Here is a 124,098-nt window from a genome sequence, read left to right as displayed (position 1 = left end):
TAGCTTAAAAACTGACTTCCCTGGTGTCTCAGAAGACAGGGAAGAATTCACCTGCTACACAGGAGACCCAGGTTCAATCCCTGGGTTGGGAAGATCCCCTGGAGAAGGGCATGGCAACCCACTCCAGTGTTCTTGAAACTAAAAAAAAAACCCCAACACAACAACAACAACAACAAAAGCCAAAAACACTCAAGGGAAAAAAGTAAAATGGTTTCAGGTGATATTAATTTGGGGCTAATGTTATTTCTCTAGATTGTCATTGTGAACATTTTAAAAACTATCTGCATTGGCAGGCAGATACCACTACACCACCTGGGAAGCCTTTTAAAACTAAATTGCTGTCAACTTTGTGATCCAAAAGTTTTGTCCTGGGAGGGAGATGCGGAGGACAGAGGCCACATTGCATCCTAGTGACAGCAGAAAGTGTGGTTCTTTAAAAAGCCACAAAAACAGCCTCCTGCTGTCAGTGAGAAGAAAGCCACCTGGCCAACCGCCCCCTTCAGGGGCAAGCCTGGGTCCCCCAGGAGCAGCTGGGAGGACCCCCTTTGCAGGCTCTGCGATTTCAGAATTCCAAAACTGGTTTCCATGAGTTCGTGGTTCTCAAGAGAAGTTTTGAAAAACAAGATATCCCTTAGAAACAGCCCCTTAGCTGTCCCACGGTGCTCTCAGTAGACGTTCCTCTCAAGAGTGCCAGAATTTCCCCAAAGGCCTTCTGTGCCGGTGCCATTTTGTGAAGGACTAACTAGAGCAAAGGTTTTGGTGAAGGACGGATTAGACAGAGGTCTCAGTGGACCGGCTGTGTTTGAAGGGAAGCTGCTGCCCTCCAGTGGCCACTGTGAGAATGGCGGGGCCTGTGCCCAGGGGACCTTGGCAAGCCCCTCCACCCCTCCCATCTTTCCTGTTGGTAACCTGAGGCCCAAGGACCTCTAAGAGTTCTTCTGTAAGTTACAGGCGTATCAGGGACTAACATTCCAGTGCAAGTCCCTGGACTTCATCATTTTTCACACAATGAAAGATGTGGAGTTGCACTCACTGGGCTCTGGTCCCTCTTACTTCCCTGTCCTGCTTTTAGAATTTCAAAGCATCATCACCCCTGGATGATAGATACCCAGCCCTTCCCAACTACCCTCTTGTCACCTGGGGGGCCACCTCCCCCACCCCTGATGAATGGACAGGCTGGCAACTCAGATGCCCTCTCTCAGGCCTGAGCTGGCGACTTGAGCCCAGCTGACATGAGGCCCAGCTGACGTCCAACCGAGGCCATGCAGAGGGGCCCAGGATGGCACCTGGCAACCCCGAACCTCACACAGGGGAAGCAGATGCCATGCCCTCCCAGGGACAGCTGCTGTCCAGAGAGAAGCTGCTGTAGAGAAGCACAGAAGGACCTCCGATCTCAGAGAGGTGGTTCAGTGTGGCTGAGAGTGGTGGGTGGTGAACGCTGGACTGGGCTGTACTTCCTGCCATTAGAAGTCCCTTGGCCACAGGCCTCGACTGAACAGGTTGGTTGCATTTTTGCTCTCCACAAACACACAATCCCCAACTAAAACACAACATGTCTCTTATTTTGCTGGAGCTTCAGAAGCAAACAGCTGGAGGACCTGGTTTGATTATCTCCAGTTGAGTTAACTGAGACCAGATAGTGTGCTCCGACACAGTGTCTTAGTGGGGAAGCAGGAACTCAACAGATGTGAAAGTTGGATCACAAAGAAGGCTAAGCACCAAAGAATTGATGCCTTCATACCGTGGTGCTGGAGAAGACTCTTGAGAGTCCCTTGGACAGCAAGGAGATCAAACCAGTCAATCCTAAAGGAAATCAACCCTGAATATTCATTGGAAGGACTGATCCTGAAACCTCTATATTTTGGCCACCTGATGCAAAGAGTTGACTCATTGGAAAAGACCTGGTGCTGGGAAAGATTGAAGGCAAAAGGAGAAGGGATTGGCAGAGGATGAAAAGAATTGTAGATAGCAGCAGGACTCAATGAACATGAATTTGAGCAAACTCTGGGAGAGTTGGACAGGACTTAGCAACTGAACAACATCAAGGAACACACCTCCAAGTCCTGTGCAATTACCACTTTCTTGTTGACCCCTTGGAACATTGTTATTGGCCTAGGGAACAAGTCAGGAAGAGGCAGGGGGTTATTTTCAGGAGTTCAATTCAGTGGCCTCAGCTCCACCAAGGAAGATCCCTGGGGTGAGTTTTAGGGTGTCAGTACCCATAATCTTCCAGATGCATGGTAAATGCCCCATTGGCCCCTGCTCCAGAGCTCCCCACCCCACCCCTGACAGCATAACAGGCTGCTGGGGGGTGGAAGCTGAGAGAGAGGGCCCCCCGCCAGCTCCACAGTGGGTGCTCACACACTGGCCCCTCTATGGCGGGACATGGGAAAGCCTGCTGACGTACATCTCGCTTAGAGGCAGACGGTGGGCAAACAGAGCCATCACTAGGCCCCGGGTCAAAAATACCACCACATGGGACCACTAGCCTTTGCCAAGAATGAAAGGATCCAAGGAGGGTGTTAGATGTACTTCTCGCTCTGTCACCCCCTCTCCATGTCATCCTTCAGGGTGCAGTGTTCTTGCCTACAAGATTGCCCACCCATATGATGCTGGGACCCTGATGCTGGGAGAGGTTGAGGACAAGAGGAGAAAGCGGTGACAGAGGATGAGATGGTTGGATGGCATCACTGACTCAATGGACATGAGTCTGAGCAAACTTGGGGAGACAGTGAAGGACAGGGAAGCCTGGTGTGCTGCAGTTCATGGAGTCGCATAGAGTTGGACATGACGGAGCTATTGAACAACAACAATGATACACATTTAAGAGCAAAGACTAGAGATGAGAAGGTTAGGCGGCTTGCTCCAGGTGCTTCAGGTACCAAATGGGAGACCAAGATCTAGAACCAGGTCTCCTGTTTCTTAGGTTAGTTATCTTTCTACTAATTTCTCATTTGAGGAGAACCATAGGGCTCCTGTCAGAAGTTTATATCATCAGTGATTTAAAATCCTTTATGTTCAACAAGCTTCTCTTTGAAAATGAAAACACTATGGGGAGATTTCATAGATTAGGCTGTTACCAGTTATTTCAATCTTAGTATGAATTAAATGCACAGTTCAAACCTGTAAATATTTTCAGGATGAAGGACTGTAATACCTTTCCTTTAGGTTTAGAATGGTGCTTTCGATGAGGAGGAGGTAAGAGTAATCTGGGTTATCACAGGTTGCTCCAGCAGGGCTAGGATTGATGGGTGAGGGCCTGAGGTTGTTGACTTGAGGGTTCATGGATATGGTGATGAAAGAAGGTCTAGAAGGTGAGAAAGTGCTGGAAACTGTTTCCTTTGTGGTGGCCATGGTCTATCAGCTGAGCCAAGGGTTCAGAGGACTTCAGAACTGAGCTGGAGGGACCTCCACATGCAGCTAGTGGGCTCTGAGGCCACCATACTGAGCCTCATCTCCTCACTGGGCTCTGGATCTGACTCCAGAAGCCTCTGGGACCACAGGAGAAGGTTTGCTAGGGCTGTTCCTGGAAGGGGGTGGGCGCATGTAGGGGAAGCACAAGTGAAATGGGTGTGAAGACACAGTTGAGGTCAGAAAACTCAGAGGTCAGGTTCTGTGGGCTGAGTCAGGGCTGTCTGTGACTGAGGGGGCCTGACCTGGGGCCTCTGCATGCCCTGAGTGCATGGATCAACCTGTGGGTCCCACCCTCTGTCATAGGGGGAAGGAACCACACCTGAGAGTGGTTTTGAGCAGTTACCTGGGCCTCAGGGGCTCTATGGGCATTGTTAGTAAAATAAGAATAGGATGTAAGGCTTCAAATTGTGGATGTAAAAATGAAGCACAGTAGGGACTTCCTTGGCGGTCTAGTGGTTATGTCTCTGAGCTTCCACTGCGAGGTGCGAAGTTTCCATCCTTGGTCAGGGAACTAAGATCCCACATGCCCTGTGGTGTGGCCAAAAATAGGAGGAGCAGATATTTGTATACATATTGTTGTTGTTCGGATGCTAGTCACATCTGACTCTGTGATCCCATGGGCTGCAGCATGCCAGGCTTTCCTGTCCTTCACTGTCTCTCAAGAGTTTGATCATTCATGTCTATTGGGTCAGTGATACATCCAACCATTTCATCCTCTGTCAGCTCCTTCTTCTCCGGTCTTTAATCTTTCCCAGCATCAGGGTTTTTTCCCCAATGAGTCAGCTCTTCGCATCAGTTGGCCAAAGTATTGGAGTTCAACTGCAGCATCAGTCCTTCCAATGAATATTCAGGGTTGATTTTCTTTAGGATTGACTGGTTTGATCTCCTTGCTGTCCAAGGGACTCATATAGCTGATTCAATTTTTTGTACAGTAGCAATTAACACAACATTGTAAAGCAATTATATTCTATTAAAAATTAAAATAGTAAAAGAAAAAGGAACTAAGAAATGAAGCAAAGTTACTCAGCATAGCAAGAGATTGGAAATTGAAAAAAAAATAGCAAGAACATATAAGAAGCAAACCATAAAATAAGATGTCAAAGATTGCAACAAGTATAAATGGATTAAACTCTGATATTTGAAGGCCGACTCTCAGATTAAATCAAAGAACAAAAAATCCAGAGAACGTCTAAAATATAAGACACAGTGAAGTTAAAAATATAGGGGTGAGTAAATACATACTAAGCAAATGCAAACAAAAAGCAAGTCTTGATGGCAATATCAATATTCATGTAGAATTCAAGACTAAGAGTATTAAATCTATTAATAAGTTGAATCAGTAGCTATATGGATATTTGAGATGTTGAGGTGTGATCAAGTTGGTGCTTCATTAGCACTGGCTGAGGGCAGCAGGAATCCTGAACCAGACACCCTTTCCTTAGAGGTCTTGTGAAAATAGAGCCATTAACTCTATTCTTCCTCCCCAATGCTCAGTCCATGAATTTTGGGTGGGGTGGTTAGTCAGCATCTCTATCCGTCCTGCTGGCCACAAGAATTGCTTCCTGGTAGCCCATTCAGAGACAATCCCAGAATCTGGGGGAACTCAAGCCAACACAGACAAAACTAAATTCATGATTTTCCTCCATAAAACCCAGTATTCTTTTTGTGACCCCAAACTCTAAATGGTACCACCAGCCATCCAATGAAGGATGTAAAAAAACAAAACAGTAAACATTTTAATATCTCCACCTTCTTCACCCACCATCCCTTTGATCTGATCTCCTAAATATCTCTTAACTCTCTCCTATTACCTCTCAAGTCCATGGTCTCTTCCCTAGACTTCTCCTTAGTCTCCTTACTTCCACACTTGATAGCTTGATTCCAGTCAAGCTGTAGAACAACCTTTCTAAGATAGAACTCTGACAGGGTCCTAGGGTGAGATTTGAGTGAAGTCCTAGGGTTAGGTCAGCCTTGTTAAAACAGATTCCTGGGCTCTGCTACAGAGTTTCTGATTCAGCAGGTCTGGGAGCGGAGGGGCTAGAATCTGTATTTCCAACAAGTTCCCCAGTTATTGTGACCGACACTGCAGTCAAGAATCACCGGCATTGCTTATGTAGTTTACCAGAAGTCTGCACTGGGGTGGGGGTCTAAACCTCCAGCCAACTGTGAAGAGTTTCTGTGACTTGCTTTGTTCCTTAAGAAGAAAAGAACCTATTTCACTCAAGACTTGTTTTCAGAGACTGAAAACCCAAATCAAGCAGGTTCAGCAACAAAGGAAATCTATTGGCTCACTGAACTGAAAAATTCAGGTGAAGCACAAAAAAGACATTCAGCTGAAGCACAAAAGAAATTCAGGCTCCCAGCTCACATGATATCATCAGAACTGAGTTCATCCTCCCTTTGGCCCTGATCTCACAGCCAAAGTGGTCCCTCATGGTGGCTGCCAGAAGCGCCAGGATTCGGTCCTCTGGGCTTAGCAACCAAGGCAGAGAACGGGAATGGGGACCCTGTATCTACAGTGGGACCCTGGGGAAAATGCCTTCAGCAAAAGGGAGAGAGGGATGAAGTCCACCCAATAAAGGGAGAAGGTGTTCAGGTCTCAGTTAGAGGTGGAGGGTGAAAAGGTGGGCCTTGAGCAAATATCCATAAGCACCAGCTGGCCCTTCCCTGACTTTAGTGTTCACATTCACATTATCTATATATTAAAAGGAGACATAAATGAAGACAATAGGGGAAAAAAAAAACACAGCTAAACCAAAAAAGAAAAAAGAAACTAAAAACTCAATGGTACCTCCTGCTGCCTGATGGGAACAAACCCAGAAATATTTTGGGGGCCATTGCAGATATTTGAAAATGGCAAGAATATTAGATGATATGAAGGAATTATTTTAAATTTTTGTATTTAAAATAGAAGAATTTAATAAAGGGATTCCCTAGCAGGCCAGTGATTATGACTCTGCTCTTCCAATGCAGAGGACAAAGGTTCAATCCCTGGTTGGAGAACTAAGATCCCACATGTCATGAGGCACGGTCAGAGATGAAAAAAAAAAAGAATAAGAAAGTATTTAATAAAAAGATAGCTTTTCTAAAAAGCCATAAAAATATTTAGGGATGAAATGGCATGATGTCTGTAATTTACTTTAAAATATTTCCACAAAGAAAATGGAGAAGAGGAAATATGGCAAGTTTGTTTAAAAAATATCATTACTGGAATGTGTCTAAGAGTTTGAGGAGACTGGAGACTTTCAGGACCTAAGAATGAGGTGCAGGGACTGTAACAGGCTGCGAGGGGAATAAGGACTAAAGCCCGGGTCTCTCTTTGTTGTTGTTCTTCAATCACTAAGTCGTGTCTGACTCTTTGTGACCCCATGGACTACAGCATGCCAGGCCTCCCTGACCCTCCCAGAATTTGCCCAAGTTCATGTCCATTGAGTTAGTGACCATCCAACCATCTCATCCTTTGTCGCCCCCGTCTCCTCCCGCCCTCAATCTTTCCCAGCATCAGAGACTTTTCCAATGAGTCAGCTCTTCGCATCATGTGGCCCAAATGAGTGGGTGGTTTTCCAGTGGCCACCTGGCTCCATACTTTGAGTTTCTCTCCCTGGGTTTCAGCAGAGCTCAAACCTTGCTAGCTGTGCAATCTGCCAGCAGTTTCTGATGACCAGGAGCCGTGTTTGCCCCAGGTAAGCTCTGATCCCACTGGAATGAGGTTCACTCCATCCTTCTCCTTCTGGGCTTGGGATTCTCACCTGAAAATGATGGAGGAGATGGGACCAATCTGTTTCCTCCACTGACAAAGTTCTATGACACTGGGTTCAGACAAGGAAGAGGAGGCCAAGCTTCTAGAACAGTTCAGTCAATCTTGATTTAGTTGAGAACAGCATAGTCTGAATTACAAAAAAACCCCTAGATTATGGCATAATTGCATAATTGTATTATGGCATCATCGACTCAACGGACATGAGTTTGAGCAAACTCTGGGAAATAGTGAAGGACAGGGAAGCTAGGCATGCTGCAGGCCATGAGGTCACAAAGAGTCAGACACAACTGGGCAATGGAACAACAATGGCATAATTACAATATAGTGAATGTTTCCTCCATTCAAGCATACGACAAATGGCAAATTAATTGTTAATCAAGCATGTACAAGAAGAGGTTCTGGGAATTCCCTGGTGGTCCAGTGACTAAGACACTGCACTTCCACTGCATGGGGGTGCAGTTTCGATCCTTGGTTGGGGAACTAAGATCCTGCATGCTGCACGCTGAGACAAAAAAAGTCCTATGAGTCCTGCTTTAAACAGTTTCAGTTACCAATGTGTTTTCTTTTATGCATGAAAACTGAACTAGAATGGTTCTTTAAAGTGGAAGCACTGACAGATTGTATTTTCTTGGGCTCCAGAATCGCTGTGGATGCTGACTGCAGCCACGAAATTAAAAGATGCTTGCTCCCTGGAAGGAAAGTTACGACAAAACTAGACAGTGTATTAAAAAGCAGAGACATTGTATGACAAAACCCACTGGAAAAAAAAAATAATAATAATAATTAAAAAAATAAAATTAAAAAAAAAAAAAAGCAGAGACATCACTTTACTGACAAAGGTCCATATAGTCAAATCTATGGTTTTCCAGTAGTCAAGCACGGGTGTGAGAGTTGGACCATAAAGAAGGCTGAGCTCCAAATAACTGATGCTTTTGAACTGTGGTGCTAGAGAAGGCAGATTCTTGAGAGTCAGTCCTAAAGGAAATCAGTACTGAATATTCAGTGAGCCAACTCACTGGAAAAGATCCTGATGCTGGGAAAAGATTGAAGGCAGGAGGAGAAGGGGGCAGAGGATGTGATGGTTGGATGGCCAACTCAATGGACATGAGTTTGAACAAACTCAAGGAGATGGTAAAGGACAGGGAAGCCTGGCATGCTTCAGTCCTTGGGGTCACAAACAGTTGGACATGACTCAACAACAAAACAACAACAATGGTTCTTTAAGAGCTAGTTTTCTTTAGAGGACTTCCCATTCTTCCCTAAAAACTGACAACCATGGCACATCAAGTCCAAGTGTAAATGTGAATTCCAGAGAGACCCAGGCAAATGTAATTCCGCAGGGCCTCACCAAGACCTTGTCTCACTCTCTTCCTTCCTGGGAACCTTGACCTGGGCATCCCTCCTTATCTGCAGAGTCACATCTTTGCAGCAACTGGGCTTAGGAGTAAAGATCAGTGAGTCCCTGTAAACTAACCAAAGTACAAGTATTATGCTTCATTCTCAAACAAGACATGAGTCAAGGGCATGAGGAGTGACCCAGTCTGAGCCCCATTCCTCAGAACAACATGATTGAGGTTGCAGAGGGAGAGACTGCAGCTGTTATAATTTGGAGCCATGTGTCACCTGACCTCAAATTAAACCACACATAAAATAATTGAAAGTGAAAGTATTAGTTGCTCTGCCATGTCTGACTCTTTGTGACCCCATGGACTGTGGCCTGCCAGGCTCCTCTGTGCATGGAATTCTCCAGGCCAGAATACTGGAGTGGGTTGCCATTCCCTTCTCCAGGGGATCTTCCTAACCCAGGGATTGAACCCAGGTCTCCTGCATTGCAGAATGATTGTTTACCATCTGAGCCGTATATATCAGGATATATTATTATTATTATAACACATTATTCTTTTCGCGTCTGCGGCTCTCTGTGTTCTTCGTCGTCTGTTCTCTGCTCCTCATCCCTGGAATCAGAAGTTACTACTGTATGTGATTTGCGTGATCAGACGCTACAGAATGAATCTTGGTGGAGGGGTCCCTGCTGGGGCTCCAAGAGAACCACGTGTCGACAGGCAAAACCTTCAGCTTCCTGACCTCTGGAGCTCACTGTTGGCAGCAAACAGGCATTGAATGGGCCATGATGGATCCAGGATTGGGAGAGAATTTGGCCAGAGCCCTGTGTACATCAGGGCCCTACGTAGGTTGATGGCGGCCTGATTTCAGTTTGTTTCAGTTTTGTAACAGGAATTTCAACTGTGGAGTCATGCAGGGCCTCTTGAGAAAGATGTACGTTTACTTCTGAGAGCATAAAGGTTTGGGTTGTTGTGTAACCTGAGTGTCCAGAGGTGAAAAGCTTGTGGCTCTTTTGAAGAATGAAGTATTATATTAAATTTTGGTTATTAAGTTATAACTGTAGCCTTCCTGTCTGGAGAAATAAAATAAAATCCTTTAAATGAAAAAAAAAAAAAAAAAAACACATTATTGTATTCTACTTGTGAAAATTTTTAAATAATTTTTGTATCTATGTTTATGAGGGTATCAGTCTGTAGTTTTCTGTCTCTGGTTTTGGTATCAGAGAAATGATGGTTTCTAAAATGAGGAATGTATTCCTTTCTCTTAATTTTCTGGAAGAGTTCATGTCAAATTGGTATTATTTCTTCCTAAAATGTTTGGCAGAATTCACCTGTAAGTCCATTTGGGCCTTGAGTTTCCTTTGTGAGAAGGTGTTTTTTTTTTTTTTTAAATTTTATTTATCCATTTATTGCTGTGCTGGGTCTTCACTACTTTGTGCGGGCTATTCTCTAGTTGCAGCAAGTGGGAGCTACTCTTCATTGCGAAGCTTGAGTTTCACATTGCAATGGCTTCTCTTGTTGTGGAGCACAGGCTCTAGGATGCTCAGGCTTCAGCAGTTGCAACACACAGGCTCAGTAATTGTGGCTCCCAGGCTCTAGAGTGAGGGCTCAGTAGTTGTGGTGCATAGATTTAGTTGCTCCAATGGCATGTTGAATCTTCCTGGACCAGGAATTGAACCTGTGCAGTGGCAAGTGGATTCTTATCCACTACACCACCAGAAATGTCCTGACTTTAGTTGATGGAGATAACAGATAATCTATTTCAGATTGACAAACCTTTAGTACTTAGTATCTTTTAAGGAGCCTATTTCATCTAATTCAGTTCAATTCAGTCACTCAGTTGTGTCTGACTTTTTGCATACCCATGGGCTGCAACACACCAGGCCTCCCTCTCCATCGCCAACTCCCAGAGCTTGCTCAGACTTTTGTCCATTCAGTCAGTGATGCCATCCAACCATCTCATCTTCTGTTATCCCCTTCTCCTGCCTTCAATTTTTCCCAGCATAAGGCTCTTTTCCAATGAGTCAGTTCCTCGCATCAAGTGGCCAAAGTATTGGAGTTTCAGGTTCAGCATTAGTCCTTCCAATGGATATTCAAGACTGATTTCATTTAGGATTGACTGGTTTGATCTCCTTGCAGTCCAAAGGACTCTCAAGAGTCTTCAACACCACAGTTCAGCTAAGTTACCAAATTACTGGCACAGAACTGTTCATAATATCCCCTTCTTATCCTGTCTCCTTGCTGTATTCTATCGGCTAGCAGTGAGTCAGCTTTGTTCAGGCCCAGACTATATTCTCACTCCAACGACGAATGCATCAGACTGTCTTCTGTTTTACTCCAGAGGCAGCTAGTGTTGGACGACCCTGGGATCATTCACCAACATTGTGATAGGTGTCTCTTTTATGGTTTTGTTCTTGCACCACTAACTGGGCCCAACAGCATAAGACCTGGGCTTCCCTTTCAGGACAGGCTTATCTGTGGGTCGTGGGACACGCTGGTGGAGAAGACCTCTAGATGCGAGTATGTGATCTAGGAGGGAGGAATCATTGTTTGGGGCCGGGGGAGTCCTGGTGAGCTCCTGGAATTCCTGCATGGAGTACCTGGGCTGGACGAGCCATAGCACCAGCTGGGGCCACATCTTGAATCTCCTGAACATTCCGTCACTGCCACAGGGCATTGAACACATCCTTGTAAAGAGAATGAGGCCTGGTTGGGGGGGGGGGGGGAAGGGTTCTATGATAAGCATGCTGGGGGATTCAGCTGGCAGACAGGCTATAATAGTAACCATAAAGCCATAAAGATAATCTCTGGGCTTCCCTGGTGGTCCAGTGGTTGAGAGTCTGCCTTCCAATTCAGGGCACACTGGTTCAATCCCTGGTCCGGGAAGATCCCACATGGCTCAGAGCAATTAGGCCCGTGTGCCATGGCTGCTGAGCTCACTCACCTAGAGCCGGCCCTCTGCAACAAGAGATGCCACCACAATGAGAAGCCTGCGCACCTCAACTGGAGAGTAGCCCCCGATCTCAGCGACTAGAGAAAGCCCTTGAGCAGCCATGAAGACCCAGCACAACCAATAAATAAATAAATAAAAGTTTTTAAAATTACTTATGCTTAAAAAAAAAAATAGCCCCTGACATTAGTAAAATGCTTCTTAACTTACCTAGCATTTCCACCTGGTTTATATGAGGCAAGAATGATCAGCCTTAACTCAGAGATGCACAGACTGAAGCCAAACAAGATTAACCTTCCTGATTAAGGACCAGAATAGGTAAAAATGTTGCCACCCCCCCCCCCCCCCCCCCCCCCCGCCCAAAAGGTCCTAAGGTGGTTTTAAATGATTTTGGCACATTTTTGGGCACACCTCTGTTCAAAAGTTGCAGTCTGAGTCCACCCACCCTCAGGGTGGGCTGGAATTAGTGATGAGTTTCTAAAGAACGGAATGTAGCAGAACTGATGCTATCTACATCTAAACCCAGGGGTGTGAGTGTGCCTACAATTTTGTTTCTCTCCTCCCACCCACAGGAATCCAGTTACCAAATATGAGGAAGCCAAAATCATGGGTCAGTTTCAGCCAGCATTAACCATCAGAAATGCAAGTGAACGAATCCTGCAATATGTAATGCTGACCCAGGTTATCTGCGTGAACCACAGCCACAAAGAGAGAGGAAGCCACCGAAGAAAGGCAATGGAATCTAGAGCCTTGCATCTGGTTCTTCGATTCTCTAACTGACTGAATTCGGAGGAATTCTCTAAATTCTGATTGAATTCTCTAAATTCTCAAAATTTTTAAAACTTTGATCAGGATTTAGGCCTCCATATCAAACACTGAACTCGAAAAGTTATACTTTAAAAAAGTGAGTCCAGAACTTCCCTTGTTGGCTCCGTGGATGGGAATCTGCCTGCCAATGAGGACACGAGTTCAATCCCTGGTCCAGCAGGATTCTACATGGTTCCATGCACCACAACTATGGAGCCCGAGCTCTAGAGCCTGTGCTCTGAAACGAGAGAAGCCCACTCACAATAACAAAGAGTAGTCCCCACTCACCACCACCACCACAACAATATAAAAAACTGCACAAAGTGATGAAGACCCAACACAGCCAAAAAGAAAAAAAAAATTCATCCATCACTTGTTTTTTAAAAATTTATTTGTCAATATTTATTTGGATGCACTGGATCTTAGTTTCAACATTCGGGATCTTTAGGTGAGGCATGCAAACTCTTAGCTGAGGTATGTGGGATCTAGTTCCCTGTCCAGGGTTAGAACATGGGCCTCCATCATTTGAGTTTCTTGATGCTGCTGTAGAATCAGTGAGTCTCTTCTTGCTAATTAATACTCACATACCTGCCTGTCCTTCCAGGTCATTCCTCCCCAGGTGAGCGTGGGAAGCTTAGTGCTTCTCAACTAAATCAGGAACCAAACTTTCCAAAATCTTCTAGCCACCACTAGGGGCTCAGAAATTCCTCAGTGGTTCTCCTCCCTCGCGGCCTGGGGCAGGGAGTCCCTTCCTCAAAGAAGGAAGTCTTGAACATCCTCAAGAAGGAAGTCTTGAGGCATCTGGGGACGTGCACAGCCACAAAAGGAAGTCTCTGTGGCCTACAGGGATGGTACGTGAGGCTCAGCATCTGCGATTTCTTCTTTCTCCCCCAGAAACTCTGCTCTGCTTCTCTTGGCAAAAATTCTGTTTATCTCCACAAATGTTCGGCCCTTGGTCTCAGGAATGACCACATAGATGTAAACAGCGGTGAGGAGGCAGCAGCAGAGATAATGAGGCTGTAGGCACCAGTGACCTACTGGGCCAAGAGACAAGAACACAGGAGGGGATGGAGGAAGAAAGACATTCCAGGGCCAACGCCAGGTGAGGCCTGTGTGAGTCACACAGGAGTCTCTCAGTGGCTGGTTTCGCTTTACTTCCCGGGAGTGGAATAGCTAGAAAATTAGATCCTGCCTCACGTCAGAAAGGACTCAGCCTTGTGACAACGGGAACAGTATGAACAGTATGACTTCTAGATCTGACTACACACCCTCAGAATCGGGGGGTGGGGGTGGGGAGGTGGGGGATCCCCCCTGGCTCTAGCTTGCTTGAACTTGACAGACCAGAGCCCCTACATACTTAACCCTTCACGGTCTGAGTGCCCGAGCTCCCTTCAGTAGGTGGGAAACTGGAGTAGGTTTGACTGAGATGGTGCTACCTTTGTTTTATGGACCTTGGAGAGCCGCCCCTTCTCTTGTCAAGTTAACAGATGTTCTTAGTAGAAGGGGGACCCCTGCCTATTTCCTGGAGTCCCATCTGCCTAGGGGCGGGGAGCAGGTGGAGCAGGAAGTCGGGGCAAGGGGCCGTGCCCTCCACCCCCCCGTGCTCCCTGCAGGACGCCTCCACTCACCTGGACGGACTGGAACATGAAGCCCACAATGAAGGTGGTGAGCCCCTGCGCTGTGCCCCCCCCACACACACCGCACCCCCACACACACACCATCCACCATGAAGGTAGGTGGCCAGCGAGGGCTACAGGAAGAACTTGGAGAGGGTGGGACCTTGGAGCAGAGAGCTGGGCCAGTGGAGCAGACAGGGGTGCAGAGGGCCCTCGAAGACGCACATGTTCTGGATGGCCAGGAGGGAGCTCCTGTCTCTCAGCCCACTGCTTCCATCCCCAAATCCCACCGGCTTCTCCTGGGTACACTCACCACTGAGCTCCAAACTGAGCCTCTGAGGGCCTCAAGGTCACACCAATGCCATTCTCCCCCGTGTTGGAATCATTTTGAAATTCGCCAACATGGAAGAGGGAAAGTGAAAGTGAAAGTCGCACAGTCGTGTCCAACTCTTTGCAACCCCATGGACTATAGGGCCCATGAAATTCTCCAGGCCAGAACACTGTAGTGGGTTGCCATTCCCTTCTTCAGGGGATCTTCCCAACCCAGAGATTGAACCCAGATCTCCCGCATTGCAGACAGATTCTTTACCTTCTGAGTGACTAGGGAAACTCAAAATCCCACTTAAATATCCTTGAACTCAACTCTGTCGGTCTGGTTCACAGCTGCCTGAGCGTTCTGTGAATCAGTACCTTTATTTTGGTTTATGGACAGCTCTTTCAAAACCAAGATTCTGCAGGGAATATTTTAGTCTTAGGAGTCAGAGGGGTCTTTCCCCAGGCAGCGAGAACTGTATCTGATTCTCAGGAGGACAAAGAGAGGAGGGGGATTCTAGAGTCTGCCCACAAGCTCGGTGCAGGTGAAGGCCCAAGGCTGCCAGCATATGGACCCAGGGCTGAATCAAGGAACTGTAGCTGGAGGCCAGGGGGCCAAAGACAACTGAGCCTTGTGTGGGCAGTGGGCTTGGAGGCTAATATGAGTGTGTAGAGTGTTTGGATGTGAACCGAGGGTCCCCCAGTGGCATCTGGCTGGCACAAGCTCCCTCTCCTTGTTGGGCATTGGACCTGAAGCTCGGCACCTCTGGGAGTCACAGGAGATGGGGTGGCCCCAGCTTGGTCATGGTACTGGCTTGCACTTAGGAAATGTTTGCTGAATGAGTGGATGTGAGCTGGAATGTCCTTTCAAGAAAAAGGTAAACTGAACTGAAAATTCCAGTGAGGGTGGGGCTTGTATAGGAACAGGGGGGAAGGTGGAGAGGACATGATAGTATCACCAGTCATGAGCATTTATTCACTCAGCAAATACCAGACACCTCCTATGTGCTGGCCTGGAGGGCTTCTGGGCCCTGGAGGGCTGTGGGGCAGCAGGTCCTCACTGGGCCTGACGCCCCGATGCAATGTCCCAGATGTAGGCAAAGATGCATATGACACCGAGATAAGACAGCTCTGTGGGGGAGAGGAAGGGCTGTCTGTGCCTGAGAGGCCCAGGCCTGAGAGCTTGAGGCCAAGAGCCCCATGTGCAGAAGAGCCCACCTGTGGGCCCCACCTTCTTGCCACAGGGAGGAGCCACGCCTGGATTTCTGACCACCTGCGTGGGCCCCCAGGCCTCTGAGGGCAACAGAGTGAGTGATACCTAGCATTCTAGTGACAAGGACTTCCATGAGCCATACCTGTTTGAGAGAACAGGAGGAATGTTATCTAATCTCTGCCCTTATCACTTATCTAATCTCTGCCTTTCACAAACATCAGCGCTGCCTTTTGTGGCACCCATAGTAAAGAATCTGCCTGTCACTGCAGGAGATGCAAGAGATGAGTTCGATCCCTGGGTGGGGAAGATCCCCTGGAGCAGGAAGTAGCACCTGCTCCAGTATTCTTGCCTGGGGAATCTCATGGACAGAGGAGCCTGGAGGGCTACAGTCCAGGTCTACCTCCTTCAGTTCACTCCAGTCGCTCAGTCGTGTCTGACTCTCTGCGACCCCATGAATCACAGCACACCAGGCCTCCCTGTCCATCACCAACTCCCGGAGTTTACACAAACTCATGTCCATCGAGTCAGTGATGCCATCCAGCCATCTCATCCTCTGTCGTCCCCTTCTCCTCCTGCCCCCAATCCCTCCCAGCATCAGGGTCTTTTCCAATCAGTCAACTCTTCGCATGAGGTGGCCAGAGTATTGGAGTTTCAGCCTCAGCATCAGTCCTTCCAATGAACACCCAGGACTGATTTCCTTTAGGATGGACTGGTTGGATCTCCTTGCAGGCCAAGGGACTCTCAATAGTCTTCTCCAACACCACAGTTCAAAAGCATCAATTTTTCGGCGCTCAGCTTTTTTCACAGTCCATCTCTCACATCCATACATGACCACTGGAAAAACCATAGCCTTGACTAGATGGACCTTTGTTGGCAAAGTAATGTCTCTGCTTTTTAATATGCTATCTAGATTGGTCATAACTTTCCTTCCAAGGAGTAAGCATCTTTTAATTTCTTGGCTGCAATCACCATCTGCAGTGATTTTGGAGCCTAAAGTCTGACACTATTTCCACTGTTTCCCCATCTATTTCCCATGAAGTGATGGGGCCAGATGCCATGATCTTAGTTTTCTGAATGTTGAGCTTTAAGCCAACTTTTTCACTCACCTCTTTCACTTTCATCAAGAGGCTTTTTAGTTCCTCTACACTTTCTGCCATTAGAGTGGTGTCATCTGCATATCTGAGGTTATTGATATTTCTCCCAGCAATCTTGATTCCAGCTTGTGCTTCTTCCAGCCAAGCGTTTCTCATGATGTACTCTGCATATAAGTTAAATAAGCAGGGTGACAATATACCGCCTTGACATACTCCTTTTCCTATTTGGAACCAGTCTGTTGGTCCATGTCCAGTTCTAACTGTTGCTTACTGACCTGCATATAGGTTTCTCAAGAGGCAGGTCAGGTGGTCTGGTAAGCCCATCTCTTTCAAAATTTTCCACAGTTTATTGTGATCCACACAGTCAAAGGCTTTGGCGTAGTCAATAAAACAGAAATAGATGTTTTTCTGGAACGCTGTTGCTTTTTCGATGATCCAGCAGATCTTGGCAATTTGATCTCTGGTTCCTCTGCCTTTTCTAAAACCAGCTTGAACATCTGGAAGTTCATGGTTCATGTATTGCTGAAACCTGGTTTGGAGAATTTTGAGCATTACTTTACTAGCATGTGAGATGAGTGCAATTGTGTGGTAGTTTGAACATTGTTTGGCATTGCCTTTCTTTGGGATTGGAATGAACACTGACCTTTTCCAATCCTGTGGCCACTGCTGAGTTTTCAAATTTGCTGGCATATTGAGTGCAACACTTTAACAGCATCATCTTTTAGGATTTGAAATAGCTCAACTGGAATTCCATCACCTCCACTAGCTTTGTATGTAATGATGCTTTCTAAGGCCCGCCTGACTTCACATTGCAGGATGTCTGGCTCTAGGTGAGTGATAACACCATCGTGATTATCTGGGTTGTGAAGATCTTTTTTGTACAGTTCTTCTTACGCAGTCGCAGAGTCAGACGTGACTGAGTGACAAAGCACACAAACATCACCGTCTTCCCGACCCCCTCTGAGTGAGGGTGTTATAGTTTCAGTTCTGCAGCCATGGCATCAGAGCAGAGAGCCTGAACACAGCCCGAGAGGACACTGGGTCCCTCAGGGAGTCAAGCAATGGCTCAAGTCAGATGATCAGCTGGCATGGAGCTGGGACCGGGACTCTGCCCCATCTGACGGGATCCTTCTAGAAGCCATTGGGCCAGGAGAGAGACCCCCATCTCTCTCAGCTCTCCACTACTAGGGCAACAGATGGCACGAATTCAGGGTGAAGAGACTGCAACCCAACTAACCGAGCAGGTAACCCTTTTACTACAATTATGAAAAAGGCTGCAAGGGTGGGGTTGGCACAGGGCTAGCAATGGAGGTGGACTGCTCCTTCCATGAAGCTGTCTCTGAGCTGCAAGGTGGGGGATGAGCTGAGGGAGGGGCAGCCTCACGGAATGGATGACCTGGGGATGAAGAGCCAGTGGGGCTGCTGAGCAGAGGCTCTGATTCAACAGACACAATTGTGGGCGGAAGCGGGAGCAAGCAGGTGAGCAGGATGGCATCCATTTCAAGACTTGAAGCAAAAGAGAAGTTGGCTGAGACTGGAGGGGCCATTCTGGGTCTGGTGCCATCTGGGCAGCTGCTGGATATGTTTTCAGGCAGAGCCAACAGGACTGGACGATGAGTTGGAGAGAGGGAGAGAAAAGAAGACTCAGGGGACACCACTGAGGGTTCCAAAAGCAGCTGGCAATTATCTCTGTAGATAAAGTCCGGTTTTATTTACTTCTTTTCACTTGTCTAAAGTCCCTAAATGTTTTACTAAGAACTTAAATTGGTTTTAAACTGAGAAAATAAAGTCCTTAAAAAGGATGCTTTGGGACTTCTCTGATGGTCCAGTGGTGAGAACTCCAAACTTTCAGCGCAGGGGATACAGGTTCAATCCCTGGTGGGGGAATATCCCACATGCCGCATGATGTGCCCCACCCCCCACAAAAGGGAAACATTGATTAAACCGAAACAGGACTGTAACTAGTATTTTCTTTGCCAGCTTCATCATCACCTTCCACCTCACCTGTTCCTCCACAGGCCCTGCTGTTCAGTGAACACAACCAGGCTTCATCCACCTGAAGGGCTTTGCACGCATCCAGGAATCAAGGAGGAAATCATGATAGAGAGGATGGCTTCGCAAAAAAGGCAAAGCATGAAGACATTGTCTCTGAATTACAAGAATAATCTCTTGACACATTCTCATCTTCACATGTTGATAGTTTATGGTGAACAGTGTCAGATTCATGATCTCCAAAGAAAAAGATTTAGCTTTGGGACCAGGGACTAGGCTTGATCACTCAAGAGCTTTTGTGTAGCAGAGTTTTACTAAAGTATAAAAAGGGACAGAGAAGGAGAAGGAGATGGCAACCCACTCCAACTCCAGTATTTTTGCTGGGAAATCCCATGGACAGAGGAACCTGGTAGGCTACAATCTATGGGATCTCAAGAGTCAGACAAGACGTAGCAACTAAACCACCACCACCAGCAAGGCATGAATGTATACTCATGGTAGCTGGCTTCCCCTTGACTAAATGATCCAAAAGAGCAAGGTGGCTGGGTTAAGTGGCAGGATTTTGGATGATTCTTCCTTTCTTTCATCCCTTCTGTAGCATAACAGTAGTTACACTCACAGAATTTTTAGGTTGCATTGCAGAATTTATATATATATATATATATATATGTATATATTGTATTGCTTTAAACTTACTTTTCATCTTGCATAGTTTACATTTGTCTGGTATTTGATATTAAACATTAACCTAAATTAAAAAAATAAACAAAAAAAATAAATAAAAAGGGACAGAGAAAGCTTCTGATATAGACATCAGAACGGGGATGGATTTGGGAGAATGGCATTGAAACATGTATATTATCATATGTGAAACTAATTGCCAGTCCAGGTTCGATGCATGATACAGGGTGCTCGGGGCTGGTGCACTGGGATGACCCAGAGGGATGGGATGGGGAGGGAGGTGGGAGGGAGATTCAGGATGGGGAATACATGTACACCCGTGGTGGATTCATGTCAATATATGGCAAAACTAATACAATATTGTAAAGTAATTAGCCTTCAATTAAAATAAATAAATTTATAGTAAAAAAAAAAAAAAGAAGAGGGACAGAGAGTACCCCCCTCACTAGTCTTAGGAAAGGAACTATATACTTTTTCAATTGATTATTACAGTAAATCAAAAGAATGTCTCAAGGTTGTAAAGGTCTTACCAGACCCACTCCCACAACATATACTTTAAGATGACCAAATTAGTCAGAATATTCTTAAGAAGGAGAAACATGTCCTCAGGCAAGATACATCGTTGTTATTTAGTTATTGTCACAGAGCTTAAGGAAAAACATATCCTTGAGCAAGATGAGTTGTTTAGCTCTGGGCTTAAAGAAAAAAATGTTTTATGTGACTAAGATGAAGGAATGTGGGAAAAAAGTTTGTCCTTTTCTCCTCCTGAAGAGCTCCATACCCCTTTCTCCTCCTCGGGGACCCCGGACTTCTTATCAACCTACCTAAGAACTGACTCTCTCAATATGATTGTGTTTTCAAATACAGTCCCCTGACTCGAGCAGGTTTGACTTACAGCTTTTCAACTTTACAGTGGTGTGAAATGATACACATTCACTAGAAACTGTACTTTGAATTTTGATCTTTTCCCTGGGCTATCGCCAAGCAGTACGATCCTCTCTTGTGATACTGGGCAGCTCCTGGCAGCCACGTGCTCACCAGGGTCAGTGACAGTTATTCTGTTTTTTACTTTCCGGACAATATTCAATACCTTACATAAGACAGTCAACACTTCATTATAAAATAGGCTTTGTGTTAAGTGATTTTGCCCAACTGTAGACAAATGTAAGTTTTCTGACCACATTAAAAGTAGGCTGGGCTAAGCGATGACGTTTAGTAGGTTGGGGTGTTAAATGTATTTTTGATTTACAATAGTATCAACTTATGATGGGTTTCTCCAATACTCTGGCCACCTGATGTGAAGAGCCAACTCACTGGAAAACACCCTGATGCTGGGAAAGACTGAGGGCAGGAGGAGAAGGAGGCGGCAGAGGATGAGATGGTTGGATGGCATCACCGACTCAATGGACATGAATTTGAGCAAACTCTAGGAGATAGTGAAGGACAGGGGAGCCTGGTGCGCTGCAGTCCATGGGATCCCAAAGAGTCAGCTATGACTTAGCAACTAAGCAACAACAAATAATGGATTTATTGGGATGTAACCCTTTTGTAAGTCAAGGAGGAACTGTATATAATTTTTAAAAACAAAAAACAAACTCACTCCATCTGTGCACAGTTTTTAAGAAGGTTTTTAAGTTTTTATTTATTTATCTATTTTTTTATTTTTGGCAGAGCTGGGTCTTCATTGCTTTGCTTGGGCTTTTCTCTAGTTGTGGTGAGCAGGGGCTACTCTATTTGCCGTGGGTGGGTTTCTTGTTGTGATAGCTTCTCTTGTTTTGGAGCATGGGCTCCAGGGTGTGTGGGCTTCAGTAGTTGTGGCATGTGGGCTCAATAGTTGTGGCTCCCAAGCTCTAGAGCACAGGTTCAATAGTTGTGCTGCCCAGGCTTAGTTGTTCCACGGCATGTGGGATCTTCCCACACCAGGATCAAACCCATGTCTCCTCCATTGGCAGTGGACCTCCACTTACCACTGGACCACGAGGGAAGCCCTGTGCATAGCTTTACTTGTAAAGGTTCAATTACTGCAAAAGCAATGACAGGGCAGAAGCAGCCAAGGATATATAAAATGCTCACTGTTTTCAGAATATTTCATACAATGGCCATCCTATGTATTTTCAAAACTTTTGTAGGACACAGATAATAAATATATGCTAAGAAAATGACAAATTGCTTGGAAGCCCTTCTCCAGGGGATCTTCCTGACCCAGGGATTGAACCAGCATCTCTTACATTTCCCCAGTTGGCAGGTGGGTTCTTTATCACTAATGTCACCTGAGAAGCCCCATTTTATTCTTGAAATGAAGTTGCTCAGTTTTGTCTGACTCTTTGTGACCCCATGGACTGTAGCCCACCAGGCTCCTCGGTCCATGGGATTTTCCAGGCAAGAATATTGGAGTGGGGGGCCATTTCCTTCTCCAGGGGATCTTCCCGACCCAGGGATCGAACCCGGGGTCCTGAATTGCAGACAGACGCTTTACCGTCTGAGCCACACGGGAATTCCCAGTTACTCCATAGTTTCTCACTGCTTCTTTTCCCACTTCTTTCTGATCTGGGCTCCAAGATATTTTTATATTAGAGACTGACATACATCTTGACACGTGGTAGAATTTCAAATAAGAGCTCTGCCCCATTTATAACCTGGGGGTTTATTTATTTATTATATTTATTGACTGCACTGCTTGCAGGATCTTAGTTCCCTGACCAGGGATCAAACCCGGGCTCTGGTGGTGAGAGTGCCGAGTTCTAATCATTGGACCGCCAGGGAATTTCCCCTTAAATTTTTTTTTTTAATTTTTCATTTATTTTTTAACCTGGGGGGTTATTTTATTTTTTAATTTTTGGTTGTGTCGGGGCTTAGTTGTGGAGTGGGGGCTCTTTATTGTGCCGCGCTGCACATGCCGGGGCCGACCAGCAGGAGGCGCCGCCGCTCCCGCCGAGCTCCAGTGACGGCCTGCAAGTGAAGAAGAGAGGGCGGTGATGGCACGGGGTGGGGGCGGAGGGCGCCCCGAATTCTTGGGCCTGGGCCCCCCACTCCCTCCTCAGCCCGCCTTAAGTGCCGTCTCTCCCCTGCTGCCTGCTCGGTGGGACAGAGGCCCCTATCCCGATGTGAACTGACGTCCGTGGCATAGACTCCGCACCATACCCTTCCCTGTCTCTGGCATCCACAGACCCTGGATCTCAGCTCCGTGCCCCGCCCCACCGTAATTACTAAGTTTTCTAGTTTCCGCGTTTGAAGCTTTGGCATCTGAGGGCCTTGCTGACGCTGGAGGGACTGCCCTCCTACCGTTAGCCAGTTTCTAGAGACAGCAGACCACTCAACCTGTGTGTGCACCTTTCACACGAAACCAACCCAGAACAGCCCCCTCCGCTCCATCGGGCTCTCGCCGCCACTCCCAGCCCCAGCCAGTGCCCGCTGCCTGAGCACCCAGGGCAGGTACCAGACAACCAGGAACAGCCCAGCACCGATGCCCTGGAAATCTCTGAAATCCCTCAAACTAGCCAGTCCTAGACCTGCTTATCCTACCTTGCCTGTTCCTTCCCACGGAAACCACCATGAAGGCTCTTGCCCAGGTGCCAACCCACTACCTCCTGTCCCCCCAGCCCCCACCCCAGGTGCTTCTCCATGTGGCCCTGTGTGCCCCTCTCTCCCTTGGGAGCAGTGAGCAACAGTCTTTTCAGTGGCAACCATCTCACAACCCCCCAAAATAATAAAACCTACTTTTAAAATAGCCCCCTCCTATAACCTGCGGCTTCAGTTCACACCGAAACCACCCAGAATCTGGCCTCCCAACATAAGGGTCTTATTCACCCCATACACTTCCTTTTCCACTGCCAGGACATGTACCTTCTGCTCAGCCTATACCTTCTCGGATATTCTGAGCGTGGGCTACGCTCCAGCCCAGCCTGCCTCACTTCCTTCTTGTTCTAATGCTGTTGTCATTCTACTCCATCCCCCCAGCAGCATCCACGACAGTGCCGTCATCCAGGCATCACCATCTCCGTCATCATCATGTCAGGTCCTGTACCGTCACTTTACACGTGTCCCTTCCATCCTCCCAAAAACCCTGCAGACAGGGATTGTCACTGCCATTCGCCAGGGCCCAACAAGTGCCAAACAGCAATCCTGGAGGAAAACTGTATAAACAAGTTACAAGTTAAGACCAACTTCAGCTCCTAAGCTTAGTACCCAGACGCTGCTCCTCAGGGAGAGATAGAGAGGGGTGCCCTTTCTTTCTTTCTTTTTAATTGCTTTAATTTTACTAATTTACTTATTTTGGCCTTGCCTGAGGCATGTGGGATCCTAGTTCACCTGACAGGGATTGAATCGGCACCCCTCACCCTGGAAGCTGGGAGTCTTAAATACTGGACCACCAGGGAAGTACTATGTGCCCTGTCTTTCTGGCTTGGGTTTCTCCAGGTCGGATGATGGGGAAGAGGGTCCTAGTCATGATGTACCCTGGAGGAAGGGGACTATAAGGACAGAGGGTGGACCTTGCCCTAAAAGCAGGAGGAGGAAGGGGTGACATACTCCAGCAAGGGTGGAGAATTGGGCCTGGAGGTCTCCCACCTCCTCCAGTAATCCTCCCATTTCCTGCTCTTTTCCTTCACTTGGTCCTCCCCATCATGCTAAATACTCTAAAAGTTGATTGGGGCTTAAACTGACTCTGGGGAAAATATAGATAAGTATCAAATAATTTTCTAAAACACCTCCAAGGTAACTCAAGAAACGGGAACCAAAATCATAGTGAGATAACATGGAAGAGTTCTAGAGAAAGGGCCATCATGGTCACTTGACCTTGTATATGAGCATACCTCTGTCAATTCACTTTTTTAATACAGGCAAAAGTAGTTCAAATTTTAAATATACAACTCTTAAATAGTAGTTTTATGCCAAAAATAAATAATACCTACATCAGTATGCTAGGTAGTATTATCGCCATAACCATTGTACAAAAGAAGAAACATGAATTTGAAGGTATTTAAGTGGCCTTGTTGGGCTTCCCCTATGGCTCAGATGGTAAAGAATCTGCCTGTAATGCAGAAGACCAAGGTTCAGTCCCTGGGTCAGGAAGATCCCCTGGAGAATGGAATGGCAACCCACTCCAGTATTCCTGCCTGGAGAATTTCATGGACAAAGAAGCCTGGCGGGCTACAGTCCATGGGATCGCAGAGAGTTGGACACGACTGAATGACTGTCACTTCACTTCAAGGGGCCTGGTCAAGGTCAGACAAGTGGTAAGTATGTGCACATCTGAAAGTCTATGTCCCCCCAGTAACCCCAGGACCAGCACCTCTCAGTGGACTCTGGGGGGCTCTTGTCTACCTGGGGGTGACTGGCTCAGAGATGCCCATTGGGGAGGACACCTTGGGGTTTCTCACCAAGATGCTGGTAATCACTATGTTGACCACACCAGCACCCACTGTTACACAGGGTGAGTGGCCTCGACACCAGTGGATGCGTAGAACATGTCCCTGTAGTAGTTGACCTAAAACAAAAGCATGGGGGCTGTGAAGAGAGGCTCAAAGGTCCAGGCCGATTCCTGACTGAAATACACAGTCCTGAAAGCCCAGGGGACCCCTTTGGCAGGAAGGAGGCAGGAGGTGGGAGAACAGAGCTGGGACCTGAGGTCAGGAGACGGGGATGGAGCATGGCTCTGCTGGAGCCCAGGTTACATCTCCTCCCATCTCTGGGCATCGGGTTCTGCATCTGTGAAGTGGAGCTGGACTACCCTGAGTGGTTTCCCTCTGTCGCTCTGTTAGTCTACGATCTCAGGCCCCATCTTTCATTCTGGGCCTCGCCAACCCCAAGTTCTTCTGGGCTTCTCCTCTGGCCCAGCCCTAAGGATGTGGGCAATGCAGCACTTCCAAAAGCCACACATGCTATGGTTCCTGCCTGTGCTGTGCGTCACTCAATGTCTCCTGCTGAGCATCCCTGAGTCCCCAAGGGCCGGATGCCACCTCTTTCCAACACTTTCCTTGAGCACCATCTGGGTTACCTATCCAGTCTCGGATGTTTCTGGAAGCTGCCCCCATCTCTGTTTTGGGAGATCTCCATTCATCCTCCCACACCATTGACAGATGCAGTTATAGCAAAAGAACCACATTCCCTGAGAGTGATGCCACCAATGGTCACGCCTGAGCCTGGCAGGCTCCTGACCTGAGCTGTGTCCACCAACTGCCCTCCCTGGGAACTGGAAATCTGTCCAGAGATCTTCAGCTTATCTCAGAGGAGAAAGGATTAGTGGCACCTTCTTCCATGGATGACCCGGAGAATGGCCTAGGGCTTCAGCCATCACTGGAGGTACCTGCACAGACTCCCAGCACCACTCAAGAAAAGACGATCAGCTTGAAAGCTCTGGCCACTTTGCTGACTCCCATCAGGATGGCAGGGATGATGGTGAAGACACTGTTGATCTGCAGGGTCCCTGTCTGCAAGGACAGCAGAGCCCAGAGGGCAGGGGGTTGGGGTGGCAGAAGCTCTTCCAACACCAACTCCTATTCTCCAGGGCATCTATCACACAACAGAAGTGTCAAGAATGTGCCGGAGAAGGGCTGATGGCTGGGAAGGACAGAAAGCAAGATGGTGGACAGAGGTCCTAGAGAGTGAGGTTTGGGGTCAGCAGGAGTTGGGTGGGGAGTGGGAGCATGCTAACAATTGGAGCTGATTGAAAATAGTAGGGAAAGAAAGAGAATGGGACATCTCTACAGGTAGGGAGTTTCCTGTCACTGGTGGTAATCAAGCAGAGTTAAGACTAGACAAGAAAGATTGTCAGGAATGTTGAACATGGGAGCCCCAAGACAGATAGGAGACAGAGTTGGATTAGATGATGTCTAATGCTGAAGAGGCTGAAGAGAAACCTGTATGCAGGTCAGGAAGCAACAGTTAGAACTGGACATGGTCCAACAGACTGGTTCCAAATAGGAAAAGGAGTTTGTCAAGGCTGTATATTGTCACCCTGCTTATTTAATTTATATGCAGAGTACATCATGAGAAACGCTGGGCTGAAAGAAGCACAAGCTGGAATCAAGATTGCCGGGAGAATTATCAATAAGCTCAGATATGCAGATGACACCACCCTTATGGCAGAAAGTGAAGAGGAACTAAAAAGCCTCTTGAGGAAAGTGAAAGAGGAGAGTGAAAAATTTGGCTTAAAGCTCAACATTCAGAAAACTAAGATCATGGCATCTGGTCCCATCACTTCATGGGAAATAGATGGGGAGACTGGAAACAGTGTCAGACTTTATTTTTGGGGGCTCCAAAATCACTGCAGATGGTGATTGCAGCCAAGAAACTAAAAGATGCCTACTCCTTGGAAGGAAAGTTATAACCAACCTAGATAGCATATTAAAAAGCAGAGACATTACCTTGCCAACAAAGGTACGTCTGGTCAAGGTTATGGTTTTTCCAGTGATCATGTATGGATGTGAGAGTTGGACTATGAGGAAAGCTGAGTGCCGAAAAATTGATGCTTTTGAACTATGGTGTTGGAGAAGACTCTTGAGAGTTCCTTGGACTGCAAGGAGATCCAACCAGTCCATCCTAAAGGAGATCAGTCCTGGGTGTTCATTGGATGGACTGATGCTGAGGCTGAAACTCCAATACTTTGGCCACCTCATGCGAAGAGTTGACTGATTGGAAAAGACCCTGATACTGGGAGGGATTGGGGGCAGGAGGAGAAGGGGACGACAGAGGATGAGATGGCTGGATGGCATCACTGACTCGATGGGCATGAGTTTGAGTAAATTCCGGGAGTTGGTGATGGACAGGCAGGCCTGGCGTGCTGTGATTCATGGGGTCGCAAACAGTCGGACATGACTGAGTGACTGAACTGAACTGAACTGAATGCTAAAGACCCATGAGTCTATGAAGGAAAGGAGGAGGTGTCTGAAAAATAGAACAATGCTGGATGTCCCCTGCTGGCCCCCCAGGATCCACCCCTATCTTCCCCACTGTGTTCTGTGCCCCATGCTGACTTGTGTCAGTGGCTCCCTTGCCCCCTCACAGCCACATTTGGCTTTGGTTTTGCCAAGGGAGAAAACAGCAGTGGATCAGGAAGATGGTGCCCCTGCTATAGGGGTGGCCACTGGCTGCACCACCCTTGGTGATGTCTTCACACACTGCCCACCTCTGAGGACCATCAGGACCCTGACTGACACAGGTGCAGCAGCCGGGGGGTGGGGCTCTGATGCCAGGAGTGGGGGAGCAGAGATCTCTAAACAGAGCCCCAGACGCCACTTCTGGGGTGGCGATGGGGTTAGTTGTGAGAGTTCTACCAAAGTCCCCTGCCAGGCAATACTGATGACTCATCTGATACACAGACTGGTTTTCTCAGGCCTCTTTTCTCATCCTGGGGCGGCTGTACCCCTGAGACAGCTGCCAGTAGAGCTCTAATTCAGAGCAGAGGACCAGCTGGCCCAGAGACCTGAGGCCCAGAGAGAAAAAAGAGCCCACACGAGCCCCTTCCTGATGACAGGAAGGCTTAGCTTAGCTTGGGGCTTGTCCACACCCCGCTAGGACAAGGCCAGCTCCATCACACCAGTGGTCTCAGGGTCATCATCTGCAGAATGAGGGCAATGATAAAGCCATCTCTTAAGTTCCAAGTTCTGTGACACTGGGTTCAGACAAGGAGGAGGGGGACAAGCTTCTGGAACAATCCAGTCACTCCTGGTATAGCTGAGAACAGCACATTCTGAATTCCAAAAAGTCTGGATTATGGCATAATTGCAATATAGTGAATATTTCCTGCATTCAAGTTTACAACAAATGGCAAATTAGTCAAGTTTTTTTGTTTGTTTGTCTGTTTGTTGTTTTGGCTGTATCACATGGCATGTGGGATCTTCATTCCCCTACCAGGGATTAAACCCATGCCCCCTGCAATGGAAGTGAGGAGTCTTAACCACTGAACAATTAGGGAAGTCCCGAAAATTAATTCTTAATCAAGTAACTATAAGAAGAGGTGATATGAGTCCTGTTTCAATAAATGACTTTCAATTGCTAATATTTTCGCTTTTTTGTTTTTGGCCATGCCTTGTCACTTATGGGATCTTAGTTCCCCAACCAGGGATTGAACCCTGGTCACCCGGCAGTGAGAGGAAGGAGTCCTAACCACTGGACTGCTAGGGAATTCCCCAATATTCTCTTTCATGTATGAAAACTGAATTGATATGGTTCTTTAAAATCTAGTTTTCTTTAGAGGACTTCCCACCCTTCCCTTCAAAATGCCAACATGTCAACTCCAAGTGTAACTGTGAATTCCAAAGAGTGAGACCTGGTCAAATGGAATTCCACGGGACCTAACCGTGAGACCTTGGCTCACTTCCTTCCTGGGAACCTTGACCCGGGCATCCCTCCTTATCTGCTGAGTCACGTCTTTGCAGCAACTGGGCTTAGGGGTAAAGATCAGTGAGTCCCTGTAAACCAAGCAAAATATAAGAACTATGTTTCATCCTCAAACAAGACACGAGTCAGGGCCATGTAAAGTGACCCAGTCTGAACCCCACACCTCAGGGAACAACATGATTGAGGCTGCACAGGGAGAGCCTGCAGCTGTTATAACTTGGAGCTATGGGTCACCTGACCTCGAATTAAACCCGATCAACAAGCATTTGTTGAACACCTGCTAGAAGCGCTGATGAGACCCCTCTGCTGAGTACCGTCCAGACTTTGCTCTCAAAGGCTGAACCACCTCCACGAGGTGGATGACAGAGGGGCTGCTGTTCCCCTGCAGCTGACAAGGGGGAGAAATCCCAAGAAATTCAAGGACTTCCTTTAAGGTTATGATATCTATGGCAAAGTGGGGGCTGGACTTCAGGCCTCCTGATTTTCAAGGTCACACAGCTCCCTACCACATGCATGATCACCAGAACATCATGGTTTACTGATGTGAATTTTGAGTGAGAATAGCCCCTCCCCCTCAACCTATCACATTTGTCAACCAGCAGGCCAAAAACTAGTGCTGACCCCACCGAGCCACCCAGAGGAAATAGACACAGTGCAGGACCCCTGCAGTAGCGTGACTTTCCATGAAGGCTCCATGTTGCCTGAACTAGGTTTCATTATAAAAGGACCTGAAGACCTGGAAGACATTGCCCTATCTACAGCCAAGAATACTGGGCAACTCATGAGAGACCAAGAGGTAATATTCTTAATTGCCTCCAGCAGCAGCATTGTACTAAAGAATGTTTCTGCCAGGACTCTTAGGACACAGTTGATTCTCTGTTGTTTGCTGGAGATTAAGAAACCCTACTGTACAATGGGGTGAGATGAGGAACCAGACTGCACAAAATGCTGTTAAAAATTCACTGTTGTGACTTCCCTGGTGGTCCAGTGGTTAGGACTCCACTCTTCCACTGCAGGGGACCTGGATTCGATTCCTGCTTGGGGAACTAAGATCGATCCTGCAAGCTGTACGGTATGGTCAAAAAAATTTTTAAAGTACAATGATATGTCTTGGTGTAGAGTTTTTTTTTTAAACAAATTTGCTGTTAAAATTCACTTCATAGAGACTTACTGTACAAGAGGCAACATAAGAAATATTGTTATTAATAGTATGACTGTGTGAGCTCTGTCTTTATAAGCCTTAGTTTTCTCATCAGTTATAGAAATAATATGTATTTAATAGAGAATTTGACAGCAATCACTGTAATATATATAGTGATGGTACATTGTTTGAGAATAAGTGTTCCTTCAACGGCAATAATTATATTAATATAATATATATAATCCTTGAGAAACTACTGCAGTAGCTCCTACAAAGCAAAATAAAGTGTAGCTAAAAACTAATAACATTGATTTTTCTTTTTTTAGCCACACTGAGTTGCTTGCGAGATCCTAGTTCCCCAACAAGGGCTAGAACTCATGTCCCCTGCAGTGGAAGGACAGGGTCCTAACCACTGGACCACCAAGGAACTCCTGTAATGACAGTGATGTTTAAAGTACTGCAGGACTCATATACCCAAATGAATGGGAACAGACACTGGTTCCTCTTCTTGCCCTTTCAGGGACATGTTCCCTATCTGTCCTGCATCACTGGCCCATCTTTACTGCATCCTTCTCATCACAATAAGGGCATCCCAAGTGGCTCAGTAGTAAAGAATCTGCCTGCCAATGCAAGATACTCAGGAAATGTGGATTTGATCTCTGGATTGGGAAGCTCCCCTGGAGGAAGAAATGGCCACCCAATACAGGATTCTGGCCTGGAAAATTCCAAGGACAGAGGAGCCTGGCGGCCTACAGTCCAAAGAATTGTCCACGACTTAGCAACTGGGTGCACACCCACCCCCCCCCCACACACGTAACACAATACATACCTGACTCTCACCCTGTAAAAAGCCAACACAACCCACTCCTCTTTCACTAAGCTTCATTTTTTGCTCCCTTGTGTAGCAAAACACTTTCAAAGAGCTGTCTCTCCTTCACCCTGCTCATTCTCCCTGAATCCACTCCAGTCAAGCTTTTGTCTCCAGGTCTCCCCTTAGCTGCTCTTGTCAAGGTCAGTCATGCCCTCCATGCAGTCAAAGCCAGTGGTCAACTCTTGGTCCTTATCTTGACTCCTCACCAGGCCCTGTCCCTTTCTCTTGACTCACATGCTTTACCAGGCCTTGGAGACACTTTCCTTTGCTTCTTCTCATCACAATCCCAACCCCTAAGGGTTTAGTCTTTGACTCCATTCTCTTTGTCATCTGCAAGTGGCCTTCCCAGGAGGAAGAGCAGTGGGACTAAGGTCCAAAGCGACTGGGCGGGGAATCCATGTCCATCCCCTCCCACCGGCTTCCTAATGTGTCTGTAAAGGATGACATCCCTGAGGTGGGAAATGGAGGTGGGTGGAGGGGGATAACTCTAGTCATCCCCTGGTCTTCAGAGGCCAGCCTCCAGGGAGTATCAGAGGAAGACAGCAGCTTCCGGGAAAAAGAAGGTGACTTCCGGAAGGAGGATGGCAGCTTCCACAGAGCAAGATGGCAGTTTTCTCCTGCCCACCTTGTGTGGCCTGCTGACCACTCAATGTTGTAGCTGCACTGCAAGGCCGAGCCAAAGGCTGCGCCCAGTGTGTCCAGCACCAGCATGGGCTGCAGCCGCTGCCAGAGAGGAGGTTTATGGTCAGGAACTCCGAGGTTGGTCCTGGGAACTTCCGGAAGTGGAGAGAGGGAAGCTTCAGGAAAAATGTCCACCGTGCTCTGCCCGTGTGGAGCTTACATTCTAGACGGGGGCTTGGGGAGGAGGGGCAAAAACAAACAAAAAAACTAACCTTCACCCCAACCCCCCCTCCCACCGGCCCTCAAACCACAAACAAATAGGAGACTTCCAAATAACCATAATGCTGTGAAGACAATAAAACAGGGGACAGGACTGGGGGGAGAGGGACAGCTCTCTAAGGAGGTGCCGTTGAACTGAGACCTGAAAGGATGATATGGGCCTGCGATTATCTGAGGAAAGGATATTCCAGACAGAGGGAGAAGCAAACAGAGCCCCTGAAGGAGGCACATGGCTTGTCGGGAAAACCAAGGTAGTCACATTTCCATGGCTACCTGAACACCCAGGGCAGCTCCGGGACCTGGCCCCAGGGCCAAAGTTGGAGCAGGTGGTGACAGAACTGGGGCCGGGTCTATGGCTCCCTGAATCAGCGTCGCCCAGGGCTCCAAGAAGCCAGCTGCTGCTGAGTCACTTCCCCAGACCATCCCCCCATGCCTCTTCGCCTCTGCTTACCTGTTACCTCTGACCTCCCACCCCCAGCATCAGCTGCCTGACTGCAACAGTCCTCAACTCTGGCAGCCCACAAACAGAATTCGGGCAACTTCAGAGGCTGGGAGAACAGGATCAGGACACACTTCGCTACAGTTGGACTCACCCTCCACCCCACTTCATCTTGTTTCTGAGTCAGGAAGCTGCATCTCCCTACTGTTCTCCCAGGTCTGATGGCTCCCCAGGAAAGGCACGGCCAGTGTTGTCCTCATCTTCCCTCCACAGTCCCCTCACCTGGTTGGAAAGGGACAGTGAGTGACAGTTTCCAAGACTTGGCACCAACCCCTTCCCTGGGTGGGGTGGGCAGAGGAGTCCCTGCCTCTTTTTTTCTCCATGCTTGTTCAGCAGAAAAACAGGTGCACTCTGCCTCCTTTAGCGACACCTGGGTCCTGCTCTGTGCTGACCGCCTGGGGCTTGTGAGGTTTTATTACTCCTTTGGTCTCTGAACGCTGCTGACTTTCCCCGGGGAACATTTTCCTTGGAAGTGTTGATAAGATAAAGGGTCACAGTGTGAATTTTGTCTTTGCCTCCACCAAGCCTCAAATTAGAAACTCTCCCTTGCACCAAGGAGAAGAAAAACACCTCCTGCCCTGGGTCCCTTGAAACAAGGCATCTTGGAAACCAAGTCAGCCCTGATTGTCTGGGTCTTTTATGTGTCTCTTGTGTTATCTGTCCATATGTGCTTTCTCTTAGGAATTTGGACTAACTGTTCATTTTGGGGAAAGAGGACACTAAATATTTTTAAAGAGATACAGTTTAATTATTTTTACTTACACTTATTAGGGCTTCCCAGATAGGGCTTCCCAGGTGGCACTAGTGGTAAAGAACCCGCCTGCCAATGCAGGAGATGTAAGAGACTCAAGTTCAATCCCTGGGTCAGGAAGATCCCCTGGAGGAGGGCATGACAACCCACTCTAGTATTCTTGCCTGGAGAATCCCATGGACAGAGGAGCCTGGAGGACTACAGTCCATATGGTGGCAAAGAGTTGGGAAGGACAGAAGTGACTTAGCATGCATACTTATTAATACTAAATAAGTCACTAAAATATTGAACAAAGTTGCTCAATTCAGAAATATCTCTATTGGCAAAATAATTAGGGAATAACTGAATAACTTATGACAAATAGACTGATTGGAATGTCAGGCTGCCGTTTCAAGGGATAATTATAGAAATTATGTAGGGACCTGGAGACATGTTATGGAAGTCATGTTAGGTGACTAAACCAAAATACACTCATATGCCTGGGTAAAAACATGTTGGCACATGGACAGTAGCATGATGGCCATAGGGAGAGGAGAATGTGGGGTCCTTATTTCTCTTAAAGGTCTGCTCATGACAGTTTAGGTATTCTCCCAAGTGCTATTAAATCTAAATGTTTTGTCTGCTGTGCCCGTCATCCATTCTCAGGCCTCCCTAGCATTATCTGCTGTGCCCTTCATCCGTTCTCAGGCCTCCCTTGCAGAGTGCTAACTCTTGGGACAGGTCTGGGCCTGGGACACTTCCTGCCAAGACGTGAAGGGCCCGCACAGCATGTGCTGGGCTTTTCACCTGGGAGGGAGTATCTTTTCAGCTTAAGCTCAGAGTGTGCTCCTGGGTTCTGCTTCAAGCACATGTGGCAGTGACCCCCAGGCAGGCCCCCAGCTTCTGCATTTGATCCCCCACGGGGGAGGAGGTGGGATCCTCCAACAGAGCCCAGAGTGGGGTCTGTGTAGCCAGACTGCCCTCCAGGGGGGTGGACACTTCGCCAGGGGCTGCATCTGTCATACTCCTTCTCTCCTTCCTTGCAGTAAGTCCATGCTGTACCATTTGTGTTTGTTGTGAGAGGTTTGTCCTCAGTGACCTTGAATCTTAACATTCATCTCCCCTCTGGGGGGGCACTTCCCTGCCTTAAAAAAATATATATTATTTATTTATTTATTTTTCTGTACTGGTCTTCATTGCTGCATGCATGCAGGCTTTCTCTAGTTGTGGTGAGTGGGGGCTACTCTCTAGTTGTGGTGGGTGGGCTTCTTATTGGGGTGGCTTCTCTTGTTGCAGCTCGTGGCTCAGTAGATGTGGCGCCCAGACTTCGTTGCCCCGTGGCACATGGAAGCTTTCTGGGCCAGGGATCGAACCCAAGTCCCCTGCATTGGCAGGTGGATTCTTAACCACTTAGCCACCAGGGGAGCCCTCCCTTGCCTTTTAACGTTGGCGGCACAGCCTGGTCACTCAATGAGCAGTGAAATCGTAACATTTCTATTTCTACAAGGTCTGTCCAAGGCAATCTAGGCTTTTTCTGTCACGGTTCTGAGAGCACTTCCAGCTTCTTTCCATTGCCCAAAGCCAAAGCCATTTCCATGTTTTTAGATATTTTTTATAGCTTCCCCCACTTCTCAGAACTGTATCAAGATCTATTGAAGGCAGGAGAAGGGGATGACAGAGGATGAGAATGATTCGATGGCATCACTGACTCGATGGACATGAGTTTGAGCGAGCTCTGGGAGTTTGTGATGGACAGGAAAGCCTGGCATGCTGCAGTCCATGGGGTCACAAAGAGTCGGACACAACTGAGCTACTGAACTGAACTGATTAATTTCTTGTGGCTGCTGTAATAAATTACCACAAATTTATTGGATTAAAACCACACAAAAGTATTAACTTACAATTCTGGAGGTCATGAGTCTGACAAGGGTCTCGGTGGGCTAAAATCAGGTGTCAGCAGAGCTGTATTCCTCACTGGAGGCTGTGAGGGAGAATCCATTTCTCTGCCTTTTCCAGCTTCTAGAAACCTTTCTTCATCCTCAAGGCCAACAACATCAGGCTGAGTGTTTTTCATGCTGCTGTCAACTGAAAAAGATGTACAATTTGAGAGTTGCTTAAAGTTTTATTGGGGGCAAAATAAGGACTGCAGCCCAGGAGATAGCATCTCAAATATCTGAGAAACTGCTCCAAAGAGGCAGTGGGGGAAAGTCAATACATAAGGTTTTGGTGAAGAGGGAGTTCAATACCATGAAGCACTCAATTTACAAAAGGTTTTTTGTTAATCGTGAGGATCTGATGTCACCATGAAGGGATTTAGTGCTTCTCTATGTGTGAGGAGATGCAAGGATTGAGATCATAAAATCTTTTCCTAAAAACATCCAACTATCTAAAGACCTGTCCCACTAGATTTCCTGGAGCACAGAGTGCCTCACTCCACCCTGAACTCCCTCTGGGGTTGTTGAAGGTCAACAGCTATAGCAGCATGGGGTTCAGTCTCCATAGAGGCAGATGGCAAGTGCCTTTGTTGTTCACTCGTTGGCGATGCCCTTGGTAAGCGCCAATTTGTTGTTGACACTGCCATCTTTCTGGTTCTTCCTGTCCCTTGTGTTACATTAATTGCACTTGAATAATCCACAACAATCTCCCATCTCAAGGTTAGTTGACCACAGTTATCTCTCCATTTGTTCCTCAAATGCTAGTCTACTGGGTTTTGTTTTCTTTGCTTTGCTTTATCACCTGAATTCTGTATTCTTTTGGCAGAAATCACAATGTCTAGTCACAATGCCCCTAGACTAATAACACTGATTAAATACTATATGGTTCTCCTTTTCTTTCAGTCAACTGTGACAACAAGGTCAAGCTGATGGCAAAACCAAGCTTCTTCCTGCTATTCCTTCTGCTTGAAACATACCTCTCACAGGTCTCAAATCAAACATCACCTCCTTGGAGAGGTCCTCACTAGGCCCACCTTTTTGAAAGTAACTGCTACCCCTTGCCCTGCACTCTCCACCACTTTATCCTGAACACTATCTAAAATGACCGTGTTTACTTATATTTTTTACCATTAGATCCATTACATCCACTGCTCATAGTAGGTGCTCAACAAATATTTGTTGAATGAATGAATGTCCTTGATGCATGATGCTCCCTCCTCCATGACCCTCCAAACATCTTATGCTCCCTTCCTGTACAAATCCTACCCATTCTTTTTTTTTTTTAATTGAAGGATAATTGCTTTACAATATGGTGTTGGTTTCTGCCATATATCAACATGAAGCAACCATAGGTATACATATGTCCCCTGCTTCTTGAACCTCCCTCCCACTTCCCACCCTATCACCCCTCTAGGTTGTCATAGAGCACTGGACTTGAGCTCCCTGCATCATACAGAAGATTTCCACCGCCTATCTAATTTTACATACGGTACTGTATATGTTTCAATGCTACGCTCTCAATTCAGCCCTCCTCTCCTTCCCTGTGTCCACAAGTCTGTTCTCTACATCTGTGTCTCTGTTGCTGCCCTGTAGACGGGTTCATCACTACCATCTTTAGAGTCTATGCATGTGTCCTAAGTTGCTTCAAGTCACATCTGACTCTGTGTGATCCCATACACTGTATGTAGCCTGCCAGGCTCTTTTGTCCATGGGATTCTCCAGGCAAGAATACTGGAGTGGGTTGCCATGCCCTCCTCCAGGAGATCTTTCCAACTTAGGGACTGAACCTGCATCTCTTACATCTCCTGTATTGGCAGACATGTTCTTTACTACTAGCACCACCTGGGAAGCCCTCTGGATTCCATATACATGTGTTAATATATGATATTTGTCTTTCTCTTTCTGACTTACTTCACTCTTTCTAATAGACTCTAGATTTATCCACCTCATTAGAACTGCGTCAGATGTGTTCCTTTTTATAGCTGAGTAATATTCCAATGTGTATATGTACTACAACTTCTTTATTCATTCGTCTATTGATGGACATCTACGTTGCCTCCATGTCCTAGCTATTGTAAATAGTGCTGTGATGAACATTGGGGTACATGTGTCTTTTTCCATTTTGGTTTCTTCAGGGTATATACCCAGTAGTGGGATTGTTGGGTTATATGGTAGCTTTGTTCCTAGTTTTTAAAGGGATCTCCATACCATTCTCAATAATGGCTGTATCAATCACATATTTTTTAAAAATTATTTGTAATTGGAGGATAGTTGCTTTACAGTGTTGTGTTGGTTTCTGCCATACAGCAATGTGAATCAGCCATAACTATATGAACATCCCTTCCCTCTTGAGCCTCTCTCCCACCCCCGCCCCCGATTCCACCCCTCTAGATCATCACAGAGAACCAGACTGAGCTCCCCATGGCATGCAGCAACTTCCCACCAGTTATCTGTTTTACACATGGTAGTGTCTATAACTCAACGCTGCTCTCTCAATTTGCCCCACCCTTTCTCCCCCCATGGTACATTTATACAATGCAATATTACTCAGTCATAAAAAGGAATGAATTTGAGTCAGGTTGAACTGAGGTGAGTGAAACCAGAACCTGTTATACAGAGAAAAAAAAGTCAGAAAGAGAAAAAATATATATACTGTATATTAACACATATATGTGGAATCTAGGAGAAATCTCACCCATTCTTGGAGGCTCAGCTTAAGGCAGGAGATAGATGGGTTGCAGATTAGGCATTTACAACTGGCCTCCTGTTGCATTTCATGGTGCAGGAAGAAGTGGGCTTCAGGGTGGATACTTAACAGTTAGCCTCCTGTTTGCATTTCCTGAGACAGGAGATAGGTGGGCTCCAGGTAAAGCGTTTACAATCAGCCTCCTGTTTGCCATCTGAAATAGAAGTAACAAGATAAACAGGGTAAGCAGCCAGGTTTTATCTCTTGTAAACACCTTAAGATAACAGCCAATGGCAGGAACAAAGAGGGGAAAAATCCTGTTTGGGTAAAGGATTAAGTGATCTCCTCTCTCTCTCCCACTCCCCCACCCCCTACCCCTACTTTCTGGGGACACTACGCACGTGCAGAAAGGCTCCTTAGGGGTCAAAAAGTCAGCTTATAATGCCAGGCCATGATAAGTCTTGCTCCTCCCGGAAGCCTTCACTTCAAGGTATATCTTGGCTGAGGAGAGCCTGTACACCTCACATCTTGGGTGGGGATGTGTGTGCACATCCGGAGAGGTAGAAGGCCTCCTTGAGTGATGGAGGTGGCCAGCGACGAGAGAACCTGCACAAGCACCAGCCTGATGCAAACATCCTGAAGTGAGAGAGGGCTGACGATGGCTTGGGGAGTGCCGAGAGGTCAGTGGAGCTGGAGCAGAAAGGGAGAGGAAGGAGGTAGCAGGCACATAGATACTGAGCAGGCTGAGAGGACTGGGGATTTTATTCTGAACATAATGGGAAGTCATTGGCTGACTTGAGTCAGACGGTCCTGGACTAATTTGCAATTTAAAGAGTCATTACATTAGAAAATGTCAGAAGGGAGTTCATCCTTCTAGGCATCTTTCATGTGAGATGAGCTCCCCATCTCAACAGGTCCAAGAATGTTAACTGTCTTCCCCCCAAAGCTGCCAGTCCCCAAGCCACTCCCTGTTGGCTCCAGTTAGAAACCTAGCAGGGACACCAGACCTATGGTGGCCGAAGAACTCCTAAATCCCACCAAGTCTCGCTGAATTCTTACTCTCATCTGCCCCACCCCCCTGCACTGCTGGCTTTGCAGCGTCCTCATTACTTTTCACCAGTAGGCCTCCCTCCCCCAGTCCCACCCAGTCTTGTTGCTGCCGCGGACCTCTGTGAAACTCAACGGTCATCTAAAGCCAGATTTATCTTGAGGACAAGGTTCAGGCTCAGTTTGGCTCACAGGGACCCAGAGAACCCTGTTCAGGCTTTCTGCCTTTACTTTCACACCAAGCGATCCGGCCTTCCCCTCAACCCATCCGCATCTCTCTGTGCCCTTCCTCACCTGGAACAACCATCCTTCTCTCTCTTATTGCATCTTCTCCACCTGGAGAAATCCTTTTTGTCTTTCCTAAATCCACATCTTCCTTCTGTGCAGACATAGCATCAGGCCCATACTTTTATTCTGTTTTATTTTACTAACCCATAGAAATCCACGGATCTGTAAATATTCTTATGTGTAGCCATCTGTGTCTATATTCAGCTAAACCACATCTCCAACTCTATAGTCTATTACCATGTGGATCATCCTAAACCCTCTCTCTTGGCTTATCTGTAATTTCCCACTGCAACAACGAGATAGTTCCCAGCACCTGCCATCCACTTACTTGTTAAATCCATTTACGTGTATAGTGATCTCTCACTGTATTTTATCCGTGGGTTTATTTGTCTTCCAGATCAATGCTTATTCCCAAGCACTGAAAAATAGCTAAATGCTTAACACAAGTCATGCACTGGCTTCCCTAGTGGCTCAGCAGTAAAGAATATGTCTGCAAGGTAGAAGACATGTATTCAATCCCTGGGTTGGGAAGATCACCTGGAAAAGGAAAGGGCAACCCTCTCCAGTATTCTTGCCTGGAAAATCCCATGGAAGAGGAACCTGGTGAGCTATGATCCACGGGGTTGCAAAAGAGTTGGACATGATTTAGTGACTAAACTACAACTGATTTAAATACTACAAGCATATTATTTACTTCTCACAGCCAGCCATGTGAGACATTTATGATTAGTTCAACAGAAGAAAGTGTTAGTTGCTCAGTCGTGTCACACTCTTTGAGACCCCATGGACTGTAGCTCGCCAGGCTCCTCTGCCCAGGGATTCTCCAGAAAGAATACTGGAATATTGGAAAAATGGAATAATACTGGAATAATGGAATAGGTAGCCATTTCCTTCTCCAGGGGATATTCCAGACCCAGGGATCAAACCCAGGTCGTCTGCATTAGACAGATTCCTTACTGTCTGAGCCACCAGGATTTCCCAGGTGGCACTATTGGTAATGAACCCATCTGCCAATGCAGGAGACACAAGAGACTCTGGTTCAATCCCTGGGTTGGGAAGCTCCCTGGAGAAGGAAATGGCAATCCAGTCCAGTATTCTTGCCTAGAGCATCCCATGGACAGAGGAGACTGGTGGGCTATAGTCCATAGGGTCACAAGGTGTTGGACACGACTGAAGTGACTTAGCATGCAACAGAAGAGAAAGTACAGAAAAACCAAGGTGGTTGCCCAAGGTGCACGATTACTAAATGGCAGAACCAAGGTTGACTCCAAAGAATAGATACACAGAATCATGAACTCCAGAGCCTCTCCTGGGTTAGGGGTCCTCCAGGTAGCATGAGCTGGATTAATAACATCCTAGTTCCTTAGCTTCTGACATTCCAGCCTTACTGCTCCTCAGTGTTGAGAGCTGCTATCTACAGTTGTTTTCTGTGACCCTCACTGTAGGTCCCTGCAGCAGAAGGTAAGGATGGTTCAATCATAGCATTGTGCTTTTTAATTCATTTGGGCCCTCACTACTTTTGTAAGTCAGGGAACGCACCACCTGGGGAATCCCCATTTCACCCCCAAGAAAATTGCTCCCAACTCCACCTCTGTCCCACCCTGCCCCTGGTCTCTACCTCCCAACTCCTGGGAGAATTCACATCCTGCCAGAGGCCTTTCAGTAGGTGGTCCCTCCGCTTTCCTTTCCCATGCCTTGGTTTTATCCACCTTTTTGTATACACCCTCTTCACACACGCACACCTCTAAGAAAAGCCTCCAGCTCTGCCGTGTGTTTGGGGGCACTCCCTCCTTCTCCCTACACTCTTCTCATCTTCATCTTCAGGACCCCTCAGTGCTTGCTATGCACCTGAAGACATGCAGAAGTTTCCCCAATCCTAAATTTTAAAAATCACAACTTTGTAACCACCTCATCTCTCACTTCTCCCCTTCTTTAGCAAGTACTGTTCGAGGGCCTCTTCCATGCCAGGCTCTTCAAGGCAGAGGGGATTCCAGGATAAGCAAAACTGGTCAAACCCCTGCCCTCAAGGGGCTGACACTCCAGTGCAACCAAGCTACTTGGAGGAACAGGGAATGCCCCCACCTTCTACCTGCTCACAGAAACACAGCACATCTTGGTGAAAAGTGATCATATTTGTTTTATTGAGTATACAGAGGCAATGCCATGGTCCTGTCATAATATAATTTGGGATCAGTAATCTCTGACTTGGTTAAAGTCTCCATGGGGACCTGCTTCCCAGATTCCTAGACATTATTTATGACATCACACTTTCTAAGACTAGTGTTTCTGGAGATGGATCTGATGAGAGGAGGGATTCCACTCTGAATACATGCCCGTGGCTCCCAGAAGACAATGGGATTGGAGGAGAGATAGCTTCTTTGGCCACATTTGATTCCTCTGTCTTGACATCATGGTAACGATTTTTGTGGTAGGAGCTGGTGTTACCAGGAGCCACATAATGGCTGAACCAGCACGGTTGAGGGACAGCTGTCCACCATGCCTCAGGGTTGGTGGTGGGTCAATCTGGAAAGAGACAACTTGGCTTTAAGAACTGCACAGAAGCCTTTTGGACAGTCCCAGCAGTGCCTGCATTCCACACCGGACTTGTCCTTATTCTGGATTCATAGCCCAGGAGAGAAGTTTTACGTAGATCCTACTGATGGGCTCCTCCTCTCAAGTTACTGCCTTGTAGTCGAGGGTGGGAACTCCTTTAGCTCCTCCTTTTCTGGGTGCACCCCTGGCACTTTGTTCATCTTGAGGAAGATCTGATTGATTTCTATGAAGGTCTTGGACTTGGTTTCAGGGATGATCAGGAAGACGTAGATGGTGGTGATAAGACATATCAGAGCAAAAATGACGAAGCTGTAAGCTCCGAGGCCCACCTGTGGGAGGGGAGAGGGTCCACATTTTTTAAAAGGTTCTCGATTAACTGCTTGAGTATCTTGTGCCTCTGGGGCCCTGGGTCACACTTACTTGGATGAATGGGAAGACCAAGCCCACAGTGAAGTTGGAGAGCCAGTGAACAGTACCCGCCACCATGTAGGCAGCTGGCCGGGAGGACTGCAGGAAGATCTCGGTGACGAGCAGTGCGGGGATGGGACCTGGGGAGGAACAGGAATAGCTGACTTCTCTGTTGGCCAAGCAAGCCCACCATAGGTCCTGGAGCCCTGCCCATGTAAGGTTCCAGAGGCATCCGGCTCAAGGCAGAGCAAGTGTGTCTCCAGGACTCCTGATCTTGTGGAGAAGCAGTGTGAGAAGGCATCTACCAAGAGTTGGGCACAACTGGGGACATCCTGTGATGTCCCTAAAAGGGGTCCATGACCATCTGTAAAGATTTCTGCCCACCACATGGGCATTGTGTTCCAGCCCACACAGGCTGCTTTACTATCCTCCCTCTTGTCATGCTCTGTCCAAACCCCTCAGCTGCAAGAACGTAGCACAGAAGCCATTCAGGGCCGAATCTAGCCCTCCCTGGAGCCTTTCTAAGGAGCTCAGACCAGAAGTTTCTAGGCTAGTGGTATAGAAGATGGGCAGTGAAACCATTGAATCAGCTCTGGGGTACATACTGGGCCCAAGGGCATGCCCTATGACGTAGGAGATGACACAGGCGATGCTGACGTAGGGCATCCAGGATATCTTGTCCTGTGGAGAGGAAACAGAGTTGAATTACACCCAAAGCAGAGACAACCTGGGATGGGACCATCAGGACTCTTGTCTCCCAGAGGGCCAGTCACTCTGCCTGAGTTGGGAAGGAGGGCCCCTGGCACCTTCTTCAACAGGCAGCGCCACCTGCATGCCTCTGGAATATCCACTGTAAATGAACACTGGGTTGCTGGGGCAGGTGGAGCGCTGACCCCAAGCAGCTGACTCATTGTGATGATAAGCATGCACAGGAGGGCCCAGATAGAGGGCTGCACCCCAGGCCCCGCCTTCCTCACCTGCAGAACCAAGGCACCCGTCAGCACGCTGCAGGCGGTGAAACAGACAGAGAAGCCCAGGAGGAGCAGGAATCTCCTCCCCATCAGTTCCACTATGAAAATCTGGAGGGAAAGGGCAAGGAAAAGTGGGAGGCTCAGCAGGCCGTGCCCTCCCCTCCCACCCCCACCCTGCCATATCCCTGCCTGGACCCTCCTTCCTGGGCACCCTCACTTTCATGTTCCACACAACACCTTTCTACAGGGGCAGCTACACTCCAGTATTCTTGCCTGGAGAATCCCATGGACAGAGGAGCCTGGTGGGCTACAGTCCATGGGGTCGCAGAGTCAGACACGACTGACTGAGTGAGACACAATGAGAGCTGGGTGGGCTGTGTACCCACCTTCTCGTGTGTGTGTGTGTGTGAGTGTGTGTCCCTGAATGGCCAGTCCAGGGGCCCTGATTATCACATGCTGGCCCTGGCACAGTTAGTGACCCCCAATGTATGAGACTGGAGAAGAGCCACCTCTCACGGTGGTAGCTTCCAGAGTAGTGGGTGGGGTCTCCATCTTTGGGAGTCATAGGCTGCCCATCAGGATAGACAGGCTCTCATCTGAGGATAGCCCAGAAGTTAGAGATGAAGGGACCAAGGGGCACATTGCCACCTAGATCTCAGCTCCTTTCTGAGCTGAGACCACCCGCCCACCCCCCAATGTGCCCTCCATCCCTGGTGGCAGATGGGGACTTGGCTCCTGGGATACTCACGGCACAGACAGTTATCAGCACGTTGACAGCACCTGTGCCCGCCGTCACATACTGGACATCGTCCTCATTCACCCCGGCGCTCAGGTAAATCTGGTCTGCGTAGTAGTAGATCTAGAAGGAAACCAAGGTGAGGCCTGCCAGGCCACTACCTGGGCGCCTCGGGGTGTCCCCTGCACCTGCCGTTGTCCAGGCCGAGCTCCACCCCCCACCCCCAACACCTGCTCCCTACCGCGTTCACTCCGGAGAGCTGCTGGCCAGCCATGAGAACGATGATGGAGATGACCTGCCACCGCAGGGACCTCATTTTGAATAGCTTCAGCACAGAGATGAAGCCTGCAGCTTTCTCAGCCTTGTCCTCCTCCAGGATCTCCTCTATCTCTGCGTCCACGTCGTGCCAGCCACGCAGCCTCCTCAGAGCTGGGGGGAGGGAGCAGAGGGTGAGTCACAGGCTGGACCACGGTGCCCCCCCCCACCCGCCCTTCCTGAAAAGATGCCGAACTTCAGTCCCTTTTCCTTGTCTCAAGGGAAAGACTCACCGCTTTTGGCAGCTGCTTCATCTTTCTTCTGAATCAGCAGGTACCTGGGGCTCTCGGGGAAGAAGGGCAGGAAGAGGAGCTGCAGCACAGCAGGGATCCCGGTCAATCCGAGGAGGATGGGCCAGCCTGCAAGGAAACCAGTGTGACCTGAGAGCTGGTTCCAGCGCCCCAGACCCCGCCTTGGCTCCAGCTTGCCTCTGCCTCCAGCCAGATGGAGCCCTATTGGCCGCTCTGGCCTTTTATCCTGATTGGTTACCTTTGGGTCTGGAACACAGGGGGCAGTGAGGGTGGGGATGGGGACAAGATCTTTGTGTTTCTCATCCCTGTGTCTGCCAACCCCTAGGATGGTACCTAAGGAAGAGTGGCCACTCTAAACACTTAGAGAATGGATAATGACGAATAACTACTGCCCACCTACCCTGGGGTCGCAAAGAGTCAGAAACGACCTGAGCAAATGAGCACAGAGCACACCCGCCAGCTGAACAAAGTGAAAAATGCAGATGATGTCAAGTGCTGGTGAGAACGTGGGCAGATGGGAAGTCTCCACATGCCGTGTGGACACGTGGCATCTTTAGAAGACAGTCTAGCAGGAGCTAGTGATGCCGGACACCACACAGGCTCTAACTCAGCAGTCGTGCTCAGGAGTGTGCCTGGGCCACCAGGATACCAGAAGGAGAATGGGCCAAGCAGCACTGATTATAGAAGGGAGACCCAGAAACAAGGCAAACCATCATCCATAAACGATGGTTCACTCATCAGGTGGAATTTTATACTGTGATGAAAATGAAGCAGGTCAGGATGGGAGCCTGTCACACCAACGCGGTGTTTGGTGCGGCGTGGTTCTACACCATGTGGTTCCACTGTATTAAATCCAGCAACAGGGATTAGCTCTATCTTCTAGAAAAGTGGTGACACTGCAGGGAAGAACAGGGACACAATGATAAGGGTTGGCACAATGGCTCCCTTTGGGGGTGAGGAGGCCATGATTGAGGGGTGCACAGGAGGCCAGCCCAGTTCTAGTTCTGGATCCACATATATGTTATATCTCACAATAAAAATGGTTAAATAGGGCCTCCCTGGTGGCTGAGTGGTGGAGAGTCTGCCTGCCAATGCAGGAGACACGGGTTCCCTCCCTGGATGGGAGGATTCCACATGCTATGCAGCAACTAAGCCCGTGGGTCACACCTGCTGAGCCTGTGCTCTAGAGCCCCGGAGCTGCAACTCCTGAAGCCCATGCACCCCATAGCCCGTGCTCCGCAACAAGAGAAACCACCGCAATGAGAAGCCAGTACATGGCAACAAGAGAGGAATCTCTGCTCACTGCAACTAGAGAAAAGCCCGAGCTGCAATGAAGACCCAGGACAGCCAAAAATAAATATATAAATAAAACTATTAAAATAAGTTCAGGCTCCCCCTAGGAGCTGTGAATGCCCGACTCACTCTCTCTTCTCCTAGGATTTGCAGAAGGTGACAACCTTGGACATCTGTGTGCCAGGTACTAGTCTGATGGCTTTTCACCTGTAGCCCACTCCCTGTCACAGCAATGTCAGGAGGCAGGCACCAGAGTCAACCCCATTTTACACCTGCAAACACAGAGGCGTGGAGGGTGCAGCTCCCTTGCCCCGAGATCAGTTATTTGGAAGAAAAGCTGAGATAGGAACTCAGGCACGTTGAAACCTGAATCACCATCCTCCCAAGCTCCTCCCACCTCTTGGCTCCGAATCTAGGGCCTAGCTGATCTGAGTTTCACTTCCATCACCCTTGCATAGATTACAGCAAGTGGGGAAGTGCCTGCCATTCGGGCTGCTGCTGTCTGCCCTCTGGCCCCGCTCCCACCCACTACGTGAAATTCTTCTCCCAAGGTCTCAGTGTCCCTAACTGCCACATCCAGACACCTGGTTCTGATCTTGATCTACCCTGGACTTCTTTGCAGCCTTTGTGCTATGGCTGCTCACCTCCTATGCCCCTCGCTTCCATAAACTCTGACAGTCTTCTCTTCTGGCCTTCCTTCCTGCCCTCCTTCCTTCCTTCTTCACTGAGCACCTATTATGTGCCATGAATTGTGCTGGAGATTCTAAGATGAGTCAGGCCAAGCCCTGCCCTCCACGCTCTGCCTAGAGGAAGGTGCCAATGGCTGAACAGTCACAGTGAAGGATGGAGCGACAAAGTGAGAGGTCACCAGGATATCTGCAGCTCCCTGGTCACACAAAGAACTTCACCTCCTGGCCCCTCTGCTCACAACTGGAGTGCTGGTCCTACTTCTCCCAGCCCAGGCCCTCTATGAGCCCCTCTCCCTGGGTGGACCTATGGCTCTTTCCCCACATACCACAGAGTACTTGAAAGATACCAGGGGTTTTCTGGGTCCTGCTGGCTGGTTATGTGCCATCACTGGGAGACAGGAACCTAGCTGCTTCACTTCTGGTCCCAGATCCTTACAAGGGTGATTGTAAGGTGGGAGAGAAGATAGCTAAAACTCCAGCCCAGGCCTGCACTGTCTGTATTTGTGTCCTAATGACACCTTGGACATGTGATACAACCTCTCCCGGCCTCAGGGTCTACAGCTGTAAAATGGGTACAGTAACAGTACATGCTCATAAGTTGTTTGGAAGATTAAATGAATTAATATAAAAGGCATTGTATCTGGCCTATGATGAGTACTTTATATGTTTTGATTGGTGCTTTATTAGTGGTGATTTCCCTTCAGAGTTTTGAGACCTAAGACAAAGAAAGGGGAAGTGATGCAAAAACAGTGACAATTATGAGTTACTGTGCACCTACTATGTGCCAGACCCCAGGTTCATGGGTCAGGGGGTGTGGCTCTGGAGTCTAGGTCTGGCGTGGATGCTGGCCCTGAGACTCACCACTGCCTCCACAGGGGCTGGGTCTTGTGACCCTCTTTCGTGGTCTGCAACGGGATGACCACAAATCCCTGGGCAGCTGAGTTGCTGCGAGGCACCAGTGCAGGGGTGCTGGAAGTCTTAAACATAGAGTTTGGCACCCTGGCTGCCTTCATTACCGGGCCCCGGGACTAGCAGCCACTCAGACAGCAACTCATCCTGCTCCCTCGAAGCCCCCTCCCACGTGTTCCAAGAGGGACTAGAGAATGTCCGTCTGTGTGTCCCCACCAACTTGCACAGGCCTGCTCAGCACAACCACCACCTCCGCCCTGTGGGGCCAGGGCTCTGCAGTTCTGAGCCCTACAGAGCTCCCCTCTCCACTGCAGGGGCCTCATGGTTTACAGGAAAGACCAGCTCATAGGAGCAGGCTAGTGGTCTGAAGCCATCCCGAACTCACCTTCTTCGTTTGCCAGGAGACTCCGAAGACCAAAGATCTGGGCCACAAGGATTCCGATGGTGATGAAAAGCTGGGGCACCACCCCCAGGGCCCCCCTCCAGTTCTTAGGGGCCAGCTCTCCTAAGTACATGGGGACGACATTGGAAGACAGACCTGGGAGAGGGGGTGGAAGTAAAGGCAAAATCTGGAAACAGTAGTCTGGTTTGGACAAGCTGTGTCTTCAAATATATTTATTTTCCTTAGCAATCACATCGTTATTGTGCTCAGTCGCTAAGTCATGTCCGACTCTTTGCAACCCCATGGACTGTAGCCGGCCAGGCATCTCTGTCCATGGGATTTTCAAGAATGCTGGAGTGGGTTGCCATTTTCTCCTCCAGGGGAACTTCCCCACCCAGGGATCAAACCCACATCTCCTACATTGCAGGTGGATTCTTTACCACTGTGCCATGTGGGAAGCCCTTAGCAATTATATTAGTTGGGCTGAAACTTTCTCAAAACTACAAGAGTAAGCAAACATCACCTTTTGCAACTCTTAGTCCTTTAGACATTAAGAGAAAATAGCCTGATAGAAGAAGCTCAGTGTCCTTGCTTCCAGACTGGTGTTACCTGGGGACACAGGCCAGCTGGACCGCAGGAATTCCCTCCCGACCAGTGTGGTTTCAGAGAGGAAAAGCCCAGGTGTGTTCTGGACACTCTCTCCTCTCTTGCTCCTTGTGGGGGAAAACCTGTTAATAAAAGGCCTGCCCGCCAGCTTTACTTTCTTCAGAAGTAGACACTGAAGCACAAGCTTTATTTTTCAATAAGGGGTGACAGCGGTTAAGAATCTTCCTGTCAATGCAGGAGACCTAGGTTTGATCCCTGGGTTGGGAAGATCCCCTGGAGAAGGGAATAGCAAACCATTCCATGGGGTCGCAGAGTCAGACACGACTAAACATAATACTCCATTAAGCATTAAAAAAAAAAAACTTAAATATTTATTGTGGGCCAATATTTATTATGGCTTTCTTGGTGGCTCAATGTAAAGAATCTGCCTGCAATGCAGGAGATCCGAGTTTGATCCCTGGTGGGGAAGATCCCCTGGAGAAGGAAATGACAACTCACTCCAGTATTCTTGCCTGGAAAAATCCCATGGACAGAGGAGCCTGGTGGGCTACAGTCCATGAGGTTGCAAAGAGTCGGACCCGAGAGCAACTGATACCCAATACCAACTGTATTCTGGGATTTGTGTAAGGTCTGAACTGTTTCTGAATCCTCAGTATTTGAACTTGTCGGTTTTCCTATCTTACTACAGTCTGATCCCCTTATGAATAGGTGGAATTTAATTTTATAGACTCCAAAATATTTTCACATGTATTATCTCATTTAATTCTCAGAGAAGCCCAGTGAGAGGCTGAGGATCTGGGAAGGTCAGATGGGTTGTTGTTGTTCAGTCACTAAGTTATGTCTGACTCCTGCAGCACTCCAGGCTTCCTTGTCCTTCGCTATCTCCCAGAGTCTACTCAAGCTCATGTCCATTGAGTTGCTGATGCCATCCAACCATCTCATCCTCTGTTGACCCCTTCTCCTCCTACCCTCAATCTTTCCCAGCACCTGCGTCTTTTCCAAAGAGTCAGCTCTTCACATCAGGTGGCCAAAGTATTGGAGCTTCAGCTTGAGCATCAGTCCTTCCAATGCATATTCAAGGTTGATTTCCTTTAGGATTGACTGGTTTGATCTCCTTGATGGGTTGGTTGTCACTGTTCCAAGTACTGCACACAGAGCCAGAGGCAAGCAGATGCTCAGCAAGATGTGGGGTCTGAGAGGGAGGCTCTGACCACAAGGAGACCAAGGGAAGCAGTGTGGGGTGAGGGGAGGCTAGAGTTGCTGGTGACAGGAGGGTGTTTGATAGCCCTGAGACAGAACACTGATGGCTAAGTTTTCAAGCATTGCATTCTGCCCAAGGACATCTCTGCTTAGTATTTTTAAAAGGACATCATCTTTCATTAATTAATACCAATTCTTTCTGATTTTCAGAGCAAAGAGGGACAGTCTTTAGAGCAGCTCTTAGATGTCTTGCAGGTGGGTGGGGAGGGACTCTGCAAGCCCAGTGCCCAAAGGGCTGTGGAGGAAGTGAGGCCCTGCAAGTGCCCAGTCATCATTCAGGCCCTAGTGACTGCGTCTCAAGGCCAAGTGCTTCTGAACTTAATTAAGAGCAACACTGGAGAGAGAAAACACTGGAGGCTGTGAAGAGATCGGGTTCCCCTAATGCTGATAGAGAACAGTCTCATTTTGTCTTAAAAATGACTCCACAGGGGAACCTTGGCCCGCCTGTTCTGACAACAGTCAGAGAAATGACTTTTAAAGTTTAAATTCCATTAGTGAAAGTCTGCAGTGTTTTTACCAAAGACCTTGACTAATAGCAAACCAGCTAACTGAGCATCTGGGGGTCTGAGCTGCACTCACCCTGTACCCCTTGGTCAGAGTGGCCACTTATTTTTAGGGGTGTCTAAGTACCACAGAACTTGATGACACCCTTTCTGGACTTTTCAGGAAAAACATGAAGAAATGAACGGCAAATGGATTAGGCTTCCGCTAGAATTCTCCAAGTATGACCTAAGGACCCAGGGGGTTCTTGACACCTGGGGTTCTGTGAGATCAAAACTATCTTCAGAACCATCCTAAGATATTGTTTGTCCTTTTCATTCTCCTTGTCTGATGAGTTTTTCAGCAATCACATACCCACTGACATCACACCAAGAGAACACAGATATAGGTTTGAGAGACTGGCTGTCTTCTATTTAGCCAGACATTTAAGAGATTTGCAAAAATGTAAAACAATACCACTAAATTTTTTTGGTCTTAGAAAATAGAATTATTTTCATAAAGACATGTAATGGGCTTATTATTGCTATTAAAATGAATTAATTTAAATTCCTGGTCGCAATTTCTAATGTGGTAAATATTGATCAAAATAACACATGTGAGCAAAAACTCCTTAGAACTCTCAATAATTTTATGAGTGTAGAGAGATGCTGAGGCCAAAAAGTTTCACAACTGCCAACTTGAAGTCATACTCATTTAAAAGCAAAGGTTGGTTGGGAATTCCCTGGTGGTCCAGTGGCTAGGACTCTGGGCTTTCACCACCAAGGGCCAGGGTTCAATGGCTGGTTTGGGAAACTAGATCTCATATGTCATGCAGTGGCAGCCCGCCCCCCTCTCCACCGCCAAAAGCAAAGTTTGGAATATCAAACTGTGATTTGTAGAGCCTAATTTTTTTTATTTTTTGGAATCAACTCTGAATTGTTGGCTGTCAATAGTAACGTAACAGCACCTACCCACTGCCAACGACTTCTAGGAATCGTCTGTGTTTCATAAAGCTGAGCCTGGCTGCAGGAAAAACCCACAGAAGCGGGGCTGGGTGCCTTGTGGCTCCTGCCCAGATGGCAGATAAATGTCCAGGCACTCTCAGGCACAGCCAGAATGAGGGCAGTTTGTCAGGGGACCCATTATCCCCTCTTTGAAGTGACTTCTCTTTTTGGGAAACTTGTTTTCCTCTTTATTGCCCCAGGTCTGCAATCCCTTGCCATTTCCTTCAATACTAGGCTCCTACTCATCTCCTCTATTGTCAGTAAACTCCAGGGAAGGGGTTTGCTAATGTTGGGGCAATTTATCCCTTCATCCCAATCCCCGTGTTTGGAAGGAGAATGAGTCACTTGATGATGCCAGAACCTGGGGTGGGGGGGAGAGGGCAGCGAGTGAGTGCCCAGAGTGCAGCATTTCCAGGGGTGTCCACTTGTTGAGAGTCCTTTGGACAGCAAGGAGATCAGAAAAGGAAATCAACCTTGAATATTCATTGGAAGGACTGAAACTGAAGCTCCAATACTTTGGCCACCTGATGTGTAGAGCCAACTCATTGGAAAAGCTGGGAAAGCTTGAGGGCAGGAGAAGGTGGGGGATACAGGATGAGATGATTGGATGGTATCACTGACTCAACAGACATGAGTTTGCGCAAGCTCCCGGAGTTGGTGATGTACAGGGAAGCCTGGAGTGCTGCAGTTCGTGGGGTGGCAAAGAGTTGCACATGATTTAGTGACTGAACGACCACCACCCTTGGGTCCCCGCCCTGCAACGCATGGCTCTGAGAGCGGACACCTCTCTCTCTTTGACGGCCCTGGCCCTTCTGCCTGCAGAAGATGCCAAGGTGAAGGGAGTCCATGGCACGGCCAAAACCATGTGTCTTCAGTCTGAGGCATCATGGATGAGGGACTTCCCTATAACCAGGGAAGCCTGGCCTGGGCAGAATGACTTTGAAGCACTTACAGTCATCAACTCTCTTCTGATAGAGGGATTCTATATTAGATTGTTTCTCAAGTTTTTTGACCACAACCCATAGTGCACAATATAGAAATACATGTTACGCCCAGCTTGGTTCTCACATATGTATACAGAATTGAAACAAAATTTCAAAAGACAGTCCTTACCTTTACTGCACATAACACACATCCCCATAACACAGGGGCTTATGTGTCTATCCACAGCAGAGGTGTAAGAATAGCTTGAACCTACATGCTTTGGAGATCCCAGATAGGTTCAGGTCCCAGAGGTCTGTTCTCCCTCCCCTTGACTATCCCAAGTCACAGAATGGTTTACCTGCACATATTCCCACCAAAACCCTGGCCACAATTATCATCTCAAATGACTTGGCGAGCTCACTGAATCCCATTAAGAACGCAGGCACGATGGAGAAGATGTTGTTGAACAGCAAGGTTCCTTTTCTGCAGAGGACAAAATACCAATTAGTTTGGTTTAAGGTTTCGCTCACTCCTTTGACAAGTGTTTGCTGGGCCTCTACTCCATTACAGCAGTTGCTGTTGTGTTATATGCTTTGTTGTTGACCTAAGACAGATACAGGTCAAGTGGATGGCCTGATTCTCAGTGGGAGGAAATGTAAATGACTCCCTGGGGGAGGACATCAGTGGGGCACACAGGGAAAGACTTGAATATCACAATACAGTAAAAGGGGAAAGGTGGAAGTACTGACAAATTTCCTCTTCTTGGGCTCTAAAATCACTGCAGATGGTGACTGCAGCCACGAAATCAGAAGACGATTGCTTCTCGGCAGGAAAGCTATGACAAATCTAGACAGTGTGTTGAAAAACAGACGTTACTCTGCCGACAAAGGTCCATATAGCCAAAGCTATGGTCTTCTCAGCAGTCATGCTTGGTTGTGAGAGCTGGACCATAAAGAAGGCAGAACACCAAAGAATTGATGCCTTCAAACTGTGGTGCTGGAGAAGATCCTGAAAGCCCCTTGGACAGCAAGGAGAGCAAACCAGTCAATCTTAAGAGAAATCAACCCCAAATACTCGTTGGAAGGACTGATTCTGAAGCTGAAGGTCCAGTATTTTTGTCATCTGATGCGAATAGCCGACTCATTGGAAAAGTCGCTGATGCTGCTAAAGATTGAGGGCAGAAGGAAAAGAGGGCAACAGAGGATGAGACGGCTGGACAGCAGCACTGATGCAATGAACATGAACTTGGGCAAACTCTGGGAGATGGTAAGGGACAGGGAGGCCTGGTGTGCTGCAGTCCATGGGGTCACAAAGAGTCGGACATGACTGGGTGACCAAACAATAACAACAAAGGGTTTTGAAACCATAAACTACTGTGCTTTTAGTGTAATCTTGAAATCCAAACTGGATAAGGACCTTAGAGGAAAAGTTTAGGCCAGCCTCACTTATCAACACAGATGTGAAAATCCTAAGTGAATTATTAGCTGATCGAATTCAGCAGTACAGATAAGAATCTCTCAGGACTTCCTTGTTGGTGCAATGGATAAAAGCCTGCCTGCCAATGCAGGGGACTTGATCCTTGGTCCAGACACATTCCAATGCTGAGGCGCAATTAAGCCCATGTGCCACAACTACTGAGACTGCATGCTGCAGCTACCGAAGCCCAAGTGCCTAGAGCCCATGCCCTGCAACAAGAGAAACCACCACAATGAGAAACTCTTGCTCCACAATGAAGAATAGTGCCTGCTCACCGCAACTAGAGAAAGCCTAGGCAAAAACAACAAAGATCCAGTGTGACCAACAATAAATAAATAAAAGGAATATTTTCCCTTGTGGCTCAGCTGGTAAAGAATCTGCCTGCAATGCGGGAAGCCTGGGTTCAATCCCTGGGTTGGGAAGATCCCCCAGAGAAGGGAATGGCTACCCACTCCGGTATTCTGGCCTGGAGAATTCCATGGACTGTATAGAGTCCACTGTAAAGAGTCAGACATGACAGAGCAACTTTCATTTTTCCTTTTCAAGGTTGAAAACACCATACTAAACATTATACTGGGGAAAATATAAGATTATTAAGTGAAGTAGTAAAAGAAGTCAACAAAATTTGATACCCATTATGATTTTTAAAAACCTTGCATAAAAATAAGAGCTGGGGTTCCCTGGTGGTTCAGATGGTAAAGAATCTGCCTGTAATGCAGGAGACCTGGGTTCGATCCCTGGGGTGGTAAGATCCCTTGGAGAAGGCAATGGCACCCCACTCCAGTATTTTTGTCTGAAGAATTCCATGGGCAGAGGAGCCTGGTGGGCTACAGTCCATGGGGTCTTAAAGAGTTGGACACGACTGAGTGACTAACACTTTCACTTACATAAAAATGAGGGAACTTATGTGCGCTGATAAAGGGTATCCCCTAAAACAGTGAATGAGTGAGTGAAAGTTGCTCTCTTGTGTCCAACTCTTTTCGACCCCATGGACTTTACAGTCCATGGAATCTCCAGGGCAGAATATTGGAGTGGGTAGCCTATCCCTTCTCCAGCAGACCTTCCTGACCTAGGAATCAAACTGGAGTCTCCTGAACTGCAGGCGGATTGTTGACCAACTGAGCTATGAGGGAAGCCCATCCCTTAAAAACCTATTAAAAAAAACAAGTCCAACTTAGTGAAACTTACAAAGCATTCCCACTTAAGTCAAGACTGGACATGGACTTGGGCCCTGGAGAGCCAAAGGCAAAGTGAAAGCTTCTCTTGAGCGTCCCCTCGCATCAGGCTCCCAGAAGTCCCCCAGCCACCACTCCCATTACCCCCTGGGAAGGAGCAGTACCATTACAGGACACACAAAACAATCCGCCACATGCAAGAGGCTACACACACACAGTACAGCTTCAGACAATAGGATTAGATAGAAGCTACAAAATATGTATTAAATGAGTTGTGTCATAGGGGATACATGTACACCTATGGCTGATTCATGTTGAGGTTTAACAGAAAACAGCAAGATTCTGTAAAGCAATTATCCCTCAATTAAAAATAAATTAATTAAAAAATAAATTAATAACAATAAGGAGTCAAAGCATAGTACACAAAGAATAAGAAAGCATATAAAACAAAACTATCCAAAATAATAGCAAAAAAAGATAAGACTTTAAAAACAAATGAATAAAAATTATAGAAATGAAAAAGATAGTCATTGAAACAAAAACACAGAAGATGAACTGCAGTGGAGGAGAGAATTAATGAATAGAGAGGCAAATCTGGGGAAGTTACATAGAAAGCAAGAAAGAGAGAGAGAGAAGGAGGAGGAGGAGGAAGAGGAGGGAAGTATGACAGATGAAGGCAGGGAGGACTATTATATCATTGGGCTTCCCTGGTGGCTTAAACAGTAAAGAATTCACCTGCAATGCAGGAGACCTAGGTCTGATCCATGGGTTAGGAAGATACCCTGCAGAAGGGAATGGCTATCCACTCCAGTATTCTTGCCTGGAGAATTCCACAGAGGAGTCTGGCAGGCTACAGTCCATGGGGTCACAAAGAGTTGGACATGACAGAGTGACTAACACCTTCACTTTCATAATATCATTAGTCACAGTAGCCAGAGGGTGGAAGCAACCCAGACATCCATCAATGAATGAAAGAATAAACTAAATGTGGTATGTTCATACAACTGGGTATTATTTAGCCTTAAAATGAAAGAAATCCCAACATGTGCCACAATAATATTGTACTTTGAGGGCATTAGGCTAAAGTGAGATAACCCAGTCACATAAGGACAAATCTTACATGATTCCATTCACATGAAGTCCCTAGAGTAGTCAAATGCACAAAGATAGAAAGTCCATTGGTGGCTTAGGGGAAGAGGAGAAAGGGAAGTTATTGTTTAATAGGTACATGGTGTCCATTTTTGCAAGATGAGAAGTTATAGCGATGGATGGTGGTGATGGTTACACAACAATGTGAATTCACTTAATGCTGATAACCTACACAATTAAAATTTGATTAAAATGTTATACATACATTTTACCGCTTTTTTTTTTTCCCTGTAGGATCTTAGTTTCCTGACCAGGGATCAAACCCAGGCCCCAGCAGTGAAAACACCCAGTCCTAGCCACTGAACCACTGAGAATTCCCACAATAACTTTTAAAAATAATTTTTTAAAGAAGTAAAAAAGGCAACAACAACAACAACAAAGACACTGAGGAGTTTCCCGAAGAAAGAATATAGAAAATGGAGGAGAAAAAATATTCACAGAAGTGATGGCTGAAAACTCTCCAGAAATGAAGACATGAAACCTCAGACAAGCAACTGGAGTAACTTCTGGGATAAATAAATTAGCCATAGATTGCTCGTGAAAGAGAAGATTCAATAGTGTAAGGATGTCAGTTTTCCTCCAATTAAATGATAAATCCAAAGTAATTCCAAGTACAATCCTTTTTCAGGGATTTTGATCAACTGAGTTTAAAATTAACACAGAAGAGTAAAGGAATATGAATAACTAAAACTGGCTTTCCCTCACCACTCACTCATTAAATACAAAACAAAATTCCAGATCTATATGGGAAAGACAAAGTTGTAAAATTATTTTTTAAATTATAGAAGACCATCCGTATGACATCTGGTGCATGCATGCGTGCTAAGTTGCTTCAGTTGTGTCCAGCTCTTTCCAACCCTATGGACGGTAGCCCACCAGGCTCCTCTGTCCATGGGAGTTACCATGCCCTCCCAGACATCTGGTAGGAAAGACTATTTAAGACACAAAAAGCAAAAACCATGAATGAGTTAAATGTGACCACTTGAACATTTAAAGATTTTGAATTTTCACTATATGGGGACTTCCCTGGTGGTCCAGTGGCTAAGGCTCCAAGCTCCCAATGCAGGGGCCCAGGTTCGATCCCTGGTCAGGGAACTAGATCCCATATGCTTCAACTAAAGATCCTGCAAGCCACAACGAAGACTGAAGATCCCCCAAGCTGCAACTAAGACCCGGAACAGGCAAATGAATAAATTAATTCATTAAACACCTAACAAAAGAAAGCTTTGAGATGGTTGGATGACATCACCGACTCTATGGACATGAGTTTGAGTAAAGTCCCAGAGTTGGTGATGGACAGGGAAGCCCGGCATGCAGCAGCCCATGGAATTGCAGAGTCAGATACGACTGAGCGACTGAACTGAAGTGAACTGAATATCCCCTAAAAGCACTTAGGATAGAGCCTGGCACAGACAAACAAATCAATAAATTGTTAGCTTGCTAGTGATATTTAAGGAACGCTGAAAAATCTTTAAGAAAACCACAAACAACTGAACAGTATTTATCACATCTTCAGTTGGACTTTTAACTGTCAACTCCATCTGCAGACCAGACCCGTAGTCCTTCACTCAAGGAGAAGCACCCTGCAGACCTGTGACCTGACTGATGTCCTGCCCCCTGGTGGTCCACAGGGAGAACTGTGCATCCAACACCAGACTATCGGAAAGACTTCAGGACCTTAGATTCACAGCTTGTGTCTATTCTCAGGTTCTATTGTGTGTGTGTGTTTTTAATATATATATATAAAATTTGACATTTATTTTTGACTGTGCTGAGTCTTCATTGCTGCGAGCATTTTTCTCTAGCTGCAGTGAGGGGACTACTCTCTAGTTGTGGCTTCTCATTGCAGAGGCTTCTTTTGTTGGGGAGCACAGGCTCTAGGGCACGCGGGTTCAGTAGTTGTGGCTCGAGAGCTCCAGAGCACAGGCTCAATAGTTGTGTCACATGGGCTTAGTTGTTCCTCAGCCTATGGGATCTTCTCAGATCAGGGATTGAACCTGTGTCTCCTGAGTTGGCAGGCAGCTTCTTTACCTCTGAGCCACCAGGGAGGTCCTTAGATTCTTTTTGAAAACGACTGGGGAAGGAATTAAGTTGTAAAGTCAGGCCTTGATTCTTGAGCTCACTAGATCTGTGGCCGAGAACGGAGCCCTGACCTCAACCTGCCTCTGTGTGCCCATCCTCAAAGGGAGGAGGTTGGAGGGGAGGAACTCTTAAACATTGTTCATAACAAAGCTGCTATCTCATGCCTGTGGATTTTTACCCGGGGAGTGGGGGAATCACATACAGAATCTCTCCTGTGTCTAGAGTTAGAGGCAAGATTTAAGTTCTGCTCTTGGCGTTCATGACACAATGAGGGTCGCCCTGGGACCACCCTGAAGGGCTCAACATTGACCTCAGTCATTTCAGAATTTTGCAGGAATTTAACTTGGGCTACATTTTGCATATTACTGGACCCCAATGTAAAAGAACAGAGCAGGTTAGCTTATGTTCACTTAGGAGGCAGAGTTTAGGAGCATTAGGCTACAGTCTACATTGTGCCCCATATCTTAGCCATGCTGTCCTACACTTGACTCTTCCAAAGGCCAGAAGGAAGTTGTGGTAAGATTTCAAGGCAAGAGAGGGCAAGAGTGGGAGTGAGTCCTGATCTCTGAAGAACTCTCTGTTCTGTCCAAGCCCACCCCAGAGCCTCAGAACTGTCACCCCCACCCACCTCCACCCTTGATACGTCCCCAGACACTTGGTCAAGGTCTGGTCTTCTTAACTCCATTAGGAAACAAAAATCATCACAGTGGTCATTACCTAGTATTACAATAATGATTTCTGCTTTAAGCTTGGCTTTTTTTAAATTTTTTTTTCTTTTTTTGAAACTTTTTCTTTTATATTGGCGTATAGCCGATTAACAGTGTTGTGACAGTTTCAGGTGGACGGCAAAGGGACTGAGCCATACATATCCATGTAACCATTCTCTCCCAAACTCCCCTCCTATCCATGCCACCATGTTATGTGGCAGAGCAAAGCTCCCTGTGCAATACAATGTGTCCTTGTTGGTTATCCATGGTAAATACAGCAGTGTGTACATATCCATCCCAGACTCCCTAACTATCCCTTGCCCCGATCCTTCCCCGCTGAGACTTTTGTTTTTGGTCTGGGTTTTAAACTCTGATGGAGTCTATGAGTTTCACTGTCTCTTACCTGCCTAAATTATTCACCAAGGGGCCGACCAGGAGAGAGCCGAGGAAGCCTCCGAAGGGGAACATGGACACAGTAATCGACCACAGCAAGGTCAAGTAGAACTCGTTCATGTATTCACCGATTCTGTCATAGTAGGTATAGTTGTAGAAGTCTTTCATGAACTGGAGAGCAGAGCAAAGCAGAACACCAGAATCATTTGAGCTGGTTTGCAGAAAGAATAATGGAAGTTGTTGGGCCACCTGATGGGATGAGCTGGGCATGTGAACATCAAATCAACATGATGAAGTGGAGGAGAGGGAGTAAGGATTAAAAGCAATTAGCAGGGGGCACCCACGAGCCGGGGGCAGGAGGTAGGGGGCTGCGAGGCCTCCGATAGGCAAACTGCTCAGGATGTTTCTAACACCAGAAAGGAATGACTCTAGCCTTTCAATCACAGAATCAATGTTGGATGATCCCTTCCCCATCCAGACCCTGCTATGGATTACCTGTCTGTAGAAGATCAGAGCCCTCTCAAACCTTCCCCCGCCCACCCCTGAGGCCAGCCTGCCCTGTGTCCAGCCAGGCCTGGCTCTCCACAAGAATCTGAGGCCCGGGGACCTGGTGGAGCCCCACGGCCCTGTGCCTGCAGGTTCCTTGAGCCTGTGCTGTTGTCTCCTGAGTGTGACCCCTCCCTTCACTCGAGGCCCCACCGTGTGCCCTCAGCATGTGTGCAATCCCACCCTAGCAGCCACCCAGACCCCAGCTGCTCCAAACCCACCTCCCTGTTCCCTGGGGGGCTGCGCCTTGCCCCACAGCAACCTACCGCCGAAGGGGAGTTAATAGCAGCCACGTTGTACCCATACTGGAAGGACGACCCAAAGGCAGCTATCAGTGTCGCCAGAACAATCACGGGTGTCAGCCTCTGCGGGAGACGAGATCACAGCTTTAGGTCAGGAAGCAGCCCTGGGCTTCCAGGGAACTCAGGATTTACTCAGAGTCTTGTAGAAAGATGGACGTAATGGGACCTGAAGACCCACAGTCTTTCAACCACTCCGTGTCTGGAAACCTACCCACCACTCACCTGGGTGGAGCAGGTTTCCTGCTTGCGCTAACTGTAGCGCTTAGGCTTAGACAATCCTGTGTTACGGGGGGCTGTCCTATGTGCACGGTAGAGACAGCCCTCCCCCCATCTGTGACAACCTAAATGTCTCCAGACATAGCTAAATGTCCCCAGGGCAGGTGGGGATTCGCCCCTGGTTGAGAATCACTGGGTCAGAACAAAACTGAAGGGTCACCTGTTCCAAAACTCCATCCAATGTCTGAGTTGCTTCTACTACATTTCTGCTGTGGAGCTGCCTTGGCCTACTGCAGCAAATGCTCTCAAGCGCTGCCTCCAACACATGTGTTTGTGTGTTTAGTCACTCAGTCGTGTCCAACTCTTTGCCATCCCAAGGACTGTAGCCCGTCAGGTTCCTCTGTCCCTGAGATTCTCCAAGCAAGAATACTGGAAGGGGTTGCCATTTCCTCTTCTAGGAGATCTTCCTGACTCAGGAACTGAACCCATATCTCTTATGTCTCCTGCATTGGCACGTGGTTCCTTTACCACTCTGCCACCTGGGTTTCCCTGATGGCTCAGCAAGTTAAGAATTCGCCTGCAATGCAAGAGATGCAAGAGATGTGGGTTTGATCCTTGGCGCAGGAAGATCCCCTGGAGGAGGAAATGACAACCCGCTCCAGTATTCTTGTCTGAAAAATCCCAAGGACAGAGGAGCCTGGTGGGCTGTAGTTCAAAGGGTTGCCTCCGACACAAACTCCCTTAAAAATCAGAGAGAAGAACTGTGAAAATTTTTAATTATTTAGGGTCACTGATTCATTTCCTTTAACCTCTGGACTTCGCTGTAAGAAGCAGAAGGCACAGTGAAAAAAATTTAAATATAGATTTCAGGGGTCTCTTTAAACACACACATTCCGTGATATCCCCTTTGACCCTTGGGAAACTGAACACTCATTTAAGACAATCTTTAATGAAAAGTAGGGGTTCATTAGTGAAGGAATGAAAATCGGGAGGAAGTAAAAGTGGAAGGAGGTTTGCTGTTAGAATCTATGGATCTCAGTTTGAATTTGCTCACTGCAACTTTCTGGCTTAATTTCTTTGATCTTCAGTTTCTTCATCTTTAGCATTAGGATAATGACAACCCTTGGAGTTATTGAGAGGATTAATTTTATGGAAGCATCTAGTCCTGAAGGTGAATCCACTGACTGGGGGTGAGTCTGGGTGTGGCTCTCAGAACCCACTGTTGATGCACTTCATCCTGTCTTCCTAGTGAGGACCCTGGCACATGGGACTCAGTACCTCCTGTGCCAAGCTGTGGTCCTCACATCTCCTTGAACAACATCCCTGCTGATCTAAGGAGGACCTCTTGAGAAAGGCAAGTAGGAGCAGGACAGGCCGAAAAACAGTGGTCACCCGGGCCTTGCTTAGTGCCCGGAAGGGGGCAAGCGAGCTAGTGACACCCCTCCCCAACCCCACAGAGCAACTGTAGGACCCGCAAGGGCCCCGGTTAAGAGCCGAACCCTCCCTCCACCAAATGAATTAACAAACGCTTGTTCACAGGAAGTTTCTGGTGAGGATGAGAAGAGCCACCGACAGGGAGCAGTGGGCTCAGGCCCCATCACTCCCTGGGGCCAGGAAAGGCAGTGGGTGATGGAAGCCGGGGAGCAGGCAATGGGGCCCAGGAGGGAAAAACGGCTCCAGGGCAGTTGCTGCATGGTGTTTTCTAAAGACGGGGGCACACAGGTAGGCACACCCACCACCACCCCCAAAACCCCACCCAGTAGGTAGCATAGGGTCAACTAAGCTCACCTCCTGAAGTGCTCTGGGTAATCATTCACTCATTCATTCATTCATTCAAAGACTGAGCACCCACTGTGAGTCAGGCATGGTTCTGGTCCTATGTACTAGGGAGATAGTAGAGAACAAAGCAAAGATCCCTCCCCTGTAGCTGGAGAAGGGATAGGCTACCCACTCCAGTATTCTTGGGCTTCCCTGGTGGCTCAGCTGGTAAAGAATCCGCCTGCAATGTGGGAGACCTGGGTTTGATCCCTGGGTTGGGAAGATCCCCTGGAGAAGGGAAGGGAGACAGGCTACCCACTCTAGTATTCTGGCCTGGAGAATTCCATGGACTGTATAGTCCATGGGGTCACAAAGAGTCGGACACAACTGAGCAAATTTCACTTCACTTCACAGCTGTCCTATTGCTTGACTTGATGGAAGGTAGGAAGGAAGGAAGAAAGAAATGAAGGAAGAAAAAATGTTGATTAAAATGTCTCCTCTTCCAATTCTCTTCTCAGTAAGTGACAAACTATAAATGCACCCAGTTTCATTCATTCTGCAGGGGCAACTCCGACATTCTGCTTTGATGAGTCCTAAGATTTAAAGTCCTAAGCAAAGCTCAGCCAGGGATTTGGGTGATGCCCTGAGCTCCTACCCTAAACCGGGAGGATCTTGCCAGGCACATGACTAGACAGCTCCCTGACTGCTTTTACAGGATCCTAGCAAAACTCATCAGAAGGATCTCAGGCTGTCAATTCTCTAAGCCTGGAGCACATGATTCAACTTCTAGTCTCTGGCTTCTTCCTTGAATTCAAGTCACAGGCACATTCTAGGGACCTTTGGGAATCAGAGCTCACCCTTTGTGGAAAAAGCAAGGACATTCTGGTAAGCCCTCACTGACCTTGCTGGTCCAAATTCCTTCCTTTGGATGAAACAGAATCATTCTTAAGGCAGGAAAAGAAAAATTTAAGGTAAAAATTTCTTCGCTGCTTGGGTCACTATCCCCTCCCCTTTAGGGTGCATTGTGCATCTGTGTTACACATTAACTAGGTCCCCTTAGAAAACACAGGAATGTCTACTCCTAAATAGATAAATAAATAATAAAAAAAGAAGCAATTTCCTCCTGGCCCCAGGAAAATAAAACCTTAGGAGATAACATTCCTTCTTCAATCCTATAAGAGGTCACAATAGCTCTCTACTTGCTTTGCTAGACTATGTAAACCATCAATATGTTACTTTAATGTATATAACCCTCCATCTCAGAAATTACATAATTGTGTTTTGACATCTAACAGGAGGACCAGTCCCCAGAATTCTCTGAAAGGCTGTTTCCCAGGTTATAATCCTCAAGCTGGTGTGAATAAAAATTTCCATGTCTTTCTTAGATTGACTGTTGATTAATTTTTTATGGACAATGCATTAAACAAATATTTATTGACAGCCAACTATGAGCCAGATACCACCCTACAGTCTGCGAGCAAAATACCTGCCCCCAAGAAGACTGTGGTCCAATGGGGAAGACATTTTTTTTTTAAGTACTTGGTAATTAAACTAGTTCTAAATAATAGAACTGTAGCAAGTTTTATGAAGACAATCCACTGAAGTGGTTAAAAAGGGAAGTCAGGAAAGTGACTGAGAGAGGGTGGGGGCTTGGGTAGGGGAGTGACTGACGCAGGGGCAAGAGGTGCCAGCTTTGAGGATTATTTTAGGAAGCAAAATCAAAGGATTTGGTACTCTGTGAGAAAAATGAAAATCAAACCCACAGTGTGATACTACTGCTCACTCATTAGGATGATTAAAGCCAACAGAACAGGTAATACGTGTTGATAAAGACATCGAGAACATTAGAACCCTCTCACATTGCTGGGGGAATGTAAAATGGTGCAGCCACTTTGGAAAATAGTCCAACAGTTCTTCAAAAAGTTAAATGTAGAGTAAATATCAGTTCAGTTCAGTCGCTCAATCGTGTCCGACTCTTTGCGACCCCATGAATCACAGCACACCAGGCCTCCCTGTCCAACACCAACTCCCGGAGTTTATTCAAACTCATGCCCATTGAGTCGGTGATGCCATCCAGCCATCTCATCCTCTGTCGTCCCCTTCTCCTCCTGCCCCCAATCCCTCCCAACATCAGGGTCTTTTCCAATGAGTCAACTCTTCACATGAGGTGGCCAAAGTATTGGAGTTTCAGCTTCAGCATCAGTCCTTCCAATGAACACCCAGGACTGATCTCCTTTGGGATGGACTGGTTGGATCTCCTTGCAGTCTCAGGGACTCTCAAGAGTCTTCTCCAACACCACACTTCAAAAGCATCAATTCTTTGGTGCTCAGCTTTCTTCACAATCCAACTCTCACATCCATACATGACCACTGGAAAAACCATAGCCTTGACTAGATGGACCTTTGTTGGCAAAGTAATGTCTCTGCTTTTTAATATGCTATCTAGGTTGGTCATAACTTTCCTTCCAAGGAGTAAGCGTCTTTTAATTTCATGGCTGCAATCACCATCTGCAGTGATTTTGGAGCCCCAAAAAATAAAGTCTGACACTGTTTCCAGTCTCCCCATCTATTTCCCATGAAATGATGGGACCAGATGCCATGATCTTAGTTTTCTGAATGTTGAGCTTTAAGCCAACTTTTTCAGTCTCCTCTTTCACTTTCATCAAGTATATGACCCAGAAAATCCACTCCTAGGTTTATACCCAAGAGAATGAAAGCATATATTCACACAAACTTGATCACAAATGTTCATAGCATTTTTACCTACTCAAAAAGTGGAAACAACCCAAATGTTTATGAACTGATGAACTGATAAGCAAAATATGGAATAGTCATTCAATGAAATATTACATGGCCATGAAAAAGAATGAAGCACTGTTACTGCCTACAAAGTGAACAGACCTTGAAAATGGGCTACGTGAAAGAAGCCAGTCACAGAAGATCACCTGGTTCCATCTGTGTGAAACGTCCAGAATAGACAGGTCCACAGAGACAGAGATCAATCAGTGATTGCCCAGGGTTGGGGGAGAAGAGGAGGAGATGGGAGAAATGCAGAGTGACTGTCAATAGGTACGGAGTTTCTTTTAAAGGTGATGAAAATCTTGTAAAATTGATTGTGGTGGACAAGTGGTTAAGAATCTGCCTGTCAATGCAGGGGACACAGGTTCGACCCCTGGTCCAGGAAGATTTCCCATGCCTCAGGGCAACTGAACCCATGTGCCATAGCTACTGAAGTCTGCATGCCCTAGAGCTCATGCCCTGCAACAAGAAAAGCCATCTCAATGAAAAGCCCTGTGTACCACAACTAGAGTAGTTTCTGCTCACTACACCTAGAGAAAGCCTATGCACAGCAACAAAAACCCAGTGCAGCCAAAAATAAATTTAATAAAAAAGAGTAAAAAATTTTAAATTGATTATGGTGATAGTTATTCAACTCTGTGAATATATATTGAATTGTATAAGTTTAAAGGGGTGAAATGGTCTGGGAATTATATTCCCAATAAAGTTATTACACTATACAAAAGAGGAGTGTAAGAAAAATTCAGAGTTTAAGCTTTCCTTTTTGTCTCTCTTCTCTTCTTCCTTTTTTTAATACTTGTGAGGAGGACAAAAGGAAGAATTTGGTACCGGGTTGGATTAGGGCATGAGAGAGAGAGGAAGGCACCAGACAGGATGTGCAGGTCTCCCACAAGCTTGTTAAAAATGACAAAAGGGGCTTCCTTGGTGGCTCAGAGGTAAAGAGTCTGCCTGCTAGCACAGGAGACACGGTTCGATCCTTGGTCAGGAATATCCCACATGCTACGGAGCAACTAAGCCCATGCACCACAACGATTGAGCCTCTGCTCTAGGGCCTGGGAGCTGCAATTGCTGAACCCACATGCTGTAACTACTGAAGCCCGTGTGCCCTAGAGACTGTGCTCCGCAACGAGAAGCCCCTACAAGGAGAAGCCTGTGCATCGCAGCAAAGAGCAGCCTCACTTGCTACAACTACAGAAAAGCTCCACACAGCAATGAAGACCCAGCCCAGCCAAAAATAAATAAAATTAAAAAAAAAAAAAAAGACAAGTGGCTCAGCGGCCTCAAGACATGAGACGGGGCTGTTGTCCGAGGCCAGGGGGAGCTGTGATTTGCACTTTGGAGAAGAGCTAGGGGTCACTTCCCTCGTCCCCATAGTAAGCTGGCTTCCTGTTTTTCAAGACGGTGAGAACATTTTGAGTCTCCAGCAGAACAGCCACTCTCAGGGCAAGCCTTCTGACAGGGTGTGATTCCAGGTCTCTAGGAAGAAGGCCCCACCCAAACCACCTCTCTTAGGAATTTGTCTCCAATTTCTTTTCTACCATCAGGGAGACACTCTCAGCCTAAGACTTTTGCTTGTCAGGCATCTCCAGTCAAAACAAAAATATCCCGGGTAAATAAGAGTTCCTATGAATTATTAACGCTGTAAGTCACTTTATCAGACTATGGAATGAATCCAAAGTTTCACAAACATTCCTTGAGGTCTGAGTGCTGAGCGGAGGAGAGATAGACAAACCGGAGGTGCCCTGTCTCTGCAGGAGCTCACAGCTGCCTTTCTTGCTGCTGGCTGTGTGGCCTTGGGCCAGCTCCTAAACTTCTCTGTTCCTTCATCTGTAAAATGGAGATGATGATACTGCCTTCCTCTCAGGATGGATGTGGGGAATAAATGAGTTCATACGTGTGAAACGCTCAGACTCACAGCTGACTTGTGGTACACACTACAAGTGTTACACATTACATCAGAGGTTTGCTATCAATATTAATTATTAACGATGCAGATCAGAGGGAAGTTACTTGCTCAGTGACACTCAACTAGTTGGTGGTGGCAGCATGCCACCAAAAAACTCTGCTTTCATCTTCCAAAGCATTCTGGCATTTTCTTTTTCTAATCCATTTTATTTTGTCTTTCAGCCCAAGAATCTTTTTCTCCCCAGCGGGAAGTCTTGAGGCACACCAAATTTGTGCCTTTTCTCTTTACAGGTGAGGAACCCAAAGGCCAGTGAGGCTGCGGTCACACACACAGCCACCGGGGAGACAGAGAGCTGGGCCCTTCCCACTAGCCTGAGCAGCACCCCCATCCCCAACGCGGGGGGTAGCCCAGACTCTGTGGCCTCGCTCACCGCCCCCCCGACTTCTCCTCAGCTCCTAAGTGCCCCCCCAGCTTTGCTTTGTGACTTGCAGGTTCTTTCTCACAGCCACCACCTGCGTAGTTCTGTTTTGATGTCCCCAGCATGTATTTACCAAAGGACTAGGTCTGCCCTCAGGAGCCTGGAAGGGGGTAGCATGCATTCCCCCGGGTGGAGCCCTGAAGGAGGCCTCCTTCCTGGGGGGATCGCAGGAGCAGGTGACTATGATCAGCCCTTATGTTTTGTATGTAACCGTTTAATCACCTCCTTTCAAAATGCATGGTTCATTTTCAGGGACCACCACGTGGGGTGTTTCTGTTATTTTGCAGCTGCACCTAGGGACACAGTCGGGTGGTGCATTACTCTCTGAAGAGACAGCACAGAAATGACCAGGGCTTCCCCTGATTCCTTAATCCCTAAGTTCTTGTTGCCTCACAGTCCCTTCTCCGTAAAATAGAGGAGATAACATTTGACCTAACATGGTCTTGTTACCATGAGGTCGACAAGACAATCCCTGTGGAGTGACGCACTGATTTCTAAAGCAGGCAATCTCATGGGCAAGGCTGAGACTGGCATCTGGTGAGTAGACATCAGAGATGATGCTAAACAACCTACAACACCCAGGTCAGCCACCACCATCCCCCTCCCTGGCCCCATAGCCAAGAACCAACTGGCTCCGAATGTCATTAGCACCCTGCTCTAAAGGATGATCAAAAAATAATAATATGGGGACTTCCCCGGTGGGACAGTGGGTGGGAAACTGCCTGTCAATGCAGAGGACGCGGATTCGATCCCTGGTCTGGGAAGATTCCCCCATGCCAAGGAGCAACTAAGCCTATGTGATACAACTACTGAGCCCACACACAATTCCTGAAGCCTGTGTGCCTAGAGCCTGTGCTTCACAAGAGAAGCCACCGCAAGGAGAAGCCTGTGCACCGCAACGAAGGGTAGCCGCTGCTCACTGCAACTAGAGAGGGCCTGTGTGCAGCAACGAAGACCCAGTACAGCCAAAAATAAATTAATTTAAAGAATAACATGTATGGGGCATCTACTCGGTGCCAGGTAATTTACATGCATCATCTCATTTAGCTGTTCCACAAGCCCTCTGTGTGTGGCAAGGCTATCATTCCCATTTTACAGATGAGAAAACAGAGGCAGAGTAGTTAAATAACTTGCCCAAGTTCCCACAGCTAGAACAGGTTGGAGCAGAAATGAATTCCAGGTATTTCTACCTTCCAAACCCGCTTTAATCTATTAACCCCAGAACATGTGTCCAGCCTGCCCATGGCAAGGGTCTCATATCTATGAATAAATAGTAATTTGCACAGATATGTATCTCCTCCAATCAATATAAGCAGATGCTGTTGCAATGAATAAAATGCAAACTTCTTAAAAGCGTCAGTAATTTTATGTGCATTTTCCTCAAGCAACAGATAATCAAAAGTACAGCAAAAGACAATCAAAAGTAACAATAGCAGTTATATGGCAGCACCTGAGGAGGTCCTGATAAGTCCAGAAAAATCTTTTGTCTCTAAAAAAAGGAGCCTCCACCTGAAATTAACACAACATTGTAAATCAACTCTAATAAAATTAAAAAAACAAGAAAAAAAATAAAAATAAAAAAAGCAGCCTCATTATCTAAAAGGAAATCTCTGCTACCTAGCAGAGTTACATTCAAATCCTGCAAAATCCTTTCTATCTTCTTTGCATACTGGCTTAGCTAATTTACCTGCTGAAAAGGTTAATGAAAATGTCTAGAAGCCAAAATCAAATCAAATCAAAAACACCTCTTGGGGCCATGGGTAAGGATATTGTTGCTGACTTCAGAAACCCTTCACCTCAAGTTCTTAAGGAAGTTGTGATAAATTAATCCTTTGAGTGCCATCAACTCAGTTTTAACTACTTTGAAAAGCTGTTCCAGGAGCATGCTTCCCAAAGAACATCTAAACCTAAAGGTCTCTAAATTTCTCCTCTCTCTAGCCCCTGTAAAGTCCAGCTGCTGGGTGAACTCTGAAGGGCAGGTCCCCCAGTGCACACGGCTTTGAAACACATCCCCCAGCAATGCTGAACAGGTCCTGTGATGGGGCTGCCCCTTACTGCCTCCCTGACAGCACACTTACCCCTTCCCTCTTGACTGGATCCTGCGGCTCCATCTTTGCTCTGGAAGCGCAGAGTTCTGCTTGTTTCCTTTCAGCCAAAATACCAAATGCACTGGGTGGCGAGAGAAGACATTCTGGATGTACTTTGGCCGAGCCAGGTAACAGCCAATAGCATTTTTATGGGCAGTCTAAGGCAGAATAACCCTTTCGGGAACCAAGACGTTTCCCTTGTTTTCACTTCTTCTTTTGAAAGGAGCTGTCTGGGGTCTAGCTCAGCAAGTGGGCACCCCCCAGGGACTGTAGGCACCGTGCCTTCCTGATTGGGACAGTCTGCGGTATTTTCTTACTGTGAAAGTCACACTCATGATGAGTGACTGGAAGGGTTATTTCTGTCACAAACACATGGAAAGCAACAGGTGCCACTGACCCTTCAATACGCCAGGTAGCACAGGGGCAAGAGACGGGGCCATTAGCGGCTTCTCAGAAGAGGTCCCTGCCAGAAATCCTGCAGCCAAGTCTCTCCGCTGGAGACTCGGCTTTTGCCCAAATTACCATGCAACACTTTTCTCAGAAAGTTTCCTATTTTTAAGGAACTCAGAGTGGCCCAGGGATGCGATTTTCTGTGTAATCATCACTATTGCAAAAGCAGTAAATATTTCAAATCCCTTTGTCTGCAGGGCAGGGAAAGTGAGTCACAGTTGCTCGTCTGGGTCCTCACTCATGGCCGGGCCATTGTTGGCCCCCTGCGCTCAGCATGGGTTCAGCCGTCATGGGGGCACACCAGGTCAAGCGGCCAAAATCCAGAGCAAAGCCTCACAAGGTTTTCACCCTTACAGGGCATATTCCCTGTTTTATTTGCTGTGGCACAAACCCCACAGTTAATATAGGCACATGGCCTGGTTCACCTGTAAGTAACAGTTAACTAGGGGCCCACTGTGTGTCTTGGCATCAGTGGCAAGCTGGGGAATTGTGCTCAGGTGCCTCTGTGTGGGAGGCTGCAGAGGAAGGTGACTGTGTGTGTGTATGTGGTCCCTGCTTTCCCATTAACATGTGTGTGGGGTGTACTGGGGGGCAGTGGGGAGGTGGGGAGTGACCATTTTCTCTCTCTAACCTCCCTTCTTGTTTTTTCCCTTCTGGGTCACAGCCCTAATACAATGATTTCCAGCTAAGGTTTGGCAAGACCAGAGGTTTCCAATTATTTCAAAAGAGTTTTGAAAAATTCTCCAAAGAAAATGCACTTTAGTTGGGGGGGTTGGGGAGGGGAGAGTGAAGAGAGGGGACAGGTTGGGGAAAACAAAAGCAATGTCAGAAGTTCGCCATCATGGGTTTGCCGGGCCCAGAGGAAATCAAGAGTACCACTTCTTGGCCCAAAGCTTCCACTTGGCCCCCCTGAGGGCCCGCGGGGAGCTGAAAACTGAGAGAGGGGGACACAGACCTCTCCTCTTCCTGCGGCCTTGACCTTCCACCTGGAGTGGGGGTGGGGGAGGAGACAGCGGTACAGGCCCAGGATGGGGTGGGATTGGGGGGCCGTAGTACCTGCTCTGTAGGCCTCAGGCAGGCACCACCTCGGCGTCACCAACGCCTCAGCGGCGGGAGCGCGGCGCGAGCGGGCAGAACGCGCCGGGAGGCCGGAGCGGGGATGCCGCGGGGTCCCCTCCTTACCCTTGCCCGGGGATCCCCCCACCCCTGTCTGGAGCCTCTTCAGCCCAGGACCCTCGAGGGCACCTGGGAACCCCGGAGAGCTTGGAACAGAATTATCCCCGCTCAGGTCGTCTGTGCCCCCTGCCAGGTCCTTCCCGCCCCCCGCCCCGCCCCGGGCCCAGCAGCCTGGGATCCTCGGGACCCTTTAGGCCCATGGGAGGACGGCGGTCCTTTGGGCGTCCACGGATAATGGGGAATCATAACGCGGACTGGCCCCCTGGTCCGAGGCTGGGACTGTCCCTGCTGTGTGGCCTGGGCTGGCCTTCTGCAAGTGTCTGTGGTTTTCTGAACTTTCCATGTTTATTACCCGCAAGAGCTGAAAATGGGGATTGGGAAGAGGAGACGGAAGCGCGGGGTGGGGGTGGGGGTGGGGGTGGGTGTCGGGGAGCTGGGAGGAGGGGAGTGTCTTCTTTACATCACTGGCCCTTACTCTCCCGCCCTGCTCGCCTCTCCTTCTGAACTAGGAAGGGAAACTACCGATTGAAATCCGATTTTGCCTTGGGGTTTAAAATGACAATAATAAACAATACTGATTAGCCCAAAGACATTTTGCCTAATAGCACATAGCAGACCAAGGCGTGTCCTGGGAACAGGTACTAAGGTTTCCTGTGCTTGAAACTACCTCTGATGAGAGTCAAAGAATCATTTTTAAAGCAAAAAGGAGGTGACTAAAAGAACCTGTGTGTATAGCACAGGAAACTTGTAGCACTCTGTAATGACCTATATGGGGAAAAAATCTAAAAAAGATGGATATATGTGTATGTATAAGTGATTCACTTTGCTTTTCGGCAGAAACTAAGACAATATTGTAAATCAACCACACTCCAATAAAAGTTAATTTTAAAGAATAAATAAAATAAAAGGGAAAAGTGGCCAGACTTAGGTTCTGCCAGGACTTTCCTGATTTTTGTCTTCCCCACCTTCCATACAGTTAGATTCATTACAGGGAAATTATATTAGGATTTTATCCAGAAAAGAACCCAAAACTAATTTGGGGGTTATTAAATAAATTAGTTATAAATAAATTAGTTTTGGGTCCTTTTCTCTAGATTAGGTACTCTCTAATCTCTCACAATGGAGAAAGTGTTTGCTAAGAATACTTGTTTGCCAAGAATTCTGACAAGAGAATTTGGGTCCCAGATCCCATTCCCAAATCATTATTATTAACATATATTATTATTATTAAGCATCATTATTATAAAATGTAAATATATCATGTGGCTAAGAATCTAGCAGGGAAGGCAGAATTTAGTCTGGTAAAACACTTGATGAGTTTATAACTATAAAAGAGCTCTAAACAAGGGTTGGGGAGCTGGTCAGGGAAGTCTTCCCTAAAAAAGTGAGCTTGAGCTGAAATGGGAAAGAGAGATGAATAGAGCAGTGCTGAAGCTGAAGCACCAATATTTTGGCCACCTGATGTGAAGAGCCGACACATTGGAAAAGACCCTGATGCTGGGAAAGATTGAGGGCAGGAAAAGAAGGGGTGACAGAGGATGAGATGGTTGGATGGCATCACTGACTCAATGGATGTGAGTTTGAGCAGGCTCTGGGAAATAATGGAGGACAGGAAAGCCTGGTGTGCTGCAGTCCATAAGGTTGCAAAGAGTCAGACACAACTTAGTGGCTGAACAACAGCAAAGCAAAGGGGGATGAGATGGGGATGGGGTGGTGAAGAGATCCTTCCAGATAAGTAACAGTACATGCCAAGGCCCTGTGGCAGAAGAGAAATTGCAAGGTCAGTATAACTGAAGAGCACCAGACAGGAAGAGTGAATGAAGAAAGAGGAAGTGGGGAAGTGGGTAGGGCCAGACTTATAGCCTGGGTGAGAGAGCTTGATTTTTGTTCTAGGAGAAGAGAAAAGGCATTAGAGGATGGAGGGTGATCAGAGTTGTATTTTTAAAAGTTCACTGTGGCTGCCTAGAGGAGAAGTGATGTGGAGACAAGAGACCAGTGGATTTGGGGTAGAGAAGAAAGATTCATTCTTTGCTGTTGAACAGGCAAAAGATGGGCTTCCCGGGTGGCACCAGTGATAAAGAATCCACCTGCCAATGCAGGAGACACAAGAGACTCAGTTTCAATCCCTGGGTCAGGAAGATTCCCTGGAGGAGGAAATGGCAACCCACTTTGGTATTCTTGCCTGGAGAATTCCACGGACAGAGAAGTCTGGCAGGCTACAGTCCACATGTCTGCAAAGAGTCAGACATGACTGAAGTGACTGAGCACAGACATAGGCCAAGATGTCAGTTGCTTGAACTGTATGGTGGCAGAGATTAGAGAAATACATGCATTTGAGAGATATTTAGGATGGAAATTGACAAAACTTGATGATTGACACCAAGGGGAATTAAGAGGATTTTTGTATTACTGTTGTAATACAAACAAAAAATAAAAATGGTCTTTCTGAAAATGAAGCTTTTCAAAAATTGAAAAGAAAAAGTTTATATGGGAGAATGTAACCAAGATGTGAGATGTTGAACAAGCATCACGCAGCAGGTTGGCAAATCCCTGGGCTATTCTTGAAACTGAACAGGACCCTGTGCAGCTCCTGGGCACAAAAGCCTTTCTATGTACCCCGTTTCTTGTTTGTAGGGAACAGACTCCAACCTCCGTGACTTTCTCTGAGTCAAGGGTAGAATTGAGCTGTTGTTAATCTGGGAAGGGAGGGAAAGTAGAGACAGCCAGCAAATAACAATGCAGCCTTGGGGTAGGGTCCTGGTTCTGCCTCAAGGGACACACATAATAGCATCTTTAAACTCTTTGTAGAACCAGAACTTCACAACAAATGGAAGATGTCAACATTCTTCATTCCAGAAAAGCTCTCCAGATTAAAGGAACCACAGAAACCCATCAGATTACCAGACACTAGTTTAAAGGAGTTTAGGCACACACCCTAATCTTATCAGCAATCCCCTCCTTGAACTATTGCTGTAAAACTCATCATCCAATGCCCCTGGGTTGGGACAGTTTATGAAGGGCATGCTCCTCTCTGTCCCTCTTTGCCTGGCAAAGCAATAAAGCTGTTGTTTTCTACTTCACTCAAAACTCTTGTCTCTGATATTCAGCACGAGTGCAGAGGCCGAGTTATAGGCATCATTCTGAGATCAGACAATGATACCAGGGCTTCAGATCAGTGCTGACGTCATCTCTACTAGGAATGTTCTGGAGTGTTCAAAGTTTTGTTGTGGGCCTTTATTGCAGAGACTGCTATAGTGAAAAGTGAACACTCAGTCATGTCTGACTCTTTGCGAGCTATGGACTGTAGCCTGCCAGGCTCCTCTGTCCATGGGATTCTTCAGGCAAGAATATTTGAGTGGGTTGCAACACCTTCCTCCAAGGGATCTTCCCAATCCAGAAATCGAGCCCGTGTCTCTTAGGTTTCCTGCATTGGCAAGTGGGTTCTTTACCACTAGTGCCGCCTGGGAAGCCTATATATATGTGTGTGTGTGTGTCAGTCACTCAGTCGTGACTGACTCTGCAGCCCTATGGACTGTAGCCCACCAGGCTCCTCTGTCCAAGTGGTTCTCCAGGCAAGAATACTGTAGTGGGTTGCCACGTATATATGTATAAGCCTATATATATATACCTGTGTGTGTATATATATATATGCCTATGTATACATATATATATAAACTTGTGTATATATGTGTGTGTGTGTGTATAAAATGGGTTTTTGCTCTCAAGATGGCAAAGTAGAAGGACATGCGCTCATCTTCTCCTGTGAGAACTCCAAAATTACAACTTGATACTGAACAGTCAACAGGAGAATGCTGGATCCCACCAAAAAAAGATACCCCATGTCCACGGGCAAAGGAGAAGCCCCAGCAAGACAGTAGGAGGGGTGAAACCACATTTAGAATCAAACCCCATACCACGCCCCCCCATCCCCACCCCCGCCCGCCCGCCTGCCCGCGACGTTCAGAAAGTGAAAGTTGCTCAGTGTCCGACTCTTTGCGACCCCATGGTCTATATGGTCCATGGAATTCTCCAGGCCAGAATAATGGAGTGGGTAGCCTTTTCCTTCTCCAGGGGATCTTCCCAACTCTGGGATCGAACCCTTGTCTCCCACATTGCAGGCAGATTCATTACCAGCTGAGCCACAAGGGAAGCCCAAGAATACTGGAGTGGGTAGCCTATCCCTTCTCCAGTGGATCTTCCCAACCCAGGAAATGAAACGATGACTCCTGCATTGCAGGCGGATTCTTTACCAACTGAGCTATGAGGGAAGCTCAGATGCTAGGAGGGCTCAAACAAAACCTCGTGCCCACCAGGACTGAGACCCCACTGAGACTGAGTCAGACCTGCCTTTGAGTGTTTGAGTGTCTCCTGTGGAGGTATGGGTCAGCAGTGGCCTGCCACAGGGGCAGGGCCTCTGGGTGCAGCAGACCTCGGTGTGGCATAAGTCCTCTTGGAGGAGGTCACCGTTAACCCCACCATAGAGCCACTGAGCAGACAAACTTACAAAGGACTAGGGAAACAGACTCTTGTGTCTCGTGCGCACCAGGACCCAGGAGAAAGGAGCAGTTACCCCACAAGAGACCAACCCAGACTTGCCTGTGAGTGTCCAGGAGTCTTCGATGAAGTCATGGGTCAGTGGTAGCCTGTTGCAGGGTCGGAGCACTGAGTGTGGCAGTGTGTGCATGGGACCTTTTGAAGGAGGTCACCATTATCTTCATCACCTCCACCATAGTTTGGTCTCAGGTTAAACAACAGGGAGGGAACACAGCACCACCCACCAACAGAAAGTTGAATTAAAGATTTACTGAGCACAGCCCTGCCCATCAGAACAAGACCCAGTTTCCCCCACAGTCAAGTCTCTCCTATCAGGAAGTTTCCATAAGCCTCTTATCCTTATCTGTCAGAGGGCAGAGAGAATGTAAACCACAATAACAGAAAATTAATCAAACTGATCACAGGGACCATAGCCTTGTCTAACTCATTGAAACTATGAGCCTTGCCTTGTAGGCCCAGCCAAGACTGATGGGCCATGGTGGAGAGTTCTGATAAAACTTGTCCACTGGAGAAGGGAATGGCAAACCACTTCAGCATTCTTGCCTTGCGAACCCCATGAACAGTATGAAAAGGCAAAAGATATGCACTGAAAGATGAACTCCCCAGGTCAGTAGGTGCCCAATATGTTACTGGAGAAGAGTGGAGAAATAACTCCAGAAAGAATGAAGACAGGGAGCCAAAGCAAAAACAATGCCCAGTTGTGGATGTGACTGGTGATGGAAATAAAGTCCTGGAATGTTATGTCCATGAATCAAGGCAAATTGGAAGTGGTCAAACAGGAGATGGCAAGAGTGAACATTGACATTTTAGGAATCAGTGAACTAAAATGGACTGGAAAGGGCAAATTTGATTCAGATGACCATTATATCTGAATTATAATTATTCATTATATCTGAATATACTGTGGGCAAGAATCCCTTAGAAGAAATAGAGTAGCCCTCATAGTCAACAAAAGAGTCTGAAGCGCAGTACTTGGGTGCAATCTCAAAAACGACGGAATGATCTCTGTTTTTTCCAAGGCAAACCATTCAATATCACAGTAATCCAAGTTTATGCCCCAACTAGTAATGCTGAAGAAGCTGAAGTTGAGCAGTTCTGTGCGACCTACAAGACCTTCTAGAACTAACACCCCAAAAGATGTATTTTTCATTATAAGGGGACTGGAATGCAAAAGTAGGAAGTCAAGAGACACCTGGAGTAACAAGCAAGTTTGGCCTTGGAGTACAAAATGAAGCAGGGCAAAGGCTAACAGAGTTTTGCAAAGAGAACGCATTGGTCATACCAAACTTTCTCTTCCAACAACACAAGAGACTAATCTACACATGGACATCACCAGTTGGTCAATACTGAAATCAGATTGAATATATTCTTTGCAGCTGAAGATGGAGAAGCTCTATACAGTCAGCAAAAACAAGACTGGGAGCTGACTGTGGCTCAGATCATGAGCCCCTTATTGCAAAATTCAGATTTAAATCGAAGAAACTGGGGAAAAGTACTAGACCATTCAGGTATGACCTAAATCAAATCCCTCATGATTATACAGTGGAAGTGACAATGTATTCAAAGGATTAGATCTGATAGAGTGCCTGAAGAACTATGGACAGAGGTTTGTGACATTGTACAGGAGGCAGGGATCAAGACCATACCCAAGAAAAAGAAATGCAAAAAGGCAAAATGGTTGTCTGCGTAGGCCTTACAAATAGCTGAGAAAGAAGAGAAGCTAAAGACAAAGGAGAAAAGGAGATATACCCATTTGAATGCAGAGTTCCAAAGAATAACAAGGAGAGATAAGAGCCTTCCTCAGTGATCAATGCAAAGAAATAGAGGAAAACAGTAGAATGGGAAAGACTAGAGATCTCTTCAAGAAAATTAGAGATACCAAGGGAACATTTCATGCAAAGATGGACACAATAAAAGACAGAAATGGTATGGACCTAACAGAAGCAGAAGATATTAAGAAGAGGTAGCAAGAATACACAGAAGAACTATAGAAAAAATATCTTCATGACCCAGATAACCACGATGGTGTGATCACTGACCTAGAGCCAGACATTCCGAAGTCAAGTGGGCCTTAGGAAGCATCACTATGTACAAAGCTAGTGGAGGTGATGGAATTCCAGTTGAGCTATTTCAAATCTTAAAAGATGATGCTGTTAAAGTGTTGCCGTCAATATGCCAGCAAATTTGAAAATTCAGCAGTGGCAACAGGACCGGAAAAGGTCAGTTTTCATTCCAATCCCAAAGAAAGGCAATGCCAAAGAATGTTCAAACTACTGCACAATTGCACTCATCTCACACACTAGCAAAGTAATGCTCAAAATTCTCCAAGCCAGGCTTCAACCGTACAGGAACCGTGAACTTCCAGATGTTCATGCTGGATTTAGAAAAGGCAGAGAAACCAGAGACCAAATTGCCAACATCTGTTGAATCATAGAAAAAGAAAACGTAAGAGATTTCCAGGAAAACATCTACTTCTTCAGTGACTATGCCAAAGCGTTTGACTGTGTGGATCACAACAAACTGGAAAATTCTTCAAGAGGTGGGAATACCAGTCCACCTGACTTGCCTCCTGAGAAATCTGTATGCAGGTCAAGAAGCAACAGTTAGAATTGGACATGGTTCCAAACATGGTTCCAAACAACAGACTGGTTCCAAATTGGGAAAGAAGTACGTCAAGGCTGTATATTGTCTCCCTGCTTATTTAACTTATATGCAGAGTACATCATGCAAAATGGATGTACTGGCTGGATGAAGGCTGGATGAAGCACAGGCTGGAATCAAGATTGCTGGGAGAATTATCAGTAACCTCAGATATGCAGATGACACCACCCTTATGGCAGAAAGTGAAGAGGAACTAAAAAGACTCTTGATGAAAGTGAAAGAGGAGAGTGAAAAAGCTGGTTTAAAACTCAACATTCAAAAAATGAAAATCATGGCATCCAGTCCCATCACTTCATGGCAAATAGATGAGGAAACAATGGAAACAGTGAGAGACCTTATTTTGGGGGGCTCCAAAATCCATGTAGATGGTGACTGCAGCCATGAAACTAAAAGACGCTTACTCCTTGGAAGAAAAGCTATGACCAACCTAGACAGCCTATTAAAAAGCAGAGACATTACTTTGTCTACAAAGGTTAATACAGTCAAAGGTATGGTTTTTCCAGTAGTCATGTATGGATGTGAGTTGGACTATAAAGAAAGCTGAGTGCCGAAGAATTGATGCTTTTGAACTGTGGTGTTGGAGAAGACTCTTGAGAGTCCCTGGGACTGCAAGGATATCAAACCAGTCAATCCTAAAGGAAATCAGTCCTAAACATTCATTGGAAGAACTGATGCTGAAGCTGAAACTCCAATACTTTGGCCACTTGATATGAAGAACTGACTCACTGGAAAAGATCCTAATGATGGGAAAGATAGAAGGCAGAAGGAGAAGGGGATGACAGAGGATGAGGTGGTTGGATGGCATCACAGATTTGATGGACATGAGTTTGAGCAAGCTCCAGTAGTTGGTGATGGACAGGGTGCTGTAGTCCATGGGCTTGCAAAGAGTCGGACATGACTGAGCGACTGAACTGAACTGATACATTTGTTTGTTTGCGTTAATTGATTACAGTCAAAATCAGGTTTGTTTGACTTTTTGACTGAGCTGTGCAGCTTGTGGGATTTTAGTTCTCCAACTAGGGGGTTGAACCCAGGCCCCAGGTAGTGAAAGCATCGAGTCCTAACCATTGGACCACCAGGGATTCTCAATCAGATTTTAAATTATGATGAAACAGCTCTCTACTAGAAGCAAACCACCTAAGGACCCTCATTTTAAAGGAGCAAGCAAGAACCCTGTGGTTGGGTACAAACAACAGTGGAGATTTACTCAGGCAATTTTCTTTTAGATTGCATTTGCTTTTGTTTGTGTTCAGATGTTAAAATTGCCTAGTGTTCCGCCTCAACCGTTTTCCTCTTAAGCTCTGTACTTTATTTATATGCTATGTTATAGAATGTGGGTTTCCTTAGGAACATGTGTATCGCATTAGACTACCTACACATGTCTCAGAGGACACAAAGCGAGGCTGCTACCAAGGTGTGTGTGCACTGTTTGACTGGAAGGAGGGGCAGGAAGGCAGGAAATCCAGAGTTAGAAAAGGAAGGAGTAATTAACAGGTCCCGGCTTGCACCCAGCCCTCCACACAGGCAGCACTCCTGGTGCAGGGGTCTGAGAGGTTGACATAAGACTTCCCAAGCCTAGTGCGCAGTGGGGTCAACTATACTTGCCCAGGCCTGCTGGGTTCTGGCCATTGGAACCCAACTCTGCAACGTGGGTGGAAGGAGGAGGGAGAGAACATGCCCGATCCAAGCTTTCTCGCTCCGCAGGCCAGTTCAGACTGCCGTCATTGAATCAGGCCCAAGATTTTATCAGATGCCCCCAAGGCAAAAAAGCTGCCAATCATGCTGACACACCTGGTGAGTAAGCTTCAGAGACATTACAAGGTTCCTAAGAATTCTTTCCAAGAACAGACTTTGACCTCACCTATTAGGGTGCCCATGCACTAAAGGGAATCACCCTTGGGAATCACAGAGAAGATGGGTGAAAGCCAGGGGATCACGAGGCTTCTCAGGGACAGGAGTGGCTTCTGTTGGTTACATGTTACCCTGGGTAGATGACTTTTTTTTTCCACATCGTGGTAAAAATTAAAAAAAACAGCAAACATATAATAAAATTGACCATTTTTAGGTGTACGGTTCAGTAGTGCTAAGTATATTCACTGTTGTACAACCAACTTCCAGCACTTTCTCATCTTGCAAACTAAAGCTCTGTATCCAACACACACTAACATCCCCCAGCTCTGGCAACCTCCATTCTACTTTTTGTTTCTGTGACCCTGACTGCTTTAGTTGTTTCATGTAAGTGGAATCTTGGAGGATTTGTCTTTTTGACTGTCTTATTCCTCTTAGTATAATGTCTTCAAGGTTCATCCGTGTGTGGGCAAGGATGCAGAGAAATTGGAACCATTGTAGGCTGCCAGCGGGAATGTAAAATGGTCCAACTGCTGTTGGAGAAGTTTGGTGGTTTCTTAAGAAGTTAAAAATAGAATTACCTTATGACTCAGCAATTATACTCCTAAATATATTTTAATTCCAAAAGAATAAAAAAAAAAAAACTGGCATTCAAGCAGAGATATGAATATGCACATTCATAATAACACTATTTACTATAACCAGAAGGTGGAAACAGCCCACACTTCCAGCAATGAGTGAATGAATAAACAGATTGTGATATATACACACAATGGATTATGCAGCTATAAAAAGAAATGAAGTACTGACACAAGCTACATTAGCCTTGAAAACATTATGCTAGGTGAAAGAAGCCAGGCACAAAAATGTCACATATTGTAGGATTCTACTTATACTGGAAATTCAGAAAACGTAAATCCTTAGAGACAGAGAGCAGATGGTGGTTGCCAGGGGCTGGGGGTAGAGAAGGGGGAATGACTGCTTAATGGGTGTGAATTTTCCTTTGAGGGTGATGAAAATGCTTTGGAACTAGATAGAGTGGTGATTATAGAACACTGTGAAGGTACTAAACGCAACTAAATTGTACACTTTGAAAAGGGCAATTTTATGTGAATTTCTCCTTAAAAAAACAACAACAACAAGGGAATAGGGCTTCCCTGGTGGTTCAGGGGTAAAGGATCCGTTTGCGAGTGCAGGAGACGAGGGTTCCCTCTCCCTGATCTGAGAAGATCCCACGTGCTTCGGGGCAACTGAGCCCACGTGCCACAACTACTGAGCCTGTGCTCTGGAGCCCAGGAGCCACAACCACTGAAGCCCAGACACCCTACAGCCCATGCTGCGCAACAAGAGAAGCCACCGCAATGAGAATCCCGCATCCTAGAGTAACCCCTGCTCACGGCAACTAGAGAAAAGCCCTCGAAGCGGCAAAGACCCAGCACAGCCAAAAGTGAGTAAGTATACAAAATTTTAAAAAATAAAATGAAAAGCAAGGGAATAAATGCTGAAATTCTCTAGAATGGTATGCCACTGCCCATCTCTGACTCTGTGGTTTTGACCTCACATTAATAGTGTTAAAGGATAATTTACAGGGACTTCCCTGGTAGTTGCAGTGGTTAAGATTCTGCGCTTTCACTGCAGGGGGCAAGGGTTTGATCCCTGGGTGGGGAACAAAGATCCGGCATGCTGTGCAGCCAAAAAAAAAAAAAAAAGGAAACTTTTCAAAAAAAGTGAAAATTATGACTTTTTTCCTTCCAGTTTTATTGAGATGTAGTTGACATAGAGACAGCACTGTTTAAGGTGTACAGCATAATGATTTGACTTACATACATCATGAAACAATTATCACAATAAGTTTAGTGAACATCTATCATCTCATACAGATGCAAAACGAAAGAAAAAGAAAAAAATATTTTCCTTATGATAAGAATGCTTGGGATTTACTCAGTTAACAACCTTCATGTGTAACATACAGTGTTGTTCATTTTATTTACCTTGTTGTACTTTACACCCCTGGCACTTATTTCTCTTGAAACTGGAAGTTTGTACCTTTTGGTCACTTTCATCCGATTCCTCTTTCTCCAGCCTCTGGCAGCCACTCATCTAATCTCTTTCCCCATGAGCTTGTTTGTTTTTGAAGTATAATTGAACCACAGCCTTGTGTTTGTTCGTGGTGCACAACCCAGTGACTCTCTATTTCTCTACTTTTCAAAATGATCTAGTTACAGTATGTCACCCTACAAAGACATTACATAGTTATAGACTCTCCTCTCCACATTGTACCTTCCATGCCAGTGATTCATTCATTTTTTAACTCTTACTCTCCTTCATCTGTTCCTCTCTTCCTCCCACCTTTTTCCCCCTCTGGCAACTGCCTGTTTGTTCTCTGGATTTATGACTCTGATTCTCTTTTCTTACGTTTCTTCATTTGTTTCATCTTTTAGATTCCACATGTAAGTGAAATCATAAGAGGATTTGTCTTTCTCTGTCTGACTTGTTTCACTTAGCATTAAGTGAAATTTAATTTCACGGTATTATCGTCTAGTTCTATCTGCAAGATTCCATTCTTTTTTATGGCTAAGAAGCATTCCAGTGTATGTGTGTGTGTGTGTGTACCACCTCTTCTTTTTGGCCATGCTGTAAGGCTTGCAGGATCTTAGTTTCCTGGTCAGGAATTGAACCCAAGCCCTTGGCGGTAAAAGTGCGGAGTCTTAACCACTGCAACACCAGTGAATTCCTACCACTTCTTCATCTATTCATTCAGTGGACACTTGGGTTGCTTCCGTGTATTGGCTATTGTAAATAATGCTGCAGTGAACATGTTGTTGTTGTTTAGTTGCTAAGTTGTGTCCGACTCTTTTGTGACCCCCGTATACTGTAGCCTGCCAGGCTCCTCTGTCCATGGGATTTCCCAAGGCAAGAATACTGGAGTGGATGGCCATTTCCATCTCCAGGGGATCTTCCTGGACCAGAGATTGAACACCCTTCTCCTGTATTGGCAGGCAGATTCCTTACCACCAAGCCACCAGGAAATCCCACAATGAACACTGGGATTCATATATCTTTTCAACTTAGTGTTTTCATTTTTGTTGGATAAATATCCAGGAGTAGAATTGCTGGATCATACGGTAGTGCTGTTTTTAATTTTTCAAGGAACCTCTATACTGTTTTCCATAATGTTGCAGTGAAAAGGAAAAAGAGGAATGAGTTTTTTTCTTTGCCTTCCCTGAGAACAAAGAAGATAAAGAGAACAGTGAGCAGGCCTGAACATTCCTAGTTTTTTACTTTAACTGCTCCAAGCTCTGCATGTCTGTAACTGAGTTTGCTTTTTCTGCTCCCTGACTCTGTAGGAGCTACATTTCACAGCTATTATCTCCTCCCTTTGTAGTTCTTCTTTTCTACATACCATAAAGAAGGCTCCAGAGCCACCAAACTGCCAGACTTAATTACTGGGTTACTGACAGCCTAAGACTGCTTTTTAAACAATGGAAGAGGAAGGAGACAAGATCTTAAAACCTTTGTTCTTCATCACTGACCCCTGACTGTGAGCCCTCATCTTATATAAGCCCCTAGACTCCTCATGGTGGGGGACACAGTTCTTGAGGCATGAGCCCACTGTGTTCCCCTCTCTGCCAACAGAGAATGAAAGCCACTTTTTTATTTCCCCCACACTCTGTATTTTTTTTTATTCAGCTTCGAGAGGCAAAGAAAGCCAAGATTTTAGCCGACAACAATAACTGTTGCACCAATTTACATTCCCACCAACAGTGCAAGGATTCCCTTCTCCTTACATCCACATCAACACTTCTTTGTTGTCTTTCTGCTAATAGCCGCTCTGAGAGGTATAAGGTGATATCTCATGGTGGCTTTGACTTGAATTTCCTTGATGATTAGCAACCTTGAGTATCTTTTCATGTATCTGTTGGCCATCTGTATGTCTTGGAAATAAACCATCTATTCATATCCTCTGCCCATTTGAAAATTTGGTATTGGAATTTTTTTTTTTTTTTTTTTTATGTTGAATTGTGTAAGTTCCAGCATCAGGTATCTACAACTCGCAGAACTGTAAGCTCAAAGGTAGTACAGGGGTAGAGCCTCGTGCCAACAGGAAGTACACTGTGAACAATGCACGACTTTCCATGGAAGCACATGATTTTTCCTACAGTTGTTTGAAATCAACCTTGGTGGGAGCATCACAGATAACAGTGTGAAATGAAGATATCTCCTGCCATATCAATAAACAAGAAATGTCACAGCCATCAGCAATTTCTGGCCTCCAAACGTGAATGAGGGCTCCATGGATGCTGCCACCCCCCACGGTGGTTGCTGAGGAACTGGGGGAATGAAAGAAGCAGCCATCTGCCACATCCTCACTCCTTAAGGGGAACAAGGAAATAGGATTCGGTCCCAGATAGCTGAGGTGCATATGAAAGGAATGAATTCAGTGAGCCCAGAGGCTTGCAGCTTCCCATATATTAAACGCTAAACTCCTTAACTTAATATCTGATCTTCGATGTTCAGATTGCCTGCTCCCTGTGTTACAAACTTGTTTGTAGCCTGGCTTCCCCTCCTGCCTCCTTGGAGCAGTTTTCTCAGAGCTACTGAGATGCTGTCTCCCAGGCTCGGAGTCCTAAACATTCTCACCAAATAAAATAACTCTCTACTTTCAGGTTGTGACTGTAGTTTTTAGTCGACATCAGCAAAGTCTCTAAATCGGTGCCACCCTCGCTTCCAGTTGGTCTGTGGCTGGGCAGTTACAGGGTCCCCTAGAATCTGATGCCACATGATGTCCCAGGACCAGATAACACGTTTTACATTTCCAACTGTTGCAGCGAAAAGGAAAAAGAGGAATGAGTTTTTTTCTTTCCCATTCCTGAGAACAAAGAAGGTCAAGACAATGGTAAGCAGGCCTGAACATTCCTAGTTTTTTTTTTTACTTTAACTGCTCCTAACTCTGCATTTCTCTAAGTTTGCTTTTCTGCTCCCTAACTCTGCAGGAGTTACATTTCGCACCTATTATCCTTTGACTCTATGCTAAATACATCCTGTATCTGGTATTTACCCTTATAACACCCTTCCCCTAGTAGTTACACATCAGAAAGAAGGCCGCAGAGCCACCAAACTGCAAAACTCAATTACTGGTTTACTGGCGCCAGCCTACGACTGCCTTGGAAACAATGGAAGAGAAAGAAATCAAGATCCTAACACCTTTGTTCCTCATCACCGACTCCTGACTGCAATCCCTCATCTTATATAAACCTCTAGACTCCTCAAGCAGGGGGCACAGTTTTTGAGGCATGAACCTACTGTTTCCCTCTCCACTGGCTGGGAATTAAAGCCACCTTTCTATTTCCTCCAAACTCTGTCTCCAGATTTTTTATTCGGCTTCAAGGGACAGAGAAAGCCAAGATTTTGTCCAGCAACACAGCTAGGATCTTAAGGAGCATATTATGGAAGCCAGCAGTACAATGGGTGCTGCCTAGCCACTCAAGTTCCCCTGGAAGCTAAACCCTGCAAGCATCTGACCACACTCTTGAAGACCCCGCAACCAGAGTTCGTCTAGGTCTCCCAGGTCTGTGAACTGGCAGCAGCCGTCTCACCTGGGAGCTTGTGAGAAGTTCCCAGACCTGCTCAAATCAGAACCTGCATTTTAACCAGAAGCCCAGGTGGTCCTAGCTCCCAGGAAAGTCAGAAGCAACACTTCGTGCTTTGCCTGAAAGCAAATGTGGCATCAGCAGCTCTCCCCAGACACCCAGCCCCGAGTTCTCCCAGCTCTGTGCCCGGCCAGGGCAGGCTTACCCCCAGGGCTGACACAGTATTCCCAGTGCTCTCGTCGTCACTCATGTCTCTCATCTCAGTGATGGTTGGTTCACTTCAGATGGCACCTGCCCTCCAACTCTCCACAATGCTTTCAGCCTGCTTTTCCTCCCGGGGTGGTGGGGCTGAAGACCAGGACAAAGGCTGGCCGCTGGTATTTAAGGAGCTCTACCAGGTGCAACAGGTCCAGGCAAATCCAGGGATTTGCTGTGTTCCAGGGAGAAGAAAAGCTGCAGAAAGATTAGAAGAAGGGAGAGTCTGCTCTCATCTCCGACATAATGGTCGTGAGAAATTCCCCAAACACTTGTTAAATAGGGACCGCTCAGCAGGAGTGAGTGTGAGATTGTGGCATCTGGAGCTGGGCCTGGGGCACTGGAAGGAGGGGAGGATCCAGCTGTGGGGGTGGGGCAGGAAGTAGTAGGATCTTCTGTGGCACTTAGGGAACACAGACAAGCTAACTGATCACAGTGATGGGAGGGAGGGGGCTTGCAGAGCATTCCTTGGGCTCAGTCATTGTACTGAGCACTGGGTCTTGCGTTAATTTCATGATTCTCTCCTTTTTTGACGAAATTGAGACACAGAGAGGTCATGATTATTTGCCTAGAATCACATGATTAGGAATGGCAGAGTCTTGTTTGACACAGTTTCTCTCCTTTCGGTGCTTCATTTTTCACACCTGTCTCTCTCCTGACCCCTTTCCTTGGACGAAGGCTTGCCTGCCAAAATGTGGCTGGGTGAAGATGTGACTGGCCTCATCAATATTGCTTTACTATGCCTAGGAGACTGGCCCAGAAAGATATAAGTTGCAAGAGTCAACTGGGAAAAAAAAAAAAAAAAGCTCAATATAAGAGCTGTAAGTTGAATTTTACTCAGTTATCATACTAAGGACTATAGCCTGGGAGACAGTCTCTCAGCTAGCTCTAAGAAACTACCAGAGTTTGGAGTTGGAGGAGAATGTATATGAAATTTTTTTGACTGGGAAATACATGTAGTCAAGCCTTGCTGTTGTTGTTTAGTTGCTAAATCATGCCTGACTCTTTTGCAACCCCATGAACTGTAGCCTGCCAGGCTCCTCTGTCCACGGGATTCCCCAGGCAAGAATACTTGAGTGGGTGGCTATTTCCTTCTCCAGGGGATCTTCCCAACCCCAGGACTGAATCTACATCTCCTGTATTGGCAGGCAAATTCTTTTACCACTGAGCCACCAGGGAAGCCTATATCTTGGTAAAAGGTGACTGCCAATCACAAAAACCAGATATCTCCAGTTAATGATTTTAGTGCTTTATTCTACATGGGAAGTGCAGAGAATCTGGGGTCATGAAAATTCTTCCTTAGATATGCATCTCAACTGTCTAGAGGCCCATGTACCCAGAACACAGGGTGCTTCATCCTGAATTCCTTTCAGGGTGTGCTGTCAGTCAGGGGCTAATGACTTGTAGAACTGGAAGAGTGGGCAACATTTTTTCATTTCCACAAGTAACATCTAGTTCCCTCCAAGAACTTTCAAGAAACACTAAACATTCTTTAACAGAAAGCATTGTGACAGTTTACACCCAGAACTCAGAGAATTCTTTACCTTCAGAGCCTTACCTCACTATACCCTCTAATCCAAAACTGTGATATCATAATCCTTGCCCAATCCCAAGCACATTAGAAGACCCATTTCAAATCACACTTCAAAAATGTGCAACTTCCAGAGGTTAAGACTCTGTCTTTCAATGCAGGGGTGGTGGGTTTGATTCCTGGTCAGGGAACTAAGGTCTCAAATGCCCCTATGTGCAGCCAGCATTTTTAAAAAGTGCCACTGATTGTCTCGTGGTTAGGGTTCCATGCTTCCAGGTCAGGGGACACAGGTTTGATTCCTGGTGAGGGAACTAAGATCTCATAAGCTAGGCTGTGCAGCCAAAAAACAAAAATGTCACTAAATATCCCACTAAATGTCCCTCCCACTCTGTAAAGTGAAGTGAAAGTCGCTCAGTTATGTCCAACTCTTGGTGACCCCACAGACTATACAGTCCACGGAATTCTCCAGGCCATAATACTTGCGTGGGTAGCCGTTCCCTTCTCCAGGGATCTTCCCAACCCAGGGATCGATCCCAAGTCTCCCGCATTGCAGGCGGATTCTTTACCAGCTGAGACCTACTAAGGCCCTGTTGAGAATGCTTTTCCTTATCCTGCCAGCAATGCATGGCTTTGTCTTATCAATAGGCAGGGCTGGCTCAGTGGCAGACCTGCCACCCACGCAGTCACTAGGGACTCTGATGAAAAGGGCAACCTCATTTGGCCCTACTGTAATAAGATCTCAGTAAACACTAGCTATTAACTCCTATCAATGTCTTAACCCCATTTAACACCAGGAAAACTTTTTCCTCATGGAACCTGGATTCTGTTCTAATAACCGATTCTGAGTTGGAGGGTTTTTGTGTTTTTTTTTTTTTTTTTTTTTGAGGGGGGCACCTACATGCTTCATTCAGAAAGTCATTCATCTCTTCCCCCCAATCTTCTAATGTGAAAGTTTTAGGCCCCATGTACCAAGCTGGGCTGATGCCAGGGTCTCACTCTGTGCCCAGAACCCCACTGGTTTTGGGGGAACAGGCCCAACAGAGTGGTCCATGGAACTTCTGGTCTCTATGGACACCATGGCATCTCAGAGGTCTGCTTAGAAGGCTATGGAGCAGAGGGAGGTGCACTTCAGGGTGTCTGCTGCTTGAGGGCAAGAATACTTGCCAGAAGTAGAGAGTCAAGTAAGAAGGGAAAAGGAGGGCTTTCCAGGGAGAGGGAACAGCATTATGATATTATTATTTATAATCAGAAATCTGTATTTCATCTTAATCTGTTCCTGGCACAGAGATGCTAAGATACTTGGAATTTCCTCAGCATTGAGGGTGTCTTTGTTATGTCAATGAGGTGACTTTTGAAAAAGCACTGTGTAAACAAAGAATGGGGCTTGTTGACAAGGGAACCAGCCCCCTGATTAGGGCGTTGGAAATTTCATTCCCACCTCCTCAACCTCCTGGAGGAGGAAGGGGCCAGAGGTTGAGTCAACCACCAGTAGTCAATGATTTAATCAATCATGCATGATGCCTCCACAAAAGGACACAAAAGGACAGGAGAACCCAGGGGTTTGGGGAAAGTAGGACTCAGAGGCATGAAAGACCTGCGTCCTTTCCCCATACCTGGCCCTATGCACATCTGCCCTCGGGCTGTTCCTAATTGTATCCTTGGTAATAAGCAGTGATCTAATAAGTAAAATGTTTCTTTGACTTTTGTGAGTTAATCTAGCAAATTGATCAGACCCAAAGAGGGGGTCTTGGAACCTCCCATCTACAGATGGTTGATCAGAAGCACAGCTGACAGCCTGGACTTTGAGCTGGTGTCTGAAGTGGGGAGGCAGTCTTCGGGACTGAGCCCTTCACCTGTGGATGTGATGCTCTCCAGGTAGAGCTGAATGGTGGAACACCCAGCTGGTCCTACAGCTGGGGTCAGAGAATTCCTTGTTGGGGTTTGGAAAAACTGCACACATCACTAGCATGAAAAGGTGTGTTGTCCGCTGGGATGAGAAGCATGGAGGGAAACCTGAAGAGGTGACAGGTGCAGGTTGGAGGAGACTTGAGAGTTTGGACTGTTCCCAGCCACTGGAGTTCTTCAGGCTGGGCTGCCTGGCCAGACTGTGCCTCGGGTGGTCAGAGCCTCCCTAAGCCAGATGAGGAGGCTGGTGGGAAGATCAGAGAAAGATGATGAAGGGTCACCAAGAAGAGGTGGGATGGACAGAGAGAGGCACACGGCACCTAATGAGGAGCAGAGGGTCTCTGGAAGGTTTCTCAGCACCAGTTGGGAAAGGCTTTTTCCATTTTCTCACAGGTAAGTGCATAGTGTCTGGTTCAAGATGTGGGGACCCAGGCAAGAGAGAGTAGCTAAAAAAACTCTCCCAAGTGGTTGCCTGGAAGAAGCAGGACATTGCTGATTTTGTATTGTAGAAGTCTGTGTGTGTTGCATCTTTTTTTGATCATTTTATTTTTTTAATTAAAAATTTTTTATTTTATATTGGAGCATAGCTGATTAATAATGTTGTTAGTTTCAAGTCTACAGTAAAGTGATTCAGTTATACATATACATGGATCTATTCTTTTTCAAATTCTTTCCCATTTAGGTTATTACAGAATATTCACCAGAGTCCCTGTGCTATACTGTAGGTCCTTATTATCTTCCCAAACTCTCAATCTATCCTTCCCCCCATGTTGCATCTTAATAACAAAATTAATATAAAAAAGATACAAGCCATTTCTAGGGGCTAGTCTATGTATTTTTCAATTACTTAATTATATTAAGACTTTATTTTTAGAGCAGTTTTAGGTTTATAGCAAAATCAAAGGGAAGATACAGATTTTCAATGTGACCCTTGCTCCCACTCTTGCACAACTCTCTCCATCATCAACACCTCCCACCAATGGTTCACCTGTTACTTGGGATGAAGATGTGTTAACATGTCATTACCACCCAGAGTGCACAGTTTACATCAGGGGTCCCTCTTGGTGTTGGACATCCTGTGTATTTAGATAAATCTGTGTTGACAAGTATCCATCATCACAGGGTCCATGTTGTGGCAAGTCACTTCAGTCATGTCTGACTCTTTGCAACCCTTATAGGCTCTGGTCCACCAGGCTCCTCTGTCCATGGGATGCTCCAAGCAAGAATACTGGAGTGGGTCACCGTGCCCTCCTCCAGGGGATCTTCCCGAACCAGGGTCATACAGAGTGGTTTCACTGCCCTAAAAACTCCCTGTATTCCACCTCTCTTCCTCAGCCCCTGGCAACCACTAGTCTTTACTGTCTCCATCATTCTTGCCCTTTCCAGGATGTCTTATGTTGGAATCATACAGGATATAGCCTTTGCAGACTGGCTTCTTTCACTTAGGAATGCATTTAAGTTTCCTATCTTTTTATGACTTCATAGCTCTTTTCCATTTAGTGCTGAGTAATGTTCCACTGTCTGGATTGTTGTTTAGTTGCTAAGTCATGTCTGACTCTTTTGTGACCCCATGGACTGTAGCCTGCCAGGTTCCTCTGTCCATGGAATTTCCCAGACAAGAACACCGGAGTGGGTTGCCATTTCCTGCTCAGGGAAATCTTCCTGACCCAGGGATCAAACACTTGTCTCCTGCACTGGCAGTCAGATTCCTTACCCCTGAGCGACCAGGGAAGCCCCACTGTCTGGGTACACCACAGTTTATTTATCCATTCACCTACTGAAGGGTATCTTGATTGCTTCCAAGCTTTGGGCAGTTATGGATAAAGCTGCTACAAACATTCATACGTAGGTTTTTGTGAGGACATAAGTTTTCCACTTGTTTGGGTAAATAGCAAGGAGCACAATGGGTGGATTGTACGGTAACAGCATAAGAAGAAACCACACAACTCTCTTCCAGTGTGGCTGCACTATGTCGCATTCCCATAAGCAGTGAACGAGAGCTCCTGTTGCTCCACATACTTCCCAGCATTTGGTGGTGTCATTGTTCTGGATCTTGGCCGTTCTCCTAGGTGTGTAGTAGTGTCTCCTTGTTCTAATTTGTGTTACTTGGTGACGTGAGATGTGGAGCATCTTTTCAAATGCATATTTGCCACCCATGTATCTTATTAATATTTGGTAGGCACCTGTTAAGGTCTTTGCCCCATTTCTTTCTTTCTTTTTTTTTTTTTTTCATGTTTAATAGCATTTATTTCAATAATTATGACTAAGATCAGATCTGAGAAGGCTACTCAGTTCAGTTCAGTTGTTCAGTCATGTCTGACTCTTTGTGACCCCATGGACTGCAGCATGCCAGGCTTCCCTGTCCATCACCAACTCCCGGAGCCTCCTCAATTCATGTCTGTTGTGTTGGTGATAGCCATCCAACCATCTCATCCTCTGTCGTTCCCTTCTCCTCTCGCCTTGAATATTTCCCAGCATCAGGGTCTTTTCCAATGAGTCACTTCTTCACATCAGGTGGCCAAAGTATTGGAGTTTCAGCTTCAGCATCAGTCCTCCCAATGAATGTTCAGGACTGATTTCCTTTAGGATGGACTGGTTGGATCTCCTTGCTGTCCAAGGGACTGTCAAGAGTCTTCTCCAACACCATAGTTGAAAAGCATCAATTCTTCAGCACTCAGCTTTCTTTATAGTCCAACTCTCATACCCATAAATGCTGCTGCTGCTGCTAAGTCACTCCAGTCGTGTCCAACTCTGTGCGACCCCATAGATGGCAGACCACCAGGCTCTGCTGTCGCTGGGATTCTCCAGGCAAGAACACTGGAGTGGGTTGCCATTTCCTTCTCCTGCCCCATTTCTTAATCAGGTTGTTTTCTTCTTCCTGAGTGTTAGACAGCCCACTGTGTATGTTGGTAAGATACAGATGTGTCTCCTCCTCCTCCCAGTTTCACTGAGAAATAGTTGACACATATCCTTAAGTTGTATCAAAGCATATAGTGTGATGGTGATTCACCAATAGTGTGAAATGATGACAATAAGCTAACATCCATCATCTCTTTTGCATATATTTTCTTTCAGTCTGTGGCTTGTCCTTTCATCCTCTTGATAGTGAATGTATTTTTAGCCTTACAAAATCCAGGAAATCGAACAAATTAACGAGCAGCACTTTGGGAAGCAAAGTTCCCCAAGATATAGCAGTTTAAGAAAAAAAGAGACTTGAAGGCAGGGCTGCATGGGCTGTGAGGGTCTGCACACAGCGAGACAGTGGGCTCTGATGGTTGGTTCTGGAAGGCTGAGAGCGCTTGTGCTCCAGCAGTCCCCAGCCACCAGGGAACCTTAGCAGCCACTGCAGTGGGTCACTGAGCCTCATGATAAAATCATGCAGGGAGGCAGGGCTGGTGGCTCAGTGGCTGAAGTGTCTCACTCAGGAGAGTTTAGCCTCAAGCTGTGAGCCCCTGAAACTTGGATCTGTTGATCCTCAGATGGGAAGGGGCCTGGGAATCTGTATTCTAAACACCACTACCCCTGTCCCCCAACCACCACCAACACCAGTGTCTCTATCAGGCAAACTCAGGTGCCAACCAGGTGGCCTCCCACTTGACTGCTTTTGCCCACAGACAAGGACCCAGACGTTGTCTCCAGGGCCCAACGGTGTGGAAGGTGCTGGCCATGCCCCCACAGCACAGATCAGTCTGAGCCACCCTGCCCAGCTCTACCTACATCTACTCAAGGGCAATCAGTTTACCAAACACACAAAAGAAAAATATTTTATTAAAAATAGCCACTTTGGCCTTGACCCAGTCAGGGTTCTCATGACAACTTTGCACGTGCAAAAAAACCTCTCTCAATGTCATTATGCTGCTACAGGAAGTCTGCAAAAACATTCTTTTTCTTGTCATGGATGCATGCAGAGCTCTGTCTGCACCTTCAACCAAGGCTAAAGTCATAATCTTTATTAAAAAACAAACACACACACACACAAAAACCAAAAACAGACACAATTCAGAAGCTCAGAAGTACAAAGAGGCAGAAAGTGCTTAGTAAACCTGAGAAAAAGACCAAGGTTCAAAAAGTGCCTGAGAAGAGCAGGGCTCGGGCTGAGCTCATAGCCCCTGTGCAGGCTGAGGTCATCCAGCGGTGCCTGGGAAATGAGGGTAGATAACCTTTAACTACACTGACACAGAGAGAGAACCCACAGGAGCCCCACCACGTGTAAGAGGAACAAACTTCTGTCTTGCTCTCATATGAGGCAGGAACCCCTCCTGGAGTTCAGAAAGGGGCTTTATTCTACTGGTTCTACTGCTCTGAACTCCACCCATCCAGCTAGACTGACCTGAGAAAGGAGATGCTGCTGTTTGCCAGCCTCTGGGCACAAGAACGAGTCCCTCCCCTGCCCTGTCCCTGCCCTGTTCCCCACTCACAGGAACACTTTCACCCATCTACAGAGATGGGGTGGGGAGCAGAGGGAGGGAATGGAAATAGCTGCATCTTCGGGGTGGTTTTCAGAAGAGCAGACAGCACAGCAGAGGTGCTCTTCTCTGTGCCGGACTCCTTTTGCAGGTGTTTCCTGGCTGCATCCGGTCTGGGGAAACCCAGGTCTCAGGCTCGTCCTTAGAGGCCACGCCCAGCAGGCAGCAGTGTTGCGCCATCTGACCCAAGGCCTCTGGGGCCCCCTTGAGAACTGGAGGTAGTCTAGCATCATTCTCCCCCGGGGCCCATACTCTAACTCATCCATGACTGATTTTCCCCTTTGCAGCAGCAACTTCCTGAATTTCTGCTCCATTCTAGAAGCTAACATGAGGCTCTTTACCCTCTGGGCCCCCAAGGTGTGCTGTAACATCCTTAGGGGAACACCAACTCCCCCAACGTAGGCCATTTCTGTAAGCAGACTGCCCTCCTGCCCAGCAGCCCGGAACTTTCTCTGAATCCTAAAGGGATGTCCACCCCTTGCTGATTTTCATAAAATCTTTTTTAAAAAGGAAACCCAACAAGAGCGTTTTCGACCTAATTCTGTAGAGGACTCTTCCTTCCAGTCTCTTCCTGTTACAGATTTTGCTTTTGAGAGTAAAAGAGGGATCAACAGTAGGCTGTGGCTTTGATTTTAATCCACAACCATTTTCCGGGTTTAGAACATCTCTGCAGTTATGCAGAGTGCTCGTGGGACCCACGGGAGGGGCATCTAAGGGAGGGGCAGCACCTGTTAAGTTCGACTCCTCCTCCTCAAGCCCCCCGGCCCAGTGACAGGTACACCTCCCTTCTTAGCCAGTGGCTTCTGTGACTTAACAGAGAAACTGTTTTCTGACCTAAAGAGGAAAGGGGTGGTGGAAGAGTCATAGACGATAGAGTTAACGGATGCTTCTTTTAAATCCTTTTTCTTTCAAATCACCCCAGGATGCATGTGTCATACCCCCAACCAATTCCCCTAACTTTCCCCTTCAAAAATCAGTATTTGGGTGATTTCCTAACTCTCTGGTTGCCTTTCCTATAAAAAATTAACCTAGAAAGTGAGTAAATCAGCAATCTCTAGGCAAGAATTACCGGAGTGGACAGCCATTCCCTTCTCCAGGGCTCCATCCCTGGGTCTCCTGCATTGCAGGCAGATTCTTTACCATCTGAGCCACCAGGGAAGCCCAATCCTTCCCCAACGTTAAGTGTCTCATGGAGGCAGGAGTCTGGATCCTGGCCACACCATCTCCATCAAGGGCAGGGAGCCCATGGACACAATTCAGGAGGCCCCTGCAGACTGGCCATCCTGAGCCGCTGTGTGCAGCTGTGCCCATGCTGGTCACTAGGGAACCTCCTGGTTCAAGGTAACCGACCCTTGCATTGACCAGTAAAGCCATCCAGGAAAAGCCAGGCTCTCAGGGGAATCCCGACGCTCTGACAAACCAGGAATCTGCTCTGTGTTATCTCGGTGGGGGCCCCTTTCTTTGGCACCCTGACAGTTTATTGAGGATGGGTGCACGGTTGTACATGTATCTCTCGGTGCCTTTCCCACCGGTGTGGGTCCCTCCAAGTGTAAACAGTGCCGTGTGGTCAGGGGCCCCAGACTCCTGGACCACAAGGCCAACTGGCAGTGCTCATGAACCACTGGTTTCCCTGAATCTCAGTGCAGCCCTCGTGCTGACAGAATTCCCCCCAGTGCCGAAGGACACGGCGTGAGGGGGACGTGCCTGAGGGTCGAGGAGGTAGACAAGCTGAGTTTGCGCTGCTCCCCACAGGGGTCAGGAGCTGCAACGGCAGGAGGCCCCAGGTCGGCTGCACCCACGCCCGGAACTAGGAGGGAAGCAGCTCAGGTGCTTGGAAGTTCGTTTGGGGTCCGCCTGGGCCTCTGAGACTCGCTCTTGGAGGGCACAGGGGCCTTGGGAGGGCTGGCCAGGCTCTCGGCGGCGGGAGGCTGAGGGGTGCAGCAACAGCAGAGAGAGAGGAGTCGGGTCCTGACCGCGCGGGTGCAGAAGACGAACATGATGCAGTTGGCACCTCCCTGGAAGGTGTTCCCGATGCCCTGGTGGGGAGAAAGGAAGACAAATGAGTGCCAGGGCTGAGCGGGTCTGAGCAACACAGGCAGGGAGGAGCAGGGGACCCAGGACCTCGTCTCCACCTCTGGGGGCTGGTCCCTAGGGACCCTGGCCACCAGGACCCCCGACAGAGCACCGGCAGGCCTAAACTTGAAGGCATGCCTTGAGTCTTCTGGGTTTGGAAGGGCTAAGGGTCAGTCCACTGTCCTGGGGTTACTCCTAGGTCATGGGACAGCAACTCAATGCCCATGGGCTGCCCTGGAGCCACGCTGACCTTCCACCTTCTCTCGTCAAGGCTCCCTGTCAGGCAGGGCATGGAGGAGGGCTCAGGGGAGCAGGGCCCCCCCACCCGCCCAGGCTGGACAGAGCGTTGGGGCCTGCCTGCCCCACTGACCCTGCGGCCGGCCAGGCAGGGGAGGGCAGACCTACGTGCAAAACCACCAGCACCGGCATCCGCACCGCCGGGGAGCCACAGAGGGTCAGGACGAAGCGCACCGTGCTCCAGACCCGGAGGCAAATGAAGATGAGCGGGATGAGGACCAGCTTCTTATCGGCCACAGAGGTGTGTCGCTGGAGCCGGTGCACCTCAGAGACGATGGGCCGGTACTCCGAGAGCTCCTCGCGCTGTGGGGGGGAAGGCAGAGAGCAGATGTGAGATGAGTGAGGTGAGCTGGGGCCCTCCTCCCCACTCCCTCCCCTGCCCTGGGCTGCTGTCTCCCCGCTCCTCCTGGGGACACACACTGGATGGAGTGGGAGGACATGAGGCATGCAGTGCCTGAGGCTGGCAGGCCAGGTTCCATCTCTGGCCCGTCTTATCCACCCACTGGCCACTCCACATCCTCACGTGGGTGTCTAAAGCATGTCGGAAGCCTCTCATGTTCACAACAGATGCCTGACCTCACCCCCAAGCCTACTGCCTGCTTCCCCATCTCAGCTAACAGGAGCCCTGTCCTTCCAGCTGCCTGGGCCCCAAGCTTGGGAGTGGTCTTTGGTTCCTGTCTCCGTGGGACAGCTCACGTCTGCCCCAAAGGCAAGCCCTGCAGGTCCTGCCTTCAAAACAGACCCAGACCTGGAAGTTCTGTCCACGGTCACCGCCACCAGCCAGGTCCAAGCACCACCACCACTTCTCTGGACGGTTGCCACTGCCTCTTCACTGGTCTCCCTCCGTCGCCCTGACCACCCCAACCCCCTCCCCACTGCAATGTCACTCTCAACACAAATGCAGTATGGTTCCTTGAAAAGCAATGTTCATTACTGCACTATTTACAACAGCCAGGACACAGAAGCAACCTAGATGTCCACTGACAGATGAATGGATAAAGAAGATGTGGTACATATACATAATGGCATATTACTCAGCCATAAAAAATCTGAGTCAGTTCTAGTGAGGTGGATGAACCTAGAGCCTGTTATACTGACTGAAGTAAGTCAGAAAGAGAAAAACAAATATCATATATTAACACATATATAGGGAATCTAGAAAAATGGTACTGATGAACCTATTTGCAGGGCAGCAATGGAGACAAAGATACAGAGAACAGACCTGTGGACACAGTGAGGGAAGGAGAAAGTGGGACAAAGAGAGAAAGTAGCGTCAACATATATACACTATCAGGCATAAGACAGACAAAAGCGCTAGTCACTCAGTCATATCTGACTCTTTGTGACCCCATGGACTGTAGCCTGCCAGGTTCCTCTGTCCGTGGGATTTCCCAAGGCAAAAATGCTGGAGTAGGTAGCCATTCCCTTCTCCAGGGGATCTTCCTGACCCAGGGATCCAGGTCTCCTGCATGGCAGGCAGATTCTTTACCATCCGAGCCTCCAGGGAAGCCCCCATAAGCTGGATGGCTGGTGAGAAGTTGCCGGATAGCACAGGGAGACCCGTGTGGTGCTCTGTGGTGGGGGACAGGAGGGCAGGGAGGCTATGGAGGGAGGGGATGTATGTACAATTACGTCCAATTTACACTGTTGTATGGCAGAAACCAACACAACATTGTAAAAATTAAAACAACAACAACAGACCTAAGTCAGATCAAGCCAGTCTTCCACTCCAAGCTCTTGGTGACTCCTCATTTCATACGTTCCTTACAAAATCCCCAGCTCTAGCTCTCTCTGACCTCATTCCTGCCACATTCCTCATGTTTATTCTGCTCCAGCCACACAGACCTCCTAATCCTCCAAACATGCCAGGCACACCCCACCCCCGGGCCTCTGCACAAGCTCCCTCCCACATACATGCCCCATCAGTTCAGTTCAGTTCAGTTCAGTCCAGTCCCTCAGTTGTGTCTGACTCTTTGTGACCCCATGAACCGCAGCACGCCAGGCCTCCCTGTCCATCACCAACTCTGGGAGTTTACCCAAACTCATGTCCATTGAGTCGGTGATGCCATCTAACCATCTCATCCTCTGTCGTCCCCTTCTCCTCCTGCCTTCAATCTTTCCCAACATCAGGGTCTTTTCAAATGAGTCAGCTCTTCGCATCAGGTGGCCAAACCGCCAAAAAAAAAAAGAAAGACACAGGCAAGAGCTGCAGCTGGGAGTGGGGGGGACGGGGGGAGTCCTGGGCAGAGCCTGGTGGGGCTCCTGGGAACTTCCATCTGGGAGCCCTGGAACCCTCCTAGGGCAGTAGGAAAGAGGGGGTGAGAAGGGCACCCCCAGCCCAGACAGAAGACCAACTAAAAAGCCCTTCAAAGACGGAGAGGATCTCAGACCCATTGGTACACCTGCCAGCATCTCTGTCAGTGACTCCAAGTTGAGCCACAAGAGGGCGGCAGGGAGGAGTGAGAATCAGGTAGATTTTCAAATAAAAAGAAAACCCGAAGTGTGTGTTTCAGGAGACAGACAGGAGTACAGGGTGGGGATCAGGTCTCAGACAGCTGCGAGGAGCACCTCACACACTTGGAAATGGCCATTGAGCCTGCAGCACACTCGAAAGATGGGGACATTCTCCCCTACAATTTCAGTCTTGAAAACGCAGAGCAAAACAGAAAGACAGGCACCACATCAGCAGGATGAGCCAGGAAATCTGTCCCCAGAGCTTTCACTCTGCTACCGCTCCAGCCACATGCCATATTTTATCTTCCATCGGAGTTACATCTCTGCCTCCTCCTAGGAGTGCAGGAACCATGCTTGAATTCTCATTAGAAACTCCCATTGCCACACAGAACTTTTATGTATAGTAGATGCTCAACAAAAATGCACTGAATGAATGCTTGAGCAGATCAATGGATGGGCTAATCTGAGCATTTCTGGGGTAGTAGTTTGCACATGACTGGTTTCCCTGCTGGGTCAGCAGTAAAGAATCCATCTGCCAATGCAGATGTGGTTTCGATTCCTGAGTTAGGAAGATCCCCCGGAGAAAGGAATGGCAACCCACTCCAGGATTCTCACCTGGGAAATCCTATGGACAGAGGAGCCCGGCTACAGGCGGGCTACAGTCCATGGGATTGCAAAAGAGTCAGACACAACTTAGTGACTTAACAATCACAACAAGGACTTGGACGTGGCTAGGAGAAAGCCTGTACTTTACATCTGCAGAAACGAACTGGTAGTCCAGCATAAGGAACAATTCGGTCGGATTATCAGAGGGAAAGCATTCTTTCCGAGAATTTCTGGCCAGAACTAGCAGACTTCTGATCAGCCCAGTCTATTGAATTCCTGAGAGCCCGAAAAATCTACCACTTAGGATATTTTAATCACCAAGAATAAGAAGTGAATTATTTGTATCACTGATTATGGAAGTCTGTGGCCTCCCCTCCCCCACCTTGGGGGGAGGGTGTGTGGGTGGGGCCCTGCCGGGTCAATTCTTATTTGGCTAGTGCTTATCTGCATGCAAGCATCTTTCATCCAGGTTCCTTTCAAGGTTAAACAACTGCATGGGTCTGTCCAGGAGGGGGCAGTAGAGAGCTGTGGCCCAGACCGCAGGCTGCGCTCGTAGCCTCCTTAATTCCAGACACTAGGAGTCTGGGAAGCCCCTTAACCTTGGTGAGCCTTGTTTCCTTATCCACAAACGAAGGAATAAAAGGACCCGCCCCGAGGGGGCTGTGTAATTAGCAAACAAGACAACCCACGGTGCTTATAAAATTCGGCATGCGTCACGGTGAGTGATGCAGAGCAAACGCTCCCTCACTCTCGCCGGTCACTGGTCCTTCCCCTGAGATGGCCGTCCCGACGCCGGGACACGCTGGCCACACAGAGCTCAGGCGGGCCCCCCGGGGGCACCTACCGCCCGGTGAATGTGCTTCCGGATGAGGAGGTAGAGCACGGGCAGGGTGACGTAGGCCAGCAGCTCCCACAGCTTCCCGGTCAGCAGCATCCACAGCACCCGGTCCTCCGCCTCCAGGTTGATCCAGCACCAGCCCACCGACACGTCCGAGGCGTCGTAGCCGATCTTCTTCAGAGCCACGGCTGCCACGGTGATGGCCAGCGGAACCCCCCAGCTGAGGAGGAAGGAGCAAACAGGACGCGGTGAGGTCAGACCCAGCTCCCAGCAAAGCCAGGAAGGGCGAAGAGACCGGGATGCTGTGCAGACAAGGCCAGTGCTCTCCCAAGGCCGCAGCAGGCAGGGTCCCTAGAGAGCAGAGGGGCGGGAGTCCTCAAAGCCCCCAATCCAGCCTGCTCTGCCCAAGCCCAGGAAAGGGGACACAGGGGATGTCCTGGCCTCCCACCTGGACACACACAGCCTCCCAAGCACTGGGAGGCTGGGTTCTAATTCAAAATTGCCAGGCTCCTCAGAGACTAGGATGCTATAGCACTCTCACTTCCCGGGTGGCTCAGATGGTAAAGCGTCTGTCTACAGTGTGGGAGACAGGGGTTCCATCCCTGGGTCAGGAAGATCCTCTGGAGAAGGAAACGGCAACCCACTCCAGTACTCTTGCCTGGAAAATCCCGTGGACACGACTGAGTGACTAAAATCACACACCACAGCACCAGAACAGCCAGCTCCTTCCTGCATTGGGAGGCCTGGGCACCAACCTGCAAACATTAGCCCACGCAGCCAAATATCATCCACACACTCCACTAGCAGACAGGCCCCCGTGGCCAGCCTGGGTCCGGGAGTGCATACATACACTGGTGGCTTGGGGCTGTCAGGGTCCCGTGCAGCTGCAGCAGGAATTAGAAGAGGGGGCGGGCTCTAGGCAGACACGTCTTCTTGGGCCCTGGCAAGGATCCAAGTGTGTTGGTTGCTCAGTCCTGTCTGACTCTTTGTGACCCCATGGACTGTAGCCCGCCAGGCTACTCTGTTCATGGAATTCTCCAGGCAAGAATACTGGAGTGGGTAGCCATTCCCTTCTCCAGGGGATCTTCCCAACCTGGGGATCAAACCCAAGTCTCCTGCATTGCAAGCAGATTCTTTACCATCTAAGCCACCAGAGAAGCCCAAGGAGACCCTCTAAAGCTTAGAGCAGGGGCAGAGCCCCCTCTCAAGGCAGTGCTGGATGGACTTTTCTAGAGTTTAACACAATGGCAACACAGCCCAGATTAGGGCTGAGCCCCAAGGCCCCTCCCCGGTGGTGCCCACACCAGTCTCCCCCAAAAACCTTTCAAGTCGGTGAGAGGGACACAAACAAGCTAATGTGGAGGCCTGCAGGGTAGTTAAGAGCTTGGACGGTGATGCAACAGGCTGGGTCCAAGTCTCGGGCCTGCCCCGCGTGGCTGCAACACATCAATGTTTTTCTGCACCAACTGGGGATGATCACGGTGCCTGGAGCAGAGCATTGCAGTCAGTCATTACCAGAATAAACTGATCAGCGTGAGGTGCGCACACGGGACAGGGTGTGTCCATGTTTATGTCAGGCAGGCTCATCCCTAGGTCCTAGGATCCAGGATCCAGTCCTGCAGTGCAGGCGCCAGGGAGGTGTGAGGCCTGTGACCCCAGGAGGACACACAGGCCTATGTCCCAGGTCAGCTGCTTAGTGACCAGGACAGTGTCATTAGGAAAACACTTAGTGCGGAAAGCAGTTCTACCTCAAGGGCTCCGTGTAAGGGATGCCGGCTCTTTCTGAAAGTCATGGAACAATGATGTGATCCCAGTTGCACTTGGTCTGTTACGAAAAGGAGGCTAGAAGAGCGGTGTTTCTATCAAGGTCTCCAAAGGCTGCAGGATGGGGGAGGAGGCAGGGCGGGGATGGTGATGGAAAGGACAAAGTCAGCTCCCTGGGCCTGGGAGAGGTTTGGTGTCCATCCTCCACTGACCTCTGCAGGAGCCCCACAGCCCTGCAGCTCCGGCTGTCCGGAGGCAGAAGCGACATGTCCCCCTTGAAGGCACAGAAGCACAGGAGGGGCCAAAACTCCACTCAAATCAAAGGATTATGGGATTATTATGTTACACTTACAATGGAGTGTGCTATTTTTTTTTTAAACTTTATTTGTGGTTGCACTGGGTCTTGATTGCTGCGAGAGGGATTTCTCAGTTGTGATTGGCAGGGGCTACTCTCTAGTTGCGGTGCAGTGGCTTCTCTTGTTGTGGAGAAGGGCTCCAGGGTGCAGACTCTAGAGTGCAGACTCAGTAGTTGTGGCACATGGGCTTAGTTGCTCTGTGGCATGTGGGATCTTCCTGAACCAGGGATCGAACCCGTGTCTCCTGCATTGGCAGGAGGATTCTTAATCACTGGACCACCAGGGAAGCCAAATGCTTGTCCTGTGAAGAATTATTGATCTATTAAGTTAATATATATTATTATCAAACTATTTTGTCTTAATAAAAGTTTCCCATTTTAAAACTCAAGCCATTGTAAATAGTACTGCAATGAACACTGTTGTATGGCAGAAACCACGACAACATTGTAAAGCTATTATCCTCCAATTTTAAAAAAACAACCTCACGCCATCCTAGTAAAGGACAACATGTGTCCACTGTGAGCTCCAGAAGTTGATGGCCATGTGGGCTCACTGCTCCATCTCAGCATCCACACCAGGGCCTGGCATGTGGCGGGGCAAAACTAGGACCTCCTAAATGAATGAAGTATGAGTGCAGTGGCCAAGACAGCTTTTCCCAATTTACTCCTTAAATGTTCACTGCAAGGACATTACTGAAAGGAGGTGAAAGGCTTTTAAGGCAGCAGTCTCCAACCTTTTTGGCACCAGGCACTGGTTTCATGGCAGACAATTTTTCCACAGACTGAGGGGTAGGGGAGGATGGTTTTGGGATGTGGTGTTGGAGAAGACTGTTGAGTGTCCCTTGGACAGCACAGAGATCAAACCAGTCAATCCTATAGGAAATCAACCCTGAATATTCATTGGAAGGACTGATGCTGAAGCTGAAGCTCCAATACTTTGGCCACCTGATGTGAAAAACTGACTCATCAGAAGACCCTGGTGCTGGGGAAGATTGAAGGCAGAAGGAGAAGAGGACGACAGAGGATGGCAACATCGACTCAAGGGACATGAGTTTGAGCAAGCTCCAGAAGATAGTGCAAGACGGAGAAGCCTGGAGTGCTGCAGTTCATGGGGTCACAAAGAGTCAAGACACAACTTAGCGACTGAACAACAAAACACATTACATGCATTGTGCACTTTATTTCTATTATGGTTACAGCAGCTCCACCTCAGATCATCAGGCATTAGATCCCAGAGGTTGGGGACCCCTGTTAAAGGGCTGAACCAGAAATCCTGAAGTTAGAGGTGGGAGAGCAGTGAGTCAAGACCATCCCCCGGCAGGACGGGAGCCAGGGATTCCCATCCTGGGGGGAAGACAGCACAGGCTTGGCAGGAGGAAGCTGCCTCCTTCCCCCCTCAGCATCCCCAGGGCCCCCAAAGGAAACCTGGGGACCATAGGGTGACATTTCCAGGTTTTACAATTTTTGGTCTGGGGACCACAGGGTGACATTTCCAGGTTTTACAACTTTTGGTCTGACAGACAAAAGCTACGTGATGTCTCTCCTCTGTGTGACTGGGGTGTGCCTGGAGCTGAGTCTGTGCTGGAAAACAGCCAGAGGGAAGACCAAATAGACAAAAGGTTTTGAAAGGGCTGAGACTGTGGGTTGATCAATCAGAGCTGCTCTTTGAACTTGAGCACAGACAGCAGCTTTACTGGAGCCAGAAGTGGCCTGGGAGGTACCTGGGTGGAGGTGGGAAAAGGAGTGATCTCAGGGAGCGTGGGAAGGGAATGGGCGGGATGGTCTAATCACCCTGCCAAGCAGGCTCCACCAGATGCGTAATTTATAGGTAAAGACACTGGCGTGCTGGTGATGTTTTAACATCAGAAAGATGTCTGCATACACACACACACACACACACACACACACACACACACACACAAACTGATTATGAGTTTTACTAATATAAAGTAAAAGGTATGGAAACCAAGGGGAGTAAGGGAGAGTGGAATGAATTGACAGATTGGGATTTACATATTTACACGATTGATACTTTGTATAAAATAGACTGGCTTTCCAGGTGGCCCAGTCAGTAAAGAATCCACCTATGGATGCAAGAGACACCAGAGACACGGGTTTGATCCCTGGATTGAACCCCTGGAGAAAAATGGCAACCTGCTCCAGTAGTCTTGCTTGGGAAATCCCATGGACAGAGGAGCCTGGCAGGCTAACATACATGGGGTTGCAGAAGAGTCAGACAGGACTTAGTGACTAAACAACAACATATAAAATAGATAACTAATGAGAACCTACGGTATAGCTCAGGGAACTCTACTCAGGGCTCTGGGATGACCTGTGCGAAGAAAATCCAAAAAAGAGGGAATACATGTGTATTTAAAGCTGATTCACGTTGCTGTAAGCAGAAACTAACACATCGATCGTAATGTGAGAAACACGCTCACCAGCCCAAACTCAAACGAATGGTCTTGGAGACACAACGTGCAGCGGGAAGTGAGGCTTTAATGATGGTCTTGCAAGATCATCTAGTGGGTGTCTGGTGGGCAGGTTCACACAGAGTCGCTACATGGATCAAGTTATCCGCAAGTTATCCCTAGCATGCAAGTCCCTCCTCCAGTTCCTCACTGGCTGAATACTGTGGGGTGAACAATCTTCCTAGATGTCGCCTAGGTTTACTTCCTCTCTCTTTATGGGCTGGCCCCTCAGACATCTTGTTTCCTCCTTTCCTGCACACCTATTTCCGTTCTTATGTTTTGAATTCACCAATAGAATGAGCCAGCGTGAAAAGCCTAGGCACCCCACCCTTCCTCTGTTTCCCTGGACTTTCTAATTTTGTAACTATTGCATCAGCAGGCTGTCACTCAAAACTAGCTATTCTTGAAAATGGACCACTTTAAGTTCTTTATTTCTTACAGTAAAGCAACCATACTTCACTATTTTTTTTTAAAATGATGTGAGGCGAGGCACACAATCTGTAAATAATAATAAAATATACAATACTCCTCATCGTACACTCCATACAGCCAATTGATTCTCACAGGATGCTCTTGTTGACTTTTTCCAAACTCTGGTATCCGCAGCCAACCTGTGGTTGCAGTTAGCCAATGAGAGTAGTTCCATGACGTGAAGGTGGATGCTATTTTCATTTTCCTTAATGAGTAAGATGGAAGTGAAATGAGGAAGACCTGGGGCACCAGACGAGTGCTGGGAACTTTACTGGCTTGATATGAAGTTGATATGACGTTTCACATGAGCAACTTCTCTGTGACTCGGGTAACACTTTTCCAACATCAGAAGATATTTCTTCTTTTTTCCTGCTCTGGGACCTGGCCCATTCTCATCACCTCCCCCTGAATATCTGGCTTCCCACTTGCCCTGATGTGGGCCGTAGGCTTAGGTTCAGAGACAAGAAGCACTTTTACATTTTATCTTTACTACTAACATTTCCGGGGCTTCCCAGGTGGCACTAGTGGTAAAGAATCCACCTGTCATTGCTGGAGACATAAGGATATGGGTTTGATCCCTGAGTCGGGAAGATCCCCGGGAAGAGGGCATGGCAACCCATTCCAATATTCTTGCCTGGAGAATCCAGGCAGAGGACAGAGGAGCCTGGCAGGCTACAGTCCATAGGGTCTTAAAGAGTCAGACATGATTAAAGCACACATGCATGCACTCACATTTCCTAATCACTTTCTTAACTTTAGATCAGGGGTCCAACATACTAGGGCTCTCAGGCCAAATCCAGCCCGAAGTCTGTGTTTTATTTATTTTTCCATTTTATTTATTTTAAGTTGGAGTATAGTTGATTTATATTGTGTTCGTTCCTGCTGTACCACAGTGAATCAGTTATACATATACATATATCCACTTTTTATTCTAATTTTATAGTCTTTTCATTGGAGAGTAAGCAATTTACAATATTGAGATGGTTTCTGCCATATAGCAACATGAACTAGTCATAGGTATACATATGTTCCTCTCTCTTAAACCTCCCCATTCCGCCCCCCCTCCAGGTTGTCACAGAGCACTGGCTTTGTGTTCCCTGCTTTACACAGCGAATTCCCACTGGTTACCCACTTTACATATGGTAATGTGTACGTTTCAGTGCTACTATCTCAAATCATCCACCTTGTCCCCCCACTGTGTCCACAAGTCTGTTTATTTCTGCATCTCCACTGCTGCCCTGTAGATAGGTTCATCAGTAGCATCTTTCTAGATTCCATATATGTGCTAATATACAGTATTTTCCACTCTTTTTTCAGATTCTTTTCCCATTTAGGTCATTACAGAGCATTCTCCTCCTTGGTGGCTTGGTCGGTAAAGAATCTGCCTGCAGTGCAGGAGACCTGGGTTCGATCCCCGGGTCAGGAAGATCCCCTGGAGGAGGAAGTGGCAACCCACTCCAATATTCTTGCCTGAGAAACCCCATGGACAGAGGAGCCTGGTGGGCTACAGGCCATGGGATTGCAAGAGTGAGACATGACTTAACAACTAATATATATATATATATATATATTTATATTTATATTAATAGTGATATATATGTCAGTCCCAATCTCCCAATTTGTTGTCTGTTCTTTAAAATAAAGTTTTATTGGCACACAGCCACACTCACTGGTTGCATGTCACCTATGGCTGCTTGCAAGTTACCAGAGCTGAGCTGAGCAATTGCACGGGAAGGTCACATGGCCTGCAGAGCTGAAAAATAATCATTATCCTGTCCTCTACAGGAAAAGTTTGCTGACATCTGCTTTACAAATCAACAAAACTATAATTAGGACCAAAGGGGTTCTGAGTAGTACTCTTGTTTTTAATATAATTTATTTAATTGTATGTTTAAATAATTTAATTTTTAATGATAGTTCTAGCTAACAACCAGCCCAAAAAATACCCTGAAATTTAACAGTTGGGTCCCACAAACTGGCTCCAGGTCACCACTAGACAAGGGATGAAAAGGATGGGGGCTGAAACTGCCCCGGCTTCTCACCTACAGAGAGAGGTGAAAGGCTGGCAACCTCAGATTAGCCAAGTTGCTCTCTGACCAAGCGATCACCCTGAGCTATTGGTGGTATGCAACCCTGGAAGGGACTCTGCAAAGACATATATGACCGAATTGCCACTTTCCAAAAAAGTCTACTGCTAATTTCTAACAAGTATAGGGCTGGCCAAAAAGTTCGGTTGGGTTTTTCTGTAAGATGGCACAGAAAAATGCGAATGAAGTTTTTGGCCTACCCAATTCCACACAACAGGCTTCTTTTCATCCCTGTAAAAAAACCACCATCAATCAAAAAAAAACAACAACAATAAAGCCAAAAAAAGTAAGATATGGCTTAGCAACAGCACACATGAGACAGACCAAGGGTTGCAGTTGACCATGACCCAGAAGGTCAGAGAGCTCTCCCTCATGCCCAGATGTGGGTGATGGAGAGCGGCCAGCAAACTGTCCTCCCTCCCTGTGGACACCTGGGACCCACATTCTAAACCTGAGCCTGTGAAGCTGGCGCCAGAGCGGGCACGTGAGGAGGTACTGGGCCTTGAGTGCTGAAAGACTTTTGAGGAGGTCTTGTGAATGCAATAGCCATCAGGCGGCCAGAGGAAAGAAAAGGCAGGTGTGCTGCTCAAGTCCCAGAGCAGGAGGCTGAACTGGCAGCTTTCTCCACTCCCCACTCCCACCAAGGGAAGGAAGTCATGTGACCACGTGCAGGGGATGCTGTGAAAACGCCTGAGGAGAGACATGGTTAGCGCAGGTGACCCCTTCTCTCCAAACCTGTGATACAGGCTGAGGAGAAGCAGAGCTGGGGTCCCTTAGATGGAAGGTGCCTGAAGACCACAAAAAAGGTGGCGGGGGGGCAGAGGATGAGATGGTTGGATGGCATCACTGACTCAATGGCTATGAGTTTGAGTAAACTCCAGGAGATGGCAAAGGACAGGGAAACCTGGTGTGCTACAGTTCATGGGGTTGCAAAGACAGGACTGAACAACTGAACAACAACAGAAGCCCATCTGTGAGCAGAATCCCCTACTTGGAAGGGCACCAAGAGCTTGTCCCAGAGGCATCCAGCCCCAGCTCTCACCTGTGTTTGCCTGGAAACCGAGGCTAGATTCCAAGCTGGCTTCCTCCCCCTTCAGAGGCAGTTTCAGGGTGGGTATGTCTCCCCATCTCCCCTAGACTCCTGTGTTGAAGTCTGAACCCCTAGAACATCAGGATAGGACTATGTCTGGGGATAAGGTCTTTAAAGAGGTGATGAGGTCAAAATGAGGTCATTGGGTGGGTCCTAATTCAATAGGACAGGTGTCCATGCAAGAAGATTTGAGAGTCCCTTGGACTGCAAGGAGATCAAACCAGTCAATCCTAAAGGAAATCAACCCTGAATATTCTTTGGAAGGACTGACTCTGAAGCTCCAATACTTTGGCCACCTGATGTGAAGAGCCCTCTCACTGGAAAAGACCCTGATGCAGGGCAAGACTGAGGGCAGGGGGAGATCAGGGCTGAAGTGTCAATACGTTGGCCACCTGATGGGAAGAGCCAACTCACTGGAAAAGACCCTGATGCTGGGAAAGATTGAGGACAGGAGGAGATGGGGGCATCAGACGATGAGATGGTTGGATGGCATCCCCAGGTCAATGGACATGAGTTTGAGGAAGCTCTAGGAAATGGTGATGGACAGGGAAGCCTGATGTGCTACAGTCCCTGGGGTCACAAAGAGTCAGACACGACTAAGAGACTGAACAACAAGGAATGGCCTTGTAAGAAGAGATCTGGATGCAAACACTCACTGAAGGACGACCACGTGAGGACACGGGGTGCAGACGGCTCTCTGCAAGCCAGGAGGGGAGGCCCTGCCCACACCTGGATCTCAGACTTCCAGCCTCTGGGACCTGGAGGGGAGGATGTCTGTTGTTTAAGTGCCCCACCCAGTCTGTGGGCTTTGTTAGGGCAGCTGGAGCAGACTAAGGCAGAGGCTGTCTTACCAACTGTAGGGGAGAGACACACAGGGGACCTCCCCTCTCATCACACCCAGACCTGCAGAGCTGGGGGCCCTCAGTAAGCTTAGGGGAGGTGTAAACTGACAAAAGTCCTGCAGACTGGACATGAGCTTGGCTTGTGGAACTCGGCATTCACTTCGTTCTTTGGTTGCCCAGTGAGATGCTGAACCAATGCAGGATCAGCTGGGCAGTGAGCAGGCTACATCCTACACCTGGATTCCCTGGCATTTGTTAGCGTCTCACAAGAGGTGGCCGGTGTCCACAAGAGCAACGCTCTGGGTTTCCCTCAGAGATCCCAGTCTGCCCAGTTGGGGATCTTCCGAAATCTGTCCCACCAGCCAGGGTGGGGAACACCTGGGGTGACTCGGCGATGGGAAGACCCTTCCCCCAAGGGCTCCAAATCTCCTCAGTCCACCCCATGGATTCCTGCACTCCCCCGTCACCAGATCTCACTCTTCCTACAGATCTCTGCTACATGGGTGGCCCTTGCTGGGAAGGCCACAGGAGGGTCTTCTCCCCCAAACAGCAGAGCCTGGTCCCTGGGCCTGTGCCCTACGGAAAGCCATGACTGTGAACGTGACCCCGAGATGCTCTGAGGACGAAACCACCAGGCAACAATGTGCTGATTTAGAAAGCTCTTGGGAGCAGGACAGAGCCAGCTCAGAGGGAGGCAGCTGCAGGGAGCAGGGCCTGGGGAAAGGAATCCAGGCCTGAGGAAGCCCGGAGGTTTCTGCCCGGACAATGGGCTCTTAGTGTGAAGTGCCGGGCAGAGGGGCAGGATGTGGGCGTTCAGGGCGCCAGCCACTGGCCAGGCCACCACGAGGTCGCTCTGTGGCCCTGGCTGCAGAAGCGAAACACCCTCTCTGCCAGCACCAGGCTCTGCAGTCCTGGTTCTGGGGGCCGAGGAGCGCTCTGTAGCACACGGGGATGCTTTCCTGCCCACCTGGGCCCAGGTAAGGCCTGCGGCATCTGCCCGTGCCCCAGCAGGGTCAAGGGGCAACCCACGGTGCCCCCACGAACATGCAAACGCAGTGCAGAGACCTCACTGTAGCAGCGCTCTCAGAAAACAAAGTCAGTTCAGCTCTTGTCATTTTGGGGAGCACCACCTGGCGTGGGGTGCTGTTCACGCAGCCGCTGCTTCCACCCCCATTCAGGCACGGCCCGCCTGGGGCCTTGTCACTGGGCCCTCGGTGAGCGAGCCGGTGTCTGCTTAGAGAGCTCACAGGCTCTCCCCTTCAGGGCCCACGGTTCCCCTTTTCTCTGTGCGGGAACTTCCCCCTCCCCACAGCAGGGGGTTTTATGGTGACCCTGGGGTGCCCTAGATTTCTCTCTTCCTCCAGAACTCTCAGCCACTGCCAGAGGGTGGGTGGGCACCTGGGCCAGGGGTCATGCCCACATCTATCCCTACTTCAGTGGAGCCCAAAGAAATCCTAAGGCTGCTGGAGGCGGTCAGCTTGGCCCGGGCCCGTGGCGAGATGCGGCACCCCCGGCCCAACCTCCCCCCGCAATCACAGGACACACCAGCGGATGCCTGGCACAGCAGTGGCCCTAGGGCACACGTGTTGGGGACAGTTAAGGACCCTGCCCGTCTGGTTCAGAAGGAGCCCACCACCTTGTAGGGGAAGAGGGGCTGTTTTGAAAGGCAGGTTGCTTTCTGCAAGGCGACAGAGATGGTTTTAGGCTTATCTTATCAAAAGGGAAATGACCCCACCCATGGCCACTGGGCTGCCCAGCACTTTCATAGGTGAGAACTGCAAACAGATGGTCCCAGATACTTATCCACATGCCTGTACAACATAAACACAAACTTATGGTTACCAAAAGGGAGAGAGGGGGGTGGATAATTTAGGATCCTAAGTGTTTGGGATTAACATATACACACAACTATACATAAAATAGATAAACAACAAGGACCTACTGCATAGTACAGGAAACTCTACTCAGTATTTTTTAATAACCTATAAGGAAAATGAATCTAGATAAGAATATAAATATATAACTGAATCTGTGTTATACACCTGAAACTAACACAACATTGTAAGTCAACTATGTTTCAAGCAATCGATCAATCACGTGGTGTTGGTATAATGCCTCCTCCACTGCTAAGACACAGTACAAAGGGACTTGATACAGGACTTGCCCTTGAACGTGGAATATTCTCACACCTTGGCTTCCCTGATAGTTTAGTTGGTAAAGAATCCACCTGCAACGCAGGAGACCCTATTTCGATCCACTGGAGAAGGGATAGGTTACCCACTCCAGTATTCTGGCCTAGAGAATTCCATGTATAGTCCATGGGGTCGCAAAGAGCTGGACACGACTGAACAATTTTCACTTTCACTTCACTTAAAAATGAAGCAACAACCAGAAGATTCACCTTGGAACGCTATAGGAATCAATGGATATGAAACCCTTGAGTGAGACCTTGAGACTTCCAGGAGGTTTATCTAGATAAGATCCTTATTAATTACAAAAGGAAAAAGAGTGACTGCAGTGGAGACTGGTAGATAACACCTCAACAAAGTGATCAAAGTGAACATCACTAGGAAACGTACAAATCACAGTTGCCAGCCACCCCCAGGTAGCAAGCGAGAACCAGTTTCTGTGAGATTTCAGCCCAAAGTGCTGATTCTGATCTGTTAGGGGACACATGACCAACACTGCTCACTCCAGTAACCATCTGCATGAGTTATTTTTCACCAGGCGATTCTCGTAAGGGACAGGGAACTAACAAGCCACCACCAACCAGAAGAATTTGGGAAAGGTCAAAAGGAGACAGGAGACTCCAGTCCTTACGTCCTCCCAGAATCCTCCTCGCTGGAATCCATCTTGGCCGAGCAATACTCACACCACCAGGAAGGGCCTTGTGTCACAGTGATTGGCCAGAGACTACCTAGAAATGAATTCCCTCATCATAAAACCCAAGGCTGTGAGCCACATGGCAGGGCAGTCCTCCTGGGTTCCTTTACCTACTGCTCTCCCCGGGGACACCCCTTCCCAACAAAGTCTCTTGCTTTGTCAGCACGTGTGCCTCTTTGGACAATTCATTTCCAGGTGTTAGACAAGCATCCATTCTTGGGCCCTAAACGGGGTCCCCGTTTCTGCAACAGATCCACTCACAAGGAAGCATCAGGCAACCTGGGTGAGAGAGACATCCTACAAAATAGGGTGCCTGTGCTATTCCCAGGTGTCTCAGTGGTAAAGAATCTGCCTGCCAATGCAGGAGATGTGGATTCGATCCCTGAATTGGGAAGGTTCCCTGGAGAAGGAAATGGCAACCCGCTCCATTATTCTTGCTTGGGAAATTCCATGGACAGAGGAGCCTGGTGGGCTACAGTCCATGGGGTTGCAAAGAGTCAGACATGACTTACCAACTGAATAACACTAACAACATGGGCATGCAAGAGACTGTCCTTGCCTTTTGGAAATACACCCTGAGGGATTGGGAGTTGGGGGCATCAGGTCTGCAACTTACTCTTAAATGATTCCAGAAAATAATTATTGGAAAAGATAAATAACGCTAATGTGTTTAATTACATGTTAACAATGGTGGTAATCCAGAAAGTTAAAAATAAATGACTGCCAAATTATCTCTCAGTTTAAAAAATTATTGTCAAGGCCAAGAGACAAGATGGAATCCTAAAGGGGCACTGACCTTGAAATTCTAACCCGGAGCCTCCCACTCACAGCTCTGTGGCTCAGGCAAGTCTTATCAGCTGTGGCTGGAGGGTGACCAATCCTGGGTGAGTCTGCTGGGTTTCAGAGGATCAAGGCAGCACTTTGCAAGACCTCAGGAGCCTGACCTCTGAGGATAAAGTCTAAGCTGCCCTCCTTCCCCAATGAGATTTTTTTTTTTTTAAGTCTTTCAGTAAAGGAAACTATGTCAGGCATTATCATAGGGCCCCAGGGGGCATGCAGGGACTTCTTGGGTACTTGCCTGCTCGCATGACTCTCTCCAGCCTCCTGCGGTGTATGGCTGCATTCAGCTCAATAGATGGCTTTTCCCACTTATCATGTCCTACCACTTAAAAAATATATATTACTTGTAGAGTTCATGGCCAGTATTTAACAGCATAACACTTCCAGGTGGGGTATAGTCTATAACTTACTGATCCCCTATTTTTTGGACATTAAGGTTGCTTTCAAATTGTCATCACTGGCTAACAGTGCCACGCAAACTCCTTTGTACATCCGGCTTTGCATGTCATTTGGTTGATCTCTTTAGACTAGATCCCTATAATAGGATTTCTGGGATCAAGGGGTAAGAACCAAATACTTTCTACATGGATTATTCCAATTTACATGGCCAAAAATAATTAGGAAAACACCAGTTTCATCTGCATATCACATTAATATCCTGGCTTACTACTTTTTTCCTTCTAATTTAAAGAGAAAATGGTACTTCTTTGTTATTGCTTGTATTGAGTATTCATGCTTTTACTATTTTGTCAGAATGTCCTCTGTCCATTTCTAAAGATATTTGTCAGTTTTCTTTGAAAAAATCAACTCATAAGAACTCTTTAGAGAATAGAGATTGACCTTTTGTGTATTCATATTTTAAAATATTTTTGGAGACTGCAAGGTCTGAAGAAGAGGACTGATTTCCAGTCATTTGACATGGTTAACGACTGGGTCACTGTGTAGCCTGAGTCTGAAGATGAGACTTCCCACTGCCAAGAGGTACTTGCTAGTGGAGGTAATAGAATTCCTATTGAGCTATTTCAAATCCTAAAAGATGATGCTGTTAAAGTGCTGCACTCAATATGCCAGCAAACTTGGAAAACTCAGCAGTGGCAACAGGACTGGAAAAGGTCAGTGTTCATTCCAATCCCAAAGAAAGGCAATCCCAAAGACTCTTCAAACTACCGCACAATTGTCCTCATCTCACACACTAGCAAAGTAATCCTCAAAATTCTCCAAGCGAGGCTTCAACAGTATGTGAACTGAGAACTTCCAGATGTTCAAGCTGGATTTAGAAAAGACAGAGGAACCAGAAATCAAATTGCCAACATCTGTTGGATCATAGAAAAAGCAAGAGAACTCCATAAAAATATCTACTTCTGCTTCATTGACTATACTAAAGCCTTTGACTATGTGGATCACGACAAACTGTGCAAAAGTCTTCAAGGGATGGGAACATCAGACTGCCTCACCTGCCTCCTGAGAAATCTGTATGCAGGTCAAGAAGCAACAGCTAGAACTGGACATGGAACAACAGACTGGTTTCAAATTGGGAAAGGAGTACGTCAAGGCTGTATATTGTCACCCTGCTTATTTAACTTACATGCAGAGTACATCATACGAAATGCCAGACTGGATGAAGCACAAGCTGGAATTAAGATTGCCAGGAGAAATATATATAACCTCAGATATATAGATGACACCTTATGGCAGAAAGCGAAGAGGAACTCAAGAGCCTCTTGATGAAAGTGAAAGAGGAGAGTGAAAAAGCTGGTTTAAAACTCAACATTCAAAAAACGAAGATCATGGCATCCGGTCCCATCACTTCATGGCAAATAGATGGAGAAACAATGGAAACAGTGAAAGACTTATTTTCTTGGGCTCCAAAATCACAGCAGATGGTGACTGCAGCCATGGAATTAAAAGACACTTGCTCCTTGGAAGAAAAGCTATGACCAACCTAGGCAGCATATAAAAAAGCAGAGACATTACTTTGCCTACAAAGATCCATATAGTCAAAGATATGGTTTTTCCTGAAGTCATGCATGGATGGGAGTGTTGGACTATAAAGAAAGCTGAGCGCCAAAGAATTGATGTTTTTGAACTGTGGTGCCAAAGAAGACTCTTAAGAGTCCCTTGGATAGCAAGGAGATCAAACCATCAATCCTAAAGGAAATCAGTCCTAAATATTCACTGGAAGGACTGATGATAAAGCTGAAATTCCAATACTTTGGCCACCTCATGCTAAGAACTAACTCACTGGAAAAGACCCTGATGCTGGGAAAGATTGAAGGCAGGAGGAGAAGGGGACGACAGAGGATGAGATGGCTGGATGGCATCACCAACTTAATGGACATGAGTTTGAGCAAGCTCCGGGAGTTGGTGATGGACAAAGAAGCCTGGCGTGCTGCAGTCCATGGGGTCACAGAGAGTCGGACACGACTGAGCAACTGAAATGAACTGAACTGAACTGAAGAGGTCCTTCAGCAACCATAAATTAATCCTTCAAAGAAAGACACTGAAGAGTCCTTAGCAATATCGTCTGGGAGGATCCAGGTCAATACATGAACCTGCTGGACAGGTTTTTATGAAGTTTTAGACTAGCAAAGGGAGTGCTAACTTCTGGAAGAGAAAAAATTGTCAAAGTCCCTTTGACAGGAAAAATTTCTTTTTTCTTTTAAGAAGAAAGTAGATAGGGACTTCTCTGGTGGTCCAGTAGTTAAGAATCCACCTTCCAATGCAGGAGACTTGGGTTCGAACCCTGGTGAGGTAACTAAACTACCACAACTATTGAGCCTGTGCACTGCAACTATAGACTGAATGTAGCCATGTATATATAAAGTAGGGGGATCACATACAACAGACAAGAGGAACAATCTGCTTCCTTATAGCCACAGAAGGACACACAGGCTTTCTTGAGAGACTTTCCCTAAGCATCACAGAAAACATCCCTAGAAGTGAAAAGAAAGGTTCTTAGGGAATGTGTCTTTTCTATAGAAGCTGCACAGATTCTCTTTATCACTTAAAAAATACATTATATTCAGTACTTTTCAAAAGAGAGGGGGAAAAGAGAAGAGAACCTTGCAAAGAAAGTCTTGGGTACCTTCCCAGGTACACTTGAGCTCCACGCTGCCCACACCCAACCAGCCTCCCAAGAACAGGGTCCCAGAAATGGATGCAGAGATCCGGTGGGAGAGAGAGAAAGGAAAGGTCACCCTCTCTCTGTGGATCTCTCCAGCACCTGACCCTGTCTGAATGGCTCACTGCAAATATTTTGACTTGAACAGCTGAGAATCAGGCCATTTAATTTCCCAGGGACCAGCTGGCCTCCCTCCAACAGCCGTGAGACCTGGAGGTCAAGTGACTCTTGCAGGCTTGTGACCTCACTGTTGTGACACCCAGGTGACTTGTCTCTACAAAAGTGCTGATCATCCTCTGTCCCTTGGAAAGAGCTCAAGTATTTAACAGAGAGGACCTATAATTAGGGCAGCATTTGGTGCTCTTATTTGGAGGAGGGAGAAGAGGAAAGAAGCTCTATAAAATTCCTGCCTTGGGCTCAGCAGAGGACCTCACCAGATGTTTGAATCCTGGGATTACACTGGGAAGGGGCCAATCTTGGTTCACAGGTGAGAGCTAGCTGGATGAGACACTACAATGCCAGGGCAGGACAAGGCCTTGGTTCTCGCTACCCAGAGACTCCAGGCAGCTGGCAGCTGTCTTCCAGACCAGCCTCTGGCTCTGACCTCAATTTCAGAGCTGCTGAACTCTGGAAAGAAAGATTATCTAGAACACAGATAACAAGAGATTGGTGCCTGAGGTTTAGAGATGAGTAAAGATAAAATAAACAAGACTGTCCTTCCTAAATTTTAGCGCTGAGGCAGAGGGTTGGGTGGAGGGCAGCCTGAGAGTGGCCACATGAACCACATGTACTTTTCCATCCTGGGGCACCTAACTCATCTCTCAGGTGCCTGCCCCCATGCCCACCAGCAGCAGAGATGGCCAGAACTCAGTGAAACAGGAGGCCAAAGGTCCAGAGTGGCCTCACCAGCTCTCCAGGTGCTTCCAAGTTACCAGGGTCCGGCTCTGAGGGTGAGCTCTAGTCCCCCACGCTCCAGGGCCTGCGCTGAGGCACCCACCTCCCTGGGAGGCTTGAGCTGGGGCCACCTCAAAGAGACGCCCCCTGCGGCGATATACAGAACTAGTTCATCAAGACTATCATTCTGCTGGCCCAGGGCTGTCCCGGGACATGAACAGACACTGCCGGCTGAGTGGCCGGTCAGAGGTCTGACCAAGACGCGTGGCCCTGAGCGTGGCGAGGGCCACAGGGACAGCACACAGGATCCGGGCAGGGATCAGGGAACCTGAAGGAAAGCGGCGTCGCCGCCACCCACCTGACGACATGGAAAGCCCAGAGCAGGCGGCCAGTCTCGGGCCCGCACGCTGTGCGCACGATGCTGAGATACAGGTAGAGGGCGATGGCCACCGTCCAGAAGAAGGAGCTGGTGTTGGCGAAGGTGGAGAGCGCGCCCTGCAGCACGCAGTCCCACGAGGAGTCCTCGAAGTCCTGCAGGACCCCGTAGAAGTAAGAGGCGGCCGAGAGCAGGTCGGCCAGGGACAGGAAGAGCAGCAGGCGCCGCGCCAGGCTGCGCAGGTCGGGCCACAGGGCGTGCGTGGTTATCAGCAGGCCCGAGCCCACAGCGGAGAGCACGCACGACAAAAGCACCACGGCGCGCTCCGATGGCACCAGCACGGTGGGCGGCGGGGGAGGTGGCATGGCCGGGCGCGGAGAGGGTTGGGATCGGGGTTCCGCGTGTGGCCGCGGCCGCCGCCGCCGCCGCAGCTGTCTGGGCACCGACCCGCGAGCCGCTAGCGTCCCAGAGCCCGCCCCGCCCGCGTCCGGCCCCTCCCGCGTCCGGCCCCTCCCGAGCCCTCGGGACCCGCGGCCCACGCCCCGCCCCTACCCCTAGGCCCCGCCCCACCCTACCACGCCCCCGCGACCTCCACACTCCGCCCAGTAGCCCCCATGCCCAGACAGCGGGTGCGCCCCGCCCCCGCCCTGACGCCACACCCCTTCGTCCTCAAGCCCCGCCCCATGGCCCCCAAGTCCGGACTGCGGACCCGCGTCGGCCCCTGGACTGTCCCACGAGCCCCACCCTGTCCCCGGCGCGCGCGCCCCTAAGGCTGCCCGACAGCTCCGCAGCACCCTCCCCAAGTCCCCGCCGTTCTGCTCACACCACACCGGTGGTACCCTGCATGATCCGGCCTGCAGGCCGCCCTCCCCACTCAGAGCTCCGAGTCCTGGGGAGGGATGTATTAGCAATATTTTTAGGGCTAATATTTCCTTCCTTTTTTACTGCCAGCCTGTGTACGGGGGAGGGGGGCTGGTGAGGGGGCAGTGGTATGCTGGAGGGAGGGGTGGAGGCATTCTTTCCACTGGTAACAAAAGCAGCACTCGAAGTGATTCTCGTTCTTTAAGCAGTGATAACAGACATGGGAGTTGTTTGGAAGGGGGTGGTGGTTCCCGAGGGGGATGCTTCCAATTTTTCTTACAATGAGCACACTCACTGATTTGGTTTTTTTCTTTTTTAAAATTTAAGTTTAGTGGGTGAAATTTTAAAGAAAGGAAACAATTTCTAATTTATTAGTTTTTTTTTTCTGAAAATTCCATTAAAAAATTGGGGTACCATTCGTGTACCATAAAATTGGCACTTTTAAGTGTGCAGTTGGCTTCCCTGGTGGCTCAGTGGTAAAAGAACCCACTTGCCTGTGGGTTCAATCAAGAGACGCAGGTTCAATCCCTGGGCTGGAGGGATCCCTGGAGAAGGAAATGGCAACCACTCCAATATTCTTGCCTGGAGAATACCATGGACAGAGCAACCTGGTGGACTGTAGTCCACGCAGTCCAGAAAGAGTCGGACACAACAACTAAACACATGTACAGTGATTTATAGTGTATACACAAGTTTGTGCAAGCATCCTCCCTGTCAAATTCCACAACATTTTCATCACCTCAGAAAGAAACACTGATGGTTCAGCAGGTGAAGAATCCGCCTGCAGTGCAGGAGACACAGGAGACGCAGGTTTGATCCCTGGGTAGGGAAGACCCCTGGAGAAGGAAATGGCAACCCACTCCAGTACTCCTGCCTGAGAAATTCGATGGACAGGGGAGCCTGGCGGGCTGCAGTCCATAGAGCTGCAGAGAGTCAGACGAGACTGAGCACATCCCACATGGTCAAAAGCGAGGTAAGAAGTCCCAAATGGGATCACATGCTAAGCTCAAGGGACAAAATCAGGACTTCATACCTAACCTAACTGTGGTTTCAACCTCTTCTAGGAATGCAGTCTTGATCAGCCAGTCTGGAATTTCCTGCTCTGCAGTGGTGAAGTAATCCATTGATAGACCCCTGCAGTTCCCCAAAGGAAGGCCACCTCAGCTGACACAATCAGCTCTTTGCTGACTAATTTCCTTGTCCCACCTCTTTCTGCCTGTAAAAGTCTTCTATTTTGTCCGGTTCTTCAGAGCTCCTTTCTGTTTGCTAGATGGGCTGCTGCATGATTCGTGATGAGTGAATAAAGCCAGGAAGATCTTTAACACTTACTCAGTTGAACTGTGTTTTGTAACAGTAGTCAGTCCCTGTTTCTCGCTCTCCCCAGCTCCTGGCAACTATTAATCCACCTTCTGTGTCTATGGGTTTGCCTATTCTGGACATTTCACAGAGATGGAATCAAATAATAGGTGGTCTTTTGTGACTGGCTTCTTTCACTTAGCTTATTTTCAAGGTTCATCCACATTGTGGCATATATCAGTGCTTCATTTATGGCTGAATAATATTCCATTGTATGGATATCCCATATTTGTTTTTCCATTTTATCAATTGACATTCGGCTCTTATAAATAATGCTGCTGTCAACATTTAAATACAAGTTTTTGTGTGAACATTTATTTTCAGTTCTCTTGGGTATATACCCAGGAGTGGAATTCCTGGGTCATTTCAGTTCAGTTCAGTTCAGATCAGTTGCATCCACTCTTTGTGACCCCATGGACTTCAGCACGCCAGGCTTCCCTGTCCATCACCAACTCCCGGAGCTTGCTCAAACTTATGTTCATCAAGTTGGTGATGCCATCCAACCATCTCTCCTCTGTCGTTACCTTTTCCTGCCTTCAATCTTTCCCAGCATCAGGGTCTTTTCCAATGAGTCAGTTCTTTGCATCAGGTGGCCAAGGTATTGGAATTTCAGCTTTAGCATTAGTCCTTCCAATGCATATTCAGGGTTGATTTCCTTTAGGATTGACTGGTTTGATCTCCTTGCAGTCCAAGGAAATTTCAAGAGTCCAGCACCACAGTTCAAAATCATCCTAGTCCAATTCTTCCATCCATACATGACTACTGGAAAAACCATATCTTTGACTATATGGATCTTTGTAGGCAAAGTAATGTCTCTGCTTTTTTATATGCTGCCTAGGTTGGTCATAGCTTTTCTTCCAAGGAGCAAGTGTCTTTTAATTCCATGGCTGCAGTCACCATCTGCTGTGATTTTGGAGCCCAAGAAAATAAGTCTTTCACTGTTTCCATTGTTTCTCCATCTATTTGCCATGAAGTGATGGGACCGGATGCCATGATCTTCGTTTTTTGAATGTTGAGTTTTAAACCAGTTTTTTCACTCTCCTCTTTCACTTTCATCAAGAGGCTCTTGAGTTCCTCTTCGCTTTCTGCCATAAGGTGTCATCTATATATCTGAGGTTATATATATTTCTCCTGGCAATCTTAATTCCAGCTTGTGCTTCATCCAGTCTGGCATTTCGTATGATGTACTCTGCATGTAAGTTAAATAAGCAGGGTGACAATATACAGCCTTGACGTACTCCTTTCCCAATTTGAAACCAGTCTGTTGTTCCATGTCCAGTTCTAGCTGTTGCTTCTTGACCTGCATACAGATTTCTCAGGAGGCAGGTAAGCTGGCCTTTCCTAAGGTAAATTCCCATCCCTTGAAGACTTTTGCACAGTTTGTCGTGATCCACATAGTCAAAGGCTTTAGTGTAGTCAATGAGGCAGTGGATATTTTTATGGAGTTCTCTTGCTTTTTCTATGATCCAACAGATGTTGACAATTTGATCTCTGGTTCCTCTGTCTTTTTGGGCAATATGGTTACTCCATTTTTAACTTTTTGAGGAACTGTTAGACTTTTGCCCAAAGTGGCACCATTTTATATTCCTGCAGCAATCTATCAAGGCTCTAATTTCTCCACAGTCTCCTAACTCTTTGATTCTAACCATCCTAGAATGGCTGGTGTTTCATTGTGGTTTTGATTTGTTGTTGCTCAGTGTTCAACTCTTTGCGACCCCATGGACTGCAGCACGCCAGGCCTCCCTGTCCCTCACCATCTCCTGGAGTTTTGATTTACATTTCTCTAATTAATAATTAATAATTGCATTTCTCTTTTCCTATGCTTATTGACCACCTGCATTTCCTCTTTGGGGAAATGTCTGTTCAAATCCCTTGCCTATTTTTTAAATAAGTTGTATTTTTATTATTGAGTGGTAAGAGTTCTTTATATATTCTGGATATTAGACCTGTCAGATACATGATTTACAAAAATTTTCTCCCATTCTGTGGGTTGTCTTTTCAATCTCTTGATAGTATACAAGGAAGTACAAAAGTTTTTATTTTGACAATGTTCAGTTTACCTCTTTTTTCTCCCTCTAGCTGTTATGCTGTTGGTTTACTATCTTTGGTGTCATGTCTAAGAAGCCAGTGCCTAATCCGAGTTCAGAAAGATTTACACCTATGCTCTCTTCTTCCCAGTGTACACAGCATTGGTTATTGTAGCTTTGCAGTAAGTTTTGAAATGAGGAAGTGTGAGTCCTGCCATGGTGTTTTCCTTTTCACTATTATTTTAGCTGTTTGGTGTCCCTTGCAGTTCAGTATCAATTTGAGAATCAGTTTTTCCATTTCTGAAAAAAAAAAAATAGGGATTGCATTGAATCTGTATGGAAATTTGGGGGGGAAAATGCCCCCAAATTAATAATATTAAATGTTCTTATCTATGACCAAGGGATGTCTTTCCTTTTATTTAGGTCATCTTTAATTTCAGTCAATAATGTTTTATAATTTTCAGTTTACATTAGATTTGATTTTGCAAGTGACTCATAAAAGGAGATTATCATCTGCATCAGTTCAGTTCAGTTCAGTCGCTCAGTTGTGTCCGACTCTTTAGATTATCTTTTTTGCATCTAACTTCAAAACATTGTGTTATGAACTATGCATACTGACAAGTAGTTAAAACACAGATAAACAACCTGATAAATAGTTATGAAGCAAATACCCACCAAGAAATACATTATCAGCATACCAGAAACTTCCTCCCAGGCCTATTTCTTCCTCATTGGTCATTCTCTTGCTTTTTAAAAACTGTTCATGCATACATCCCTAAACAAAGTAGTATAGTTTGCCTGTCATCTAATTTTTTTTTTTAGGCCACACCACGTGGCTTGTGGAATCTTAGTTCTCTGTCCAGGGGTTGAACACAGGCCCTCAGCAGTGAAAGTGTGGACCTCCCCGAACTTTATATAAGTGGAATCACATGCTATGTTCCTTTTTGTACCTTCTATTTTGTTAACGTGTTTTTAAAATTTTAATTAGAGTTGACTTACAATGTTGTGTTAGTTTAAGGTGTACAGCAAAGTGATTCACACACACACATATATATTCTTTATTTACATTTTCTTCCATTACAGGTTATTGTAAGATATCGAGAATAGGCTCAGATGGTAAAGAATCTGCCTACAGTGCAGGAGATGCAGGTTTGAGCCCTGAGTCAGGAAGATTCCCTGGAGAAGGGAAGGGCAATCCACTCCAGTATTCTTGCCTGGAAAATCCCATGGATAGAAGAGCCTGCTGGGCTACAGTCCATGGGGTTGCAGAGTCGGACACGACTGAGCAACTATGACTTTCACTTTCACTTTCTGTGCAATATAGTAGGTCCTGTCAGTTATCTATTTTATATACAGGAGTGTATATATTTTAATCCCAAACACCTATCTTATCCCCCCCAGCCTGATCCCCTTTGGTAACCATAAATTTGTTTTCTATGTCTGTGAGTCTATTTCTGTTTTGTAAATAAGTTCATTTGTGTCATTTTGTCTCTTGTTTTTTTGCTCAATTTATTTTTGTGAGATTCATCTATGTTCTCACTGAAGCTGCAATTCTTTCAGTTTCATTGCCTGCCATACAGTATTCCATCGTATAAATAAAATATCTATCCCATCTACTGTTTTGGGACATGTTGGATTGTTGGACAAGCAATGCTGGGATAAGCATACATTCTTTTTTTAATCGGGGGGGGGGGGGAAGTTACTGAGAACAATTCTCAGCAGCTGGAACAGCGTATTCATGAACTTTGCTTTGCAGAGGTCAAAGAGCAGCTGCTTTCCTTCTGAGTCACTTAGGAAGCCCCTGACCTCCTCCTGAGAGGACCCAAGATCGTGAACAGCCCCGGGCTGTCAATGAAACTGCTCGGCTCTTTACTGGTGTGAATAGTTCTAAGCTTGGATTGTGCAACCAGCCTTGGCTTTGGCACATGGCCACGCAAGAGCCTGGAATGGACTCTCCCCGGATCATACCCATTTAAACCTTCAGAAGGTCTTGGAAGGACAAGGGGGGACAGGAGACGTCTTCTGGCAAGCATCTCTGTCACAGATCAAGTCAGACTAGATCTTTCCCGATTTACTGACATGAAAACCCTTCACCCACTTCCCCAGACTTTTATTATGTTTCATGTTTCTAGGGGAAAGCACAAGTGCCCCTCTCCCACTACCACAATTTGCAGTCGAGTTTCCTACATTTGGGGAAATTGCAGGGGTCAGCACATCTGAAGTGCAATGGATAAACCTCGTCCTGGGAAAACCATTTTTGAGATCATGGTATTTCTCTAGCCAGGTGAGCATGTGCTCAGTCGTGTCCAAGTCTATGCAACGCCATGGACTATAGCCTGCCAGGTTCCTCTGTCCATGGGATTTTCCAGGCAAGAAGACTGGAGTGGGTTGCCATTCCTTTCTCCACGGGATCTTCCGAGGCCAGATCGAACCCAGGTCTCCTGCATCTCCTGTATTGCAGGAGGATTCTTTACCGCTGTGCCACCTGGGAAGCCCTTCAGGGAAGTATAGCGGTTGGTTACTTTACATGCAAGTTTGAGCAAGAGAACCCTTGGCATTCTCTGCACTGGAAAACATTCAAACAACATTCATACTTCTCATTACAGGGGGAAAAATGGGGAAGACATGTAATGAAATAGCTTCAAATCACTTAGATTTAAGCTTGAGGCCAATTTTCCAGTCTGATGGCACTGATATTGCCCAGATAGGTCTGGGGACTAAGCAGAAGGGTGGGAATCATGACTCCCAAGTTGCTGGGTGATCTTAAGCTACCTAATGTAGCTCTAATTTAGCTCTGCGAAAAGGAGTCAAGGACTCTGGACACCTTGCCTCTCAACACAGGTGTTGGGTTCTGCTTCTCCCATCTCCATCCCAGGAAATGGTGGTCCTCAAAGGAGGCGTGACCCAGACAGCAAACCCAGAGAAACTCCTGGCTCCAAGCTTCCACTGACAGTTCCTACACACATGGAATGCAGGGTCCCATCAGCCATGTTTTAAGAGGCCTGTCCTCTCAGTCCTCCCCTTCCTTCTCCCTCCTTAGAGGAATTGGTAAAAAATCCAGATGGAATCTTCATTTGACCCTGAGTCATCTCTCCAGCATCTGCGCCAAGCCAGCCGGCAGATGTCTGCTGCTCACATGTCCAAAGGGGTCATGTCTAAAGGTCCTGGCACATCATGACAGCCCTCCTTGCCCTGCAGTTGTCTGGCTGCAGAACTAGGGGCCCAGACCCCAAGAGGCCCCATGGCCATGGCCAGCAGCCCAGGAACAGATTGGCTTGGGTTTGCTTCTCCCTGTCCTCTCACCCCAGAAATGGCACAAGGTTCTTCTCCCCTGTCAACTGCAAAGGGGATGGTAATCTTTAGTCTCTCAGATGAAAGAGCCTTAAATGATTTTCTGAGCTCAACTCCAACCTAAGCAGTAAGCTATGTATTTGATTTTTAACACTAGAACAGAAGAGGGACTTTTCCTTATGCTATTGGTAG

At 47.3% G+C, this 124,098-nt stretch overlaps 2 protein-coding genes and 1 non-coding gene across 4 annotated transcripts; all 3 read right to left on the bottom strand.

The window, feature by feature from the left end:
* Positions 1-40,734: 40,734 nt before the first annotated feature.
* Positions 40,735-68,587, bottom strand: LOC133069202 (solute carrier family 2, facilitated glucose transporter member 5). Of its 2 annotated transcripts, XM_061160472.1 has the most exons (12): positions 68,464-68,587; positions 59,193-59,291; positions 58,391-58,551; positions 51,757-51,881; positions 47,128-47,280; positions 43,834-43,959; positions 43,527-43,714; positions 43,298-43,408; positions 42,556-42,657; positions 42,184-42,259; positions 41,591-41,718; positions 40,735-41,499 (listed from the first exon to the last, which is right to left on the bottom strand). In XM_061160472.1, the coding sequence occupies exons 1-12, from the start codon at positions 68,494-68,496 to the stop codon at positions 41,296-41,298; spliced, it is 1,506 nt and encodes a 501-aa protein (XP_061016455.1). In that variant the 5' UTR covers positions 68,497-68,587; the 3' UTR covers positions 40,735-41,295. The 2 variants fall into 2 exon arrangements, with proteins under 2 accessions (XP_061016455.1, XP_061016456.1); XM_061160473.1 differs by lacking the exons at positions 58,391-58,551; positions 59,193-59,291 and having other exon boundaries at positions 68,464-68,574.
* Positions 68,588-92,180: 23,593 nt separating this feature from the next.
* GPR157 (G protein-coupled receptor 157) lies at positions 92,181-116,806 on the bottom strand. The gene is made up of 4 exons (XM_061160470.1): positions 116,354-116,806; positions 99,184-99,397; positions 95,388-95,582; positions 92,181-94,945 (listed from the first exon to the last, which is right to left on the bottom strand). The coding sequence occupies exons 1-4, from the start codon at positions 116,734-116,736 to the stop codon at positions 94,733-94,735; spliced, it is 1,005 nt and encodes a 334-aa protein (XP_061016453.1). The 5' UTR covers positions 116,737-116,806; the 3' UTR covers positions 92,181-94,732.
* A 5,938-nt stretch (positions 116,807-122,744) lies between these two features.
* On the bottom strand, positions 122,745-122,907 carry LOC133069757 (U1 spliceosomal RNA). Its single transcript, XR_009695979.1, has one exon. It is a non-coding gene; the product is annotated as a U1 spliceosomal RNA (small nuclear RNA).
* Between the last annotated feature and the right edge of the window lie 1,191 nt (positions 122,908-124,098).

This window comes from Dama dama, chromosome 14, assembly GCF_033118175.1.
Source record: "Dama dama isolate Ldn47 chromosome 14, ASM3311817v1, whole genome shotgun sequence".
Classification (NCBI taxonomy): domain Eukaryota; kingdom Metazoa; phylum Chordata; class Mammalia; order Artiodactyla; family Cervidae; genus Dama; species Dama dama.
This window is presented reverse-complemented; position numbering and strand designations above follow the sequence as displayed.

Coding starts and splice junctions, on each gene's coding strand:
- LOC133069202 (XM_061160472.1), bottom strand. CDS start 68,496: ATGGAGCCGCAGGATCCAGTCAAGAGGGAAGGG. Junction 43,409..43,526: donor AGCTCTCCGGAGTGAACGCG/GTAGGGAGCAGG, acceptor GTTTCCTTCTAG/ATCTACTACTACGCAGACCA. Junction 42,260..42,555: donor CGGGTGCCTTGGTTCTGCAG/GTGAGGAAGGCG, acceptor TCCTCTCCACAG/GACAAGATATCCTGGATGCC.
- GPR157 (XM_061160470.1), bottom strand. CDS start 116,736: ATGCCACCTCCCCCGCCGCCCACCGTGCTGGTGCCATCGGAGCGCGCC. Junction 99,398..116,353: donor TGGGCTTTCCATGTCGTCAG/GTGGGTGGCGGC, acceptor CTTCCTCCTCAG/CTGGGGGGTTCCGCTGGCCA. Junction 94,946..95,387: donor CGGTGCTGGTGGTTTTGCAC/GTAGGTCTGCCC, acceptor TCTCCCCACCAG/GGCATCGGGAACACCTTCCA.